General features: G+C 46.0%; 8 protein-coding genes and 1 pseudogene across 13 annotated transcripts in view; 3 read left to right on the plus strand and 6 right to left on the minus strand.

The window, feature by feature from the left end:
• The first annotated feature begins 11146 nt into the window (after positions 1–11146).
• LOC144106661 (serine/threonine-protein kinase Sgk2-like) lies at positions 11147–34998 on the plus strand. 3 transcript variants are annotated; one of them, XM_077639499.1, is made up of 17 exons: positions 11147–11398; positions 11830–12120; positions 13261–13394; positions 14594–14677; positions 16146–16294; positions 17619–17721; positions 18970–18998; positions 20009–20114; positions 20402–20569; positions 21496–21608; positions 21696–21732; positions 25967–26053; positions 27648–27743; positions 28494–28601; positions 30345–30482; positions 31527–31584; positions 32612–34998. In XM_077639499.1, exons 3-17 carry the CDS (start codon positions 13272–13274, stop codon positions 32713–32715), a joined length of 1503 nt encoding a protein of 500 aa, XP_077495625.1. In that variant the 5' UTR covers positions 11147–11398; positions 11830–12120; positions 13261–13271; the 3' UTR covers positions 32716–34998. The 3 variants fall into 3 exon arrangements, with proteins under 3 accessions (XP_077495625.1, XP_077495624.1, XP_077495626.1); XM_077639498.1 differs by having other exon boundaries at positions 11174–11398; positions 11827–12120; XM_077639500.1 differs by lacking the exon at positions 11830–12120 and having other exon boundaries at positions 11174–11398.
• Rae1 (ribonucleic acid export 1) lies at positions 34986–43081 on the minus strand. Its single transcript, XM_077639502.1, has 9 exons — positions 42487–43081; positions 42280–42372; positions 42032–42118; positions 41860–41946; positions 39743–39814; positions 38313–38420; positions 37344–37520; positions 35954–36148; positions 34986–35153 (listed from the first exon to the last, which is right to left on the minus strand). The coding sequence occupies exons 1-9, from the start codon at positions 42682–42684 to the stop codon at positions 35067–35069; spliced, it is 1104 nt and encodes a 367-aa protein (XP_077495628.1). The 5' UTR covers positions 42685–43081; the 3' UTR covers positions 34986–35066.
• Positions 43082–43375: 294 nt separating this feature from the next.
• Positions 43376–65384, plus strand: LOC144106660 (uncharacterized). Its single transcript, XM_077639497.1, has 18 exons — positions 43376–44330; positions 44794–44938; positions 45312–45644; positions 47240–47304; positions 47943–48173; positions 48973–49227; positions 50467–50624; positions 51207–51322; positions 53249–53289; positions 54076–54178; positions 55298–55444; positions 55987–56151; positions 57536–57660; positions 58806–58933; positions 62456–62531; positions 62649–62701; positions 63580–63720; positions 65194–65384. Exons 1-18 carry the CDS (start codon positions 43376–43378, stop codon positions 65302–65304), a joined length of 3348 nt encoding a protein of 1115 aa, XP_077495623.1. The 3' UTR covers positions 65305–65384.
• Positions 65385–65473: 89 nt separating this feature from the next.
• LOC144106662 (uncharacterized) lies at positions 65474–69666 on the minus strand. The gene is made up of 2 exons (XM_077639501.1): positions 69584–69666; positions 65474–68412 (listed from the first exon to the last, which is right to left on the minus strand). Exon 2 carries the CDS (start codon positions 68352–68354, stop codon positions 67212–67214), a length of 1143 nt encoding a protein of 380 aa, XP_077495627.1. The 5' UTR covers positions 68355–68412; positions 69584–69666; the 3' UTR covers positions 65474–67211.
• Positions 69667–74995: 5329 nt separating this feature from the next.
• LOC144106214 (uncharacterized) lies at positions 74996–83988 on the minus strand. 2 transcript variants are annotated; one of them, XM_077638957.1, is made up of 2 exons: positions 83852–83988; positions 74996–78953 (listed from the first exon to the last, which is right to left on the minus strand). In XM_077638957.1, exon 2 carries the CDS (start codon positions 78890–78892, stop codon positions 77696–77698), a length of 1197 nt encoding a protein of 398 aa, XP_077495083.1. In that variant the 5' UTR covers positions 78893–78953; positions 83852–83988; the 3' UTR covers positions 74996–77695. The 2 variants fall into 2 exon arrangements, with proteins under 2 accessions (XP_077495083.1, XP_077495082.1); XM_077638956.1 differs by lacking the exon at positions 83852–83988 and adding an exon at positions 81909–82154.
• Positions 83989–84270: 282 nt separating this feature from the next.
• Positions 84271–111810, plus strand: LOC144107941 (nuclear receptor subfamily 2 group C member 2-like). Its single transcript, XM_077641181.1, has 9 exons — positions 84271–85021; positions 91997–92139; positions 93807–94181; positions 101099–101259; positions 103725–103833; positions 104025–104208; positions 105545–105828; positions 107300–107566; positions 111492–111810. The coding sequence occupies exons 2-9, from the start codon at positions 92055–92057 to the stop codon at positions 111515–111517; spliced, it is 1491 nt and encodes a 496-aa protein (XP_077497307.1). The 5' UTR covers positions 84271–85021; positions 91997–92054; the 3' UTR covers positions 111518–111810.
• A 129-nt stretch (positions 111811–111939) lies between these two features.
• LOC144107940 (uncharacterized) lies at positions 111940–119737 on the minus strand (annotated as a pseudogene). The gene is made up of 3 exons (XR_013309441.1): positions 117407–119737; positions 113822–114121; positions 111940–112348 (listed from the first exon to the last, which is right to left on the minus strand). The product of XR_013309441.1 is annotated as an uncharacterized LOC144107940 (transcript).
• Positions 119738–122122: 2385 nt separating this feature from the next.
• Rap1 (RAS oncogene family member Rap1) lies at positions 122123–137933 on the minus strand. 2 transcript variants are annotated; one of them, XM_077640481.1, is made up of 8 exons: positions 137847–137933; positions 134897–134976; positions 134732–134800; positions 133582–133638; positions 130758–130898; positions 129292–129435; positions 128848–128945; positions 122123–123761 (listed from the first exon to the last, which is right to left on the minus strand). In XM_077640481.1, the coding sequence occupies exons 2-7, from the start codon at positions 134951–134953 to the stop codon at positions 128856–128858; spliced, it is 558 nt and encodes a 185-aa protein (XP_077496607.1). In that variant the 5' UTR covers positions 134954–134976; positions 137847–137933; the 3' UTR covers positions 122123–123761; positions 128848–128855. The 2 variants fall into 2 exon arrangements, with proteins under 2 accessions (XP_077496607.1, XP_077496608.1); XM_077640482.1 differs by lacking the exon at positions 137847–137933 and adding an exon at positions 136550–136665.
• A 2788-nt stretch (positions 137934–140721) lies between these two features.
• Positions 140722–141116, minus strand: part of LOC144108137 (neprilysin-1-like) — a 5074-nt gene continuing 4679 nt past the window's right edge. Inside the window, exon 2 of the mRNA XM_077641415.1 lies at positions 140722–141116. This exon is cut by the window's right edge and continues 1604 nt beyond it. Coding sequence (XP_077497541.1) covers positions 140854–141116 — 263 coding nt within the window. The 3' untranslated portion in view covers positions 140722–140853.

Here is a 141116-nt window from a genome sequence, read left to right on the forward strand (position 1 = left end):
AAAATTTTAACGACGAAATACGACTGCGGCCACGGTGCGGTCGTGCGGCGCTAGAGGAACACGAGGCGAAATTAAAACGCGCTGCTCGCGCCATGCGGTGAGCAGCGCGTCGTTAGGTTGTTTATAGTGATAGTGCAGTGCATGAGATGGCAGCACAAGTCTAGACGAGCAATGGTACAGATGAGCATCTACTCGCGATAGGTCAGAGAGCATTCTTTTTTTTTTTCGTACTACCTCCATGACGTATAGGCCCGAGACGAGCCTGCAGTATAGACAAATAAAGAGACGTAAAGAGAACGGCCTGTATTGGACCACAGAGACGACTGATTTGATGTTCATATCCAAATGAAATTAAGATCATCAGATGTGGTCTAAGGGAGCACGTGCAATGCGCAGAACAGATGACCGGTGATCTCTAAGAGGGATAGCGAGAGAACGAAATGTAGGGCTTTTTTTGTTGTTGCCCGTTGCACGAGTAAGGTGAGCTGTCCTGTGTTTAATGCGAAATCATTACTAGGCAATGTAGGCGAAAAGATGTCCGCAGAATGTTGAAGCAAAATGTAAAAGACGGCGAGATCAGAGCGCTATACTACGCCATTTCTTTTCGTCAAAAACGTTTCCTTTCCTCAAAGCACGTGATTTCGCATTTCTCCACGTATGCAGACTTAAGTGCACTCAGAATTTTGATTTTGCGATAAGTTTCACCAAAGTCGGTTTCATGGCTAGCCGCCAAAATGAATTAATGAACTTTTTTTTCCGTCATCATGGGGCCTCACGGTCGGGGCGCAGCAATCAGGAGGGTGTGCCTCCTAGCCGGCTCTCAGCATCAGAGACCGCGGAGGAGTATATATATGTATTGTAGTAAACCTGTCTCCGCCTGAAGGATGATGAGTCTCTGCTGATCCGGGTCGTGACTCTTTATTTTGGAGTGTCAGGATTCTCCTGGGGCTAAATCACAAAGCATCCCAGACCTTGCCACCTGGGAAGAACTAGCCGCCCCAAGATCATTTTGCGTTTATTTGTTTAAAGGGCCGCGGCAATGGTTCTGAAGGTGGCTTTAAAAATTAATTTTCTAGAACGCGGGTTTTTTTTCCACAACGCCAGTACGCGTTCTATTTATTTTGTTATTTTTATTTTTACTTTATTTTCATTTTAACTTATCTCTATCGTTGTTTCCCTTTTCTTTTTATTTTATTTGTGTTAGTTTTGATGACGTTACTTGATTGACAGGTGAGGCGGACACTTTCTGCAACGGACACTTCCGGCAGACACTGATGAGGCATGTAAGCTAGGCTTTCGCCTTTAAATACGCGCATTAGAGAGTAAAGGCTACTGCAGCGTCCTCAAGGGCGAGCCTATAATTTACAAATATTTTTTTTTTATAATTCCCATTCTCGCGCCTCGCGGAGAGCCCCGATGTCGTTCTCTCGAGCGAAATCCTGACGTCATGGGGCTCGCGTGACGTCAGTCGCGAGGGGATGTCATTGCATTGCTCGTCAAAAACCGCAGCGATGTTCCTGGACGAAGCAGGCGTATACGACACGAGGTTGACGTGGTACACGGCTGGCCAGAGACGGCGGCGCTTGGCGTGAGTGGCAAAAAGAAGTAAACAACCGAGCCGAGTGACGCATTTGTGGGCGGAGCTTGCTCCCTGCCTGTAATCTTTTTACGCGATAGCATAAGGAGGACGCCGGACTATTCTGTGCTGACACCGTGACGTCACACCGGAGCCTAGGCAGTCGTTTTGGTATGTGCAGAGCTTAAAGTCTGGATCCATCGAAGGGGGGGTCTCTAGTGATTCGAGTGCAGGTGGATATGGAATAAAAGGGGCGAGCGAGAAATCGGCTGGCGGCCTCGTTCACACGCCGTCTTATACATAGGGAAGAAATCACGTTTAAAGGTCGTTGTTTGCTCAATTTATGACACAGACCTGAAACAAACGATCCTCGCTCCCTGCCAGTGTGTTCGTTGTTGTTGTGTGTTGTTGCTGCGTAGCCTTGGAACTGAGTGGTCAGCTCTCGTGGTGTGAGGCTACGGGTTTCCCCTTTACTTCCAGCCTTTGAGTAGTGCTGCCGACTTTCTGTTTTTCTCCGCCTCTGGTTTTAGAAAACATATGAATGATTCTTGCTAAAAATCACAGTGAAATTTGCGAAACTACTGAGAAGAAATGCTTCGACGACCGCTGACAACAAGAATAAAAATATTCATGCAGTATCTACATTCTAGCACGGGGGATCAGATCCCTTGTCAATACCGGGGGAGGAGGGGGGGTCTGTTTCCCCCCCCCCCCCCCCCCCCCCCCCTTGAGACCCCCTGACTTTATGCACTAGGTATATCGGGGTGCCGTGCAACTGTGTATGTGTGCATGAGTCAGGACCAGTCATGTCTACCGACATGGACCGGAAGTGCTATCACCAGATTGGAAGGTCGTCGCACTGAGCACCAGGTGGCAGCATTATATGCTATCGCGCCACGCACGGAATGGAATTAAAGTGTCCCCCATTTTTTTTTTTCTGGCGTGGTCCAATGTGTGAGTTGAGAGGTAAAAAGCGGATGTTCATTTTAAATTACCGATATATCTGGTGCTGTACAGTTGAACCCGGATATATCGAACGTGGATATTTCACATTATGGGCTACATCGAATACTCAGATTATCCCGTTGCAAATCCTGTCTCATAGTATACCGAATTTCAGTTTCGCCGGAAATTCGATATATCGAACGGCGTGCCACGCCCTTGCAAGTGGCGCTTCTCCTAACGGCCTTCCTCGACCAGTTTTCGCGCGCTCAGATGGGTCTGTTGCGCTACATTGGGCACCTATTGCCAGCGCCGTGAAACTGCGTGGCCGGATGCTTTAGGATGGCCTTCGGTCTCTGGTATACCCCTTTTCCACGCCGCATCGCTGCCATGTGGTGAAGCCAACCTAACTAATAGAAGCATACGGTGCCCCAGAGGACGACGACAAAAGGAAAGAAAAAAACATGGGACGTATGAGCGCTGACTTACAACCACTGCGCGCTGTACTTTTCTGTCATGACAAACCAACAAGCCGAAACTGCCACTTTAGTTAATTACTTAAATTGCTAAAGCCTAGCGGCTATCTTCGCCTGGCGTGCTTCGCTGCTTGCAGAAACCAACTGTGCATTAATTTTAATGAGCGATTATTCAATTTATAGTGTACTGGAAACAGGATTAGACAACTTATGATAGGCTGTGGTTTGTTCCAAAGAACCGCCCACTGCGGGTTCGATAGCATAACGAGCGGTACGCTGCCAGCAAGCCGGCGGACGTTACGTCACTGCAAGGAGCACGACTTAAGTTCAATGTACTTTTGCTTCTAGGTTACTGATAAGCTTATCTACTGCCATTTTTTTCTGTATCGAATTATCGATATATATGGAATTATTTCGCGATCTCCTTCCAGTTCGATATGTACCCGAGCACGGCCGTGTAAGCTTCATGAAAAATGTTTGCGAAAGGATGATGGATGATTCAATTTCTATCGATGTTTCGCCTTTCTTACCCTCGGGGTGCACCGCTGCAGGGGCCCTTTAAATGTCCTCACTGTTTGTAGATTGATGAGATGCCGAAACTTGTGCAAATGTCAGATTATTGGTCCCGTGGATCGATCGGGTGTCACTACTATCGATGTTGCGGCGCTCATGTAGACGAGATAATATATTCACTCGGCTGAATCACCGATTCGTTCACTCACAAGTTTCACGAGGAAGTGGCGTTTGGAAGCGCAGCTGAACCTCGCTATAACGAAACGGTTTATAACGAATTAATGAATATACCGAAGGAATGACGATTCCTTTTGAAATCTCGGTCAACACGGGCTATAACAAAGTTACGGCTATAACGAAGTAATCGCTGGGCCCCTTCAACTTCGGTATAACGAGGTTCAACTGTTACTGAGTTTAGGCATAACACATTGGTACAGTGTAATGATGTACTTGAAAAATTGACTGTCTGGTCCCAATTAAATCGCATAAAAATAAACACCCAGAAAACTAAGGCTATTTTATTCCGAGCCAGAAATAAGAAATTCATTCTAGGAAATTATCTAATCATTCAAGATAAAAATATACTAACCTTGTGGAAAGTCACAAAATTCTCTGTGTCTATTTTTCTTGCCATTTGAGTTGGGACACTCATGTCAACTATGTTGCAAAAAAAAAAAAAATCTCTTCAGTGACTGGAGCTATGTCGCGATGTCGTACTGTTCTGCCGCAAAAAGTTAAACCTCATTTATACAACGCATTATTTGACCCGAAAATGAGCTACTGCAGTTTGGTGTGGGCAAGCACCACAAGAGCAAATATTGAAAAGATAATAGTTCTGCAAAAAAAAGGTACATTCGCTAGATAGCTAACATTGATCATCAGTCTGCGACAACACATCTTTTTGCAAAATACAATATTATTAGTTTTGACCATCACCATGAACACCACTTGTTACATCTCTTCTATTTTTCTAGCATGATAGCCAGAGTTTCCTTCGTTCGATGGCATTGCTGCAACCTAACGCTAGTTCTTCTTTAACTCGAATTTCCGAACCCTGGTTAGTCCCATACTTTCGCACTCAGTACAAACTGCAATCATTAAAACACAATATGCCGGTCTCATTAAATAAACACAGATACCCTTCAAATCCCCAAAAGAGCTACGAGTACACCTTTCTCAATTGTAATTGATAAAAATTGATTGTTGCGATAAATCTTGCAGCAGGTCTGTGTTTTCTGATGCCTTCTAATACACAGTGTTGTAATTGCGATGTTACCGTACTCTGTCATCAATATCTGCTGTCGCCTTGTAAACGGCTCCAGGGCCCCAGTCAAGTTGTAGGCAGAAACTTTTAGCCCTGGAGGCCGTCCAGTATTTTGGTGAATAAAGAATTGAATTGAATTGAAAAAAAAACATACCTTTTGTTTTGAAGATACATTCAATTACGGGACAGTTGAGCAACTGCCCCTCCCCCTCTCGCCCATTTCTGTTTCAAGGAGTGTGTGCCTGGAGCACCGAGATGAACGGCGCCTTCACAGCTGCAGCCATAGCACAAGCGAACAAAGCCGCCTTTTCCCGCCAAAACCGTTCGCCCGCAACCGGTTGCTCCATGCTTGCAGCCGTTTCCCGCCAAAATCTTCGAGCCGGGTCGACCAATCAAGAGGTATAAAACACAACGTACATTCAAATAAGGAGTGAGCTTTGTCTGACAACTCCTGTTTTTGGCCATGCATAAAATTGATTGAAGACCAGACTCTTGCATAAAGTTTTTATTATAGTCACTGTTACACTGTGCGATTATGTTCAACTTGAAGCATCCCGAGGTATTTTGTTTTTGCGCCTGTGCGTTAATCGATGGATGGTTGTTTTGTTGGCGTGGTTTTTTGGGGTCCTTGACACGAGCTGATATCGTACAGCGCACAGACTGCAATATAAGCCAGTGATTTCGCTAACACCCCCCTCTCCCCTCCCCCCCCCCCCCCCCCACACACACACCCTTTTGTTTTCCTGCAGGTTCATTATTTCGTGGCGAATTTTCTTTTTTACACACAACGGCGAATTTTTGTCACCTTTGTCATGAATGTTTGAGTCATAAATTTTCTATAGTACGGTACAACTAAAAAAATCAGCAGTTGGTAACAATGGGCCATGGTCTGCGGAGTCTTGTGTTACTCCGCTGAGCACTCACAACAGTGAACGGAAGCAGCTTTTTAATGTTTGACTGTGTTAAACAAGCCAAGGGCATTAAAATTCTTGAGCTGATAATTTATTCAGGTGGTTAGCTTCTTGTTTCGATAACAAGAAGACTTTTAACAACACAGACTACATTTTTGTCCTGGGGGAATTCTGTGAGGAAGTCCTGAATAAGTGCGGATCTTCACTGCAGACTGAAGCTGCATCCTGCTATAGTACTACGTGACACATCAACGACGCAAATGAAAATAAAAAATGACTACCTCCCCCCCCCCCCCCCCCTGAAGTTTAGGGGCCCCCTCTAATTTCAGCCCCTGGATAAGCCCTTGACTGAAACTGGGAGAGAGTGTTCTTCACCGCAATGCAGCATATTAAAACACCTCTACAATGATATGAATCGGTACATGTTTTCAAATATGGGGCGCACAAAAAACTGTCTCTGCCATGGATATATGCGCAGAATATACAATACACCCGGAGCAATTATAGGCCAGCTTAGTAACAGAAGATGCTCTTGTATACGTTTAAGCTTTGCCGTGTGGTTTAAGTGTCTATATGAGATGCAAAATATGCACCCACTTGATTTATAAGGGAAAGCCTCCCTAACACCGTCGTCGTCTATGATGTCACTAAAAAGCAAGGTTCCTAGAACAACTGGATACGGAAGTGTTCCCTTCCAATCTATCCGTTTACTCGAGGTAGTGTTCACGAATCTGCAAGGGGAAATTGCTTAATTTTCTTAAAGCTGAAACTTGAGCATCTTCTTGTACTCGTTGCGGAACCCATTATTACAATACCGGTATACCATGATGGCGCGCCCAAGCCAAAAGGTCACTCTCAGACACGCTGCTCAAGGCAAACGCCCGGCAATGTCCCAGAAGTTGCGCGAGAAATGGACCACTGCCGATTGTCCCCCCCCCCCCCCCCTCCACGACGAAGAATGTACAACTGCTTTGACCATTCGCCATGCCCAGCATACCAGGGGTATATGAGCACGCCAGAGGTGTGCTGGGCAAGAAGGATATCAACAGCACCTCTTCAGGTGTAGGCGGTCTTGCAGGTTAAGTAAGCTATATCCGTCTAATAGTGCCAACGTCCGCGCGTGTCGGACCTCAATCTGCATTAGAGGCATCTATATTAAACGAGAAAGCCGGTCTCTCAATGCCTCCAGGGGCCATAGAGCTTCTGGGAGTCGCACATACGCAGGATGTGGCAACTTGTATGGTCCTGTTGTACAGCATGGACGATCCTCGTACGCGGTAGGCCACGTTCATCGACTGCGTCACTTCGTGGCACCGGAAGTCGTCTTTTTGGCTGCACCGCATGTCAAGACACTTGCACGCGACTGAGGTCAGTTGCGATGGTATCCGGTTCCAGTCCAGGTCCACTACGGTCGAGAATGTGCACGTCGACCTGTCGCCGATGGCTGATGACGTAGCTTCCGGGTCGCAGAGGCCACCGGACGACAGTTTAATGACCAATGAAGTTGCGTCGAAAAAGTAGAGAAACAATATAAAGCTGGGTAACGTGGCCGACATTGTCGCGCGGGCCCTGCACACGACAACGTTACGCTACAGATGACAACCTCAGGGGGTCGAATAACGGTAACAGCGCGTGGTATCGCTTTATGCACTGGCGCGCGCATCGGCACTGCTAGCAGTGCACGGCCACTTGATCATCACCAATGTCGCAGAAAGACCAAATGCCTTTCTTTACCTGTCCACGATGAACACGCACAACACATTAGTAGAGTCGACGGCGCAGAAGTGCCGTGCAGGTGCTAACTTCAATATTTTTGTTTCCACCCCTCAAGTCACAAGTGTAGGCAATAATCACGTGACTTTGACAAGCAACTAGAAGTTGTCTTCGTTACCAAGGAGTGAACTCCAGCTGGCCACTGGCGGAGGTGATCTTTCCTGGAAGTCCTTCTAGCAGTCCACTTCCCAGTGGTTGGGCAAGCAGGCACGATGACACTGGTAGCTCGAAGTCAATTCACAGCACGTCGTCGAAACCTTTGAAACGTCATCGCACCAAACGATAGCTAGCTGTACCGCCAAGCTTGGGGTACGTACCTGTCCATGGATCCAGCTTTGACAAAGAACTAACCAAGGTAAGCCTCATCTAAGAGCGACTGCCGTCATTGTGACTGGAGCAACAAGCCCGCAGTCCTGAAGCCTCGAGTTGGACAGAAGCGCAGCTTAGCGTAAACAATAAGTTTCACGGAGCGCAGACATCGTTACAATGGTTGCACGTGCACGCATGGCATCATCATCGAGACATCGTGCTGATCACACATTCGCAATGCAGGATGTGCGACGCAGAGCACGCGTACCCTGCCCATCAATTATGCATGCAACAGTCGAGCGCATGGAGCAGACACCACACGCGTATACGTTTTCCGCAAGTTATGAGCCTGCGCATGCAGTGAAACCAGGGAAACAGGGACAGGAACTGGGTGAGACGATCATATTGTGGGATTCACAGCTCCGTTTTGCGTATCGATCGGGTTGTGCCGAAATCTTACTGTCACTACAGTGATAGATGCAAGGATGCAAGGGGGAGGCATACTTGATAGCAGTTATTTGACTCAGTAGAAAAGCAGCACTAAGGGCGAGGATGGACAAAGAACTATAGAAAAACACGGGCGCTAGCTATTTATAGAAAGGAACCAACTAGCCATGTGCTTAACTGAACACAACACCGAGGCACGTCACGCGCATTCAAGTAGTCGGGCATCAACATTTGTAATACTTTGGTTAGGGCTATAGTTAAGTTAGTTCACATCTGGAAATGAATTCGGAAGGGCTAGAAAAGAAAGGACATTGTACGAATGTTTTACCTGAAAAAGTACCAATGTTATAACATTTTTATGCTGTCTGCAGAGCTTCTGGTTCTAGCAGCCACTGGTATAGGAATGTGCTATATACCAGTACTGCTAGAACCATGGAAATATTTACATCGGTAAGTGCCCATTGAAAACCGGTGGCTAAACGGCAGCCCTAGGAATTGAACCCTGCACCTCCTACATATTGCCACCTAGTGTTGCCAGGTGGCGCAAGCTGTCCGCGAAGACGATGAGGTTGCGATCGTGCTATCGCGGATCGGCCGCCATTACCGTCTCCTCTTGCCGACTCCAGCTGTTGAAGCGTCTCTCCGTGAGAACTCCGTGACAATATATACGAGGCGGATGCTCAAACCATTCGTCCACCGCTGTGCTATCTATGTATTTCCCATTAATGATGTCGTACAGGGCCATGCTAAATAGACAGCCCTGCGATGATGCCTTATCACGGCTATGCTGTAAACCGCAGGCTCGCGTGATAGCATTACAGCGGCCACTTTAGCGCTTCTAGGGTCGACGATGAGTTGATTGTAAAGCGCTGTATTGTAGCTGCTCTGCCAAGTCTGTTGTGTCCGTGGCCACCAAAGGATATAAATTGTTTCCTCTGCAAGTAGGGATGCTGCACAACAAGTTTGAATCACAGGGGTTGATTGTAGAGCCTTTTTTTTTTTTCAATACTGGCCGCCAAGCAGCTTCAATATTTCCAAGACTGAAAACGGCGCGAAAAACGGGTGCTGTGTGTGTTGCGTCTTTTTATCTTGTCCCGTTTTTCGCGCTGTTTTCAGTCTTTAATCATGAACCAACTGGCCCAACAATCCTCCCTTTTGCAATATTTCCATCCGCGCGGAAATCGACATCAAATGACGCGTATTGGAGCAAAACAGACACCGCAGCGTCTATGCGCGTAGAGAGGCCGGCACATTAATTGTTTACCTTCAAAGTATCATACTAGTGGGAAAGTTTACAATGATTTCCGCTTTACGCCGTTTGAATGAAGCGGCCGCCGCGGCAAAGCCTGTCGGAGGTCGCGCAGTTTAAAATGGTTACAATAATAAAAAAGTTATTTGCAAGAGATCAGTTCCCACAAGAAAGCTCAAATGAAATGTAATTTTCTGTTGAAAAATCACGTTGACGTCCATTTTTTTCATCGAAGAAAACTTAAAAATGCATTGTGCAATTAGGGCTGCCCTTTCGCAAAGTTCCTCTATATGTACCCAAACGTTGGTGTATAGCCCTGTAGAGGGAAATCTGGCGGCTTTTTACTTTATCCACCATGGACGCCCGAGGCATTCTGGGAAGTTAGGAAACTGGATTGGCATGTAATGGCTTGTTGACTGTGCTACGAATTGGATTTTTTTATTGTTCAGTTTCGTTTTCATGATTGAAGTTTTTACTGATGTTTTGTGCACTTTGTGGTTGTGTAGCGCAGCTACGCAGGCAGTTCATTTCAGATCCGAAGCATCCGAAGGCGTTTGACTCGCACTGAGCTGAACACAGTGCCTGGTGCCTGTTAGGCCTAAATTCCGTTTGCCCCCTCACTGGGAGCCATTTATGCTGCAATATGGGTTTTGCTCAACGGAAACCTCTGCTACCTGTGCACTGAAATGTACGTGAAAGAAGGGAACAAGTTTGTGTGTGTGCGTGTGCGTGTGTGTGTGTGTGGTGGCCGCGAATTGCATGCAGGAACGACTTCCACTTCATGAATTAGGTAATTCGCACAAATACCCGCATGTTGCACTTGTCAACATGAACACGGCCGTCACTTACTTGCGGTAGGAGAGGTCTCGCTTCCTAATTCATGTTTTTCTTGGCAAAATCTGTAAGCGCAACGTCAGGACATGCCAAGAGCCGGCACCTGTGCGCGCAAAATAGTTTCTCGTAGAAAAGCGGGGGATCTCGTAAGTTTCTCGCGGCGCGAACATAGCCTATGCACGGACATAGGTCGCATCCCGCTATAGCAGACTACACCAACGAAACGTTTCTATTTTTCACAATACGAAAACAGAAGCTTCTAAAGCGCAGTATTTTCATCGCTAACAATTTTTTTGCGATATTTGCCCTCAAAGTGTGTCTGTTAAGCAAAAATTAATTTTCACAGTTAGCTGCACTTGACAAAATAAAGGAAGAGCCCTCTCTAGCCATGATCAAATTCGGTACTTGTCTGCTCATTTATTGCAATGTACAGTAAGCACATTTTATCACAGGACATACTGATTGCAAAACAACGCTTCCTTGCGAACAACGACGACGACGACGACGACGACAACAACAACAACAACAAAACTACAATAAGAAAGAGACACCACAGAGCGATATTCAATGAAGTGTTCGATGTAAAAGCCGAAATATTCAACGTTGCAAATTTAGGCATTCAAACCCACCGCCACCGTTTCAAGTTCCAGTTTCAAAGAACCGAAACTGAAACAAGTAAATTTTTTCTAGCATTTTGGGCATCGGTTTTTTATTTACTCAATACATAAAATTATGGCATCAAACTGTGCCTATTAATTTAGAAAATTTAGCCGCAAGAACTGCAAATTAGTTGTTATTTTAGTTGTTGTTGTAAGCCATTAGTAAACTAAGCTTACGCCGCTAGGTGGGAGTGCCGCGCCAGCGCGTGTTTTTTCTTTCGTTGGTTTGTTTTGTTTTCGCACGTGCCTGTTCCGTTTTCTGTGATACTTTGCTTCGGGGGAGGGGGGCGTATTGCACGCACAATAAGCTTCGGTTGCCGTCATAGGAAGAGGCCCGGGAGTGCAAGCCGAGACCCCCGCCAAGGAATTCCGATAGCAAGAGACACGGTAGGATCGGGCAGAAAGTGACCCATTGGAAGACATCCACCGCACGAGAGGCAAAACGGTGAGTACCGTCTTCGCTCTGGAAAGCAATCTAAAGATTCGCGCGTGCAGGCTGTTCGGAACAAAAAGAAAAACGGGGAATGAAAACACGCCCCGCGCCCGTGCAACACAGCAGGTGCGTCTCGCGCTCTTACTCAACCTCCAGGAATCTGTGCGCGCGCTGACCGCTGCGCCAATGGACGATGACACAGCGTCTGTTGACGGCGCGTGCAGGCGCGCGCTAGCGTTCGCTAAACCACGGGTTTGACCGTCGCCGAAGAACGGCAGATCAATCATCTCGTCCATTCACTCCCGCCGCGGGCAATCACACGCACAGACAGAAAGCCCATCACCTTGACAGCTGCCGCGATACGAGCTCCTGCTGCGGTGACTTGCGAAAGCGACTCGACGCTTGCTAACCCCTGCATTCACGGTGCGCGCGTTTTGCAGCAGCAGCTGCCGCGCTCCTGAACGGGAGGACCTCGATCGGCTCGCAGCTTCCTCAGCTGGCCTTGGCAAGCGTGCTGGCCCGAGAGGCGGCTGCCTTATCGCAACGACCAACGGCACCTTATCGGGCGAGCCTACGTCGCAGAAAAAAAGCGCTCCGGGGTGGCATCATGCAGCAGCGTTCGGCGACGGCGGTGACTCGTGCGGCGCGGTGACAGCGCTCGGACCAGCGTTTCCCCCCCTCCCTGGCAGCGCAGGATTCTGCTCGAGTCTACCACAGGAGGCATTCAAGTCAAAGTAAGGAGACGGACAACTCCGCCTTGCGTCGGCGGGGCGAAATCTTCCAGCCACAATAATGACGGAAGCCGGCCAGCCAGTTAGCTTTTTATCGCTTTACAACTGCAATAGCTGGCCGCGTCGCGTGCGGCCGAGCGGGTCGGGGCAGCCCAGTCACATTACAGTTTGGCCCTGAAGCAGGCGTGATGGGTCGCTTTTGGACAGCGTCGAGTGGTTGCGTTGAGGTGACAGGTAGGAGAAAGTGACTGGCCCCTCAGTGGATGAATCGCGCACATGTACAAGAAATGACTTCAATCGCCTTGGCGGAGGGACTGTGAACGACGACATGGCAATGCTAGTTTTTCGGGAGGCATGCTGATATTGTACTCATAATGTTAAGAGAAATGCGTGCCTGTAGGTTTACTGTATTGGTGCCTGTTCACTGGCAAAGTTTGGCTGTATGTGTGAAACCAGGTGTTTCACCTGATCTTGAGGCTTGTCGAAGCCACTTTAATGTATGTTTTATGTGGCAAACGAATGGTGCAGTCTCTTGTACGTGCAGTTCGTAATATTTTCATAAGTTGTAATACGTCGAAGGGTATCTTGCATTGAGGCTTCTACGTTGGCTCGCCACAGGCCAAAGTACTGGGGTAGTTCCGTCAGTCCATTCTTTAACTTTATCTAAGGCACTCCGCTGTTGATGGAAGGGTGAGCCAATAGTTCATTCAAAACTATGATAAGATAGGCTCTTGTGTGCTGTCGAGGCAATACGTTCATTGTTCGTTTCGTTAGGCAGAATCATTCAGCACAGCATTACTCACGAAGGAAGAAAATTATCATGGACATGTTAAGACTTTATGAATGACAGCTTTGAGAGAACCTTTCGTGGACTTGCCTTCCTTTCATGTGGCTAAAAGTCCTGTCGGTATGCTCACATTTTGTGCTTTGTGATCTGGTGTTGTGCTAAGCAGTGATTAAGTTGTCAGCTTGTGGGGATTGAGGCTAATAGCGTAACAGTTTCTTGGCCCTGTGACACCAGTGTGCAACTGTGGTGCTAGGTTATCTCTTATCTTCAGGAAACTGGAGATAGCAATTCAGTGGCATTCCACTTTTGTTTTTTTTTTTAGGAATGACAGGGTAACAAAGGTGTTCTAATTACAGGGTACAGGAGGATGTCAGACACGTTGGCAGAGCCCAAGCTGCTTCGTGTTCAGCACAATGGTTCCACACCACCACCACACACAACAGCCTCGGTCACCAACTCAGAAATACAAGAGAAAAACAAGAAGTTCACGGTATGATGCTGGTGGTGTTTTACCTGTCTAGTGCACTTTTCTATCTAGACTGTCAACTTTCTGATCAAGCAAGTCATGCTTTTACAGGTGTATACGGCATTTAACAGTTCACATAGCCAGGCTGCAGAAAACCAACTCGTCCAGCTGTTTTGTATCAAAACCTCCCAAACTTTTTGTGCCTGCCTACTGATTCCCATCTATGGTAGGCCGGGTTTCTGTCCACCTTTTCTAGCACTGACCCCTAGAGTAAACCAAATCTCTTATCATGGACTGAATATTTTTGCCTTGTCGGCGGAATTTCGAGGAATGCTGGAATATGTCCAGTCTGCACTATCATTGTAGCAGACTGGTTGGAAAAGTCTGTTACCGTGCGGGATATTATCTGTGTATTGCGACATTGTTATTGCTGGCTAAATTGTTATATTGCTTGCACGATCGCTCTGGACACAATGACACACGCAGAATAAAAGTTTGTTTTTGTGCCTGTTTGTTGCTTACTGAAAAACAGTTAAGGAGCAAGCACAACAAAGATGTTCTGGCACTTGTATGTGCTTCGAAACCTTAGCCTGCAGCATTGTGTCCTTCCCTTTTCTGTATTAATTTCTCAGTAGGCACTATGGAAACAATTGCATTTCATGCATTATTATGTGAATAGCTAAGAATATATATGTGACTACGTTTTATCTATATTTATGGCGCTTATTCATCAAGCAAGAGCACTGTTTATACCTTTATACCTGCATCATAACAAAGAAATTGAAAAAAACCTTGACAGTTAGCTCATATAAATACTATTTGCTGTAGCATTTGTGTCCCGAATAACATCAAAAGCTTACCTTAGTAAGGCTTTGTTGAGAGTAGTAGTCTTTTGTGTAACTGTTGCTCTGTTAGTCTGTGTTGTTTTATGGAGCTTTTATTTCTATGTGAAGCATTTTAATATATAACTCTTTTTTTTTTTCACCTGGGGCTTGTTTCAACCAAAACATATTGTCTATAGAGTTTTCAACACTAATTTCTCTATATATTGAAATGTGGGTAGTGCAGAAAACAAGGACAAAGAGGAGAAAACGAGACACTACAAGAACTTATGGTTTCTGGTTTTCTTCTTGTCTTTTGCACTGTCCACGTCTATGTGTACCCTAACTAGGCCGGCTCTGCGTTCATGTCAACCTAATTTCTAACTGTGCTTAACTTTTCAGGTTTACAAAGTTGTCGTGACTGTTGATGGGCATTCGTGGTTTGTGCTGCGGAGGTACAACGACTTCAGCAAGCTCCTGGACATTGTAAGTGTGGATTTTCTGTACCCGCTGTGGCCGTCAGTGAACTCAGAATGCCTCCTGTAGACTGGAAATCTGGTCATGAGCTTAAGAACTTTTAATGAATGACTTCTTTGGAGGTCCTGTGAAATGATTCAGGTGGTGGAACAGAAACAAAATCTTGACTGGAAACGTGTCAGCCTGTACAATTCATTACGTGTATGGGCTGTTCTGTTTTGTAAACTAAATTCAGTGATAACTGGTTACTCAGGTTTGCAACCCCCTTTTTCCTTATGCCCTGTTTACTCTTCATATATACTGCCAGCTAACGTCTGTTTGCTGCATATGTAGACAGTGGTTGATGACGAAAAAATTGGCCTTTGAGTGCATTAAGAGTTTTTGATTGTCGTAATTTTCCTGTCCTAGTTGCCACAAAGATTTTTTTGGTTTTTGGCTTGAAATGTAGTGTTGTGAAAATTGCAAAATTGTTAATTACACAATTTTCTACAAGAATTACATCTGTTGTGTGTTCTTTTTATTCCTTAGTTTTTCTTTTTGCAGTGGTAGCATTTTGTGCAATATTTGCACACAGCTTGCTCTCTTAAGTATGATCACTTTCCCCCGAAAACTTTCTTTATTAACAGCTTTATGGTGTGTGTATTGGAGGAGGTCATTGGTGTGTGTGTATTGGTGGACAGATTGGTGGGTTATGTTATAGTACTAAAATGAAATCTGAAGGATTTAAAGTGGCATTAAGGAAAATTAAATTTTATTTTGATTAAAAGTAGTACAGACAGAAAATTTTGGGCAATTTTTTTCTTCTTTGTTATGATTGCCAAGACATTTGTAAACATATATCACCTCATAGAATTAACTAGGGCACCCTGTAAATAATTTATAAATGATTTCTTCTCTTGTAATACTTCGCCTTATTTGCTTTGATAGCCGAATGGTGGCTGTGGCGTCAAAGTTTAGTGTGCATCATGCGAGGCAAAAAAAAAGGACTGTAAAATAATTCATGCGTCCTCATTCATTGCGGTTCCTTCCAGCTCTTGGCGCAGCCTGGCTTTAGCACTGTAACGAATTAAAACTGGAAATTAGTGATTGTCAGTTATTTTTTTTATGCTTCACATGCCCTGTACTGAACTTTGACGTCATGGCCACTGTTCGGCTGTTGAAATTGAAACTGAAGTAGCCAAGAGGGGAAATTTAATTATAAATTGTGTAGGCAAATTCTACATCGTGATTCATGCGTAGTAATGTCTTATTCATCATTGCGAAGAAGCGACACACAACCGACAATGTGATGTCCATATACAAATCATTTTGGCTTTTCTTGGAATCTATCGGCTTCCTTTATTTTATCTCACCCACTGCCTATCGTTCTGGCTGCTTGCTTTGAGTTAAGCAGAGATTGATTGTTAGGTGGCATTTCCATACTTAAAAAATAAAAAGGTCTCGCTTGTCGAGCTCTAATTTCAAATGATGTTTTCAGATAAAGAAGCAGTTTCCTGGCTGCCACCTCAAGCTCCCTGGCAAGAAACTGTTTGGGAACAACTTCAGCCCAGACTTCATCCGAAGCAGGCGGCAGGGACTGGACGAGTTCATCCAGAAGCTGGTCACAGATGAAAAGCTCATGCAACAGTGAGTCGGGGGTGTGCATATAAAGTGTTGTACAGTAAAGCTCGGATGTATCAAACCCAGATATCTCGAATTATTGGTTATATCAAATGTACAGGTGATCCCCTTGAAAATCTTGTGTAAAAGTATGGGAAAGTAGTGCTGGATATCAGACTCAAAGTTCGTCGATCATTCAATATATTGAACTGCATGCCATGTCCCCCTGCAAGTGGCACTTCTTGTAACATCTTTCTTCTATGATTTTTCGTGTGCGGAGATGGGTCAGCTGTGCAACCTTGTGTGCCTGTTGGCAGTACTTGCACTGCGAACAGTGTTAAAGAAGTATTGACGTCTAATTCTTAGTCGCATGTTTTCTACATAATGATGCTTAAGGCGTCAACACACATAGATCAGCTCATTTGCCTACGACCTCTAAATAATTTATGATCAAATTTCTGTCTTTTGCTATTTTGGTTTCAATATCTGAATGATGCCTATGATGGTCCAAGGTCATCATAGTCCATGCAAGGAATGTAAAAACTAAATATAATTACTGCCTCGTCGTTTTAAACTACTACAATACTAAAGCCAACCTGTGCAATTGCAGTCTAAAGTTTATGGAATGCAGCAACCGAAAGAAATAGAATTTCATAGCCGTCTTTGAATCCAGCCTGAAATAAACATGTGCAGTGTATTTGTGAGTGCATGATATGGAAAATCTGCCATTAATTCTCTATGCATGCACCAGTAAAAGTAAAGAAAATTTTAAAATTTTTTTGGAATGGTCAGTGTGTAGCGCCTGCTTGAATAGTTTTTGTGAAAGCATTTTACATGCGAGTTTAAATATCATCATGTACGCTGTGTTGATATCCGCTTTACTGTTGTGTTGTCTTGAAAATAAAGCATCTGCTCCTCTGCCACTAAGCATACAGACAGCGCTTAACTCGATTGATAACATTTCAGACTGGGCTAGCTGCTTTCTTGCATAGTCTTGCATCTTTGCGTTTTAAAAAAAATGACATAATTAAGGGTAAAACTGCACAGGACAGAGCGTATTACTCTTATTTATATTGACGTTCCTTTGAAAGGCGCGAAGATTCAAGACCATGCTTAATTCGATTGTTCACGCTGATGGGTTCAGGTGAGCCTGATGTTAAAGGTGTTATTAAGGGAAGAGTGTATCTTGTAAGTGTTAACGTGAAAACACTCTAGTCACCTGATGTTAAAGAAACACAAAATACATGCATTCTGGCGCAATTGCCGAGCACTTTGTTATCATGCAGCACGTGGCAGCCAGTATTTCTGTGCACTCAAGCATGTGCCCCTGGCCATCTGCCATATCTTTCAGCCAAGATGTCAGGGCCTTTCTCAATGTCGACAAGAACTTGAGTATCAAGGAAGCGGCCGAAGAAGAAGAAAACAATGGCCACGCTGCCGAGGCTCCAGAACCGGTACGTCACTGCAGCACTTTGTGCACCTGACCATTTATTGGTTTTTGCTGTTGCTCGTTTCTCCATACCTCAAAATTCACTCTGCTAAATATTTGTATTCATGATGTTGGTTGTTGACATTGTATTGCTATGCAATATGTCTACTGCTATTCTTTGTATTTTTTCGCGTGACTGGTTTTTTTTAATTCATGCTAATATGGTGTGCTCTGCTTATATAAAAAGGAATTGTGCCTCGTTTTGTTGAGAGAATGGAGACTTTCAGATGGCAAAAACACCATTGTAGTTGAATTGCCCGATTCATGAAAGTGCAGGACAAACAGGCATTACGTAAGGATGACAATTATGTGAATTATGTAATTGGTCTGGATCAGTACCAAAATTAATGGAAGAAGAAGTGTTATATCCAAAACAATGTTGGTGACTTTCGTTATGGACAAGGTATATATACAGGCCAGAATGGCTGTCTTGACCCACATGGCACTATGTCTGAAACATCCAATATATTTAGGTGCACTGTTCAGAGCAGTGTGTACTGCAACCTAGACTGGTAGCTGAATGAGGTCATATGTCCATATTCCTGCGCCCACTCGAATTTTCCCGTTCCCACTCAAATGAAGCTCCTCAGGCTTTGTCATTAGATGGTGCCACAGTGTTTTGCATTTCATGGGTTAAATGGTAACCGCGGTCTACTAAAACTTTCGTTGATGAGGCTTGCATCACTTTGGGTGTGAAAGCTCAAATGGACGCCACTCTATATTTGAACTTTTTAGTTACTGTCCGGCGGTGAGATTTATATTAGTTTTCGGTATATGACTTTTTCCACTTCCACCAGCAGTCGCCATTGTGGTCACTGCTCATGGTTTTCAGCATCGGTGTACATAAAAATGAGCACATGCACTGATGAAAAATTCATGGTGAAAATCTTTACAGCATTTCCAGCAAAACCATTATGGAATTGAGCGCCATAGAGAGAGAGCTTTCCGTTGCACCAGAAAAAAAAAAAGATGGGTGCTTAAAATTTAGTGGTCAGTCCCTTTTAAGTCTGCAGATAGGTAATGTCTGGTGTGGTTTATTAGATGGGAACATTGGGAAGGCCCTAATTTAGAGCCACATGTCTCATTCTTTGACACCTCACTGCTTGAGCATAGCTTGCTGGTGGGGTGTGACCCCTGTAAAGTAAAGCATTGCCACTTGAATTGACTTGTGAGATGTGGACAATCAGACTACTCTTTTTTGTTTGTTTTCTAGGTGGACCTCGGTTCAACAGAAAAGCCGCAGTGAGTTCCTGCTTTTTCCATCTTGCGCTCTTGGCTGTTCACTCATTTCTCATAAAGTATCGAAGGCATAGAAGATGCATTGATGAGGTTTCTAGGAGAAAAAAATTAGCTTGACCAAAGCCACTGTGTAATGAAATTCACCTCTCCTTTGTCACAGCTGTCAAAGTTCAAATAGAAGTGGTTTCCAATGGCAGGGCTAGCTGACGTCTCATGGAGTGGAAATTTTACATGTTCGACGGTGGAGCCCCACATTAATGCAGCTGCAGGAGCTTGATAAGGAATAATCGGAATATAGCCGCGTATTGTAATGCAGCTGCGTCTCTTTTGCATGCAGCTGCATGTTGCATACATGAAGGCATAAGCGACAGTGTGGAACAGCAAGCATTGTGTTCCTATCTCACTGTATATGTTGCTAATGAGCATTGAGCCGGTTAGCTTAGATTAAGCTTTTATTAATGCATTAGCATTAGAAGGGTTTGTGCAAGTGGAAATGGCAGCCTTAGTCTGTCAGTAGCCAGTCGCAAGTGTCCCATCTCCCTTGGTGGGCAGGTGGCAACGTGCTCAGTGGGCTAAGAACGAACTGAGTGTACTACCTCAGATATAACGTACCTTAATGCGCTACCTCTCATATAACACCTTTCGTCTGTTAACCTCAGATGCAACAAACCTTAGTATGCCACCTCAGATATAACCGAACTTTAGTGTGTTAGCCTCGAATATAACGAACTTTCATGCCTGGACCTCAGGTGTAACGAACTTGGTGTGTTGACTTAGGATATAATAAACATAAGTGTACCGCCTCGGGTATAACGAACTTTAGTGTGTCAACATCGGCTTAACGAATGTTTGGCTTCTAATGCATTCAAACGATTCAGCGAAGATCGCCTAAGAGTTTTTGTTCTTGCATGACACTGGGTGGCACTGACTGCCATTCAAATTCGTTTGGCAATGAGAAAAGACCAGCATTTTCGGGCTTTGTCCTCATGTGATGCCCTTTACTTGTTCCGCAGTGTGAAGCCGAGTGACTTTGAGTTCCTCAAGGTAATTGGCAAGGGCAGCTTTGGACGAGTGCTGTTGGCGAGGCATAAGGTGGAGAAGCAGTTCTATGCCATCAAGGTAAGGACGCCCTTATCTCTATTTGGGATCGGTCAAGGTGGTTCAGCTTTGATGTCTTTTTTACCGTTTCTGAAAGTTCACGTCCTGGCTTTAGTGGTCACATTATGATCGGGGCAGAATGTGAAAATGTTTGTGCGATGAAGTTTCGACACATCTTAACCTCTGTAGTTTCATGAATCCAGGGCCCTCAACTCTTGTCAGTTCTTGTAGAGCACAGACGTTCATCACTAGTGCCAGACTGGTGTGACACTTTTTGTGCTCATAATCCTCTCTTGTGTCCTGGGCAGGTGCTGCAGAAAAAGATGATTCTTAAACGAAACGAGCGCAATCATATTATGTCCGAGCGCAATGTGCTCCTGAAGAATCTGGACCATCCCTTCCTTGTGGGGCTCCATTACTCCTTCCAGACGCCCGTCAAACTATACTTTGTTCTTGACTATGTCAATGGTGGAGAGGTGAGCAGAATTTACTTCACTTATCACTATGGAAATGGAGACATCTGTGTGTATTAAGTTGTTGTGTATGGAAGATAGGCTTATTGTCTTTCGTCTTAACATTAATCTCTTACCTCTTGTTTGGAGTGGTCAGCCTTGCTTCATCCCAACCAAAGATGTGATTAGTATGACACTGTAGTGTAGTGCAAAGATGGTTGGTGAAAGGAGCATTGTGATGCAAGGTAGGCTTGTAATGAGAGAATGACAGTTTATGTCCACCTGAGAGCAAACACATTCTTAAAAAGGAAACTATGCAGCTTTCATTTATAGCTGCGTGGTTCGGCAAAGGTGCATGTTTATTTATTTATTTATTCATGTAGCCCCAAAGGCCATTGTGGCAAGGGTACTATTACATGGGGGGGGGGGGGGGGGGGGGGGGGGGGGTGATAAAAATTGTATACATGCGATATATTTTACTATGAACGGGCTCAATAATGAAAAATAGCCGTGAATAATTAAAACATAAGACAACAGTTCAAATCAATTGGCAAGAAAATTTTTAAATGAAATTTTTTGGCAGCAAATGCTTCTTATGCTACTGAAGAAACGTCAGTGCAGCCAAAAACGAATGTAGATACTATTTTTACTAGGAGAGTAAATTGGACACAGTTGTCCTCAATGTCCCTGTAAACCTGTTGTGCGCCAAGTGCATCCACTTTGTCACTTTGTCACTTTGGACCTTATGATCTTGTCCCCTCCTCCTCGCTGCTGCCCCCTTCGAGTCCACTTCTCTTCGAATCCACTCCATTACCCTAACTACCATTGGTTATCTTCCTTTTCATTACATACCTTGTCCGTGCCATTTCTTCTTCATCTCGACTAGAATGTCATTAACTTGCGTCAACACCCATTGCTTTGTTCTGATGCACTGTTCCTTTGCTTTCCAGCTGTTCTTTCATCTGCAGAAGGAGAGGACGTTTGCGGAGCCCCGGGCACGTTTCTATGCTGCAGAGATCACAAGTGCTCTCTCGTACTTACATTCTCAGGGCATAGTGTACAGGTGAGGAATGCTGGTCCTTGCACACATGTGACTGCGGTCTTGGCTTGTTTCGGTCACCGCAATGTTTTTTTTCTTCTTACTTTACAGAGATCTGAAGCCTGAAAACATTCTACTTGATGCGCAGGTAGGCCTTTTTTTCAGCTACTTACCTAAAAAAAAAATTGTATTAGCCAGTTAAGAAAAGGCATGAAACAGTGTACAAGAATGCTGAATTGTACTGACTGGGGCACATTTCTTGCGAGGTGCATCTTTAATCAGATCTCCTGCCAACCTTTGTTCAAAAAAATTCATTTCGTTAACGTGGTTCAAACTTGGAAGAAGAGTGTATTTCAGTGTTTCAGGTTGTGGAGCAGGTCTGAATTTATGAAAAGTGAAATGTTTATATTCAAAAGCCCACTTTGTTATAGCTTTGATGTTCTTAGTTATCTTTGTCAGGTCATTTACTTATTGCATCATGTGGTCTGTTACGTCAATCACGATGCGTTAAAGGAGTTATTAATGCGCAAGCATCGTATGGCTGTGTTTGGCTGTGTCGTGTCATCACAATAACTTTTGAACGAATTGAGTTATAAGAAAAAGAATGGTTCCATTAGATAGAGCATCAAAAAATCTTGCAGGGGAAATCATGACGTGCATGTGGGATAATTAGTTAATTAGATCCAAAAATGTCCAAAAAGAGGGCGGGGTCGGAGAAAAAGTGGCGCCAAATTTGGAAACTCCGGAAGTGGGCGGAGCTAAAGTGTGGGGCCAAGTTTGAAAAACCGGAAATCTGGATGGAGCGAAGCTTGGCACCAAATTTGAAAACGAAGCGTGGTGCCAAGTTTGAACACTCGAAATAGGCAGTGATGGAACTTGATTAATTAAGGCAATTAATTGAGGTAATTGGGGAGGTATCAATGCTTATGCGTTCCTCCAATGTGGGTGCTGCAGTGATCACGTAATTTTTAGAAATGGATAACCACCTGGTATTCCCCTATGACCGCTAAATAATTTGTAATCACATCTTTCTCGTGCTGTTTCGGTTTTGACAACCGAATGAGGACAGTGACATCAACCTGTGCTTACAGGTCACGTGAGACTTGAAAACACTGAAATATAATCGCCGCTTCCACATTCGTTGTCATTCCAGCTCTTGAGGAAGACTGGTGTCAGCACTATAGTCAAGTAAAATGATGAAGCAGCGATTATATGGGCGTTTTTTCATGCCTCATGTGGTACAAAAGCACTCTTTAATGTCGCTGCCATCGTTCGGCTGTTGAAACCGAAACAGCATGACTTCGAATATAAATTATTTAGCGGTCGTAGGTGAATATCACATGGTGATTCACATGTAGTAGTGTCTTCCGCATAATTGTAGAGAAAAAAAACATGCCACCAAAATTAGGTGTCTATGCTTCTTTAACTCTTTCCTGCCCACGCCTATGCCCATCGATAGCCCGCTATCGATGGTTGCAAGTTCGTATTTACGCGCTTTCGAAGCGTTTACGGACATGCTGCGCCATCTAGTAAGTAATAAAGGAACTATTCTTTCAGTTTCGGTTTTTTGTTTCACGTTTTCGCCGCGCGGGGGTTTTAAACGACACTTCGAAGTTAGGTGACGCTCCCTCGTTGTGTCCGTGATGGCGTCGACATCGCGCGCTTCTGCTCCGCGCAAACGTCGCGCTTCCATCGATCCCGATGCATCTGCGAGCGATGTTTTTGAAGATGAAAGCAGCAGCGACTCGGAGGACAACTTCAGTTCGTTGGATTTTAGTACTGAAAGCGAAAGTGCGTTGATCCAGCCCGGAACGGCCGCAGGCATCCGTCGGTAAGTTTCGGTTTCTCTGAATCGTTTCGCTGCGCTCCCACGCTGATCTGTAGATATCCTCCGTGTGCTGAAGGTCAGATTTCTTATCTGCAGGGTGGCAACGTCTTTCGGGAGGGACCATTTGCCGGCGGCTGCGCAGGGTGTCGTGTTTTCTCCTGCACGACGGCCAGGCCTCGACCTCGGCATCGCGCTCCGGAGTGGCGCTAGGCGGTTCTCCAGAGCCGTTGATTTCTTTTTTCTTTTTTTCACTGGTGAAATCATCCGAGAGATATGCGACAATACAAATAAATATGCCTGGATGCATATTCTTGAAAAACCAACTTACGGTGAGAGAGATGGGTCCTGGAGAGAAGTGACACCGGATGAAATGCAGAAGTTCATCGGACTGCTAATCTACATGGGTATCGTGCAAGTCCCACGTCTGCACTCATATTGGAACACGGGGAGATTGTTCGCAGGCCTTGTACCACCGAAAGTGATGCCGAGAAGGCGATTCAAGGCATTACTGGCATTCTTGAGTGTGACGGACCCAGAGAAGACCACTGCCGCAACCCACGGGAAGCTTCACCGCGTATCTTCTCTGCTAAAACACATGAACGTTTCGTCTCCGCAGTTCTTTCAGCCGCATCGGTACCTGTCCGTTGACAAGAGGATGGTGAAGTCGAAAGGTCGTTCTGGAATTCGGCAGTATATGAGGGATAAAGTAATAAAATGGGGGTATAAATTGTGGGTTCTGGCTGATTCAAAAACTGGCTACACGGTTCAATTCAATGTGTATACCGGAAAGCGAGAAGCGCCCAGTGCACGTGGTTTGGCATTTGATGTTGTGACGCGGCTGTGTGAGAACTACCTTGATCAGGGATACTTAATTTTTTTGGACAAATTTTACACATCAACATCTTTGTTCATCCATCTACTGGAATTCAAGACACTAGCTTGTGGAACGACCCGAAAAGACCGCCGCGGTTTTCCCAGCGAACTAAAGGACACAAAATGGGAAAAAAAAGCAGGAAGAGGAGATGTTCGATGGCTGCGGGACAAGGACGTATTGTATCTGCAATGGAAGGATAAGCGGGTTGTCCACATGATGTCGACAGCCCACACCGCTAACGACTATGTTATTGCGAAGCGAAGAAAAAAAGTCGAGAACAAATGGACCGAAGTCTCAATCAGAAAGCCGCAACTCATAGACGACTACAATGTGGGCATGCTGGGAGTCGACAAATCTGACCAGCTTATCGGATCCTACAACGTCCTCATGAAGTGCGTGCGCTGGTGGAAGACCCTGTTCTTCCATTGTATAGACATTGCTGTAGTCAACAGTTTTATACTGTTTGATGAGCACCGCCGACAGCATCCAGAGGTGGCAGAACTGTCAAGAATCTCGCGCTTCGACCAGTTCGCCTTCAGACTAGAACTGACTGAGCAGCTGCTGGGATTTGATGAGCGACCTTCTGTAAACCCCGCCGTTCCTCCAGTTGTTCCACCAGGTGGTGCACCCCAAGGTCTTCAGCACAAGCCAAAAAAAATGGAGCGTTATAGGAACTGTAAGTTGTGCTATGAAGACAGAAAAGTTGAACAGAAAACAAATGTCTTCTGTGAGACCTGTGCTATCAATTTGTGTTTCACTACGTCGAGAAACTGTTTTGCCCGTTGGCATGACACGCACCATGCCTAACGTTTTTTTTTCCGCCTCAATAAGTTCTGGACATAGAAAGCTGAAATTTTGTGAAACATTGTACAGATGTATCCTCAACAAAATGTATATACTGAAATTTTTTTATATTTTGTGTGTGTAAAAAAATGTTGTTTTTGTATATTTTGTCCAGTGTTGTTTGAAATTTTTGTGCAATTTTGTTTTTCAAAATTTTCTCCAATTAACATGTTCATTGAGACTAACACCATTAAAAAGACAATTTCCTCTTCTCAACAATGATACTATTTCCTTGAGTATCAAGCATGTTTTGTTGAAGGAACAAAAATATTTCCTATACCACCCAAAAACCACTACTTTTCCCATGGGCAGGAAAGTGTTAAGGCCTGGCTGCTTCATTGCATGCTTCTATGCATGCTTGCATACATGCTCATACTTATTCTGGTTTTGTGACTGTAAGCAGGGCATTATCAAAAGCATTTATTATATAGAGGCTTGCTGTACTGAAGGTCTTTTCAGCCATTATAAAGCAGAATTAAATTAACACCAGTGCTATTGAAGAGTGAACTCCATATTTGTGTATCTTTTCTTTGTGTCCTTTTTTCATTTCGCGTAACCTGATGCTGAAGGCAGCGTGAAAGGAAGAGGTCTAGTGGCAAAATGCAAACGTGCCTGGCACCAAGATTTCAGTGTACATTTGAAAACACACCTGTGGACTTGATACTTTGGTCCTCTCTAAGGGAACTAGGGTGGCTTTAGTTAGTCCACAGCTTGCCATGTGCCTCCTAGCTCATATGTATCTTTGGCCCATAAAATTCGCTAATAATTATGATTATTACTATCCTTTGGTATGTCTTGGCTAGGCGCTTATGCCAACACATGTTAATTGCATTCCAGGGTCATGTGGTCCTCACCGACTTTGGTCTGTGCAAAGAAGGAATCAGGGAAAAAGAGACCACGAATACATTCTGCGGCACTCCTGAGGTGAGCGACATGGTAGTCTTAACGAAGCTGCAAAATTAGTACTCAACTTTCTGTTGTTACACCAGCTTGTGGTACTCTGTGTACAAGACTGTTGAAATTTAAGCAGTATTGTATCTGTTTTCTTATTTGCTTAGATGTTTATGCATGCTGCTTCTGCATTTTTTTTTAATTTTTGCACTCGATCACCTTCAGTTTTTAGAGCTCTCCAAGTTCCCTTTGACACAAATGCACCAGCCATCTCACTCCTCCAGTGTTGTGTGCCCTTTAGAAGAGGTTAGAGAATATTGGACTGCAGTGAGACATTCTGCCAGGTATTGTATCTTTTACCTGAGCTGCTCTCAGAACTGTGAAGAGAACTGTTTTCAAACTGCTGTCAAAAGCACCGTTGTGACCAGTACTCCCTCTGCTGTTTTAAGGACTGCCTTTTTCCTAGCAGGTAAAGCACTAATAATGTCTAATAGTCTTCTGGGTTCATTACTGCACCATTTGGATGCTGTAGTGAGGTCACCTACAATTACCGTAAAAACCGGAATATAGGTCGAACTTTTTCTCAAAAAACCATGGCGAAAAGTCGACCCCCGTTTTATATACCTGTCATTGGCAGAAAAAATTATGAAAGTCTTGCTACAATGGGCGGCTGAAGTCAACAGCCTCCATCACCATCGCCATCAGCAGCAGCGCGACATGGCGACATTAGCGACGTTCTCGCACCACCATTTTGCGTTTCCGTTGTTGCGAAGCTATTTTGGTGAAAGGCTGCTTTTTCACATATTGTTTCAAAATGAGCAGAATCAGACGGCAATCGCCTTCAAGAAAAACGCAATTGAGTACGCAGAAGCTCACAGCAACCTGGTGGCACAGCACGAATTTGGAGTATCCGAAAAGAGCATTCAGTACTGGCGGAGGCAGAAGCTGCGTATTACAACTTGCAGCAACCAGAAAACATCATTTCGTGGGTGGACCGCAGCATATCCAGAATTGGAAGGAAAGGTTGCGCTGCATGCAAGATCACTGCCTGTGACTACCGAATGCATTCGCATGAATGCGGTAGAGATTGCGCGTGCCTCTAGACTCACGAGGGCGCAATTCAAGGGCTCGCCATCCTGGGTGCGCCGATTCATGAAGAGGAAGGGTTTTGTTCTACGGTGCCGTACTTCTGTGTGCCAGAAACAAACACGCGGGTCGATAGGCACACAATACTGTTACAAAATTGGCCGGGTGTACATACGAGCAGCATTTAAATGAAAATAAATACTGTCACCATTGTGCAACCTGTTGAGTCGCATTTGTTTCATGGTAAGGGTGTCTTTTGGTACTTTTTCCACTGAAAACGTTTTTTTTTACATATTTAGAATTGGTTATTTAGGGGGTCGTCCTATATTCCGGTCTGACCTATAGTCCGGTTTTTACGGTATTTGTATTTCTGCAGCCCCGCAAGTGGTGTGGCTGGTAGGACAAAGAAAAAAAAATCATTTCTGGTCATCGTGCAAAAGCATTGAGAAGGAAGCTTTAATTTGGGTTGTTTTTCAATTTAAGCTGTTCATTTGTGTCCTGTGACAGGCATAGTGACAGGTTAGTGTGCGTTCTCTTGCAGTACCTGGCTCCCGAGGTGCTGCGGAAAGAAGCGTACGACCGCAGTGTGGACTGGTGGTGCCTGGGGGCTGTGCTGTATGAAATGCTGTACGGTCTGGTAAGCATTTATGAGAATAGAGAAAGAACAGTGGCAAAGTATTTCAACATCGTGCTGTTTCTGAAAACCGTTCATCCTCCTCTTGTGTAACAGGCAGGTCTAACGGTCAGGCTAAGTGCAGGTGAACTTGGTGGTGTAGAGTACGCCAAGACTTGTTTGTCAGGGCGTGGCAAACTTAGCTACACCCAGTTTTATATACCTAATTTTATGTGCACAAGCCTAGTCATTAAAGGGATGCTCGGGATAACCCCATTTGATTTTTGTTCTTGGTAACATTTTGATTGATGGCATTTTGTGGCACTGCTCACGTTTGGTTGGCAACAGAAGACTCGTTTATAGATGAGAAATTTGGGACTGTAAATGGAATATTCTTTTCTGCTGCTTGACTCAAACTTGTGACATTGATGATGACATTGAGTGCATTACGGACTGTCATTGCCAGCTGGAAATAAATGGTGGTCTGTGTGGACTAGCTTCACAGATCCACAAACCAAAAAGCCCTCAATATCATCACGGTTTGCTTGTGAAAACGACCTTAAGCAACGATACCAGTGTTGCATCTCTTTTCTAGCCCATGAAAGCTCCACATTTGGTAAAAGCAGCCACTTTGTCGTTAGAATGCTGTAATCTGTCGATACTGTCAGCCAACTTCAATTTTTCCTCGGTGTCCTTTGACAGTTGGGATTGTTAGCCACTGAAGTATTGCTCAGATTGTTGAGTGTTGTTAATTTGTTGCTGTTATCTGCGCAGCCGCCATTCTACAGCCGGGATACGGTTGAGATGTATGACAACATCCTCCACAAGCAGCTGCGGCTGAGAACCAACATCTCTGCTGCAGCACGGGACATCCTTGAAAAAGTGAGTGGCGCACTTTTTTGCCGCTGATGACTAAAGAAAACCGAAGACGTTAGAGTTATGCTGCTGCTGTCGCATCACAGTCATTTCTGTACTGGGTTGAATTGTACGGGCCACACCTGTAAATAGCTACCTATTCATTCATTTTTCTTCAGAACTGCTCTTTGCCCTCTGCTTGTCTTTCTCATATGTGTTCCTTTATTTCTGTACATAGTTTCTATATATAGTTTATTCTGCACACTAGGCTGTTCCATAAAAGTTGCTTGTTATTGGCATGTGTGCTAAGCAGCAGTAAAGTGCTAAGTGGCAGTAAATAATTCGTTTATACTATACCCACTCGCATAATGAGCCCACCCGCCACTTTCACCGTTGAGAATTTACTTTTTTTAACCTTCCGTTAAACCTTGACACAAATGACCAGCACCGTGGACTATCACAAAAAATCTTTGGATTGTGCTGTGATACAGCAAACACCTTTTGAAGTGAACAATGCTAAACACCGGCAGCACAAACGCGAGTGACGTGGGGACGCAACTTGTGGACTGCACACTTTTGTTGATGACGGACGGATGGACAGATGGAGGGCGCTGGTAGGCAGGGTATTAGTACATGAAATTTCGACTTGCACAAAAATATATTGAAACATTTTTTTTCTGCATAATAAACGCTCCCTCCAAATTCATGTCAACTTTTCTGGAAAAAAAATGAGTTTGTTACATGAGTAAATATGGTATACTTACACTAGTAATAGTAAGATGCATGTTCACTTCTCCTAGTCATGTGAAATGATTCTGGTAACCTGCTTTAACTGCAGTAGAATTGACATCTGAGCTAGTTGGTTTTTCATTTTCAAAAATTATATAAAGCGCACTTAAGACAACAGACAAGGGAGACCAAACAACACAAGCGCTTGTGTTGTTTGGTCTCCCTTGTCTGTTGTCCTAAGTGCGCTTTATATAATTTTTAACTGCAGTGGCAGCTGTGATATTCCCCTCCACAGTAGCAGCTTTTTCAGTGACAGATGACTTAATAGCATCAAATAAATAAATGTACGGTGGCAGCGCTTGCGATTTGAGGCGCGTGTGCTGCCGGCACCTCGTGGTTAGGATTACAGTTGTCTCAGTTCGTGCTTTGCTATAGCGATAAAGCTAGAGCTGGTGCCTATGCTTTGTATTGCTTATGCATTAAGTGTTCAATAAATGTCTCATGATAAAGCAACAAAGGAGACATCAAGTCTGTAGCGATGATTGTCTTTATGGCCGCCAGATGCCTCTTGCTTGACTGGCTCCATGTTGTTCGAAAGCAACTGTGACATTAACATACTGTTCCGTAAAGCAGAGATCGCCTGCCCATAGATGTACACCTTGCTCCTCTCCCAAGTGTAATATAATACCTGTCGCATTGGTAGTTACGGCGTCTGACCTCGGTAGTAAAAGCATTCACCTCACACACGCAGCGGTGGATTGCTTGCATTAATATGCTGCCAAAAGGTGGTATACATTAGCCTTTCATTAATTCGAGCTTAATCCATACTGGCGGTTTATTTGAACCGACGCTGTTGTCTTGCTAACTTTAAGTGTATTAAAAAAGGCTCCCCTCAACTCCACATAGTTCAAACAAGTGTTCAGTCCTCTTGGAGTTCGAATTGTCAAGACTGGACTTTAGATTGGTCCGAATGCAACGGGGTTTGTTCGCTCTATTCGCAAATGTTTGCTTGCTGCTCATGCCATGTTATTGCACTACCAGCTTCTGCAGAAGGAGAAGCGGCTTCGGCTGGGTCACGTCGACGACGGCAACGAGGTGAAGCGGCATGACTTCTTCAACCCCATCAACTGGCAGGACCTGGAAGCCAAGCGCATCCCTGCACCCTACAAGCCCAGCTTAGTGAGTGTACCCTTCTGTTGGCTTGTTCCCTTTTGTTTGCCCGAATCGGGGTTTTATTTGCTTGCGTCACATGACAGACAGGCTGGCACCGTATGGACACATGGCACTGTTTCACTCGTCAACTGCGCAGCATTATGGAAACAAAAGCTGGTGTATTCTATGTTCAACACATGTCCCATCAGATTCCTTTTCTTTGTTCTGTGTCTTGAGTTGCTTGAAAGCTTCCTAAAATTCAGTGGCATTGAAACAGTTTGGTTGGCTAACACAGATGGCTGGAAGATTTCCGACACACTCTGGTGGTGTCAGAATGCAAACCAGGCTTTTCACTGCAACAGGGAAGTGCTGGGGTGGAGTTGGTTATGTGTAATTGATCTGGAGCTACCTTTGTGTTTGTTTGCTTTGTGGCATAACACATGACATATTGTTCTCCTTTTGTTATGGCGCCATCGCGGTGGCTCAGTGGTTATAACGCTCGGCTGCTGACCCGAAAGACGCAGGTTCGATCCCGGCCACGGCGGTAGAATTTCGATGGAGGCGAAATTCTTGAGGCCCGTGTACTGTGCGATATCAGTGCACGTTAAAGAACCCCAGGTGCTTGAAATTCCCGGAGCCCTTCACTACGGCGTCTCTCATAGCCAGAGTCGCTTTAGGACGTTAAACCCCCATAAACCAAACTATAAACCAAACTTCGGAACGTTAAACCCGCATAAACCGTAAACCAAACCTTTTGTTATAACTTATTTGTGCCTAGTCTAAGAAACCATGGATGATGCGTGCCATGACTTGAGGTTGCATGTCATCGTCTACCTTATTATGTCAATGGTTACTTCTAGTGTGTGGCGGGCTTGGGTAGTGGGATTAACTGTTATGAGTAATGAACATAGGACGACTCTCACTGTCTTTGAGTTATTTGCAGTGAAATCTGCAGTTGTGCATTGGCCAGATGCTGGACCTTGAAACAGTCAGATTGGTTTTTGTGCAATGCTGTCGATGTGGCTGGATAAAGTGTTCAAGAGATGTTTATCTTGTCTTACTGTATTGCAGTCGGGAATGATGGACCTAAAGAACATTGATCCAGACTTTGTCAAGGAGCCCGTTCCTGGTAAGCCTATGCATGCATTGTTCATGTTTCTTAGTGATAGTTTTTGATGCAGTTATGCTTGCTCACATATTGTGCACTTTTCCTAACTCACGGAGCAAGACTATACAGGAGGTGAAACTCCCGTCAGCGCGAGCGAGCGCAGGCGACCAGATAAAGTCACAACTGTGTGCGCCGACGGGGCCGTATGCAGTGGCGGCGCCATGCGGCGCCTCGTAGAAGCCGCAGCGGAAAAAAAAAAAATGCAGGGCCATATGCAGTGGCGGCGCCATGCGGTGCCACGTAGAAGCCGCAGCGAAAAAAAAAAAATGCAGCGCCCGGGCACGCAGCTTCGGCGCGCTCAAAGCAGACGACAAGCAGACGACACGGGTGTTTGCTTCAGCGGGCACGCCGTGACGTATTTGTGCACCCTTAAGTCAAACAGCAACAGTTCTTGTCGGTGCCTGTTCGAGGGCCGTAATAACAGCGCTGCTACACGCAGTGCGGCCTCCTTCGGAATTTGCTAGACTAAGATGGGACGCAGGTGTTTTGTTCTAAATTGCAAAAGCGGTTACAAGTGTTGCAGGGAAAAAGTGAGCATAGGCGCGCGCGGCGGAACGGGAGCAACACGCTCGACCGGTTGCCTTGGCAACCGACACGGCAGTGGTTTCTTTCCAGGCCGCCAGCATGATCTTGTGACCTTTTCTGGTCGCCGCAGACAGTGGAGTTTCCACTCCTATATAGTCTTCCTCCGTGTCCTAACTTAAGCATTGCACACACAGCTGCGAATTAACGTGCAGAGCGTGTATTTGCTAACCTGTGCTGTTCTTATTATGTGCATCATTTGTACACAGGCTACACTCGAACTGGCTTGTAGAAATATTTTTTGTAATGAATAATGAATGAGAGTTTATTATGAATATAAACAGTGCACACGTCATAACGTGACTGCAGGCTCTGGTATTGTTTCTCGAATGAGATGAATGTGCGTTTTCCAGTGCATGCAGTATGTTTTAAAGAGACATGAATGCAGCAGCATTTCCTTTTACAGCTTCCGTCAGCAGGTCGCAGACGCTGAGCGCAAGTGTGCAGGACGCTGACACAGCGTTCATTGGATTCTCGTACGCACCTCCACTGGACATCAACGCCTGTTAAGAAGCGACTTAACTTCCCACATACTGCCGAGGACTTGCCTCCAACACCAAGATTCCTACTGTTGCTGCGTTTTACAGTGCCTTTTTGTATTTTTGTTTGCATGCGCGTTGATTGTGCATGCAAACACCCAAGGGCATGTTTTTACGCCGCGATAGCCTATTGTGCATGGCCCATGTTTGCACGACTGCCATAAGAGACTTCTGTTTTTGCAATACTTACAAAAGTCTTAGCTGAAGGCATCGTGAAACGTGCAATCGATGGCGTTGCGGGCATTGCCATTCGTTTGATGCAAAGCTGCAAACAGCCGCTACCACTGGCGTTTTCAGCAACTCAACAGTGTCGGTCTCACTGACACAAACTTATCTCGGTGCTTTTCACGACATTGCGACGGTGAAGCAGAGCCTGCTTATGAGCATATCCCTGCTTTCTCTGCTGTGTGAGCTTTTCTTTTTTTTTCACTTTTTTATTTTTCTTTTTACTGGTCGATGTGGCTGACCAATTTTTGTTCTGTGTGCCTTTTGTCACATTGATTTCCATGTTCACTTCATGTTCATTCCTGTCATACTCAAGGTTGCGATAGTTGCTCCTTTTTTTTTTTACGTAATTCGAAGTTGTGCACGCGACTGTTCACACCTGCGAAAGTGGAGAACAGCTTTTCATCTCTGAACTTTTTGCAATTGGAGAAACAGAGTACCGGTGGATTTGCGTATTGCCAACTTGTAGATATGTCAAATGCGTGGCCTTGTGTAACGACTTGGTAACAAGCAAAATGAAATGTTTTGCGTGTTCTTCTTAATTTTCATTGTTCATATGTGCCGTACTGTATTGCATCTGCTTGGATGTCGCATTTTATTCCAAATCTTGCGCATCAAAGTACTACATCAACAAAGTATTGAGTTTTTGTCTATGCACCAATATATCGAGGTGGCCAGGCCCGAGAGCAGGAATCTGGCATGTTGTGGAGTTTTTGGGAACACCACTTTTACTTTTCCAAGCTGTGATTACTGCATTAGTCAGTCTGCCTTAAAGGCCTGTACTGTAGGACCAACGAATTCCACTGAACAGACCAAAATTGTCTGGGACCAAAAGTTGTCTGCCCTGGTGACTCATCTTTGTAACTGGATTTCGTGGCCAGTGATCAATCTGTTGTAGAGCCTTGGCTAGTCTTCCACACAGCTGTTTTCAGTGCTCATGCGAAAATTTTTTAAACTTTAATTTTCTGCTTACAGTTAAAGCATTGTCTTACGTTGTGGTTCGTGCGGCTTGCCGCGACTGCTGCCAAAATGATGGCAAGCAGTTAGGGGCAAATATTTGTGCTCGAGTGTCCACAGGACTTCAAATGTGTATTTCGAATCGCATTAGAACGTTGTCACTGATGATACCGGGGTTGCAACCTTGTCCATCTGTAGTTGATAATCCAGAGGACATCAAGGGAATGGTCACACACTTTACTGTGATTTCGACTGCGATGATAAAATCATTATCTTGCATAGCAGCTGGAGTGGCAGATTTCACAGCCAAAAAAAAATACATATATATCATTTGGCTTCCTAAATTTGAATTAGTGCCACAAGCAAAGAGTCATTTTGTGCAGTATAAGATTTTCCTGGCAAGTTTGTTGCCGTTTCTTTTAGCACGTATTAAACCTGGGCGACTCGGCACTGATCCCGTTTTTTGGGCGGTAAACATTTTTGGCATTCGCTTGCAGCAGTGTTACGGAGTTGAGCCGAGTCTAATGACCGTTGCACGCTTAAAATGAAAATGACCTTCAATGTCCAAATTTCTTTTCAGGTTCTTTTTAATTTTTCTTGTGCTGGACCCTGACTATAATTTAAGGTTTTGCGGCTCTTTAGATTGGTCAGCATGATGGGCACTCTGCAGAGCTTGTGCCCCGAAGTGTAGGCCGCAGGCTTCGATTTCGGGGTGCATACAGCAGCTTACACAAAATACGGCTTTTTTGCAGCTTGCGTGCCTTGTAAACTTTTTGATGCTGGGTGTACATTACCATTACGTACATATATGCAGCATATCTCTGGGCCCCACGCTCGAGCACTGCTTCAAGCATTTGCCAAGCTGTGGTGTATGCGCAGTGCCTTACATTGTTGTGAAGTACCTAAGGAGTGCCATATTTGGTTGCGGTTTTATTGTTTTTTTCTTGCGTTGTGTGGAAAGAGACTTATGTACAGCTGTTTGATACCGTGTGAAACAGATATATGCTGGCAACTTGTTTTCTACATGTGTATTTGTTTTTACTCAATTAAAAGTGTGTATTTGGTCAACACATATGTGGAAGCATTTATTTTCACAAAACACATTGAGCGCTGCAGCACGGTGTGACAACAGAGGAGGCTTCATTTCTTGACTCTCGGCTTCAGCTCTTCAAAGCATGAATGCAGGAAGATGTAGTTCTTCTTCTGAGGGTTGTGGAACTCGTAACCCTGCGATAAGAAATCAATTAGCGGTTAGAGCGCGCGGGCATCTGCCAGCACCGATAATGGTGGGAGCAAGCTGCAGTGGAGCACAGCGGGCTTTCTTGCTCGCGCCGCTCCCACAGTCGAGAGACCCGAAAGTAAAAATGAAGTGTCACTAAAAAACGGTTTTAGTGGTCTGCAATGACCGCTAGCAGTAAATGTTTTTTTCTTTGCATTTGCTGTTCTGTACTCTGTTGGGTTAGTTATTCTTGCTGTGCAGGTCAGAGGACGTAGACATTTTATACAATTTTTGTAACCATCAATTTCACTAACGTATTTTGCTGTGCCATACTGTGTAGTAGTTTTTCGGCTAGCCAAAAGACCCCATCTTTAATGTGGTCTCGTTTCCTATGCCAATTTTCGTTTGGCATAGTTTGTTTTTTGTGCTTATTGTGAGTCGTATTTGCGATGCTTCATTGTGGACGAAAAGAGCTGTTTTCGACAGTTCTGCTGCTACTCCTTTGTTGTGCAGTTGTTTCCTATGTTTTGTTTTACACCTTTCATGTGTCGTGTTGCTGCACTACATTTGATAGCTATCAAAAACCATACTTCTATTTTCTATAGTCCTCTAGGGATTTGTCTTTCATACTGATTTTTACTTTCATCTGCCGTTGCCTGCTTAGATGTATTTTTATTTGTGATACCTGTAAGAGATATGATTCATATTCTAAGCTTATATTCTGACTTGCATATTGCTGCTACAAAATGGATGGTGCCTGTTACAAGACCTGCTCCAAAATATGCAGCATGCCAATCAATGAACTGACCTTAGACCAGTCGTAGCTGACTGCGTAGGCAAATATTTCGCCACGAGCATTGAAGCAGCAGCGAGTCACCGGTTGCTCCATCTGCTCGGACGTCTTCAGCTTGGTTCGGGCATCTTTGTCCCAGAAGCTGAACTTGCCGTCCGAGCCCACTGTTGCCAGTGTCATGTGGACGGGGTGAAATGCGATGTCATTGACCTGGAAACGAGCAGAAACATACGAGTTGGTATTGCCTCATGGTGGATCTTGTTTCGGAGCACTGGCGAAGACATTTTACTCTTGCTGTAATGCTACTAGTGTTACTCTTATCACAAAATAGAGGGAAATGGGAAAGGAGGATTGAGGCTGGCAATGTCTGCCTTTGGAGGAGGGAAGGTACAGGCGCGGCCAGAATAATATGGACCATAGGAACGGTTGCAGATCTGCGGAGAACTGCTTATGCGCGCTACCTAGCATGAGCATCGGGAACTATGCATTTCGGCACGAGCAGAGGTGCGCCAGGGCACGGACCCACTTTTTTGCCGCAGGCCTATCGGCATCACTGCTTAACGTATAGTCTGCATGCCTGCAGCAAAGGAAAAGCTGCGCGCTTCGTAGCGCAACACAGCTTGGCGCTCGGCGTGCGACATCGACGATAAACTCAGCCCGTTTTGAGGAAGGCATCACCTGGCGGAATTGCTCGGAACAGCTCAGCATCTTTCGAACAAAGATAACACCAGGGTTGAAGCGAAGAGTGGGGCTCGGTGACGGGTACTCTCGCTGCGCGCGGACGGCCAAGTGTTTCTTTGTCGTTGATAGGTGGCGCTTAGATGCAGTTTCTCCTTGATGTGTCGCCTGTCGCGTACTCATTATTCTGGCCGCGCCTGTACCTACTACTACTACTACTACTACTACTAAAACTGCTTGTAAAAAAATCAAGAAAAATAACTGAAAAAAAGAAACGGAAGGAAGAGGCAGAATCTTGGTTTTAAACTGAATAAATGTGTTACGCATTAAATTAATAATCAACAGAAAACACATTTAGATGCAAGCACAAAAAGAGACTTGGTAGAACTGTCCTAATAATGCCATGAAAAAACTGAGTGCAGAGCAAGGCACTTGAAGATGACAAAATGAGAACAGGCCTTCTCGCATGCATGTTCCTCTGGGGCTTGCTTTTCTGTGGCATCAATATTCCACTCCCCTGAATAGAAGAAATACCTCAATCCGTCATGCCAACAAAAGTAAGCGCTAAAACATTCTCGAATGCAGCGCATTTATTTGAAACAGCAATGAGGCTTGATGATAACTTGATGAAATGGAGACAGGACGGACCGTAGTGTCTGAACGCTCAAGCTCGGAGTAAAAAGCAAGGATGGAAATAAAATACAGTAGAAATATGTTGCATGCTTACTGCAAAAATCTCCTGGAATCCGTTTGTCGTGCCGTTGGCACGATGGCACTTGAACGTGAAGTTGTCCTTGGGGTTCTGTGGGTTCACATACTGGATGGCTACACGACCCTCGACACTGCCCAGGGCGAAGCCATTCGGCTGACCCTTTTTGTCCTGGAATATGGACACGCACCGGTGCTGCAAAGCAACAAGGGGGTGGGGGGGCGGGGCAAATGAGAAACATGACTTATCGAGGAACCAGGCAATTCAAAGCACAGCTGTTTCCACTGTACATCTATTAAAACCAGTCATTCTGATTAACAGCTACAACCAGGGTCACTTTACAGTTCTTTTACTGGTCTAACTTCACTGGTGGGCCCATCTCAGCATGTGGCGCACCACAATAACATGAAGCACTCTGCTCAAGCCGTATACTCATGTTTTTTGCCACTAAAGCGACCAATGTCCTCTGTGAGGAAACAAGTATATGAGGATGCATGTTTCGGGGAAGCCAACACACAGTAAAACAGACAGTTGAGATAATTGGTATTTCTGCAGTGCACTAGAGACAGAACACAAGCAGAAGGCAGCATGCAACACTGTGTCCGTCTGTCGCCTTCTGTACAGTAAAACATCATTAGTTCGAAACTTCATGAGAATGGAGAAAAAAAAACACGTCCAAATTACACGAATATCGAATTATCAAATGCCAGCCAATCGAAATTTTGAGATTTCTTTGAATTAACCGAAAATACGAATTATCACGAGTCTACTGTGGTTCGACGTCAACAGTCAGATGCTTTATTAGAGCTTCAAGTGTAGAAAACCTCAAGTCTAGCTGCAAAGTTGGCTTTTGTTCTGAAACATTACCAAACTTCCCCAGCGTTTTGTCCCCAACAGCACAATAAGACAAGGTCTGAGTAGTCTTCAGGTGATGCTCGCCCGTTTGCAATGTCGAGGGGAAGTGCACGTATGTGAAAATATGCACACCTGGTATTTGAGAGGCGACTCAATCTTCTTGTACTCTTGGGGCTGGCCCTCAAGCTGGTAGATGATGATATGCCTGGCTGCTGTGCTCACAACAGCCATGGGGTACACCTGCATTTGGGGAAAAAAAAAAAAAGGACTCCTGAATAAGAGGAAGTTGGGTACGAGTATATCAACAATTGTGACGCTTCAGAGTGCCAAACGCTATTAGACAGTTTTAGTATAGCGTTTGCGTTCTTTCCATACGCAACACGCAAAACTGCTGCGCACGCTAAATCCAAAGCGCGAACGACGCTTTTAGATGAGCGTTTGCGGACCGTTCCGCAAAAGGCGCTCAGTGGACAAACAACACGCAGGTTAAGTCACGTTTGGGTAAGTACCTAGCGTCACCGCACGTCGGGAAAAAAAACTCTGAGGCCAATTTGATCCAAACTAAGCCATGGCAAAGCGCGCGCTTCTTGCCATGTGCTATTTCTTTGGCGGATGTAAGGGTGGCTAGAACTTGCAGATGGTTCCTCCAGCTTCCACGCCATGCCCTCAAGCCATACAAAAATGACACAAACAGCCGTTGCCATGGCGACAGCGTAAACAGTCTATTGTTAGGCTTACAGGCTTGAAAATAGACTGCTATCTCAAAATTACCGACAACTTATCACATATAACATTGTGTCCGAGTGAGATCAGAAGCGGAAGAAGCGGAAGCGAATGCAACCATTTATAGCCAGTTGAGCGCCGAATAACGCAATGACGAGGTATTTTAGAACTGAAGCGGGCAAGCAGGGTGCCGCCATGTTGCCTCCGTAAGCCCCGCAAAGACGATACGCAATTTCCAGAAAATTGCGTGCGTACGCTAAACGCTAAGCTTCCTTTAGCATTCTGCGCATGCGCATTCTACATACGCTATTTTATTGCACACACAAAGGTTTTGTGCACGCTATACTAAAGCTGTCTATTCTCTACGAGACCCATCACTGCTCATTACCATTGCATACACATTTGTTCTTAGTCTGTTACAATAAAAAAAGCCGACCTTTCATTCAGAGGCAAATCTAGTGTTTGCCCTAGGAGCACTTTTTGTTTTCACCGGGCATACAGTTCCGATTTGAGGTACTACACATGCCTGCAACCGGCTGCGCACTACTGTACTATGCAAAGAACAGCATCAAGACAAAGTAGCGTCAGATATGGCCCATAGTTGAAGACCCCCAGTAGTACGTCGACTCATCATTTTTTTATGGCACTTTACCTCCAAGTTTTGACAACTCTTTTCTGCGTAGCAAAACTTAAGTTCAACCAAGCACTCGTAATAAGCTAGTTGATTTCGTGTGAACGAGTAGAAAGCGTCTATCTGTGCACGCTCACATTGAAGGCCCCAAAATTTCAGCCCGGACATCTCTGCAACCAGAGACTAACAGCAACCCCGCTGCACTTACAACATCAGCACAGTAGCAGCGCTCTGGAAGGTTGATGGTGAGCATTGGAGTTGGCGTCCTTGTGTCCCAAAACTGTAAAAGCAAGAAGCAGTGAAATGCTTATCATGTGCGCACATTTTTTTACTATTTACTTCCAGAAAACAAAACTGTGCTCTGTACTGTTCTCAAGTGTGCAACATGTGATGAATGACAGGTGTTCACAGCCAAGTCAAAATGTGCAAGACGAAAGGAAAGGGGAAGGACAGCTGAAGGGGCTCTTCATCATCTGCCTTCAGTAAATGTAGTGCAATTGACTTCTGATCATTCGATCCGACTGAGACATAACATCAATTCAACATGTCTGTGACTTGAACTAAAAGAGGCACTTCAGATTTGTGTTTTTAATCGTAGCAGCCAACGATGGCAACCTGCACTTGTGCTCAAAAAAGCCATCTTTTCCAGGAGTGAGTTTAACAGCATCCAGCATTTTTGAGTGCGAATGCACCCCTTGTTTCTTGAGCCACATGCGATTTACAGGTTGTTTCACACTTGTGAGGAACACAGGAGCGTGCGGCTGCACTTTTCGTAGTGCCACTGCATCCGACATGACTGCGCCTCAGAACAATACGGCACAGGCGCAGAGGGACTTGGAAGTGGTACTTCACGTTGTCTGCCATGTTCCCTCTAAGTGTGAAACAAGGTGTACAAATGCTCATTGAAGTTTTTGTAAGTGGAAGCCATGCTAACACTGCATAGAATAGACCACGACTAATGCTCGATTTTCAGACAGATTTTTTTTGCAAATCAATCCCACAGAAAACTTCTACTCATACAAGAGTGGTTCTTGGAATTCTAAAGATATTGCCTTGCGCTGTTACTTGTGTGACTGCATCGCACTGAATTACATCTTGGTCACCGTTTTTAGATAAGACCAGATGGCCCGAGAAATGAAAACAATTCACATTTATATCAAGGATGCATACATAGGTTACCCCTCAATGTTATTATCCAAAAAAGAGATGGCACTTTTCGAGTGCCTATCACTGCCCATAGTTAGTCATAAAGGGGCGATTAAGAGGTGTGCTTCTTCTCAGGCCTTTGCATGCTGCTGGCGTTTCCTATCGTTTCCTTCATTTCTTTCTGGACATGTGCACATGCCGGATGATTGGGCATTTTGGTTGTCGGTTTTTTGCCTTCTTGCTTTTTGGCATAACACCTTCATGTACAGTTTTGTGCGTTTTTATCGTGAAGACTTTCAAAAGTTTCCCCTCCTCAATCGCTGGCTCAGTTACGATGAAACTGCACACAGAGCTTGTGCATTACGGTAACTTTTGTATCGTAGCAAGTTTGACAACGTCACTTACTTAGCTGAGCCGTGCATGATGCGAAAACGTAATCGTCTACGCAGAGATCGGCAAACCAAAACCCGCAGACGACGTTTTTTCGCTGAATGGCGGCAGTGGTGCCATCTGTTTTCGGCAGTCGAAACCGTCACGACAAGGCCGCCGAGGCGAGCGTTGCAAGAAGCGCGGGCCCTTTGAATATGCCATTCCGGCCGTTTCGTCTGCTTTAAGTGAAGTGCTTACAACATTTTCGGCTAATTGAGCGGAAAAAAATATCAGAACAACTGATTTAACGACGCTTTACCTTTCAAAGAATATTGTTTGCAACGCTCGTCTCGGCGGCCTTGTCATGACGCTTTCCACTGCCGAAAACAGATGGCCCCACTGCCGCCCTTCAGCGAAAAAACGTCGTCTGCGGGTTTTGCTTCGCCGATCTCTACGTAGACGATTACGTTTTTGCATCATGCATGGCTCAACTCAGTCAGTCAAACTTGCTACGATACAAAAGTTACCATAATACGCAAGCTGTGTGTGCAGTTTCACAACAAATGAGCCAGCGGTTGAGGCGGGGAAATTTTTGAAGGTCTTCACGGTAAAAACGCACAATACTGTATAACTTCTTGTTTTAATCTGACAATGTTTAGCTGAAGTCAGCACTTCCCCTATCTGTTCCTTTCCTTCATCCATGTTCATCCACCATGCTACTTTCTATAATAAGCCTCCTTGTTCCATGTGTTCAGGTGCACCGATTACATGACTAAAGATGACCAACAAATCGAGCAGGCCTTTTCTCACCTTGAGCGTTTTGTCCCAGCTCCCAGTCATGATGCAGCTGTAATTTGGCGCCTTTACCCAGTGCACTGTCTTCACTGGTGCATCGTGCTGCAAAGGAGTTCGTACTTTGTTAATGAGCGATCTAGTTTTTCTGCTGGAGCGCAAAAGTTGTGCAGTGAAACTTGAAACAAACCTGAGCTATAGGCATTGCTTGATTGCTGTTGAGGTCCCACATCTTGACCGTTTTGTCACAGGAAGCCGAGAAAACTTTACTTCCATCCTGACAATGCAAATCATGCAGCATATTAATGCAAGCACCGATCCAAGCTCAACCATTTAGCACACGAATTATCCGATAATGCCCTAGTCAAACTTTCTGACAGTAGACACAAATCAACGCGAACGAGTGTGCAGCATCACCGGTAACGAATTAAACCTTACATCACTCCATGCAACGTCGAGAATGGGACCTTGGTGTGTCTGTTGCGCTTTCGGTATGGTCTGTCCTGTGCTCTGCACTTCCCAACACCTGATCTGTTGCGTAAAACGAAAAGAAAAACATACAAACATAAGGCAGGCGCGTGTCTCAACGGTTCTCGGTTGACGCGATCAAGAAAGCCGCGTCAAAAATGGTCGAGTTGCACTTACCTGGTTGTCCCAGCTTCCAGCGACAAGAAAGTTTTGTTGAAGAGATGCCGGACTGAAAGCCAGGCTGCTGATGGAGTCGTCTGGAGGAGAAACGACTTCGAAGTCTTTCATCGGATTGTGCGTGCCGGTGGCTGTAGTTCCTGAAAACATGCCCACTCCGCTGCCAAAGTTTACCGAGGAGCCTGTTGACCCAAACATGTCCGGCAGGACTGGGGGACTTTGGCCTTATATTAAGGTATTACGACGTGGAAGTTAGTTATCACCTCGTGTCCTGACTTCAGTGCTTAACCGCGCATAGATATTGTTCTGACAACTAATTCATTGATCGCTTCAACAAACAGCGCTAGAACACTCCATGTTGTCGGAAAACACTTGATGTCCGTAACCGTGCGGCTGAACGAACTAACGAAAAAAAGAAGCATTGTCGAAAAATAAATGTATTTCTCGAGCAAGAAGGCGTTACCTTGTGCGAACTACAAAGTACAAATATTACTGAAAGTTTGTGCAACATAACAAATATACCGTTTTGCTAGTTTTGGGCAACGGCGGCGACTGGCAGCCGCGCCGGCAGCGCCCTCTGCAGACGTCCATTCGGCAGCTGGCGGGAAATGTTTTCGCGGCAAAATTGGCGAAGTGGGTAGTTTCATCTCCCGTGAGGTGCACATCGCGCCGTGTTAAACTTGCAAGTACCCGTGCTTCTGTGTGAATTTCTCTGAAAACTTAAGGACGCGCATTTTTTATGTTACCGTAGCTTTTGTTTCGTTCACTCAATAGTCTCATGCATGCTGGTCAGAGAGAATGAATGCTGAAGTCAGCAGCCAGTTCACCTGAATGTCCGGCTGTACGGCCGCGCTGAAGAATTTTCATCAGGACCCCATAATACGTAAGAATGGATTTGCTGTTAGTGCAATCGCAGCAGGCTTCCGACCAGTCTCTGTTTTCTCAAAAGACGGAAACAACCATCGAATCGAGCTCGGTGAACTCTCAAGCGGATACAATGCCCATCGAGGAGACTACACAAGAACTCCCGCACTCCAGCAAAGATTCTGAATGCTCAAGCAACAGGACGGTAGCTGAAGGCGTTGAAGTGATTCCCGAAACAGAGGAGTTCTTGTCTCCTCGGGAAGACAAAGCGGAGGAGACGGACTGCCAACTTGAACCCACGCCCAGCGCGGCGTGCCCAGTTCAAGACAACATTGTTCAAGAAAACTCTGCTTCCAGCTGTTCAGAACCTGGTGACAAGAAGTGTTCAGATGAAACTCCATCAAACGACTTGCTCAGTGCGCAAGAAAATGGCGATGCTTCGCGTCACAATAAATGCGAATCAGATATCGGTAATCATCGACCAGTTAATCAAGAAGGCGACAGCGGGTGTGAAAAAAGTAATCGGTTACTCGACTGTGATGACGGTGCCGCGAGCGACTCGAAATTGCACGCGACAGAGCATTCGCCGGAAAAGGAAAGCAAAGTTCCTAATTCACGTGTCCGCTACGTCTTCGACAGTTCTGACGAGGATGATGACGTTTCTAAAGGCTCAGCTCCTGCCAGCGGCGGTGAAAGTGCAGGCCTTAAAGAACTCGAAGAGACAAAGCATTCGTCGGACAAGGAAGGTGAACCTTCCCATTCACACGTCCGCCGCATTTTCGACAGTTCCGATGAGGAAGACGATGGCGTCGCTAAAGATTCGGATCCTGTCGGGGATGATAAAGGCGGAAATCTTGATCTCGAAGAAAACTCATCAACACACAGCTCCCACAAAAATGGTCGAGGGGAACGGAAGTCTGCCAAAAAGGCGATGGAAGAACTTAGAGAAATATACAGCACCAGCCAAAGAATGATGCGGGGTGAGTATGATGTGGGCCTTTGCTCCGGTATTCCTGTTTCACTAGAGTTTTTGTATTCTTATATTTCCACCAGTGTCACTTATTAGCGGTTAGTAATAATTCATGGTTCCTGATGTTATGCAAAACCTCTCCGTACCCATCACTTTGTAGTGAGGACAGCCTGTGTCGGTTGCACCCTAGGCGTACAAAACACTAATACGGACAAAGGTAATTAATCAGAAAAATGCCTGATAGGGCAAAACCATTACACAGGAGAGATGTTGATGTCTTATGTTCAGAAGCAGTGAAAGGTATGATGAATACTTACTTTGTGGAGCTCAGGCATGTTTTTAAAGCACCATTTCCTTTTACTACGAAGGACAACCAATGACCATGTCATTATGTGATATAATAGGAACGGTTGTGGCTTTAGGAAAGTGTCCTGCACTCTTTAACAATCTCTATGCTGTGTGCTGTGCCGCAGAAAGACGAATGTCACTGCCTTACCATGAGCCAGAGAAACTGAGCTTGAAGGCTTTCCTTCAACAAAGGCGGAGTGGTGAATCACAATCAAGCTCTCTGTGTAAAAAGGAAGAAAAAACCATCGTTTCACCCGAAGAAAGTTCAAGGTGAGCCCCTTTTTGTGTACCAAAATCACTCTTTGTCCTCATTTTAAAAGGTTGTCCATTTGGTCAGTCTAATGCAAATAGAAGGATGTCTCTTTGCATTACTGTGTGTGTGCATCAGTTCCAAAGTGTGCCTTGTGGTGAGGAAATGAAGTAGCACTGTTGTAGATAGTAACCGGTTCTCTTTGTAATGGAAGAAGAATGTTAAGACCTGTAAAAGACATCCACCTGCGTGTTTTTTGTCAGAACCAACATTTTTTTAGTTAAACCGTCTGTTCTTGTGTTTTGACATGCTGTAGCTGATGACTTTGCACTGTGCAACATTGGATTCCTTACACTCTTGGGTCTTCATATTTCTCTTTCTGACCACAAACAGCACTGACCGACTGCTTGATGACATGGCATCTTCATTTACCGGGTCCACTGATCACAAGCCAGCTGAACCATCAACAGCACACACGGCATCTCCTGAAAAACAGCCAGCTGGAAACAGTGCACAGCCAAGTTTTGACGAAAAAGTGGAAGTGCCATTGTTTTCTTCTAGGCGCCGACGAACTTTAGAAGCTCTTGCAGCCGGCACAGTGCCTTGCCTGAGCAAGGAACCTGTGATTCTTCTGGATGGCGACAGTGACCGTCCTGAAGGCGTGGACCATCTGCTGAAGCGGTTGGTAAAGCATTCCAAGATGGAAGACTCAAAGAAGAAGAAAGAGTGAGTAAAAATGTTTTTATCCATAGTTGATTTGCAAAATTTTTTTTAATCACTCTCGGCAAAGCTTTTTATATGGCCAATAACGCTCATTCATGGACTGAATGTATACGCTTTGCTCGGTGTGCAATCAAGAGGGTGCAAGGAGCGAGGCACTTGTAAGCCGCCCATTACAATCTCTTTAAATTTTGTACAGTGAAAATAGCCCTTGGGTTAATGAAGACAAAAGGGATGGCAAAGAAGCGTTCCCTTTCGGGAGTTCCCTTTTACTCATAGTCTTGAAATCAGCTTGCAGCTGTTCAGAACTTATGCATATAAAGGAGGTGCATTCGGTCTGATTGAATTCCCCATTCGTTTTCGAAATATGCGTATGCGATCCATCCAGCGTATGCCATCTGTGAGCAGTTTCTGGTTACCACACAACCTTTCGGAGAAGCCAACTTGAAAAATTTAACAGGTTGTTTCTTGGAGGTGCATGGTCTAAAATCAAGTGGTGTCTGTACACTACGAGTCTGCACTGCACCTCTGAGAAACATGCATGAGTCCACTTTTTCTATTTTGTCATCATAAGAATGTTGAACACATCATCACAGCCTTGGTCAAAAGTCTTAACACTGCATTGTTTGCTTTCAATCACATTGTCGCGGTGTTCAGTGATGGTTATCCGAAAGCACTTGGAGGCCGCCTAGAGCATGTGTTCATTAGGAGAGCCTAAACGACCTTTTTTCATAAACATCACAAGGCAGTATTATGAGGCATTCAAGGCACCTTTGAAAGCTAAAAGGTCTTGAAAAGTGTGGACATAGGTTCTTCTCACCTTAGAGAGATTTAGAGCTCCAGTGATTCCACAGGTTCTCCGTTACATGGCTGAAAAGGAAACCTTGTGTCCTGAAATCTTTTGACCAGGGCTGTACGTTACGAGATAGGCATTACCCAGCTATGGCGCGTCTTGCCACAGTTATCTGTAACCTTGATCAAAATTAAACCCATTAAAGCTGCATTGCTCAAAAGTCAAAAGCTTTGTCCATATGTCAGGGTCAGTAGGGACAAATGGAATTAAAGGATTTCATGAATGGAAGGAAGGTGTTTATATATTGCAGAAGACCCGCATCTGATCTAGGTGTGGCAAATCCTTTTGAATAGGTTTGTGACAAATAGTGATTTGTTGGTTCGCATGACTACACAGAGATGTGGTGAATGTAGCTCACAGGTGTGAAGGAGGTGGCGAATTTTGCTCTCATATTTTGCAGCACGAAATTCATGCACTGAAGTTAGTCCTCACTTAGAATTTCTTCCTTTGTCTTTGGTTCTGTTTAATAGCCACAAAAATCTGAGAGTATAAAATCCACACGTTGCTTTAACAATTTAATTTAATTGCTTCAACAACCGCTTCTTAATGAAGCAAAGCTTGAATATGGGGATCATTACCGTGGGGAATATGAGCTGTGAAGCATGAAAGTTGATGTACACCTTACAAGTCAGTTACGTTGGTGTTTCTCAAATTTTTGGAATTGTGCAAAAAGGCAAGCAGGATTAAAATCACAGATGGCTAACATTAAACTTTCAGTTGGTGACATGAGGACTACGTCTCATTTCAGGACGGTAAAAGCGGCTGCCATCATTGTACCAGGAATCATAGAGGAAGGCCCTGTGCCAGAAAAAGGTTTGTGTCCAGTTTTGTGCATTGATTACTTCATCAGCATGTCTGCTGAAAGAAAAAAAAAAACCTGCTAAAAGGACAAGTAAAAAGAGTAGAGATGCGGTTTCTTTTACATTGTTTTTAACTCCTTTAATATGCCCTTCTTGTGGGATACATCAATGTATAATAACAGTTATTTTGGGTTGGCTGGTGGATAAGCAACTAACGCTACCATACTCTTAACACGCAGTTGAAGACTTGCTGTTTTTTGGCTAAAATGTTATATAGTCGACTCATGATCGGTCAAACACAATAGGAATAGTTTGAAGTAAGCTGAGAGTTTCTTTAATTCATGCAATATTGATACATCAAAAGCATTAGTTCGAATAATTGGAGTTAGAATTAAGCAAGCGTGAAGCTGGGAGAGCCGACACTACTCTGCATAGGATGTTTGCATCTCTAAAAGACATGAAAACAAGTGAGGGGTTCAAAGATTGTTCAAAAATGCAGTGTTCCCTTGTATTTGCGCTGTCATCTATATATCTCCAGGTGGAAACATTCCATGCTGTCTTGAATTTCAAAATTTAATCATAGCAAGTATATGTGTGAAATATTAAAAAAGCTAAACAAATTGAAGCAACTTCCTCAAAACCCACTTTCAGGAGTGAGCCAACTCACCCTCTTGAAAGAGAATCTCCTGAGCAAAGTCCGTCAGCAGCGCAACCGCTCCCGAGAACAGCGTTACCTGCAACGCTGCCTCGATAATGAAGAACTTCCACCGGATGGCACGGTTCACTTGGGTGATGATGATGCACCAAAGTCTCCCCTGGCACTTGCTGATGAACTTGATGAAGATGAAAACGACTTTTCAGATGACCACGAGACATCGTCAGGTCTGTCCTTATGGGTTCTTCTCTTGAAAACATTGCTGTTTGTCATGTTTACTACTTAGTAGTAAATTATTTATGGACAAAACTGGCTAATGGATTCTAGGATGCTGCTTCTCGGACGACATTGTTAGCGCTGCCCTGACATCTAGATTGCCTATTATGCGGAGCAATACTTTGTCTGAAGAACATTTCACAAGGAATTGTAAACTTGCAGTTTGCTCCATTGTGCAAGGTTAAGGTTTGCACAGTTATGCCTTGTGATGCTTTGAGTCATCGTTTGCTTCAATAACTGTGACAGAACCACCACATACCATTACTGATTTCTTTTTCTGAATTTTGACCTCACTTTTGGAATTGTTCATAGAGTGATTTTTACAAGAATTAAGAGGATTGAAAGTGCATACTGTTAAGTTCCATGGTAGTGGTACAAATTGTTCATAGGCAGACTTATTGGCAAAGCTAGGTAATTTGTAAAATTAATGAAAGGGTTGCAAAATAATCACCATAGGATTGTTTGCAGTACTGTGGGGAAAGATGTATCTGTCACGAGATTTGAAGTGATGGCATACTTATGTTCGAACACTCTTTAAAGAATTCAATTCTAAATATACCATTTGTTTTAATGCAAGTGCTTTTTCTTAGCTCTTTTGTCTCCTTCCCACTAATCGTTTCTTTTGGAGTGTTCACCTTTCCTAGTGCTTCAAGCTAGGGGTTCGTTTCTTTTGGAGTGTTCACCTTTCCTAGTGCTTCAAGCTAGGGGTTTGGTGTTGAGCAAATCAGTGAACTAACTTCCATGCAACAGATGATGAAGAAGAGGAAGACGAAGGTGGTAACGGCTCAGACGAGGAAGTGGTTCTGAAACACAAGAAACGAGCGAAAAAAGTGAACCCTGTTTCTGACGATGAAGATGAAGACGGAGTAAGAACGAAAAGTCCATTTGGCAAGAAACTCCTGGACGAGGACGAAGAGGACTTTGATGGCGAGCTACACCTTGAAATGCCGCCGTTTCTTGACGCGGAGGATAACATAGATGAGCCAGCAGTCGGCGATGAGAATCGTGAGTTTCTTTTCTTCTTTCTTGTTTCAGTTTTGTACTTTGTCTCAAATTACTATACATGTTAAGCATGCATGTCATCCTGCATGCACTCTCTTTGTTTTCATTTCTGCATTTTAGTATCGTCTTTCATTTCGTGTGTAACAGTTCCAGATGCCTCAGATAAGCCAGAAGCTGAGGGGGCAAGACAGCCAAATACCGAAGATTAGAAATCAAAAGGGGAACCAAAATTTATTTGGATTTTTTAATTGACTAGATCAAATGGACTGCTACTTCTCAGTGCACTTGGTCTTGATACAACTGAAGCTTCTGTTTGCATGAACAAGAGATTCGAATAAGGCGAGTTCAATTTAACGAGAGTTTGCGGTAGTGGTCTCTTGCTAAAATGCGCCAATGCGCAGCTGAAGTGTCCGCGTATCGAAGTGTTTTCCATGAAGAATGGTTCTATATTTTCTCCAGTGAAAGCTGCTTAATTTCGTTGTTATAATTAAGTAATAATATAACCTGGAAACAATGTTTAAGATAGATTATAGCTTTGAATGTTTATTATATACCTGGCATGCAAGCTTGTCTCAATGGTCAGAACACACCTGAATTTGTAAGTGCGGGTACCATGCTTATAGCAGAAGGGAAGCAATTGCACTGCCTTGTCATACAATTCAGATATATTCTGACAGCTAAAAGGAGATATATACTGTGTAGTGGTGCACTTTTGTGAAATTTTTGAGCTGTTCTTTTCACCTCTTGTTTGCTTTCACAATTGTGGGAAACCATTATTGAACATTGCACTTGTACTTGCCGCAGCCAGTTATAGGGACTTCATTTGGTGCGGATTAGTTGGTTGTTCTAGTTGGCGGCACCCACTTTTGCTTGCACACTCCAGTGCATGCTTCGGCACACACTCTGCCTAGGTGCTCAAACCAAGGGTACAATTTTTCATAAGGTTTGTTTCGAGGCAGCAGGGAAATTTCGTTACGTTGAAAGTGCAGCAGAATATAGTTTGTTATATTGAAGCTGGAAATATATAGTGCTCTATGGACAGTAGGTTACGAAAACTGAAATACTTTTTAACATCGAGGATTTTGTTACATAGAAGTTCGTGCATCACGGTTTAACTCTCAATACATATGCATGTAAAAAACGCATTTTGATGAATTGATTGTCAGAGTATATTACATGTAACATGTTCACAGGCTGGACAACCAATCCCTTCCTTCTTTTTTTTTCTTACCTGCTTTCCAGAAGCAGAAAGCTTTGTGGATTCTCCGCTGCCAGCAAACAGGGAGAGAACTGTTGAGACGCCTCTGAACCGGAGATATAGTGTGTTGCGAGGTTATCAGTCTGACGAAATGGAGCTCTTCAGTCCGTTGACGGGACTCCCCAGGACACAGTCAAAAATGGTGAGGAGTGCCTCACTTCCTCGCAATAACTTTTCGCTTGTGGTTTCATTGTTTGGTGCTGCGTGCTTGCTTTGTGAGGGCTCTGTCACTGGCGTTCGGCATCAAGCCTAAGTTATCACCGCTATTTGCCACTTAATGATTTCTTTTCAGCACAAGTGCCAGTGATAGTGATACCTGATTGTTTATTCACAAAGATACTTGTGCTTGGGAAGCCTTGGTGTGCGTTTTGAAGGCCAGCCATGCATTTCTTGGGGGGGTAGGCTCCATGAGGATGGGTGCCGGGGTTGCAGGTGCATTGCAAAATCTGCTGAGTGCGGTGTCGGCTTGGCCCTTGCACACTGCAAAAGCTTGTTAGCTTACACACAGCTACTTAAGCCAGCAAATAAGGTCATTATCTTTGCTGTAAACTGCTATTTTTGCCTGTGAATTATCTATGCATATTTCCCATCGTGATGCCACACCTCTCTTTTTCTAAAAAAAATTCTTTATTTGTACACTGCACTTCATATCAGGTTTAATTAAGCCTTTATGAGATGAAAATATGTATCATTATTATAACTATGCCCTGGTGTACTCCTGTAGGATACCCCAAAGCAAGGAAACGCATCTGCATCCAGCAGCTTTCAGGAGAGTCCATCATACTCAACTGTCTCCAGAGCTCCAGCCTTATCATTCTCTCCCTTGACTGGAACTGCCGGGTCTGTACCTATTTTCATATTTTGTCATCTTGAAACAACCAGTTACAAGTTACAAATTCTAATTTGTTTAGAGATATCATCCAAGGTGGCGTAGATTTCGTTCAAGCGAATTATGTATAACAATATAACGAACACAGTTATTGCGGATCATTGACCATGTCAAGCTGTTCCTAAATATTTTTAGCAAACACATACAATTTCTGCTTTACATATTGCACGCGGATATATGAAGCGGATATATCGAACTCCCCAGCGCCTTGCCGCCTGCTCGGATGGCAGGCAGCAAGGCTTTGCCGTACTACACAAGTGACTGGGGGTGGTGCAGCAAGCGTTAGCGCCAAGATTCGCACTCGCCAACAGCATTACAGAATATACAGTGGCGTTGGTAGACCGGCATTCAGCACGCGTTCACGCCTCTCACACCCATTGACAGCACCCCGGAAGCATTGGCTTGGACGGTTGTAGCCTCCATCCTGCTCTCATTGTCAGCTGTCACAGGGGTTATGAAAACGGTGATAGCTTTCACTTTGACGTATCAATTTCCACGTGACATGGCTGTATTGCGGGGAAGCCAGCCTAGCTGACACTCGGTTTTCTTGCAGCCTCCAGAATCGCCTCAGGCGCCTTCAACACAGCACTAAAATGCCAGGAAGGTTTCCCCAATCTCTCTAATAATGATCACCTGATTTGCCGTCCCTTCACTGACTAAATTGCAGTGCTCCTGAGAGCATTTTTAACGAAAATTTGCGTTGCAAATTTTGGCTGTATCGAACTATTTTACGATTTTTTTACCCGTTCGGTATTACAAAGTTCGACTTGTACTCGCTAGCATCCACCTTAGCACAGCTATCTGGTTACAAAGAAAAGTTGTGACGCTTACCTATGATAATCACAGTTGCGAGAAAATTTATTCTGGTTCTTGCCTAATAAATGCCTGCTGTAAAATTCCGAACAAGCACCCCCACCCATGCAAGGGCCTCTCTTAACTTCACTGTTAATTTCACATTTACACGCCGTTCCGGGAAAGCCCCCCCCCTCCCTCCCCTCCCCCGTCCGCTCCGCGCCCTTATCACGCTCCGGCCCCAGGTGACATTGGCGTGCCCTATCCAGTCGAAGAATCCAATCCAATCCAATCCTGCTTTCCAAGCCATTTGCATGCCCATTCGTCACGCACCATTTGTCTTGTTCTGGCGTTGTCAAGTCGGCAATGCATTCGTGCACAGTGGCAAAGAAACTTGAGGTCATACAATGGCGGGACAAGAATTTCGAGAAGTTGCTACAGCAAAGCAACGGGAAAGCAAAACTTCGAAGAAAATTGAGTAATGGTGTGCCGGCGTTTAGTGAATGCGTGGACGATGCGCTCTTCGAGTTCTTTGAGCGGGAAAGAACGGCAGGACGTTTAAAATCCATGTGCAATGTGCTTTTTTTTGGGGGCGGGAAAATGTCGCCGCCATCTTGAATTTCGGCACCGTTCTGGGATAGCGCCCCCCTCTACTTTGCCAGTAATTTCGACTTGCGAGGGCGGGGACGCTTGCTCAGAATTTTACGGTTCTCCCGGCATTCACTTATAAAATGCTTGCCCTGGAAAATGAAAGCAAAGTGCATTTATACACCATTTATTTCAGTGCACTCGATATAGAGTCGTAGACAAGGTTTATAGGTTCTATACAGACTTATAATGTACTTTCATAGGGAAAAGCTACTGTTGAGGGCGAGCGCATGGAGAATGGACTTGTTGACTCATGGCTTCACTTTGGAAATATGTTGCAAGGGCAAATGGCAGCCTTATGAAACTTGCAAAGGAATTTAATTTTTGCTTGAAGAACAATCTCTTCATTTTGTGCGAGGCTTGTTTACTCACGTTTCTGTGAGCTATACCTGTGATGTCAAACATCCCCCATTAAAGATGATTGCTGTCATTTTCAGGGCGTTGACAGCGTGCAGGTCTCTTCGAAGGCAGTTTTCAGGTAAGATCACCAATGCTATAGCATGTAAGCGGTCTGTGGTACGTTACTAATTGCCTTGCGACACCATATGGAGGCTGTCACCAGCAGTGTTATAGCGTTGCTCAGAGAAACTCAAACCAAATCTCTGGAGCATAGTGCCTTTGGTATGTGCCATGCAGGTGTACACTAGTATTCGTTGATTACATTGACTGTTTGTAATTTGTCATTTTTGGAGTAAGGCGAGTTACTCATTTCAGCTTTTGTAAATGGTTTCCTAAAATTCTAAAGCAGTAAACATTACTGGTTATGCTCATCAAAGTGCAAAAACAGGTGAGTGCACACAGCATGTTGTGGAGCTTCAAAATTTTTAAAGAATACAGCACTTAACGGCATTGTTCTTTGTATTTCAGAGTAAAAATAATGGAACTGAAGCTAAAAAAAACGAGAAAAAAATCTCTATCTCTCTAGACCCGTCTTGAAAGGGCATTGAACCAATGGCACTTGGAGTAGGCAATCAATGTGTAGTGATAGAGAACCGTTGCGGTGGGAAATCCTAGAAGAGCACACTAATGACATATATACAGCATGGCTCAGATTCTTCGCATCGCTACAACACGGAACTAATTTTCACAGATGTGTGTTATACTGCTGCAGAAGTTAAGGTCGACTGTCAGGTTTTTGTTTGTAATGGTGCCTGGCATTTAATAACTTGGTCGAGGAAGCTGTCGATCTTGGTTGGGTCTGTTTGCAGTGCTTTCCCCCTCATGTTTAACTGAAATGGGCGCAATTGCGTTGCGATTTTCTCAGAGGACTTCGCCAAGCCGTGGGAAGGTGGGACGCCTGCCCCCATCAGTCAGTCTCAAGACATGGAGGAGCTGGTAGGGCTTTGCTCTGGCAGCTTTGCAGCACGGTAAGTGTGGCACAAGCCATGGCTTCTCCTTAGCTCTGTTGGTAGCTTGATTGCTCAAGCAGATACCCAGACCACTAGATATGAGTACCTGCCTCGCATGCTGGAGGTGCTGAGCTCGATCCCCAGTGCCAGTGGGTGCTCACCAGTTTTTCACTGTGTACAAGCTTTTCCTTGGCATTGTGCTTGGCTTTTCTGGGGTGAAATTCCTGGGAAAACGGTCTTTGATCTTACTACCCTTTGGCAGGTCATTGATGCATCGAAGCTCGAAATGCGCCTTGTGCGGGAAAGCCCGTTTGAGGCCCCCTTCTTTTTCTTACATTGTGCCATGCACATTTTGATTGTTTACAGTGGCGTATGTTCAGCCTGATGCGATTTGAAGGCAGTGACAACTTGGTCAACTTAGGAAAACTAGGGCAACTTAGGGCAACTAGTGCCCTAAGGCAGCTAGTTCTTCCAAGAAAGCTAAATGAGATACGTGCGTTTAGCTAGGTGCTTGATCTATCCTGCACTACCACTCTTGTTGCAGAGTGAGTAACTGTGACACCAGGAAAAACCTGTGACACACTATAACATAACTGCGACACACGTCCTCTTCAGCTGAAATGTCTGCATTAACCTTCAAATCTTGTTAGTTCGTACACTTTAGGTGTTTTACCGTTGATGGGTAGCGGTGACAGAGGCAGGCAAGCAGCCATTAAAAAACAGGTGGACAGGCTGTGAACGAGGTCGAAACTAGCAATTTATTGGGTCAACTTGTGCCCCCAATGAAAAGAAAGCAACTAAGTGGCAGCGATAGTATTGCACACACCGGACTGTCATCAAGATCGGTATGACCATGCTGCTGGCTGCACTCCGTTTATTAAATGTGTTGGAAACTTTCAGGTAATGCTCTTGCATTGTTGCAAACAGCCTAGAACATATGTAGCACGTTGGCTGCACTTGACTGGCCTTTTGTGAACAATCTAGCAGGCATATGCAAGGTGACTCACTCATTGTAATGAAGTGAAAACGATAAGGCTATGCTCTGGGGATGATGAATAAAGAACAGTGGCTAAAAACAAGCATAGTGAAACTTTGCGGTTGGTTTTCTTTTAGCTTTTGCATTGTTTCTTTTTTCAGCACTCCGGCTGAAGAACTGGAAGAAAATGAGGACGATGATGATAATGAGCTTCTGAAAGCCAGCCAGGATGAACTGGTTGAGGATGAAGCTGACAGCGGCGGTGAAGACGAAGTGCCTGCCACCAGCAAGGAAGAACCTGCGCCTAGGCAAGCTTCCTCGCTGCCTTGGCTCACAGTACAGAAGGGGTCACTTTAAACGTTCAAAACAAATGTAGTTCAAGTTGTTTGCTTCAGGAAAATAATTCAAGATCTATTATCAATTGACATGTTCATCCACTGGACGCTTTGTCGTTTTCAGGCTGGGCTGTAGCATACCACACTTTTCATGAAGCTTTTCACTGTGACGGAAGCATGACGCATAAACACATTGCATATCATAGTGAAGTCGCACTTGTGACAGAGAGAAGATACATTACTGCGCCAGGTCACAGCACCACCTCTTGACATATTTTACATGGTGTGTGGTTTTGTTTGCCAGCTGATATGCAGTGCATTCATACCTGTATCTTGTGACCTATTGCTGACACCGATATGTTTTTGTGGCAAGAGACAGTAACATGTCACTGTGTCTGGTGACATGCTACTGCATTGCAAGTAGGTAAATGTGTGCATGTTGCATGTCACAGTTGTGGCTCAGTGAAGGCCTGCTGCTGTGCCGTGAACAGCTTGAACATCTCATTGTCTTCCAGGCTACAAGATTTCCTCGAGGAAGAAGCTGAGCTTTCTGGAAGTGACGTTGGAAGTGACGGCGAAGAGGACGATGATGAAGAAGGTGTGCTAGCCGACCTCATTGCTGCCGAGAACGAGAAAGAGGACACTGACCAAATTCGGGAAGAGATAGGCCGCTTTCACTTGTAAGCCTTTTCTTTGGTCATGTTTGCGAAGAGATTCAGTCACTGTACGTTGGGCTTGAGGTTTAGGTGAACAAAATATTTGCAGGACACTTATGCTCCAGCTTAAGAGTATGATACGAGAGCATTAATGAATCCCTTCAGCGGCCAGGGGTCCTCTGCATATCGCTTTGCAGACACGGACAAGGTTCTTTATGTCATTTCATTTTTTTTTTGTGCTAATTTTTATTATTATTTACCACAAGATACACTAGGCTTCCCTTTAACCAAGCCAAACGAAAGTCCCTCAGTGTTCAAGGGGTAGCGGTTCGAGTCCCAGCTCGTCCATTTTTCTAATCAGTGCAATTGGCTTCCTTTCTTCGGAGGCACTACTTAATGGTACTGGAATGACGTCACAACCCTGCAGACCAACGAGGAATTGTGTAGTGACGTCACCACTGTTGTACTGCGCGATCACTGTGGGGGTTTGAATCACCTTTGCATGGTCATGTGGTTGTGATGTCATGACCCTCTCAACCAATCTCGATTTTCTTGGCACAACACCAACTGCTACGACACCAGGTTCTCGCTGAACGGGACCCTTAGCACAATCGCATTAAAATTTAGCAACAAATGCCTGCAGCATTGACTTGGTTATTGTAGTAATTTTGAGTACCATTCTGCACTAAGCAGATAAACCAATGTTAATTAGGTATTCTAAATATTTCACCACTCTTTTAACTAGTTTTTTAGAGCAGAATACTTTGAGTAGAATAGGACATCCTTCTGTCATAAAAAAAGCACTCAACTGCTGCACTGGAAGTCTGTAGTGCCAGGTCTTCTTCCTCTGTACTGTAGTGAATGCCTAGCAAAACTTTTTCAAGAGTCTTCCAATTTCAGGGTAATCTTTAAATGACCTACTTGGTGCAGTGTTCGGTACTGCTATGTTGACTCTGAAGACAAAAGTTTTAGATCGCTCCTCTTAAGGTAATGAAACCTCTAACATGCATACGCTAAATGTACATACTATCTTTTTCTCCTGCTTATGTTAAGATGCTGCGCATTTTGTTGCTGCAACGTGTGTTCTATGTGCCCTTTAGATTTGGCCTGCTCTGGCCATGACTCTCCTAGAGCAGGTCAGTGCAACAGCTGCCAGCACCACTGAAGCTCTACGGTACGAACTAAATGTTAAGGAAAGTGTGCACTAGCCCACAGAGTTTCTGAATGAAATGCCACAGTGCGAAAGTGGTGAAGTGTATGGTTGCAGATGAAATGACTGATGATGCTACTTTGCTCAGATATGTTTGAAGCAGGCACATTAATCTAAGTTTCTTGCCATTTTCTCCTGTCTTCGGTGTGCCCCTTTCTGAATCAACTCACATTATTGCCATGCCATTCTCTTGTATAGCAAGCAGCTTCTTGACGAGGACAAACGCGAGCTGAAGATTTACCAAGAACTGCTCTTGGAAGACGGAGACCTTCACACCGATGGCGCCGGCCGTCAGCGCCAGTTTCGTTGGCGCAATTCAGGAGGTATGCTTCTAACTTTAAATGTCATTTAAATTTATATCTAGCATTTAAGCCTAAAAAAGAAAGCATAGTATCAGGCTTCTGGCAGGGACAGCCTTATGCTTGGTTGGAAATAGATAAGCCTATTATTTTGGGTGGCTTTGGGCAAGGTTGTAGTCACAGTTGGACATCACTGGGGGAAAGGTCCAGCTTTTAGCACTTGAAGAAGAAGTAGCGGACAGTGTGAGTTATGGTAAAGATATGCAGCAAGTCTGAAAGCATACAAGCAGGTAGCAAGATGAAGGAAGAAACCCACGGGAAAAAAGACGAGGCACTTCTGTGGATGAAAGTGGTCAGGGCTAGCAAGGCACCCGTGATTATAATGGCATGCTTTACTTTGTCCGTAGGTTCTTACTCTGAAGGTTCACTTGTTCGAAGGCGCCATCAGCACTGACCATAAACAAGGGCTTGGTGGTGTCTTGTGCGAAAAAATTTTTGTGTAGCACCCTTCAAGCCTTTGACCACATGTGAGCATTAAAGTAGTATGCCTGGGGACCTGAGTTTGTCAAGGTAGAGATGGGTAAAAAGATATGCTATTGCAAATCATTAATGTTGTTAATTATTGTAGCGGTAATGGTTATGAGGAAAGGAAAGATTCAGTAATTGTCCTTCCAACAATGGGCAAGTGAACTGCGCCATGAGGGAATGGTTGAAGGACGGAGATAGAAAAGAGTCGGCGAAGTGGAATTAATTTTGACGTCTTGGGGTGTTTTATTGAGCACACACATGGCAGCACATGGGTACTTTTGCATTTCACCTCCATCGAAATGCATGGCGAGGATGTTACTGATGGCAGGACTAAATGCTGCCTGCCTCATTTTGAGATCATACATTCACCCAAGCAAAAAAACAAGTACAGTCAAGAAGAAATGAAACCTGAGAAACATACGCAAATTAACCAGCATAATAGGCTGCTTAGTTTAAGAATCTCACTGTTTAACCTCTCTTGGTGATGTGTTTTGCTCATTGGTAGCTTGAACAAAGTTGCAGATTTCAAGCATGGTTTTGAAAACACTGGCAGTAGCTGTGTTGGCAAGGTCTCACCCGAGCCTATGAATGGCCTGATATGGTAGCGGCAACAATATGCAGCCATATTTGTTTGCTCGCAGCCATTGACGACGGAAACCTGCAGCCTGGTTCGGATGGCGAAGAAGATGCTCAGCACGAAACAGAGCAGGAGGCTGATGCCACATGGCGCCTACAACGTTTGGAACGCAGGAGATGGTTGCAGGAACAGGTGCGGATGATGTCGGAGTCCAGGTGTGCTAATACACTAGCCACAAACTTTAGACCATGGAAACACGTATGAGGCATGCGGGGCAGAACACGAAAGTATCGACTGATTTATTGCTGTAATAATGTCCCATCAGAACAGGTTAAAGAAATGACGATCAAAGGAACCAATTATGTAATTTAGACATCTAGTGGTGCATTTGTTTCTGTGCAGTCCATCTATAACGACACCGTTTAGTACATGACATTGTATTGTTTACAACGATGAGTCAATTTTTATTCATTAGCTTTTATATTATAAGTATGGAAAAATAAATGTGGCAGTAGACTATACTCCGAGTATTTATTACGAAGGTTGAATTTCCAATTTCTGAGCATTCAGTGTAAACATTGAAGTGTGAGGTTCTTCCAGATAAACAACACAGGGGCCTATCGAAATCTTTGTGGGCATGAGCTCAAAGCCTCTACGGTAGAGATGCGCTGTTTTGCCGACCGTGGCATAGGCAGAGAAAAAAAAATTTCTCAGCGCTTGTTTGCTTATTTTGTCATGTCTGCTATCGTATTTTCTTGCGCAACAGAATTTACAAACAATAAATCCCCCCCTTGCCCTTTCAACACAAAAGCATTAGCACCCCCATGTTGGAAAAAAATGTTTGGCGTCGGCGACTGTTCGAAGCCTCGCAGCCGGAGCAAGCGGGCACTCCGCAAGATAGGTGGGCTACCTGTGTCACTTGACCTTGTGGTGTCATCACAACCTACCCGCCGGATTGTGAGCAAACTGGCCACCGTGGCAGGTTGCAGTTAAATTGGTCGCAAGAGGTTGCTCGGGAGGAGTGACCTGGGTCTCACAAGCCCCACCGGTGTCAGCGCCTGCCACCGCAAGGCAGTGGCGCATCGCTTAACCGCTGCACCACTGTGCCAGTAGTATATGGACTCCTAGGGGTCTATGAATGTGAAGTCCAGAATTACCTATTCCACATACATGGGCATTAACGCTATCACATCATACCCTTAAGGCAGAGCTTAACACTTTCAGACGTAATTTCTGTTTCCATAAAGAAACAAACAATTTTTTGCCTTAATAATAGATTAATACATCAATAAAGGCAGTTTGTTAGTCTTCCAGCTCAAAATACAAAGGGGTAAATTTTTCATTGATGTGCAAAATATCATACAAAGTGTCACAGCAGTTGCAAATTGTACCATAGAATCGCCATAATTTGTCAGGTAAACACCTGAGGGATCTTTGAATCGCTTTCTGTTTCGAAGGTGCATACTAAGGTGCCCGTGTGCTGTGCGATGTCAGTGATTATTCCGGAGCCCTCCACTACGGCACCTCTCACTTCCTTTCTTCTTTTGCTCCCTCCTTTCTCCCTTCCCTTACAGAGGGGTTCAGGTGTCCAATGATATATGAGACAGATACTGCGCTATTTCCTTTCCACCAAAACCAATTATTATTATTAAGGTGCATACTAACAGAGAAATTGAGAGAAAAAGGAAATTATTTAATTGCTGGTGGCAAAATTTGTATGCACAAAACTGGCAGACGACATGCTACCCCGCCCAATGTTTTATAAAATATTAGTTACTGCATTCGCTATATGGGATGAAAAGAACAAACTGTTTTGGATATGAATGGTGCTAAATTCATCTGGAACAATGATAACACTGCTAGGCGCTGCAGACTCTCGAATGAAGGCACGAGTTGACTTTGTGCACAAAACGCCTTGAAGGGTTAAGCGTCCCCTCCAATTTTTTTTGCTGCCCGGAACATCTCAGACATGAGAGACTCCCGGCACTAAAATCTCCAAGGAGCTATTCTTCGACACGGAATGAGAGGAAGGTTAATACTATGTCATTTGTAAGCTGGGTTTAATCAGCAACTGCCGTGTCTAATTAATTTCGGACGCGCACGCCTGGCCTAGTTGATATATCGATACTAGACAAGCTCAGCGGCATTTTTCAGTGGCTGAAGAATAGCAGTGAACATCCGCTCTCGCAGGCTCTAAAGCATCCAGCAAGGGGATGCACTACTGCAGCGTTCATAGTGGAGCGTTGTAATGTCTGACACGGCTTGTTTGCACAAGTGCATTCGTCTACTAAAGTAAAGAGCACCTCTGGCTTGGGCTGTTTCAGCTGTCAGCAAGGGCATGCCATCTGCTCAGTTCTGTGCTTCCACTTGCTACTACTATATATTTAAAGCCTCGTAAGAACCGCTGTAGAATGCCCTTTATTCGACTGCTCGACGGGCAGCTGTGTCCTCTACGGTAGTCTTTGATTGAGTGCCTTCTCATCCCAAAAACATATCTCTGTGCTGTGAGAAATGTCATGGGGGAAGAGCTTATTGGCTCAGGCACTTCAGTTCTTTTAATGCATATTACACAATAAACAGGCCCTTGTGCTTTTCGTTTTTATTGAAACTCGATCAGTGCGTCCATGAATTCAACCTGCGGGATTGTGCTTATTAAAAAAGAAAAAGAAATTCCATTGCTATGGCTGCAAGGACACTGATATTTAGACACTGCGACCAGTAAAAAATGACTGAGTTAACACGAGTTAGTTTATCATGTCTGTATGCAACCCTTTTCGTTTGGCTCTAGGAACTTGGGAGCTACTTTTTGATGACGACGAAGTCACTGTGCAAAAAAGTCAAACAGGCGAACCCGCTTCAGCTTTTCTTTTTATGTGTACCAAACCATTTCTTTGAAGTATTATTGTGATCTGAGCGCCTTTGGCGGCCACCTCTTTACTTGTGTAGTAGGAGTAGGTATACTTGCACACATTGAGCAGTTAACCACTTGAGCTGCTGTGGGAACTGGCCTGGGCCCGGGCCTCAGAATGAGGCCCTGCATGGTCAGTACCATGCCACTTCTGCGTGTGCTTGTGGCAGAGGCCATGGTGAGCTTTGCTAATTGGCATGGTACACTGAATTAATCGTCGTTATTCAATTAGAAGTCAAAATGAAGGTTTTGCTTTTCTCAGCCTGGCCTTGTACAATGGTGTCTTTTGAACGACAAATGTGGATTGGAAAGTATGCGGACGCTTTTATATGGCTTCTTTAAAGCAGCCCAGATACAGCTGTACAATAGCTTATAACTGCAATACACTCTTAATACTGACATTAAGCTGGTGGCCACCGATATTTTTCATGCGGTCTGGTTGACAATTCCTAGTGATGCGAAACTATTGATAGTACTATCAATAGTATAAGATCACTCAACGTACCACACGTTGTCACTGCAGCGTAAAATTGGCAACATTTTCCCGCATGTCACGAGCATGCGGATGCAGGTGATGATAAATAAATAATGACATGCTTCGAAAATCTTACTGTCGATATTTAATTTCTTTAGATACTATTGGGTCACCGAACTAGAGCCAGACAGCCCTATCAAATTTATTATGCCACTTCTCTGGAGCATTTAATTTTCTGATTAAAGTTGTAGCACAACAAAAAGTGGGCAACAGGTGAAGCATACACTGAGGCACAAAGATACGAATTTCTTTATTTTGTCTGTTTTTCCAGGAGACCTCTCAGCGGCCTGACACTCCCAGCAGTGGTTCATTCTCTGAGCAAGACTCCCTGCTAAAAGCTCCTGCAGGTGATGAAGTCATGCAGACTATTTTTACTTTACTTTTTTTTTCTCTTTGTTGCATTGTGCATGTAACCTTTCCGATGCTGAGTAATAGTTTTTTGTTTGCCTCTTCTTTGTGCACAGTGATTGCAAAGCAAGATTCGAGGTTCAGTAAAAAAATGGCTGCAAACAAAGGGGTAAGTCTTACAGTTTGCAAGCGTCCTTTCACTGTATACCTGTACAATGAGCTCAGCTTGTGTTGCAGCACTGAGAAGTTGGATGCCGACTAACAGCTGCGCCTGTTAAATGTAATTCCAGCCTTCTTTTACTCAGAAACAAATTAATGAGACGCTGAGGATGCCTTTGAATTCTTGTTCGTATTAAAAATTGATTGTTTTGCTTTTCTCTGAGCATATCGACATTTGTTTGGGAGCGAAAAGTGCATTTTATGTTAAATTTCTTTTAAAGATTGAAACTTTTTTTCTCCCTGCCAAGGAAAGGCAAGGAGGTTAACCAGAAGAAACGGTTTGCACTCGATTAAAACTTGTAATGTCAGCGATGGAAGGGGCTACGTGACTGTCGGGATGGAACTGGACAGCGAGGCCTAGCCTCAGAGATCTGCAACAAAACAAAGCATTGATATAACCAGTTTGCTAGCGGAAACAGTCGGTGGCTGGCAGCAGTACCTGTATGTTTTTCTTGCTTGTTTGTTTCTTACCCTTTCTAGCTTATAAAAGCCCCTTTTTCACTGAAAACAGAGTCTGTCATCACAGCTAGGCAATCGTGATTGATATTGGCCTACGTCAGACTGTCCTCATTCTCCCGTTAGCACATACTATTGTGCCAAAGCCAAAATATTCAATTAAAAGCAACGGCATGTATGCCTTGGTTGCATCAGTGCAGTTTAGGGAGCCATTTCCTGATGTTTGCTTTGTTTGGAATAGTGAAGTCTGGGCTCAAGTTCCCAAGCATAATGCTAATCATTTGTTGCGACTCAAATGTTTCCGCTCAACACTTGAACAGTGAAAGTTTCGAGCAAGATTTGCCGTAATTATTATACTTTCTCCCTTTGCAGGCAATGTGCGGTTCTTTCCTGAGGCTTGACTCGGGTGTGCTTGGCCGCATCGCCGAACGCATCAAGGTGACCGCCCCTACCGAAACTGAAGGTTCCATCACCACAAAGAATTTTGTCTTCAGGGCGGCTGAACAGAAACCAGTGAGTCTTAAACAGCATTTCTAAGTTTTGGCTTAGTGCCAGCAGTACTAAGGCGTACTCATATTCGTCCCAGAATAGTAAGTAATCTAGTGTGCTTCCTGACAGCTAAGGAGCATGTGCGCAAGCACCAACAAGCGTGGCTTCCCCACATTACAGCGGTGTCGTGAAAAATGGGACACCAGAATGAAAGCCATCGCCGTTTTCACCACCTCCATGACAGTCAACATAAATACAGGATGCCTACTGGAAGGCTAAAACTGACAGTGTTGCTGGTTACGGGGCACTATCAACGAGTGAGAGAGGCATAAACGGGTGCCGATCGCCCGGCTATCAACTGTTAAGCTGCTATCCGCGGCGCTGTTGGCAAGTCCGAGATCATGGCGCAAGCTTGCCACATTACCACCAGTCACTCGTGTAGTGAGGCAAAGTCTGCTGTCTGCCATCCCAGCAAGCACAGCTTGGAGCTTAGCAGTTCGATGCATATCCGATTTATGGCAGAACTGCAAGTGTTTGTTAAAAATTATTAGGAACAGTTCAATACAGCCAATACTTTGTAATATCTGTGGTTGTTATATTATGTTTGGTTTCAAATACGAGCGTGGCACCAGCATTGTTTTTAGACGGCAAAATCTGCATCAGTGCAGGCTACCTCTCATGTCTCCTAAAACCACTGACTGTATGTGGAGGCCTAAAATGTCTGTAGTAGTCCACGTTACTACCTCCTTAACCCTCTATTGGGGAAATTTGCGTAAACCCTAAAAAGGTTCTGCTGTTATGGTACAAATTTAGCATTACAATTCACTGTGTCACCAACATTTTGTAGTATAATAGTGGACACTATGTTTCCCTGCCTGAGTACCAAATTACCCTGCGCTCCAAGGTGTAAGCTTTGAAAAAAAATAGTAAATGAAAAACCTTGACACATTATAGTTCGTTTCAGAAAACAGCGTCTCTTTTGCGATGACATATTCAGCAGGCAGTTTGTGAAAGGAAATGGTTATTGATCGATTATTGGAAAGTAGAAAACAGTAAACCCGAATCTGCCTAATAAAATATCATGCCACCATTTAAAAAGAAAATGCAGAAAGAATTTATTATTAATCACAGGAGAAGACAGGAGAAACAGAACTTGCGGCCTGTCAAGCTGCCTTCTTTGCAGCTTTTTTACAGTTTTCCACCACAACCTTGTACCTGCTTGTTTGTGAAAATAAATCAAATCAAATCAATCGAAAAAAAATCAAGTGAGCAAATATTCATAACATCTTCTGAACAAACTGCCTAGTACTGACATATGCAAAATTGAAAGTCGTGTGCTGATTCAGTGTTTAAAGCATGAGAAACATGTGTCATAGACTTCTGGCATCATAAAAGGAGACATTGGTATTCGTCGGCTGTGATGGCATGACATGGCACATGCCATGCCGCCAAGCAAGTGCTATCTTTAATTTTGTGCTTTTTTTCCCCGTCTTCTAGCAGAAGAAGCGGTTGTCTACCACTGAGCCCAGCCAGGAGTCTAAGAAGGCAAAGCTCAAGGAGGTCTCAAAACAGAGGGATGTTGCAATTAGTGTCTTCAATTTCATGTAGGCGTTCAGATTGTTTCCAAGCTGGGTTTTCATGCCATCATACTGTGACAGATTTTATCAATAAATGTATTTATTAATGTACGTCGTCTTAGTTCTTGCCTTATGCAAGGATATAAGTAGTGAACAAGCAACGCACATTTGCATGTGACAAAGCAGTTCTTTTTGTGTGCACCATTTTGCTCCGCATATCATGTTGTTTGAGTGCTCTCTCAAAGAATCAAATGCAGATGCCCGTTTAACCAGCTGAGGGGGCTAACTGTTGATAGCAGAAATGGAAGCGTGTAAAGAAATAGTTTCACCGAGGCTGTAGCAATTCTCCTTCTGATCTCGCACCTCCTTTGCAACCCCCTTCACCTTTCCTGTGAAAGTGCCATGGGAACAGAATGCTCTGTTAAAATTTTGTGCGATTATTATGCAGGTGAAACCCCAAGCCAGTGCATTATCCTGAAGTTTTGATTCCTCAATCAAGGTTTACGCAAATTTGAATGCCATAGGTCCACTGCCTACTTACCCAGACTTTAAATATGCAAGAGCAAGCAGAGGCGAACTTGAGTCATTGATCGTTTTGTGCAAAAATGCACCTGCTTTACGCATTTGTGTAGCATTTACTCAACACCAGTGTTCACCTGCTCCAAGCGTAAATATCCAAATGTTCGAAACAAGAAAACAACCTGTGTATCCATGTTCAGTTAAAAAAAAAAAAAGACATGAAGCTTGAGAAATGCTGCTGGCCTACCGAATCCAACATCACCATTTGTACAAATTTTTCTGCACGCCAACATCTTTGTTGCACTCTGTTCTTATCATCCACATCACATAATCAGTTTCTGCTATCACTATCAATGTATATTGTGAAATCACTAATGCAACTGTCCTCTGTATGCTATGATAACTGGGGAAATGCTACCTGGCAAGGCACTCCACAACACATAAATTCTTTTGGTCGTGCAAGGCAGGTTATACACAGAGTAAAATAAGTAGTCTCCCTCCAACCGTGAGACGTACAGCAAGGGCATTCAAGGACTGGACTATAATCATACTTGTGACTTCACCTCTGAATGCAACTAAATTACAATTGCTTCAACATCCTAGGTACTTTCAGACACCTATATCTGCACAAACCATGACTAATAGCCATATGCATAGCAAGTCAGCTGCCAGCCAAGAGACCATCACTAAGTAAAGTGCTGGGGCTAAAAGATTCCACTGGAAACATGGTCACCTTTATTTCCATACAACTAAGGTGCAGAATATGCCACACAAAAGCTAGTACGAGATGAAATGGCAGAGCAGTAACTGCTACAATGAATATTACGTGAAAATGTGTCAGCAAAACAGGATGCACCGACAAGGATTGAATTTCTCATTCATGCCATACCAGCATATAAAGAAATGCACAAAAGCACCATTTAAGAAAGCAAAGGAATCCATTGGGTGCCTTAGTGGAAAAAAGCACATTTTTATCAGAAATAAGCGTTCAAAGTGCATTTTGCGAATTGTCTGCCTGGCTTTCTAAAACCAGCTTTAACACCCACTTTTGCATTGCAAGCAAAGAAGTGGACAGCATGCAGCAAAATAGTATTTCCAACCGAAATGAGAGATTACTATACAGTGAACACATCTGTCCACAATCAATGCACTTCATGACACTATTCACGAGCGGAACTGCAAGACTACTCACATTCACCTTAAATCACATTTCACACCTTTCCTAGGCAATATCGCACCACATCACACCAGTCAAAACGTGCTCTTGCGTCTGTTCACAATGCACCATAATAAAAACCTTGCAGTCAAACTTGCAGAATCATACAATGCACAATGGCTGCCCACAACTGCATCACTGAATGCCAGCAGAATGCACCACTGCTCTCTGAAACAGCAAACGCCTTTGCTCAATCATTCTGTTCATGGTATTTCACCTGGAGCACAATTTTTCTCGCAGCAAAAGCATCGCGCTGACTGTTTGTCACTCTTGTGGGTTTGCACATGGCCATTTAGGGATACCTTCTCCGCATAATTCACAGGACACAGTTGGCACTGATACTTCTCATCTGTATGGGTGCGAAGGTGGTCTGCTAGGGTGCTCCCCCTCGCAAAGCTTTGGCTGCAGTGACTGCACTGGTACGGCTTGTCGCCTGTATGGGCACGAAGGTGATCTCTCAGGAAGCTCCGCCTTGCAAATGCCTTGTTGCAATGAATGCACCGGTACGGCTTTTCACCCGTGTGGATGCGAAGATGGTCTGCCAGGGTGCCCCTTCTTGCAAAGCTCTGGCTGCAGTGAACACACTGGTACGGTTTCTTGCCAGTGTGAATGCGAAGATGCTCTCTGAGGCCTTTCCTCACTGAAAAGCTCTTGCTGCAGTGAATGCACTTGTAAGGCTTTTCGGCCGTATGGGTGTGGAGGTGTGCTGTCAGGAAGCTCTTCCTTGCAAAGGCCCTGCTGCAGTGAATGCACTGGAATGGCTTCTCGCCTGTGTGAATGCGAAGGTGGTCTGCCAGAGTGCTCCCCTTTGCAAAGCTCTGGCTGCAATGAATGCAGTGGTATGGCTTTTCACCCGTGTGGGTGCGAAGGTGCTCTGTCAGGTACCTTCTCCTCGCAAAGCCTTTGTTGCAGTGAATGCACTGGTATGGCTTTTCACCCGTGTGCATGCGAAGATGGTCAGCCAAGGTGCTCCCCTTTGCAAAGCTCTCGCTGCAATGAATGCACTGGTACGGTTTCTTGCCAGCGTGGACTTGAAGGTGGTTTTCCAGGATGCTCCCTGTTGCAGAGCCCTGGTTGCACTGGTATGGCTTCTCACCCATGTGGAAGCGTAAATGCTCTTTGAGGCCTTTCCTCACCGACAGACTCGTGCTGTAATGAAGGCACTGGTATGGCTTTTCACCCATGTGGATGTGAAGGTGGTCTGCCAGCTTGTTTCTGTGCGTGAAGCTCTTATTGCAGTGGCTGCACTGGAAGGAGGGCTCTCCAGTGTGCGTCTTCAAGTTGTTCTTCAAGGTGGCTTGATTAGATGTGGCATAGTTGCACTCAGTGCAAAAGTATTGCTGCATTGCTGATTGCGACTTTGATGTGATGTGACAGCTCCTGAGTGCTGGCCAAGTCTGCACACTGGAATAAAGCATATGTTTATTAAAATTAAAGGGATGTGCCACACTGAATAGATTATAGCTGGATCTAAGGGAACACTTAACAAATGAAAAAGGTGCTCTTACACAAAGCTTCTTACATTCCTGCTACATGTGTTGCCAAATTCAAAAACTCGGTCTTGAAACAAAGGGTATTTTGTTTTAAGTTGGCACATATGAAGTGTCAGCATAACAGAGCAAAGACACCCTATCATTGGGAAAATATGGTTGAAATCTTGACAAAAACAAATATTCCGACTCGCTGTGCGACTTTTGATCACAAAGCGACCGCGGCGCAACGGTCATCTCCCATCGCTGCTGCTACACACACTGGGCAGCATTCCCTGTATCTACTTCCTCACTCCGCAATCCATGTGCTCCAGCGAGAAGAGGCCTTCAATACAGAAAACCACTTTATAACGCAAGGGACACAAACTGCCCTCGTCGAAAAGACTCGCTACAATGTTTTTGGCGCTGGGTACTCTTGAGACCAATGGGATATGTTTTGGCGAGTGCATTCTTCAGGAACCTGTCAACATGTAATCTGTACGCCTTTTGCCAGAAATAAAGAGGCCAAGAGGGCCTATTCCGGGCCATGCGTGGTAGTTCGTTATGCATTTCCCGCATTTCAATTCTCTTTAAATGACAAAGGCTGTGACAATACGACTGTGTATATTGCGCGGAGGCGCCATTCATGCAGGAAAAGCGGATGGAGCCTCCTTTATTTCTTTTGGTGCTGTAGTAACGTCTTTTTTGTTAATATGTATTTTCTGCGACGCATTCATTATGTCACGACAGGAGTACGACAGCCAACATCTGACATCATATTTAAACAAATAAAAGAAGAAAAAAAGCATTCGTTCGCGACAGTCGATCGCTTTCCAGTGGTTCTGAGGGTGGATCATAAACCAAAGAGAAGCTCCTTCCACAACTGCAACCGCAAGACTCGCACAGCATAATTTCGCATGCGCCGCCCGGCAAACATAGCTGTCGGTTTACAACGGCGGTTTGTCATGCCATGACAGCTGTACAACTACGCGCATCATTTGTTCGGACGCACACCCGCTCCGCACGGTGTATGCTGCGTGAATGTTGACGCATATACGTGCAAATGTCACTATGCAATGAAGTTAAGACAAGAAGTGAGAACTCACCGCCTTAAGAAACTTTTCAATAAACTTCAACATTAGTTGCTTGGATTGGATCGACATGGTACAGCTGCTTGGATTTAGATTTGGATATGTGGCTTTAAAAAAAAAAAATCTCCGTAAAAGTTCCAGCCTATTATGTAGGAGGCCCACAGTCTCCACAACGTCAGTCGACGCTTGGTTGTTTTCATCGCACCAACCATGGTAAAGCGTACTTTTTAAACAGGCATGCCTTTCCTATATCCGCCACTGGTCACCACTAGACGCCCCTAGAGGAGATCAGTGATATCTGCCGTATCATTGGCAGCCAAATCGCCATTTAGTGACCGGAGCGGCGGGAAACCCAGGGCCTACTCAAATGTCTTTCCAACCGTATTTGGCCTACCACACACGTCACTTCTGTTCCGTTTGCGTTTCGCCTGCTGCATTTCGCCCACCAAAGCTTTGACCGTAGCACCCAGCACGTGCCTCTTACAGCGAACCTCCTACGGAGTTCTCGTAAAATTGTTCTTCCTTGATATCTATGGAGGGTCGGCTTCTTCTCCGCGGGCGTCCTCCAACGCTGCGTCTCGGCCTGTGACACTCGCTTTTTCAGTTGACCTCGGCTGAATCATTTTCCCTTCAGGGACCTCGAAATTGGTCGCTAAGCCATGGACTTTTTTCTTCCATCTTGTGGACATCCGCGAGTGTACGATGTAGCGCTGTATCCGATTGACCTATCGCTCTTGACCAACGGCCCAGGACCGCATTTCAAAGCCCAGCTTCGCCACCGCCTCTCGGGCCTCGAACGCATGGACTTAATTTTTTTCCCCCATCTTGTGGACATCCGCGAGTGTACGATGTAGCGCAGTGTCCGATTGACCCATCGCTCTTGACCAACGGCCCAGGACCGCGTTTCAAAGCCCAGCTTCGCCACCGCGCCTCGAACGCGGACCACCCGACGTCGCCCTGTACCGCCTCGTTTGATGTCGATCGGCGGTGTCTTAATTCCCACCTCCCGTTGGCGCCGCTCTCAGAACTCCCGGGTAGCAGACGACAGACGCAGCACCGCATTACCAAAGGTGAGCCCAGGGTCCATTATACCGCCTTCCACAGGCCTCAAACCACTTCAATGCGGCTGAAAGCCCACAACGCACGTGCTTTTAGTACCCGTTTTGTAGCGATAGCAACATTACGCTAGCATTTCGAGCCTTCAGCGGCGTGGCACTTCTTGAGCTCCGTGGCGGCGCCGTGGTTGGTCACGTGGTGCGGAGCAGGTGCCGCAGCGCGCCTAGCCGCCGATAGTGAATCCACGACCAGGGACGAATATGATGAAGGAGCGCCCAGGCGAAACCGAGCGGCGAAAGACTGACTGCCATTCGATTGAGCGAGTTCCACTCGGCCACCTGTAGCTATCGCGTCACTCCTGGCTTAACCAGAGCTATTCCATGCACGACGTGGTCGTCTCCGCCCGCGGTAAGCTGCACGCGGTAAGATGTTGCTGGGAAAGCTTGCAAAATTTTGGGTTTTTTGTGCCGTAACACGAGAATGTTTCCGCAGGACTTAGGGATTTACTATTTAAAACGTATATTAGGTCCGCGCTGGAATATGCTTGTACTGTATGGGACCCGCCGACAAAGACCGACAGACAAAAATTAGAGTCCAGAACATAGTGGCCCGCTATGTTTCTGGGAATTATAGTAAATACATTAGTGTGTCTGGCATAAAACAGGAATTAAAATGGGAACCCCTTGAAGTAAGAAGGAGAAAGCTAAGCTTAAATTTTTTCATAATCTATATGACAACAGGATTGCTACCCCTAGGGAGAAGCACACTTTTCATCCACACTACACATCCGAGCGGGTTGATCATAACCATAAAATGCGCGAATTCAGATCAAGAACCACTTTGCTCAAGATGTCGTTTTTTCCTCACACTGTGCGAGAACGGAATGCTTTGTCTTCATTTCTTGTTAATATTACTGACAATGAAGTGTTTGCATTGTCATTGTGACTGCCCTTGTAATAATTCTTTTTTGCTTTGTACAACCTACCCCCCCACTGTAATGCCACTCTGGCGCTGTGGGTAAATAAATAAATTAAGTCCGCCAGCAGCACTATACCGTCGGCGTACAGCAGGGCAGGCAGGGAGCTTTTGGGACTGGACCTCACCTTCAACCATGTATGACAGGTCGAAACCTGCTCCGCATGTCTCGCACTCCAGGTCGGCCAGCATTAACATGAACAGAAGCGGAGACAGAGGGCATCCCTGCTTCAGGCCGCGTTCTATTGTTACTGCCTCTGACTGTGCCACTCCACCACCACTGGTGCCACCGAGTACAGTGCCCTGAGCTGGTCTACTACTGACGTGGGTAGGCATTTTTCGATCCGTTTCTGCCAAAGTGTGGCATGGTCAACACCATCGTGAGCCTCCTCTATGTCGAGAAAAGCTGCCCACAGTTGTCCTTGTTTCTCTGCTATTTCCACGCACTGCCTGAGCACAAACATTGTCTCCCAGTCAACGACCCATGCGAAAACCGTTCTGTAGCTCATCCCAAATTGCCGACCGTTCTGCCCAAGCTTGAATTCGACGACTTAGGACTTGGGCAAAAACCTGTACAGCACTAAGGTCACTGTGATTAGCGTCGCTTTGGTCGCCAGTTCTTTTGTACAAAAAAAAAAAAACATTCGACCTACTAGATAATTTTTGGGCACATCGCCCGAGTGTAGACTTCACTAAGGGCCTCTCGCAGAGCCTCACCGTTTTGGCCCCACTCTTTTGAGAAGGGTCGCAGGGAAGTCATCCAACCCCGCCGCTGTGTTCCCTTGAATGCGAGCAATAATTCGTTGGAACTCCAGCTTCCCTATGGGGCATCTCCCATTTGCACGATTCTCCTTCGGCCCTGTCCTGTGGTCTTCGCCAAATGTCTCATTCCCCTTCTCTTGTTTGGTGAATTTTTGCACAACTGGTGTCATAACAACCAGCCCCCTCCCCAGCGTGGACAAGACCTTGTGGGTCTCTGGGTGTACCAACTGTGGTTGTGATGCCTGTCTGTACGTTCTCTGCAGAAAATGCCAGAATTTCATTGGGCATTCTGGCCACTTTTCCTCAAATTCTCCAGGAAACCCCTGTCAGCCTTTCGAATTTTCTGCTGGACCCATTCGGCTGTAAGTTGCTTCATTTTCTTATAAATTGTTACGGGGAAATACTATTTACCCTTATTTACAAGCATTAGGGGTTTTGACTCACAAGCCCACAAGCCGTTGCAGGTATGTTTCCGCTGCTTGGATTTTACTGCCCTTTAGTGGTAATGAAAACAGTCCACTTGGTACTCTAAGTGGATGGTGGTGACGAATGTCGCTAGAGGAGACCTCACCGGGGCCTGTGGAGCATAGCCGAAGGAGCGTCTCGACGGTCCGGATTGTTGCCAGGATGCGTCGGCCTAGGAGGGCAGCCTCAGTGCATGCTTCCTCAACGGCGTAAAAACTCGGAGTCTCTTTGTCTCACCTCGGGGCGTCCCCACAAAGTCCTCGACAACTCCTAGCAACTCGCCATTCGTATTTATGTACCCGTCTAGGTCGTCATCCACAGGTAGCGGATGTCTTCTCTCAAACATGCCCAGAGGGCATCATTATGTATTTTGGTGGCTGATCCTGTCCACATGTAGACCACCCCTACCTCAGATTTCTTGGAGCCCAACCTGCCAGTTACTCACAAATGCTCTCTGCACTTGTGTCTCTCTATCCCACCCTTGGTTTGGCGGGAATATGACGCCGATTCCATCTCCTTCCCACTCACCGCATGTACTATTACATCCCTCCCAGCACAGTTCTGTGTTTACCGGCGATTCTTCTGCTTCTCGCATATGAGTTCCCACTACCCCATGCAACATTGCCTTCCGATTCCATTGCGTGACAAATCTCCTCCCATTTGCACTATGGTCTCCCTCCTTGCATGTTGAGGAAAGCCAGTCGCGTCTTTTTAGCATGCCTCCTCCTGTGCGGTCACCATGTCATCGCCCTTTCCCCACTGTGGCGGGCTTGAGCCTTTCGTCTGGCCTACCTTCTGTGGGGGTCTGTCCTTAGACCCTTCCAGGGCCCTCATTCACCTTGAGCCTCTCCGCTGGTGTGCCCTTGCCATCTGTAGGAGCGTGTGTCCTAAGGCCTTCACGAGAGGCGCTGTGTGGGGGAGGGTCTGTCTGCTCCACTGTCGGCCCTTTCGCCGAAGGTGTAGGCCTAAAAAGGCCCTAAATCGGTTTCCCAGTCGATGACCTAACGCCTCAGCAGTGTCAACAGTGTATTGGTTCGCTTGATGCTCTCCTCCCAAGGTCCAGCTGGAGTTCACAAACTCAACTTGTGGCCCCAGCTCCTTGCAGGTGTCCTTCAGATTCCACTGACGTGCTGGGTCACTACGGTTTTCATATATCCTCGGCATTGTCGACGGCTTTCACACCTCCTGGACTGTTGCGTGCTCTTTAGTTTGGACAGCAGACATGCAGCCAGCATGGTGTTCTTATCTGCTGTGTCTTGTTGCTGACTTGCACTGCTGCCTGCACTGCACCCCCCTGATAGTGGTACAATCGTGTCGGTTTGTTTTTGTCACGAGAGTGAGAGTTGTTACCGTCGCTACTGCTCACATGTGGGCCTTGCTCCTCACTAGCGTCTGTGGTACTACCAGATTTATCGCCCGTCAATTCTGCGGCTCCCGGGGTTCGGCCGGGAGGACTCTTACTTCGCAGAACCTCTACCTCCTCCTGTATGGCTTCGCGCTTCTTGCGCTCTGCCCGAAACTCACGGTCCAGGGTTGCCCTCTCTTCTTCCCACGCCGCAGTCGCTGCGTCGGAACGGGTTGTCAGGTTTGCAACAGCTATGCGCCATTCCTCCTTCCCTGGATCTAGGCGTAGGGCGAAATCTTTCCTGATCATAATTAGTAGCTTCCAGTCAGGCTTGTGTGGCAAACCAGACACAGATTGTACAGGTGAAAGGTTTGCCATTTGTCGCCGAAGGCAGATCTTCAAACGGGATCTCATTAAGGAGGACCCACCGCCACAGGATTCACACCGAAAAGGAGGTCTCCAACAGTGACTGCCACTTCTGAATGTAAAAAAAAAGTTACTTCAAAGTTTCTTGATGCTTCATAAGAGTGGTGAGTTGGACCTGTTGGTTCACAATCATGTTGCTAACAGCGCAATAACTGGACAACAATTAGACAGCCTTGTAATTACAAGTGTATATCAACCAACATTTTGTTCAATGTTTTCTTTGTACGACAGCGCTTGTGTTGTTTTTTTTCTGTCATCCCATCTTCGCGCTCTTACCAACATGTTCTTGATACTTTCAGATACCTGCACCTGCACAAACTTTGACTAATAGCAGTGTGCATAGAAAGGCAAGTGCCAATCAACAGGCTTGGCCACCAATAAGTGCTGGGATCATAAAATTATGGTAAAAACGTGGTCACTTATTTCCATACAACCGAGTTACAGCCAGTGTCACACAAAAGCTAGTACAAGATGAAATAGAACAGTGGTTCTTGCAACGTAATGTGAACACAAGTCAACAAAAGTACATCCATTCACAATATAAAACACTGAATCGTTATTATGCACTGCAAGGCATCACATAAAATGAACAATAAAGAATGAACATTAGCACTCCAAAAGCTTCATAATTGCTAAAAATAATGACGATGCACCGACAGATTACCTTTCCCATTTGGACACAGATATATCGAACTCAATGGGGATCCAAAAATAGTTAAAGCAATAGTTCGATACATAAAAAATGGCAGCAGATAATCTTATATGCGACGTGCCTGCTAACATGCTGGCAACTCACCACTTGCAATGAATCACTATGCCGAATGTAAATCAAGAATTACTATACAGCAAATATATCAACACATGGCCACCACGCTTGCTTCCTATCACTGCTCATGTGTATAAAACAATTTGTTCACAAGTGTTTACCCTTCAATCTTATCTTTTACCAGCAACATAGCAACATGCCATGCACTCTAACAACATGATGCCTGTCAAAATAGCCTCCTGAACCCTGACCACACCATTTTGTCGTATTTCAGAAGATTGAGGCTGCCTAAAGAATATGCTCCTAGAAAAACGTAGTCTAAAGACTAAACAACAGCACGTTATCAGGCATTGCAATCAAACAATTCTGCTATTCTTGTCTCTCATCCATGCCCTCTCCTTTGGCGTGACTATGGCCAGATACAACTCAAGAACAAAAGCAGTAATTGCCCCTCAAAGGAGGCCCACCAACCAAGGCGTCGACAGCGTCTTATGACACTATAGTCAACCGTCAGCAATTGCTGCTTCGTTGTTGAGCTGTCCGCAACTAAAGCTCCTTCAAATCACATTTCCCTTTCACTTCCCTCTAGGGGGAGACAAAGTTACGGCAGAGGTCTACTACACTGCGTGGACCCTGTCTGTGCGACAGCAGGTGTGCCTCGACACCTGTCACCTTGACTTGGTGGAACATAACACTGCCCAAGAAACTGCGCAATGCTAAAATAGGACTATAATTAAACAGCCCTGTACGATGCAGCAACCAGTCAGCAACAGATTAAAAATGCACTTTTGGAAAGACCATTGCAACATGTACACACACAAACAACCAAACAAATGAAGTGAAAATACTAACAGTACACAGGCTTCAAAGAAATGTAAGCTGGCTTGCAGCTAGCATACAGTTGAGTACAAGCTCGAAGTATAAGGCGGTGATTTCTGCAAGTGCACAGTTCACGCACTTGTAAGTCAATCACACGTTTGGAAGCCTTAAAATATGCTTGCTTCTTCACGCTCCGAGAAAGGTGAATGGAAAGAGTACAGGCTCAAAGAAAAGACAACAGGACGCCCTGGAAGCCTGCCATGTGTCATTTAGGCACTCACCGATGAAATTTTCTGCATCTTTCTCATTGCGCAACGTGCCTCAGCCATCACCTGTGTGGATGAAGGGATTGCTAATGTTTGGAGGAAGCGTGAACAGACCAAGGTTTGAATTTTACTGCTTTTAGCACACATGGCAGTATTTTTTTGCAAAGACAATTGCAACATCGTAACCATCGAATCTCCACACTGCACTTGCTTACTTAAAGTGCCCATACCTACACTCCACCTCATAACTTCCTTGCAGCACTACAGAAGGTAGAGACCTCTTCAGGCAATCAGGGCAGCAGTTAAGTATGCTTCTGTTCCATCTAGTAGTTAGAATGGGAACCTTTCTTTTTATCAACAAAACGCTCTTTTTAAGGCCTAGAAGAGGCATAATTGTCGCTCCAAATGAAAAATAAAGCAAATTTATTGCTTACGTGTTTTGTTATAGGCGAGATGAGACTAAGTGAAAGCCTGAAGCCCCATTTATGGCCAGTGAACATACTGAAAATGGCAGCAATGACAAAGAATCCAGTCCAAAGCAAGCAGTCCTGCTTCGAAGGGCGCTTCCATATTGGAAACAATATTTTAGCATACGCAAGAGCCACGCACGATAAACTTCACAAGTAGCCTACTTAATGCGAGCATACGATAAGGCTCAGTTGGAAAAAGCATTTGAAACATGTACACTACGAAGCATGCTACACTTCTAGTGTAAATTATACCATATGACAAATTTACACTAGCAATTCATTTTGCAGTGCCAGAATGTCACCTCTGCACTCATTGCAGCTTTGGTAGTGCTGCAAGGAACTAGTGAGATATAGTCAGGGTTCTTTTAAACTAAACCTAACAACAAAAACCTCCTAGCAAAACTGGCAGAACCAAACAGCTCCCAGCAGGTGTGCCACTGAATGCTGGTAGAACACATCGTAGTTTTATACAACAGTGGATGCTTGTTGCTTTATAGGGTTCGATGTCCCAAAGCGACACAGGCGATGAGGAATGCTTTAGTGGAGGGCTCCGGATAATTTTCACCACCTGGTGACTGACATTGCACAGTACACATGCCTCTAGCATTTTGCCTCCATCGAAACATGGCTGAGATCAGACCCGCCCGCGTCTTTGGGGTCGGCAGCTAAGCACCATAACCACTGAGCCACCTCAGCGGCTAGGGATGCTTGTCGGTGATTATTCTGTCCAATGCATTCCAGCTGCAGCCTGCACACAAATTCCCTTGTGCAAGAACCTCACGTGACCAGTGTCTCACTCTTGTGAGCATCCAAATGGCGACCTAGGCTCTCCTTTCGTGCGAAAGCCATGGAGCACATGTGGCATTGGAATGGCTTCTCGCCTGTGTGCGCACGAAGGTGCACTCTACGAGCATTCCACGTTGCGAAGCTCTTGCCACAGTAAGTGCACTCGTATGGCTTTTCGCCTGTGTGGGTGCGAAGGTGCTCATCCAGGAGTCTCTTCGCTGCATAGCATTTGTTGCAATGTGTGCACCGGTATGGCTTCTCGCCCGTGTGGGCGCGAAGGTGGTACATCAAGCTGCTCTTTGATGCAAAACCCCGGCCACAATGAATGCACTGGTGTGGCTTCTCACCTGTGTGCACACGGAGGTGCACTCTACGATAATTCCACGTTGCGAAGCTCTTGCCACAGTAAGTGCACTCGTATGGTTTTTCGCCTGTGTGGGTACGAAGGTGCTCATCCAGGAGTCTCTTCGCTGCATAGCATTTGTTGCAATGTGTGCACTGGTATGGCTTCTCGCCCGTGTGGGTGCGAAGGTGGTACACCAAGCCTTTCTTTGATGCAAAACCCTGGCCACAATGAACGCACTGGTGTGGCTTCTCACCTGTGTGGACATGAAGGTGCTCTCTCAGGCTTCTCATCACTGTAAAGCTCTTGCTGCAATTATTGCATTGGAACGGCTTCTCGCCCGCGTGGGTGCAAAGATGGTTTTTTAATTTACTCGTTGATGAAAAGCCTTGGTCACAGTGAGCGCACTGGTGTGGCTTCCCGCCCGTATGGATGCGAAGGTGCTCTGTCAGGCAGCTCTTCCTTGTGAAGGCCTGGCTGCAAAGGGCGCACTGGTGGGGCTTCTTACTGGTGTGCGTGCGGAGGTGAGCTGTCAGGTTAGACTTCAATGAGAATCTTTTGCTGCAGTGGCTGCACTGAAAGGGCCGCTCTCCGGTGTGTGTCCTCAGGTGGTTCTTCACGGCGGTCCGATATGTTGAGGCAAAGCCACACTCGGTGCAAAAGTAGTGCAGCACACCTAGCTGGGGATTTTTAGTGCGGGTGCGAAGGTAAGTAGTCAGGCTGACTCTCTGAGGGGACATCTTGCCGGGACAGGTGTGCTCTCCGTTGTGCACCTGCTGGTGCTCCTTCAAGCTGGCTGAAGTAGTAGTGACATAGCCACACCCATCGCACAGGAACTGCGGCATTCTGGTAGCAGTTTTTTTTCTCGATGTGATGAGCTGCACTTGCTGAGAGGGTTGACCAAATCTGCACGATGGAACAAAGTGCATGTCTGCCAAATGTGAACAATCCGCCCGACTTATGTTACAGCTCGATCACTTCTTGTGAGTTATAACAAACGGCAAAGATGCTCCACAACTGGGCTCTCATGTTGCTAGGAAATAGGGTGTCAAATTTAGCCAGTGAAATTTTAATAAGAATAGAAATAAACCTGATTTGAATCTGGCACAGTTTTCAGCCCAACAGGTCAAAACTGCATTATCATTGCATTAATATGGTCGAACCTGTAAATGAGTCCAAAGCAACAACCATCTTTCATTTCTGCATGAATACCAATTATTGATTGGCATTCAAAAAGAAAAGATAAAGGTGATTGCTGCAACATCCTCCATCCTGCCTCCGACATCTTCGTCTAGTCAGCATTTTCAACTCATCATAATCCAAAAACCTCCATTATAGGTTTTACAGCTGGAAGGTGTCTCAGTGGTTTTGCAGCCAATCTAGATGTTCCAGAGCCAGTTGGAAGTGTTTTATATTACATAGGTTATGCTGCCACGAATAAAACTTTGGGGACAGGGCAACCATGCCAATCGTGCTTGCAAAGCTACTACAATAGAGGCTGCTTGCCAAGGCACCCTGTAGTGCGGCCCTACAGAAGTTGGTTGCAAAACTGAAATTTGGAGGGAAATGGAGGGTGCACTAACCAGGCTTCCTTTCACACATACACAGAGAAATAGATATTTTTTTGGGAGGTTAATGTGATGATAACTACTTAGTAGTTATGTTTCACAGCACGTGTGGAAGCCTAGTTTTGCAGAAAACTCAAAAGTGCAAAGGGGGCAAAAAAAATATGAAGACAATGTCAGGGAACTAGGAAAGATAACAAAGACAAGAAATTCCATACCTCACAGTTCCAGGTACCATTAGAAACGGACATTGCTCAAATGTTCTAACCTTCCCAGGTGGAAATTTCGCAAGTGGTCCCACTTGAAGTGGGTTATTAGACAGGGACCACTGGGGAAGTGGGACCACTTGGGAAGTGGGACAACTTGGGCAAGTGGGACCACTTCAAAAAAGGGACCATTTGGAACTACCATGTTAAAAAAAATACAAATTTCAATTAGACCCAGTTGGATATTTGAGTTGGTTCCAACTGGGTTTTGAAACTGGTTCCAAATCATTTTTAAGGTGCAAAAGAAAAACTGATATGTGAGGACTGCAGGGCAGTGCTCAGCCTGGTACCCACGTTTTCACAGGAGAATTGCATATGCTGTCATGGAAATCGACACACACATACAAGCATACATCATGAGCAAGAAACTCATATACTATCGTCGAACATTGGTAAAATTGGCTCCACATCCATACACTACTGCTCCGATATATATATATACCCCACTTATGACACTCTCATACTAGGGCCAGTGGTGCTTGCTCACTGAGCGCAGTTATTTCATATAGGTTCGACCGCAGTGACTGAGAAAATGATGAATGCAATTCAGTAGGTTAAGCTGCAGATACTTCTTATTTTAAGAATCGTTTTAGTCTTGCCTTGTTAGAATATGCAAATGTTTGTATGGATTGTGGCCCAGCTATGGCCACTTGCAGTCTAGTGGCACCACTTGAAAGCAAGTGTGATCATTTTGTAAAACCACTTGCTTTGAAGTGGCACCACTTGAAAGCAAGTGGGACCATTTGGAATCCCACTTCATCTTTTCACCTGGGTTGATTGTTACATTTTCCTTCTCATCATGCATAAATACACTATCATAGGTATTAAAAACAAGCGTCATGTGCGATAAATGTTTTCAAATAAGTGCGCAGTCTGCGCAGTCTAATTTGTGTCTACAGCACGTTCTTAATATGACATACTAGTTATTAGCTATTTTCCTCTTTGCACCACTCTCACCAAAACGTTCCTTTTCATGCCCATTATCTGCTGCATAAGGGCATTAAAATGGTATATTCTCGGTAGGTAAAAGCACAGGCGGCAGCAGTTAATTTGTTAACCCTTTCTGATCAAGTGTGCTTTCCCCAGTGACTACTGCACTGGTCAGCATTCTTTTGGGCCTTCTAACCCCTTGCAAAAAAAGGTAGTGCCATGTCATGATTTGGGCTAAGGCTTCAGTGGAACTTCTTTAGAGTGTGGTACGTCTTGAAGCACTAGGTGAAAGCCAGGCTTCCTCTTGCAAGTCTTGCAAAAAAAAATGCCATCTCCCTTCTGCCACCTTCTATCATTCTGTCACTGGAGACAGCGCAATCCTTGTCGAAGGAGGCACGTAGTTGTCTTCGTCACTGAAGCCATCTTCGATTTCTACAAAGTCTTTAGACAACCTTCCATACAACACGTCCACTAGAATGGAAGTCATGCCACAATTTTTTGGCACCAAATCAGTCCCTCAAAACCATGTGATCAAAATATATTTTTGCATCAGTATGGTGCTGCTACCCTTCACGAGGAAAGCCAAATAGCCAATTCGCAAACTACAACAATTCCAACCAGATGGCGCGCCATTTTTCCTACAGAAGTAGCAGGCAAAATGCTTTGTTGGGCCACGCCTGACAACTGACCCGACACACACTTTTTCGCTGTCGGGATGATCAGAAAGGGTGAAAGCACAATGACTTGTCAATAGCATGTCATGAAATGCAATCTGTGTAATGTCCTCAACCTGTACATGGACTATGCCGTAGTGGAGGGTTCTACATTAATTTCAACCACACTCAGATCTTTAATCTGCATCATCACACAGCGCTTTGGTGTTGTAGCATTTCGCCTTTATTAGAATATCACTGCTGTAGCCAAGATTCAATCCTGAGACCATGGGTCGAAAAGCCTAATTCTACTGCCACTGAGCTATTGAAACATAGTAAAGCAAGGTCGTTTGGTGAAACTCAGCTAAGTAGGCAGCAAAAAGGACTGAAAATTCAGTGTTTGCTGAAAATTATGGATACCTGCGCAACTACTATTAGTACTATTACCTTTTGTACTGGTATTCCAGCCATCCAGCTCCCACAGAGCTGTGCATTCACTTAAAGGCTTCCTTTTCTATCAGCATGTACAAAGTGCATGAAAAAGCACAATTCCCAAACTAGTTTGACATACAAAATGAGATGCACCATGATAAAACCGTTTTAACTGCCACTGCAGTTTCTAAAAATTACTGGCTTTAAGTTGCCTACTGATGTTTGTAACTAGGATGAGGTATTTTAAACAATGGACATAGCTAACAAGCAAAATCATGGCGCCAGAAGTTAGGAAAAGTCCTGGATACAGTGAACTAGTTTTAGCAGAAATTTGATCTCATAGTCGCTAAGTTTAGTGTCCTCTGCCACTGTTGCAGGCTTTACTCCATGATTTGGATGTTGTTACTAAAAAGGTCAGCTGCTATATACAGTATTGTGCGTTTTTATCGCTGACACTTTCAAAAATTTCCCCGCCTCAACCCCTGGCTCGTTTGCGGTGAAACTGCACACAGAGCTTGCGTATTATGGTAACTTTTGTATCGTAGCAAAGTTTGACAATGGTACTTACTTAGTTCAGGCGCACATGATGCGAAAACGTAAGCGTCTACGAGAGATCGGCGAGCCAAAACCCGCAGACAACGCTTTTTCGCTGAGAACCGGCAGTGGCGCCATCTGTTTTCGGCAGCGAAAAGCGTCACGACTAGGCCGCCGAGGCGAGCGTTGCAAGGAGCGCGGGCCCTTTGAATATGCCGTTCGGCATTTGCTTCATCTTAAGTATTTTCAAATTATAGCACTGAAAAACAAACCAATTCCAGGCGTATCTCATCATTTGCCCGCGCTCCTTGCAACGCTCGCCTCGGCGGCCTAGTCGTGACGCTTTCCGCTGCCGAAAACAGATGGCGCCACTGCCGGTTCTCAGCGAAAAAGCGTCGTCTGCGGGTTTTGGCTCGCCGATTTCTCGTAGACCCTTACGTTTTCGCATCATGTGCGCCTGAACTAAGTAAGTACCATTGTCAAAACAAGTTAAGTACCATTGTCAAACTTGCTACGATACAAAAGTTACCATAATACGCAAGCTCTGTGTGCAGTTTCACCGCAAACGAGCCAGCGGTTGAGGCGGGGAAATTTTTGGAAGTGTCAGCGATAAAAACGCACAATACTGTATAATTTGCAATACATCTTCGCGAGTTCCGACACTGAAAGACATTTGCAAGTCTGCGAAAATGAGAGCAACCTTTTTCTCACTTGCGTAACATTTAATAATTCAGTTTTACGCTATTTTTTTCCCGAAGCACACACGATATGTCAGAAGTAAGCTACCCATCATTTGCTATGCTGGTTTCGAGGCATATGCACTGCTCGAATATAAGTTATTTTAACTGGTTTTCTGCATACGCTGTCGCCTGGATTTTAGCTCGCCCTACTGAAAGATTAATCGCTTGCACTTCGCATTTGTGAGCCGTGCGGTTTCAGTAGCATTATGTGCTCATGATATTTACGCTTACGACACGGCTTGCACGAAACAGCTCCCGTTGAGGCGTTGACAACTCCACCAGTTCGTTCCTTAATGTGCATGCATGACAGCGTCACTAAAACGATCGCGAACCAAGTTTCTGCAAAGTAAGGCATGAACGAAATTCGAACAGCAGACCATGCTGTATTTTTGTCCGCGCGTGTGCTATCGCGATTACAGCGTGAACACAGGAACGCGTGGCTTTATATACTATCAGCGCATTGTAGTACACATGCGCAGTCAATCAGGGTGCTTAAATCGAGGAACCTTCACACATCAACCCATCAAACGCTAACAGCAAATGCCGTCAGGCCATGCGAAACTATTTCACTCATTCAAACCCGGCTACCTTCGTAGTAAGCATGAAGAAAATATGAACGTCCACCGCTACTCGTGCCCATTCCCGACCACGTTCCACGCTTGGTGGCACTACATATTATTCCACTTGCCTGGGAAACGAATGAATTTCACGGGCAGTTTTCGGCCCTTGTCAAACGTCAAAATAAACGACGCGCTGGACGCCACGGTGGATGACGCAATAACAACAATAACAGTTTGGCCCAAGGCGCCCGGGCTTTGGTTCGGCTTGGATTTCGATAACAACAATAACAGTTTGGCGGCAGCGACTGCTACAACCATGGGTCGAAATAACGCAAGCGTTATTTCAACCCATGACGTCGCATCTGGTTTGAAAAAATACGTCACGTCCGGCAATTTTTTTGCTGTTTGAGTTATGTTTGAGCCGAGCCGAGCATTGACAGTCTAATGGTCCAATGGATACGATGATGCTCGTTGATGATGTCTAGATACCCTCGCAACAGGCGCAACGAGCGAACTTGCTCGCTTTACGTGGTAGCTGGCGCCACTCATTGGCCACAGAGAAAAACCCGCAATGTCCAGGCCTGGCCTTTGACCACGGAGCAAAGTGAGAGGTGAGAACCTCGCGGTTTCGCGTGACGAAAAGTGGAGGGTTTGTTTGAATGGGTGCGGCATTTACTTCCTTTCGACCCGCGTTCCCGGCCATGTGTTCGACGAGCCCCGAAACGCCTTCGTAAACACGCAAGACTTGCGTCGCTCGACGCCTGCAGCCGTCGCGAAGTGCTGCTCGCCTGTGGCTTTCTCCCCAACGCCGTCAAAACTCCGCGCCTTGATCCGGGAGGGCTGTCCGGAGCGGCGAAGATCCCCTCTCGCGTCTGCGTGACGTCTCCGGTCGGCCAGGCCAATGGGATATTTGCTAAATATTTGCGTGCGCAGCGGTTTTAAAGGTCATGAACTCTAACCTTCCCGTGTCGCGGAGACTTCGCCGACGCTGCCGCCGAAGCAACAAGAGGCGCTTGCGGCTACTACGCCCGCCTAGCGTGACGACTCGCTTGGGGTCACACCGCCGGCGCGGAGGCAAGGTCAGTTGCGTGGTCGCCGTGCCCTTTGCGCTTGGAGGAAAGTCGCCCGTGCAACCTGTGACAACCGGCCCGCGGCAGAGGGCTCGAGGGCCAGCCAGATCGACGCTGGCCGAGAGCTCCGCACGGTCGCTGCGTGCCTTTTCCGTCGTCGTGCGGTCAGAGCATCGGTCGGCGCCGGCTGTCATCGCGCTGCCACCATCGCCGAGGAGCTGCAGGTGAGTGTCGTGCGCGTACTACGTGTTTGATGCGGTACACTTGAAGCTTTGCCGGCGAGGTCATTTTCATAGATATCCGCTGTCAAATCTCCGGCATGCAACGAGTACTTGCCTATGTGCGCATGACTTTAACGCATGTAGTCGCATGGAAGAGACCCATGCAGCTTCTAATGTGTCGTCGCTCTTTCCCCCCTCGCGTTCCCGTCAGCTGCCTGAGCGTTGAAGTTTTCAGTTTCTGTTTGCTACAATTAACAGACCCCCGAAGTGTTTGGAGGGTAGCAATCTAGTGCTCATTTTCGTTGATGATGACACCTCCGGTGGTGCATAACAATTAGGTTGAGCACGTGGAAGTCACTGCACACTCCTGAAAAAGAAACCACTGCCCCAGTCGTCGTATATCTTGCGTCCAAGGGTTCTTGTGCGAGCGCTCTGTTCTGAAGGCTCGGTTTTCCCATGGTTTGTGTGGCATATACCTGTGCATCCGGTCTTGGAATGCGCATATGCTTGCGTAACAGCGGTGGGTTCATGTGGGGCCGCGCGTGTGCATTACGGCGTGTGCTTGACCCGGCGACGTTTGTCGACTCGCAGGTGCGATTGTCGACCATAACTTTGGTATTAAAGAGCCGCGCCTGCGCCGTGCCTAGCACTTGACACTCGTTCGGCGATGCGTTCTCTCTCCCACCGTACAGAGAGTACGCGTTTTCCGGAGCGAAAGTCCAAATGCAGAAGGACGTTTGAGGAGCGGAGGGGAGAGGTAAAAAAAAGAAAAGAATAGAATAGACAGGGGCAACGGGCGGCGCTTGCTTTGCTTATTCAACGGAAGGGAGCAGGCGCTCACGCGCTCTCTTGCAACCTTTCGTCGGTGCAGACTCTCGGAAGGATCCCGAAATAGTCGGGAACGCTCGCCGCTCAAGAAAGCGGCGACGAGCGCTGTGCACTGCGCGAACGTATACGCACGCGCGGAGTCTTGGGCGAGGGACGGTTTTAACCCTTTTCGTAACAAGCGGACGAACGAGCTCAAAGACGAAGGGGAAGGGGGGGGGGGGGGGGGGGGGGGGGGCGAAGATGCCAGTGTGCACGTGCCGACATCAGCGCGTTTCCTTGACAGCCAGTTCCTGGGTTTTAAATTTAAATGCCCAAGAACATTTTTAGCGTTTTACGCATCGTGAAAGTCCATTTTGAGCTGCTTTAGTGCAGTGGCGTAACATGGGCGAAGAGACGGGTCGAGGGTGGGCCCAAGCCTTAACTGGGGAAGATGCAACCCGGCTGGGACCAGCGGCTGCTTTTCCGGAAAAGACCCGACGCGGTGGCTCAGTGGTTATGGCGCTCGGCTGCTGACCCTAAAGACGCGTGTTCGATCCCGGCCGCGGAGGTCTAATTTCGATGGAGGCGAAATGCTAGAGGCCCGTGTACTGTGCGTTGTCAGTGCACGTTAAAGAACTCCAGGTGATCGAAATTTCCGGAGCCCTTCACTACGGCGTCCCTCATAGTCTGAGTTGCTTTGGGACGTTCAACCCCCACAAAACATAAACTTCTCCGGAAAAGGATTAAAAAAAAACGTGTGACAGTTTTCTGGTCAGGACATTTTGTCTCCCTCCAGTTAAGGGGGTAGGGGAGGGAGATGGGGTGTCTTTTTTTTTTCCTCCACCCGAGACAGGTATAGAGATATAGCCATTTAATTCTGAACATTTAATGCGAGAGCATCTGGAGGGCCATATGACGGCGAAAACAGTCTGGCGCCTGTTGGAAGCCGCCATGTACCTTTCAGCCGTAGCAGATGGCGTTTAGGGGAAGTTTCCGCTCTTCACCTGACACCTGCTTATAACACCGGATATAACGAAACACCGGCTATAATGAAACACCGGCTCTACGAACTTAGTAAGGACACTACAGTGACAGGTGGTAGTCATTGGGTGATATATATATATATATATATATATATATATATATATATATATATATATATATATATATATATATATATATATATATATATATATATAATGTTACGAACGTAGGTTGCGTTGGCTCCGCAGAATAAAGATTTAAGAGAAGTGGGCACTTCTACAAAGACACTTTTATTTATCAACGTTTCGACCGCGGTGCGGTCTTCTGACGCAGACAGCTGACGCAGACAAAATGTAAAAGGTTTTGTTTTTGTTTATGGGGGTTTAACGTCCCAAAGCGACTCAGACTATGAGGGACGCCGTAGTGAAGGGCTCCGGAAATTTCGACCACCTGGGGTTCTTTAACGTGCACTGACATAGCACAGCACACGGGCCTCTTCAGTCCTGAAGAAGACCGCACCGCGGTCGAAACGTTGATAAATAAAAGTGTCTTTGTAGAAGTGCCCACTTCTCTTATATATATATATATATATATATATATATATATATATATATATATATATATATATATATATATATATATATATATATATATATATATATACGGTGGAAAAACAAATGTTCTAACGAAGTCGGAGTGGACATATATAGTGGTCTCAAATCAGTAGTGGTCGTAGTCGTACAGTTCGTTCTCCAGGCTGCAGAACGAAAGCAGAGGAAGATAAGGCAGAGAAGGATTCTCTCGCATTTCCTCCTCATAAATCCAATCGATCAGCCCTCAGTTTTGTGTCTGTGTCTCAATGCGTCACGCGTGAAAGAGTTCCACGCCTACGAAGAGCAGAGCTCGCGAAAACGGGCTGAACTATGACCTCAATGGGTCTTAAAGTCTTCTGACCAAGAGCTGTGTGGTCCTGCGTTTCAGGCTCCACGCAGTGCTTATGCGGACGTCGACTGCGAAAGAAAAAAGATTTGTTAGAAAGACACATTCCTACAAGGGCGAAAAGGGGTAGGTACCGCGCACCCCCGAGGAACCTCTCCCGTCAAGCGGTTCTGCTCCTCGTGCAGCATCGTCTGAAAAGGCCGTGAAGTTCGATGAATCCCCCTTTTGGTTTAAAAAAAATAAAACCCACAGGCTCTCTCCCGGTATAGCGAATGTATAGCGTGCGCCGTTCCCGCTATAACGAACTTCCTCCAGGCGCGTGCCGCGGATGTCCGCGAAATGCTGATTATAACGAAATGTATAAAGAAATGCTCGCGGGTGCGGGCGTCACCGTTGCCGACCGGAACTGCAAGTCCACGGCTGCGAACTGTCTCGCGTGCTAGTACTATAGGCGTCCAATAACGAATCCAAAAGGAGCCAGATAAACGTGCGGGTGTCGAATGGAAGGCCCAGCTTTCGATGACGTGGCCCGAGCGGCTACCGTAATAACGGTCCGCGCCTTGATTTCAGAGCGGTGTCCGCGTGGACTAGCGCTGGGAGCGCGTCCACGTCCGGTTGACGTGCGGCGGCCTGGCGGCGGTAGATTGGAGGCACGCAGGCATGTCGACGACGGTGGGGAAGGGGGGGGGGGGGGGGTGTTCTAGCTGCCTCGGAGCTCGACGCGCGTCGGCGCTCAAGCGACCGACCAGTCGACCTCGCCGGCGGTCGGCATTATGCCTACTTTTTTCTTATTTTTTCCTTCTTTCCATTCGCAGCACGTTGTGTGCGTGTCCGTCCAGCGCGCAGGGAGCTTTCCTTCTTTCTATTCCCCCCCCCCCCCTTCCGTTCCAAAGTTGAGGGTTCGCCTCCTTTCTCTCAGTTCTTGCGCGCTGCCCGTTGGTTTCGGATTCTTCCCTCCCGAAAGGGGCGACGACGACGCCGTAGGCGAAGGAAGCGTTGTGCACGCCCGCTACTGCACCCGTGCATGGGCTAAGTACGCTAAGAAGGGCTGCTGGCCATGCCATGGCACCGCGCGCGTCGTGTCGGCAACCGATGGTGGCGGTGCTGGCTTGCCGCCCGCAGCGCTAGTGTGCGTGCGTGCGTGCGGCGAGATTATTAGGGGCGAGGTTTTCCACGGCCTTAGAGGAAGACAAGGCGCGCCGCCGCCGCCACGGCGTTTGGTGGCGGCCTTGACCGATTTTAGAGAGCGGTTGGCCGCCCCGAGGTCGTGCGCCACGCAACGCCAAGCGTTGAATGGTCCGGCCCCTGCAGCGGCGCGGCAGCTGCAGCCATCCCTTTTGACGTTGACCCAGTGCTTTACGGCGGGCCTTTATTACGCGCCGCTGGCATACGAGGGCATGCTTTTGATGTGGAATTTGATAATCGAGGGGAGCGCAGCGGTTTTATAAGCGGCGCGTGCTGTCTTGTTGAATAATAGCCGTGCATACGCTAAGCGCTTCTATATAACGTAAAGACCTGTATATTACATGCAGGGGGGGGGGGGGGGGGGTTAGTAATGCGTCTCTAGAAACACTTGCCGAATGGAAACATCTATTTCTTGCACACTACAGGATTATAACTGTCGTCAGTCCCACTCTCAGCTGACGCAGACAAAATGTAAAAGGTTTTGTTTTTGTTTATGGGGGTTTAACGTCCCAAAGCGACTCAGGATATGAGGGACGCCGTAGTGAAGGGCTCCGGAAATTTCGACCACATGGGGTTCTTTAACGTGCACTGGCATAGCACAGTACATGGGCCTCTAAAATTTCGCCTCCATCGAAATTCGACCGCCGCGGCCGGTATCGAACCCGCGTCTTTCTGGTCAGCAGCCGAGCGCCGTAAGGTGCCCATGGGTTGTACGTGCTATGTCAGCGCAGGTTAAAAAAAAACCTCCGGTGGTCTAAATTAATCTCAAGCCCTCCAGTATGTCTTTTATAGTGGCGTGTCGCTTCGATACATCCCGCAATTTTTAGCAGCCTTGTTTTTGGACCGACCACTTCAAAAGGATGACTTGTATTGTCCAGAGTGGCGATCTTGCACCGAGCTAACATTAATGTTCGGAAACGTCAGAATGATTGTTTGGAACTGTATAGTATGAAGCCCCAAGTTTAGATACTTGAATCTCCAACCAACCACTCGCACGATGTTCAGGTTTTTACTGTCTCGCGAGCAATACCTCAACAGGTGAATGCTGTTGCCATGTGAAAGTCAAGTTTGGTTTACCCCAGTGTAGAAGCCACCATTACTTGATGGCATGCAGTTATTTGTTTGAAGGATCATACAGTGACAGTCAACCGATATTCAGCAGCTGCTTCGACGTCTAAGCCAAATGTACTGTAATCTTTTAAACACCAACACTCAAATAAACATTGAGATAACATTTCTGCATAAGTACTGCATATGCTTGCCATGCCTGGCAGTGGGATGAATTATACAAAGCAGGCAGCCGAAATTGTCTCATTGCCTGTTATAAGTGGTACATTTTTTATGACCTGCAGGCACCCTGGCTATTAAGTGAACTTTTTTTTTTATATGCACAAAAATTTCTCAAATTCTTTCATTCTACTATTGGTACTTCATTGAGAGATTCAGGCCATGAGGACCAAATGAAAGGCGAAATTCTAATCCAAACATCTTGTTTTATGGGGCATGTTGAGCTTGTAAGTGTAAGTTGTTTTTCATACAACTCTGTTATTTTCTCGAATGCTTATTTTCTGTTTGCATAAACGATTGCGCATGTCTTGGAACACGTCCGTGGTTTAATTCAGTCTCAAAGCAGCCCGACAACGACAACTGCCTTTCTTTCTTTCTTTCTTTCTTTCTTTCTTTCTTTCTTTCTTTCTTTCTTTCTTTCTTTCTTTCTTTCTTTCTTTCTTTCTTTCTTTCTTTCTCTGGTTGAGAAGTCAGGATGATGTTTCTTTAAAAGTTACCAAAATCTTACCTTAACAGCATTCTTAATGAGTAGTAGTTCCTCAGTTTAGCATTTAATTTTTCAGTAGCCACACCGATCTACAACAATTCAGACTTACTTGCCTGCTGTCCTCCCAAAGTGAGGAGTCACCAGAAAAGACTGATTAAGAAGGTGAGCTCATAATTGGTGCACGACAGGCAACCACCACTTTTCTGTGCATGCTTGGCAGTGGAACGCTGACCGAGCAAACTTGAGCAACAGATGGTTGATTTGTCAAGCAAAGCAAACATCAAGTTATGCAGGTGTGATTTCATTTCAGTAGGGCCAGTCTCTGCAGCATTAGAATCGGTTACTGAGCTAGTTTTGTGCATAGCAAAGCATGTGACAGCGAGCAAGCAAGCACACTGCATAGTACCTCTCCTTGTCCCCCCCCCCTCCCTTCCCTTTCTCTTTACTGCCTAAATATGCTCTCGCACAACAAATTAAAATTCAGTTGTTAGTCAGCCTCGTGTCATGTGTCCCTTCCTTTGTTGTTGTTTTCTCGTTGGCTGTCACATTCTTTGTCAGCCTCGGCTGCTTATTAATGTGATAGCATTAAAAGCCTCATTGGGAGAAAGATGTGTCCTCAGTCATAAAATTTGCCCATTGGAGAGAAGTGATATCACCAGGCTGCCTAATTCCCATTGGCTGGAGGGAAGTGGTGTCACCAGGGTGGATAATTCCCACTGGACTAGGGAAGCAACGTCATGAGACCGGAGGTGACGTCAGCAGACCGAAAGTGATATCACTTTCATTGGAGGCATTAACAGCTCCTAATGCTGTCGTGCTGTCTACATATAAGGCAATCAGGTGTTCCTGTGAATTTTTTGTGTCAAGAGTTCGTGCACTCGCTTAATATCATATATTGCTTTTAGCTGCTTGACAGTTTGTAAGTGGCTTTTTTTCTCTATGTGCTTTACACTCTGTACCTGAAAAAAAAAAAAAAAAGAGTTCAACTACGTTTCTGAGCAAAGCTTGCTGTTAAACATCAGTTCTATTAGGTGCGTCACGAGGACAAGTGTGAAAAAGTGCAAAACAGCACAAGCTGCATGATGCCTCCCCTTGTTCAAGACCAGGAATGATGATTCATAATTTGGGAGGGTGCGTGTTGCTTTGCAAGTCGTTTTTTTAGTTCCTTATCAAGTTACATATTTTATTTTCTTACGAACTGGTTTTTGCTCAGTGAAAGCCTGAGCTTGGATTTCTGCCTGAGAATCTGTAAACTTGACGTCATAGTTCCTCCTTTTTCCTACTTGCAGCATTTTGTGCCAGGGGAGCAGTATGCAGTCTGAACATTGAGCTTGACGCAGCCGGCCAATGGCGTCAGTGGACTCTCAGGACAGCGGCGATGTCAACGTCAAGCAGGAACGACACAGCCCCACCTCACTTGCAGGAGGATCAGGTGCTTACCGCACTATTTTCTCACACAGAAGCTGCTAAGGGCATATCTCCCGGTTTGGCATCGTCAGCGTTGGCATAACCCAAAGGAGAAATGAAGAGAGCAAAGGAGAAGGGCACGCACTGCTTGCCACACCACAGATTCGTGGCATCCTCTTTGCACAGCGACATGAACCAGCGCTTGTGCCGTTTAAGTCTCTACGCATAAAGGGTCCCACTCGATTGCACAGCAAATGATGCATTTAGAATCACAGATAGGTGTCTCAGAATCTCTCGTTAGACACGCTTAGCAACGCACAGTCAGTTTTTTTATGGTTTTGCATGTGTACATCACCCCCCCACCCACCCTCCTTTTTTATATGTGTGTATGTCTTTTTTTGCACCTGCGGCATGTGCAGGCCTGCTTGGCAAGTAGTGAACTTGGCTAAACGTTTGAAATTGTTTGATGGGTAATACCGCTGTCACATGGACACGGCTGAACTCCTTTCAGCTCTCTTCAACCAAAGTAGTCTTTATTTCGAGGGTGTTGTGCCCTGTGTCACGTGGCAGTCCTTAAGAGAAGGAAGTCTAAAGGAGTTCCTAGCGAAGGAGATAGATCATCTCCCTTGAGGGGTGAAGGAAGTATTCTCGTTCCTGACATAGTTTACTTCCGAGTAAGTGACCTTTTTCTTCTAATTTTAGCTTTACCATAATTATATTACTTTTTATTGCATAAAATAAGTATTCCAGCTATGTTAGGCTTTTTTAATTCTAGCAACTGCACTATGCTCTCAAACTAGGTGCTTGACAGCTTGCCTTGACTACTCCATTTTTTTTTTTTATCTGTCACACACATGCTCGCAGCTTGCACATGTAGCATGGTAGTCTTATGGTGGACGATGCATTCGTGCAACTCGCACAGCCTCCACTAGTGAAGTGTCAGCAGAGAATTTGCAGTTGCAATCCATTGCATAGGTATTGCACAGTGCTGCACTGGTGTCCAGCAGGGAGGACATAAACACTGTGCTGAGACAATGACTGTTGTTTTCGGCAAAAATGTTTTTTTTTAATTATGTGTTTAGATAATTGCATTTTGTGAGAAAGAAGAAGTATCAGAAACATTTTATTTGTTTTGAATGTTATTATTTTGCGTGTTTGTACTAAATGAACGGCACCTTGATGGGCTACATGCAGCTCATCTGAGAAGCTTGCTACAGGCCATGTTATGTGGCGACAACTCCTTTGAGGCGAAACTCCCTTGCATTCCTTTAGGTCAAGGAAGTTCAAGGGAATTCTGAGTAGCCGTGTGACAGGGGTATGAGAGGCAATGCTCATACTTCTCTAAGGAGTGAGTGCACTGCATTCCAATAGCTTGCTTCTGTTTTCTCTGTTATGAATTTTACATTATGAATTTGACTGTGTAGACTTCTGTATTCTGTATTTTATCTATATTAAAAAAATCTGCCCTACATAAGGAAATAGAACTTAGACGTTTTGACTTCAGGGGTGCTGTTCTAGAGGGAGAATAGGAAACTGCAATGGCTTAAGCAAAGACTGACTAAAGCAAACAAATTTAAAGTGTCATTTTGTGTGTTTTGGAGTTGGGGCAGCATTTGTATCATACAGATTCAGTTATAGGCTCACTTTGAAGTCTGTGAGTTGTTGACCTGCTTCTCAATATGCTGTTTTCAGACAATGGGAGCAGTCCGGGAAGCCCCGAGTCCGGCGAAACCCAGGAGAATGGCGTAGCGCTTGGTGCAGAGTGGCTTGCACTGCGGTTGCATGAACTCCAAGAGCCGCGCCGCGGAACCACAGCGGCGGCGGCATCTCCGCTGCCCGCTTCGAATGTCGTCGAACATTGCGTGGTGTGTGGGGACCGGGCGTCGGGGCGCCACTATGGTGCCGTGAGCTGTGAGGGCTGCAAGGGCTTCTTCAAGCGCAGCATCCGCAAGCAGCTGGCGTACACGTGCCGTGGCAGTCGGGACTGCCAGGTGACCAAGCACCACCGGAACCGATGCCAATACTGCCGGCTCCACAAGTGCCTCTCCATGGGCATGCGTGCCGACTGTGAGTTCTGAGCCGTATTTTGCTGATTCCATCGTTTGGGCATGCTGCTCGCCCGCCCTTATATATACTTGCTCATTTGACTGTTTTACCCAGCGATTCATTTATTCATCTTATTCGCTTACTCACTTACTCGCTTTTCGATCCAGCGGTACTTGGTCCTCTGGTTGCTTAGATTACTCCAGGTTTTTTTAGACTGACCTACTGGTCTTTGGTCAAATGCGGACTGTTTGTTGACAGAATTGGATCACAGACAGGTGCAGGCAGATATGATATGAGCGTGGCAGGCTTCAAGTTGACTGAACCAAACTAACATGTTTTCTGTGACCTTAACTGGCTTTCTCATGAATGGGGACGAAGAGGAAGATGGGGAACCGACCATATCCGTAGTTTCTTTTTTTTCAAACCCCTTACAAAAATATGCTTTGATGCAGCATTAAGGCCAAGCCTGAAGTGATCGTATTCAAATTGCTTCTGACCATACCACTTCACTTATGTGAAACGTCCTTAGCAGTGAGGTAGGATGTCCTTGTGTTGTAGGTAGGTTTAAATGCCACATTGCTGGTATTATCCTGACACAGTGACAGTGTTGCTGTGTGGCATTGATTACAGCAACAGTCTTCTGGAATGATGCACTGCAACAAATTAAGGATGACCATGTGGTGTTCATATGGATGCATTTTTAATGGAGAAACTATTTAGACAGCTATCACAGTAATAGTTTGAGCGAGAAGTGGAATGGTAAATTGAGCGCAGCTAGGTATACATTCCTGTGCACAGCTTTTGACCTACAAATCATCTTTCATAACAGAAGGAAAACAGTTACTAAAGTGTTGCGATGATTACTCAAGCCTTGATTGATCCATTCTGTGCGATGTAACTTTAGAAGGAATAGCTTTGGTAGATCTTTCATAGCAAGTCGTCTGCGCCGAGATTGTGACATGTTCAAATAAAAATACAGCTGTCGGCTAGACACTGCGGCACACTTTTCGAGAAATGCAACCTGCATATACCTGCCTTTGCTGCCTATGCTGGGGCTTGAAATGTGGTCTTACATTATCACTCCTTATCTCTCACTAGGTGTCTTGAGTACTCCGCAGCTGTTAGCAATACAGTAAAATTTGGTACTTTCGTTTTTTTTTTTAAATTTATTTCACTGATGTAGTTTTAGGAATCTGTGGTTGATTTTGAATTGGTGTGGTTCTTCTGCCGGCTATTTTCACATCTAAGCCTTTCAGTTATCTGCATTCCTAAACATTGAGCTTAGGTCATGTACAATTATGTGTAGCAACAGTTGGCCTGGCCTAGCATTCTAGTTGGCACTTGAGAGGGGTAATCAAGTTGAAAACATGGGAGAAGGCAGGATTACTTGCCTCTTGAGAAACTAGCAGGGGTGAGGTGAGGTGCTCAGAATATTTCCCACATTAGTGGTTCCTTGACTAGGTGCTGCATTTCTCTTTAGCTACTGTGATTCGGCTAGTGCCTTGTTGGCTGTTGAAATCGACCAGTGTTCAAGCCACCATGGCAAATATGCAGTGAAAATAATGGTTTGCCGTGCATCTCTGTTTTGTTTCAAACTGGCCCTTCAGTGTCCTCACAGTGTCGGGTTGCATGTTGTTTGTGTTCAATTATTTTGTTTCTTCCTGCCATTTTTCTGAGCACAAATATGATTTCAGAAATGGGGACGAGCGTATAGGTGTCTAAAAGTCCAAAGTGTTTTTGTGGCGAGACAGTGTGTACACCGAAGCACTCGCATCTCACCCTGTCACCTCGCTTGTCCTTCACGGCCGGGCTTTTATGTCCTCCCTCCCTGCCTGCAGTATTACACCAGCTGTGCCATGCCGTCACGCACGCTGCTCACTTGTGGGCTTGTGTGGTGCTGGGTGCTTTGGCTGATGCGTACCTCTGCCTTTTGCCTCGGCCCTCCCCTGAACCGTGACCCATGACCCCATGCACACTGTGACTGACCTTCCCCAACCCCTGCCTGCCTGCTGCTGCTGCTGCTGCTACTGGCGCTTTTGCGCCAAGCCGGTGGTGGTGGTGGTTGGTGATTGTGGTTGTGTCTCTACTCTGGAGCTTTCCTGCCACGGAGCGGCAGGTTAGTATGTGCATGCAGAGTTCCTCATATACTATGCAGCCTCTCTACAAAAAGGTCTAAAACTGGGCCCCGTATTTCGGGAAGTGTCCAACTGAGTGGACGTGTCCAAGTTGGTGTGGCTTAAACGGTGCATTCTGTCGCTTCAAAGCTGTGAATTTAGAGCTCTAACCAACTAGTGAAGACCGAAGTGGACTTGTCCACTTGGTGGAATGTGGGCTTTGATTCATTTTCATTTACTCCGAGGCATGATTGCCATTACTGTGTGAAGTGGATGAAAGGAAAGGTTCAAATGTGTATTGAACATATTGACTTAGATGATCAGATATTGCAGACTTGAAGGCGTCGTGTGCTTTGATGGATACGATGGAGGTGTGCAGGCGGTTCCACTTCATGCTTTTGATTGCTGGTCTGTGTGCAAAGCAGGGGCAGTAAAATGTGATTGTTTGAGTTGTTCATTAGTGAAATAAACTTTGTGAAAAAAGGCATAAGCAAGAAATATGGTGATGCGAAGAAAGGGCAGAAAGATATGTTTCTTTCATAAGTGACATAAGTGAGGTACTACATGTGATCCTTGTTCACAAGGGTTAGAAACTGGTTTCATATCATAGCCGTAGTAAATGTTAGCTAAGCTACAGTGGTATGCATGAATAATCATTGCACAGTTTCTCTGTGTTAGTAAAGTTGTTTAGTTTTGTCTTAAATAGGTGTTAAGGCACAGTAAAAAGGGGCTTTCACATGTCTGCCTTTCCTTTGAGATGAGCTGAGGTGAAACCTTCCATTAAACTAATCAGGAAACCATTCGAGGCACCGAGTCGTTTTTCTGAAACTGAACATGATGAAGCTTCATTGATGGTTACCAAACGTCCTCAAGGATAGTTATAGCAATGTGGAGGTTGTTCAAGTGGTGCAGTATCATCTTTAAGTAGGATTTCATTGACTGCTTTGACAAATCACAAAAACACTGGCATAACAGTACTGGCTGCTTGAGAAACCACTTCAGTCATATGACAGGAACTGTTAGATAACCACTTGAATTATCAGATTTTACGAGTGTTGGAGGTTTAGTGGCGGTGATTGTGCATCGAAGGAAGGGAAGTTTTTCCTGTGTTTGAATATGCATTGCAGGAGTACCAAATGCTGTTCGATGTGATTCAGAGGAACTGAATCTTGCAAACCAGTGCGAGAAACTGCATACACGCAGCGAAAAATAGGTGTTGTAGGTCTGCTTCACTCATTCGATGCACTGCTGTGCAGTCATTCCGCTTCCTCGGTGGCTGCCTTCGGTGACTGAAGCTGCGAAGTAATGGTTTCAGTGAGAACCATTAGCACGAGCCGAAGAGGCATGTCATACTGACTTGCACAATTTGCTGATGATGTTTGTTATTTAGAAATTAGCAGAGGATATGTCAGTATTTTTACATATTTTCTCTGAACCAGGAGGTGGTTGTGGTTTCATCTGACTACAAGTATATGACCGCCAGAACAGCAGCACTTTGGAAGCATTGCAGCTAATCAGTGCCCATACTTAATGAGTTTTCCAGTGACTACGGCATGACGTCCCCATAGGGTCTGTTCATTGCCTAAAATGGTGGTGGTGGTGGTGTTTATGTGCAGACGGAAACTTCAAAAATGTTTTTTCATTGATCATGAGCCCTTGGGGCTGAAAGGTGATGGCCAGCGGGAATGATGGCCCGCCTACTAAAAGAGGGGTTTTGCAGAATGGCAGGGTTCCTCGAAGTGCTTCTTAGGTTCCCTTGCGAACCTAAATCCAATCATGCCTGAACCAACACCTTTTTGTCCGCTTCATTTTGAGACTTGTCATACTGTAACTGCTTATAGCAGTCTTCACTGCACAGCCAGTCAGTATGATTTGAATTTGGGCATTTTTTTTTTGTAGCGGGGCATCTGCGTGTCCTTTTTTTGCATGCATTTTAGGCAGAAAGCGATGAAAGCCAAGGCACATGAGGTTCCTGAGAACCTTTTGAAAACCATTTGATTTCCTTAAGGCTAATAAGATGTGGGCGGGCAGTTTCAGGAAATTGAGCGAGGCTGTGAATTCTAGTAATTGGGGGTTTACATACTTGCATTTTGGTAGTGCATACGTTGCCCATACTTTTCTGGGTTTTGCGATGTGTCCTGGATGCCAGCGCACAGTTCGTGTCTTTTCAGAGCCCTCTGTGCTTCGAAACGCCTTTGCCATTCACTGACAGTTGGCAGAAATTCATTGGGCCTTGACTGCAGCATGTGTGCCTTCAATCTTGGTGCCATGTGTCATTGCCATTTGCAAGCCTGGCTGCAAGCCCTGTCAGACCTGCACTACTGTTCTTATTGTGGTCACGCAGTCTCGTCATGCACATGGCAGTCTGGTCACGCACATGCTAGTTAGAAACGATGCCTTTCTTGAGGTCCTCCTTAAGCAGTATGTTGCGCAAGGTGTATCCGGTGAGACCTGTTTCCACCTCAGTTTCATGGGCGGTTATATACTGTTGCCTGCATTGTCTGTATGATTCTGTGCAGGTTTGATGTGAATTTTGTCCTGGAACTGGACGCAATCGTTGTTAGTACTATATAGCTGCTCCATCTGCTCTCCTTCAAGCTGTAGGCGGCCTCCTACGACAGTGATGACTGTGCCTTCTGCAGATTGCTGTCAGTTTCACATCCTTGCTGAGTCACTCAAGAGGTGAACTGCAAATCATAATCAATTAGTTAAACAGGCAGAGGAGAACGGTGGGTCTAAAAATTAACATGCAGAAAATCAAAGTAATGTTCAACAGTCTAGCAAGGTAACAGCAGTTCACAATTGGCAGCGAGGTGCTGGAAGTGGTAAAGGTATATACTTAGGGCAGGTAGTGACAGCTGATCCGGATCATGAGAAGAAAATAAAGAGGTTTATAATGAAGTCACAGTTATGAAATCTTCAGAAAGAATGTATATTTTTGTGTGCCAATTCTTAATATGTCATTCAATTTCATGTAAACTGAGTCCTCGTATACTTAAGCAACACCTATGTTATGTAATTTTCTGGAGAGAGTTTTCAAGAAATTTTGCTGCAAGGAACTTGCTGAAATCCCGTCATTAGTATGTGTTTACATCAAGCAATCCAGTAAGGTTGAAATTATCATTATGTCAGTCATAGAACTAGAGTTATAGGGTTTTTAAGTTGTCACTCCAAAAACAGGAATACAAATTTTTCTTTTTGTTTCTTAAGCGGCGGCTTCAGAACCCCATAACACAACTTCTGCAATAGGCAGAACAATAATTTTACCTTTACTGCATTCCTTGATGTCAAGAGAGACCAACGACATGCATTTCAGCAAGTTGGCACGCATTTCAGCAAGTTCGCTTGCATAATAAGACTTGCATAACAGCTTTTATAATTGCACAAGGACTTGTTTTATATGAAATTAAATGACATATTTAGAATCAGCTCACAAAATTTTATGTTCCAAAAAGATTGCATTATTGTGACTTTATTAACAAAATTTTCTTTTCAAAGACCAGGGTCCCCCTTTAAGTATGACAATAGACATACTTGTGCTGAGTAACGCTCTTTAACATAACATTTGGTATGCTTGGTAGGAGCAGACCAAGGCAGTTGTTAAAACCTGGGACTACTGCACGCCATTGCTATGGTTGTATTCACTGGAAGCAGCTGAAATGCATCCTGGTTTTGAAAGGAACTGCACCCATGTTTACACATAGAGCATTGATAATCTCTCTGTGTCAGGTGTTCTCAATGGGGAAACCGAACAGCTTTTAGGAGGTGCCGAGGAACCACACATGCTTTGGCTTTTGTCTGTTCCTGCCTGATACCCCTGTCATGCAATAATCCTCGAAGGACTTTCTAGCAAAGAAATCTCTTTTCACCAAAAGACTGAAAGCTGAATGGAGTAGCGATGCAGCTGCACGGTGCAGCCCAAAGGTTGAACAGTCGTTGAGTTCGTGTTTTAAAATTAGAGTGAGGTATTCTATTCATTCGTTGAGCTCAGACAATTTTTTATTCTTATTGCTTCCTTAAAAGAACTGCAATCGCTTCTCTCATCAGTAGCAGCAGGATTTGTTTATTGCCTTGGCCACCAGGGGCACTCGGTGTTGCTGCAACACTTTCACCGTCTTGAAATCTGGGCATAAAATGTAAACACCCATCCAAAAAGATCCAAAAAGCAAAAGCAGACGAATCTCTCATATTTTTTTTAAAGATGTTTTCAAACATTGTCGTTGGACGGCACTGCAATCGCAGGCTCTCGAAGACTGCGCCTTTCGGCTCCAAAGGTCTCGGACAGGTGCCTTTACTTCCAAGGCTCTTAACAGCATAGGCGGAAAATTTGTGCCGTGTAGCTGCACTCATTACGCTTTTGTGGTACCCGTGTGACAGGGGTACAACATGCATACTAAAAGGAGCAGGAACTTGCATGGCCCCTCAAGAAGTGCCTAAATTCGATGAATTATGATTGGCTGTATAATGAAACAGTCTGCAATAAGAAATTATGCCATGGTTAGTGCCAGTATAAAGTGAATAAAAGGGAGTGTGGTGGTTGAGGTGGTATAGGTCCAGGTGCTGTGAAGCCATTGCTGTATGTGTGAGTCATTTCATCATGTGGGCTAGTTTCTTTTTGTGCTGTTTCTGTCACTACGACATCCCAGCAACTTTCCCTGATCCCTAGTCTTGTTTGAAGTGTTGCAAGTTCTAGTTACTTGTGCTGCCAGTCTTATGAGAGAACAGGGAAGGAAATGCACTAGGCTTGGTCGTTTATTCACCTTTAATGACTGTCACAGCTGCGCCACTTGTCACGAGTGTTTTGTTTTATGTCATTCCCCACAGCCGTGCAGTCGGAGCGCAAGCCCAGTGCCGACTCGGCCAGCCGAGGTGACAAAGGTGCGAGCATGCTCCTTACGTCTGTGGGCGGACTGTCCAGTCAAGCGATGGCCCTGTCTCACCGGCAGACACCACACGCTACAGGTCTGGCGCAGCTCGAGTACCAGGTAACGTGTTCTGTTGGGTCTTGTGGTGTCATGCACCAAACACAGGGTTAAATGTGTTTGTTTGGTGCACTAAAGGAACTTAAGGGAATACACACACCAGATTTTTGATTGCATGCTTCTTCTTTGAAACGGTGCGCGAGATATTAGTATGCATGGAATTGCCATGCAGATTTTGCTTATGCCCAGTAAATAATCAAACAATAATTGAATTTCTGCATTTGTATACTGTTTCAGTTTCGATTTCAATGCCGAATTCTGGCTCTCGCCTGCCGTAAGAGCTGATGTGAATTAAAGAATCAAAGCACCAATTGTGTTGCAGTTTCTTTTATGCCTGTTGTGACTGACCTGAAGTGAAGTGCCATAGCCACTGTCGGCCGTTGCAGCCTAAATTTAAATCTTGCTTCAGACCTTTGTGGAAGTTGACTGAAAGTGGCTTCTTTACTTGAAATGCAGAGCACCTTGGTATTGCTATAGTCAAATTCCACTAGTAGGTGTGTTTGGTGGCCATAAGCCGTATGCAGTAAAACCTTGACGATTCGATCTCGGGTGATTCTAAGTCTCAGATAATTTGTAGAATTCCTGTGGTCCCATATTTTGCAATGCAAATTATGCTGGATAGTTCAAGCTGGAAGCTGACACTGGCCCGGTTAATTCGAGGACCTGGAATGCTGTACCGGAATAGCCGAGTTCGCCACAAAATGGTAGTACCTTAGCTCAGCTGGTAACGGAGCATTGCTCCACTTACTTAGATGCATGAGCCTGCATTAAGCAGCGCAGCGCTTAATTGGACTCTTTAATGTTTCATTCACCATTGCGCAGACAGCAGCGGCCTTAGGCTTAGCAAGCACAATGGTAATGTCACGCCGAATGAGCATCCATCTGCAGTTCACTGGCACCCGACCGTCATTTGATGATGTTAGGCGAGCTCAGACCGTGGTGGTGTTGACATGGAGCAGGGGTGGCCAGACAGGCATACGCAAAGTGCCATAAAAAAAATTATCTTTTTAGTGAAGAGCCAGGATGAAAAGGGGGGCATGGCTATTTTTTTTTTAATTCTTGCAACAGAGCTGGCGGTGTAAAGAGGAAGATAGACAGCGGTGTGAGCTGCACCGCCAGTGCACAGCGCAAGATCGTTGCATTGACTGTTGGAGCTTGGATTGCCATTTTTGCTAGCTTGCCTAAGGCTGATTTCCCTGGGAATCAACCCTGTAAATCCCGTTGCAGAGGTTAGAGGCAGAAGTGGGGGGGGGGGGGGGGGGGCACAAATGCCAGAGAGTTGCAAGCCACGCTTGGACCCGCGAGGAGCTGCAGTTTGGCCATCCCTGACATAGAGCGTTGTTTATATTTCATCCCCGCTGCGTGCCGCTCAAAACTTGTCAATACAAAATATACTCTACCACATCCAGACTGGCCATGGAGATGAACTGTGCATGTGCTTTTCTCATTGCTACTTTTTGATCAACAGCTGCCTTTCTGCGCATCACCCTCAGAGCTGTGCCGCACCACTAAACTGAAAATTCCGACCTTGGCATGCACTTTGGCCATCATGCCTGGGCGTGCTGAAAACGTCTGAGTAGAAAAGCGCTGGCAAATGGCAGAAAGCTTTGCTGGTAATTGAGTTACATAGAGACAGATCCACAGCAATGGTCTGTGAACATCAAAACCAGCATGACCAAATTTCGGGCAACCAGCAGTGGCGCGGTGACCATGACGGGTGGAAACGAGCTCCTGCTGTGTGACGAATTAATCACTAAATGTCGACCAAAGCTTTGCGAAGTACAATGGTACCGACTTTTGCTTCGACTTAGGGTGATTGAAAAATCCAGTTCATTCGGATGTTTTACTTGGCCTGATGGGCTTTAAATTAATGAGGTTCTCCTGTATACAATATTGCTGCTATTGTGAGAAAATGCTATTTGACAGCATGCCATGCCTTGTCACGTTTAGTGCCGTCTGATGTTTCGTCTGTCATCTGCACTGCTATGGTCGGATACAACTTAAGTCTGCATCGAAGCTCCGTCCACATTTAGGACCGCCCCACAGAATTTTGCTGCGACAGAGTAGTAGCCCATTGTCAAAGCTTTTCTTACCTAAACGAGAAGCTAATCACATGACTAAATTTTAAGAGCGCGAGAATTTTAATGCCTCTGGTTTGTTTGATATTGGCCAACATTAAAAAGCTGATTTCGTTTGCTGTCCCGATTGGTCTGCGGGGGAGTATAGGATGCCGCATACCGCGGCCCATTGTTACCAATTGCTGTTTTTTGTTTAAGTTTTATCATACTATATAACAAATTCCAAGTGACGTCCAGTGTTCGTGGTGTCCGCGTGTCAGCATTAGCATCACGTTTGCTTCAACATCACGGATGCTGGAGGACAGTCAGGAAGCCAATAAGCGGTTGTCGTTCTTGCATTCTTGCCTTGTAATGCTAATAGCATGTCTCAGCATGTCCTGCTTTTTCCAGAACTCGAAAGAGGCGACAAACAAGGACTGCCTTGTCTCAGTCGGCAACAGTTGGCCGCCCTGGGAAGAAGATGGTGAAGACCAAGGTGGTGACGAGGAGTCATATTCAAGTGAGTTGCTAATGTTAGGTTCCTTGCTTGCTTGCAGTGGAAATTTCCTCAGATAAGGTGGTGCATGAATTGTTACAACATCCCAGCTGCTCATAATGAGGGCAAAAACTTCTTTGCAATTAGCTGCAGCATTGCGAGCCCTGTCCTTGCCATTTGCAGTGTGCTTGCTGACCTGTTTGACACCTGTGCAGGGTCACTGCTGAGCCCATCGTCCGGACCCCTGATCTCAGAGGAGCAGGCCCTCTTCCGCGTGACCCTGCCAACGACCCCAGTGGGAGGGGCCCTCAACGTGCATTACGTCTGCGAGAGTGCGTCTCGCATTCTATTCCGGTCCCTGCTGTGGACGCGGACTCTTCCAGCATTTGAAGAACTGCCGTAAGTGGAGAGAACTCTGCCTTATACCATGAGCAGGTTCCTTCTGCCCAGTAGTGTTTGAGAAATTTTCCTATGCACTGTCTTGGCTTATAGGTCTCAAAAATAAAATTCACTTTATGGCTCATTTCGTTTACATGTGCATTGTTGCTCGCATGGATTAATTAGTAGAAGCAATGAAAAATGAATATAATGGCTGTCTTCAAGCCAGTACTCAAGTTCTGATTATGGGGAATAGCATGCAGTGGTTGGTTAAGCAGCGATTGTGGCAGCAGGAAATGCCAGCGGGACTGTCCATCAGTGGAGCAGTGCACATGTTGCTTTCTGGACGCAGTCAACACAAGTTTATTATTCCTTGCTGCTTGGTTTTTGAGATTTTTATACATATACACCATCTTGAAACCTTGGAGGTAGGCTGTGATCTCGGGTTGATACTAGCTCATTCTGGCCTGTTCATTTAAATGTGTTGAAATGGTGAATAAGGTGCTGTAATTAGGCACAGATATAAGTGAACATACACGGTATTAAAGGCCATGAACTTGGGTGGATAACTTATCCTGGCATGTTTACTTGAAGGGGTCAAATCAGTGAATACAGTGACGCTACTGCAGTTGCGTTGAAGCTACAGCCAGTATTGGAGCCACTGTTGCAGTGAAGATTAATCCCAGCCCTTGACATGCGTATTTGAATGTGCCCAGAGCGATTGCACTTTTGGAGCTGAAAGAGCAGATCCTTACATTTCTGTGAAGACCACATTTCTTTTCCATTTTCAGCGCATTATACACAAAAGAAGTGTTGCTGTTAAAACTGAAAGTAACGGAGTCTTAAATTTGTTTGTGAGCTTGTCTTTTGATTGCACTTCTTAGTGTGCAATCTTTTATGTACAGTTTTTGCTCATTGTAAGATAACACAATATACAGTCATGGACAAAAGTTTATGGAACTTAGATTCGCAGAAAAAAAATTTCTTTCTTGCCTCGTTAGTCAGCCGGTATTTTTCCACTGTGTGAAGCGCGCACATCCCGTCGTGATTCAGTGATTTTGATTGGCCTGCTTTTCCCGACTGCACGGAAATAAATTATCTTCCGTGCACCTGGATCCCGTGCACTTTTGTCCATGACTGTACATTACATGAGAAAGAAGGGTTCAAACAGGACAAGGTCGTCCTATAGTCGCCTTTTTTCCTCGCATCCCGTTCGTTCTGCTGCCATACCCCGAACGTGTGTGACCAGCTGGCTCGAAATTCTACCCTTCCAAGTTTTATATGCAGACTCGGAAGGGTCGGCCACTGCTGCTGAAAGGAGTGGCATTGACATTCTTCCTTGGTTTGCTCTTCGAAGGGCGTCACTGCAGCTGGCACTGGTGCAGTCGGCCTGGAGCGAGGTGTTCACCCTGGGGCTGCTGCAGTGTGCGGAGCAGATGCAGCTTTCCACACTGCTGTCGACGGTGGCGTCCCACTTGAACGCCAAGGGCAGCCCCGCGGGTGACATCATGGGCGGTTCTCAGCGTGTCCAGGTGTCGGAGCATGTGGCCGCCCTGCAGCGACTGGTTGCGGCCACGCAGCGGTTGCAGCCCGATGACCAGGAGTATGCCCTGCTCAAGTCCCTGGTGCTTTTCTGCCCTGGTGAGTGGAGCAGGGTTCGGCTGGCTGTGCTTTGTGAGGAAGCCTGAAAAAAAAAAACTCTGCGAAAAATCGTGGGTTGTGGACTAGAAAAAAACGCCATGCACACACGGTGCAGACTTCTGAACTCTTTTATTTGAAACCAATATGAGCACAGTTTTTAAGCTGAGCGACCATCTAGTGGGCTTATTGCGGTTGTGAAACAGAAAACTGACATTACAAGAAGCACTAAAGTTTCACCAACAAGCACATTTAAAAATATATTCGGTAGGGACAGTTAAGACTGCTTACATGTGGGAATGTTTAAGAATTACTGTCCCTGAATGCATTGACAACCACCCACCCACACACACGCACACATGCGTGAATGACACCAACCAGAATGTGAATGACACCACCCAGAATACTGTACGAGGAATGGTTGCATCACAGTTTTGATATGCAAATTGGTTGTTGAGGAAAGGCAATGGCACAGTAACTGGACACCTCAACCGTGCCTTAAGGGAAGGGGTAAAGCGCCTGGGAAGGCATACAATTGAAAGTGCTAATATTGTTGGTTCGAATCCCCGTCGCAAGCTAGCCTCTAGCTTGACTAGCACAACTAAGCTATATGCAACGAGAATTATGACAACACCCAGAAAGCTGTATGCAAACAGTTGCATCACAGGTTTGGTACTAATGTTGTTGGGAAAACCGGTGCCATGTGCAGTGTGTGGCAAGTATATATACACATACGACATGTATAAGATTGTCTGAAGTGGCGTGTAGGTAACAGTAAGTATGAAATGTTTGTTGTGGGCAGCCCAGTGTGACTCACTTAGCGGCCAAGGATGTTGGCTGTAATTTTATCTCACATCATCGCTGCACTCCTATTATAGCTCCTGCATCTTGTCTATTGTGTGCAGAAGTGCATCAACTTTTTACTACACAGGCTGCTAGTTTGCCTTATTTATGTGACAGTGCTTGTAGTTTTGGGCTCTAGTCAGGTATTCATTAAAAAGTGTTTACGCTTGCCAGAAAAGTAAACAAAAGCACGCTCAGTGAATCTGCACTGGAGCTACTGGAGAAACACGGAGGTGTCCTTGTTAAAAAGGTTTTCTGCTGTCATTTTGCATGCCTGGTTTGAGATGGTCCTATGCGAATATTTCGGACTTCAGCACATTATGGTTCCGCCCTCATTTGTGGGCATTATGCTTAGTTGCGTCTGGGCACAGCACCTGAAAGAAGTGAAACTAGCAACCTTGTGGCTTGCAGATTGCGTACACTTTTATGCTGTAAACACCTTACCATGCGGCCTGAACAGGCACCATTCATTGTGAAAAGTCGTGTGGTAAATTTTGATTTAAAGAAAATTCTAAATAAAGAACAATAAAAAACTTGCCGTCTGCTGAAGCTGTCTCTCAACATATCACACTTAGTGCTTGAAGACCCAGACAACTCATCCTTCAGTTGTCTCTGTGACGATGCTGTGCAGACCGGCCAGGCCTAGGGCAAGAGTGGTGCGCACGCCTGGAGCAGCTCCAGGAGCGCACCTGCCGGGACCTGGAGTCACACTCAAGCGGTGCCGGTGGCGCTTGGAGCGGGGGCCGTGCACACCGGTTGCTGCTGCAGCTGGCGCCTCTGCGTGCCTTGCAGCCCTCCCTGACTGAGGACCTCTTTTTCGCAGGCCTTATTGGCAGTGTGCGCATCGGCAGCATACTGCCTTTCATATTGCGCATGGACCCCCAGCAGCTCGAGCGAGGTGTGTATAGCTGCCCCTATCGTGTTGTTATTCGAGTGTTCCAGATGCAAAAGTCACTACGAAGTATCGTCACCTTAGCTACGTCCACTGCAGGACAAAGGCTGCGCAGGACAGGGTCACCTGCAGTGTACACTCAAACATCATGTTGTCCACCCCTCCGACTCTCTGCTGGCCCCTGCTATGCTTTGCCTTCCCTTGAAAGCCACTGCATTCCATCGTCGGTTAATTCTCTTCTCTTCACATTACATGTCTTGCCCATGCGCATTTCCATTTACCTTTATCTTGACATGACTATGAGTCAAGGCAAAAAGGGGTGCTCACATGATGTCACACGAGTTTCAGCGTCGGTTCTTATGAGCTCTGTGTTGTGTGAGGGGCCATGGTTATGTGTAACAAATTTTACCGGGGCACATAACCTACTGAAGGAAGTGCAGCAGCACACACAGCAAGCAGGAAGGCAAGGGCAGCAGGGGGCGGCAGAGGGTCAGATGGACGGATGAGATTAGAAAGTTTATGGGGACAAGACAAAGTGGCCGTAGATGGTGCAGGACGGGGTTAATTGGAGGGACATGGGAGAGGCCTTTGCCCTGCAGTGGGTGTAGTCAGGCTGATGATGACCTGCTCATAGTTGATGGGTCACAGGACCTTAGTGTGACCAGCAGGTCATTTCGGTAACTCATGTGATTGATGACAGTAGGTCATGTGATCTGTTAAGTAACCCGCATCCTCGGAACCGAAACAAATTACCACAAAAGGCTCCTTCTGGAATCCTGGCACATCCAAACCACCCCGAACAACATCAACCGCACAAAAGGAAACCTGCCCCCAGTATATGCCCAGCAACTTCGCTCTTTAACTCAACGAAAAAAAGTTGCCGTTGACCGCCTCCCCACAGTGTGACAATGTGACTAACAGCCTTACCCCCCTCTCCTCCCTCTCCCCCATGCCTTTCGCATCACAGCTTTCGTTCCTTTGACCGCCTTCTCCCCTCCATACTTAAAAGACACAGTCACCCCTGATGAAGGAGCCGAGTCGGCTTCGAAATGTTGGGTTAAAATTGAAGTTTTTGGTTGGAGATGTGCAGTTTATTAAAAGTTACGATGTCGTTTCATATAGATGATAAACGAGAGATAATGAGAGGAAGGGGTCAGGCTGCAACAGCTGATGCTGTAACAGGGCTGCTGTCAAGTCTCAACTTGGCAAAACCTGACTCTTACAAATTTAACCCGTTCACTGTGTCATCGTTAGGTCACGTCGTGTATTCCTTCTGTGTGATGCGAATACGGAGTGGCGCAATGGTACAGCTCAGCTTTTTCAAAAAACTTGCAGAAAACATGCACATCAGGTTGTTCTTGCCATCTGTTGTTGGTTCTATGAAGTTGACTTTGTAGGAGGCTCACTGGTGAGTCATGCTGCACCCAGGAAAATTGCGACATACAGGGATTAGGGCCCCGAAAATCGCTGCCACAGTGAACGTGTTAATGACTCAATGATTAATAATTGGTGTTTACATACCTCTGTGGGTCATGAAACACAATATAATGAAGCGCTCTGAATTAATTTCGACACGGTTGGCCCAATCACCCACAATCCTCCCCCCCGTAATTTTAAATTTAGTAGGTTATGCAGCACCGGAGATATCAGAGGTTGGAGACAATAATCTTTCTCAACTCTTATATCGGGGGGAAGCCAGAAAAAAAGAATACAGGCTAAGACTACGCTCCACCTCCTTGGTTTGATTGTTTACCTTTCATTTTTTGACTGCTCGCTCCCCTGGACAAGAGAATAGAGGGCAGGCTGAAAGGGACCGACGCAGTGATAGCTGACATCTCAAGCTAGCCATGGCCCTGAGTACTTCATCCACAAAACATCCTTGTGGTTTAAGCCCCCTCAGGACAAGGCAAATATCGTTGCAAGGCAGCATTTGAACAGAAGACTGGCATTGGTGGTCACAGCGAGGCATTGGAATGGGAATTTTTAAAATCTATTTGTAAATTATCGGCTCACTTTTGAGGACTTGTGTGTGGTGTGCATGTTTATGGGCATGTACTCTACATAATGCTTGCATTTGATAGCTTCTTTCAAAACCGTTTCGTAAGCCCTTTAGTTCGGAAGCTCAGCACCGGCTGCAGTCTCTCATGCACGGCAGACCAGCAGACGCTGGCGGCTAGGCAATGGGAGCAACAGCCATTGTCCCCTCGAGGCTCTTGTGAGGGCGGTTTGATGGGCGCTAGTGCGTTATTATACGGATGAGGGTCAAGGGGCCTGCACTGAAGCTGCAGGTTGCAGGTCTGCCATTGGCGTAATTCCATTCTGTCGGCAATGCATTACCCTAACTTCCAGTTTTGTCTTCCTCTTTGTCTCAAAGCTGTTTAAACAGTGGCTCAAAAGCACGACAGGCACGCTCAGGAATAGTGGCAAATGATTTGCATGCTGCTGCTAATTCTTGGTTTAAAAGACAAGAAAAAGTTCATCTTGAACGAGGAGCTTCGAACTGCTCTCTTATGTGCTCAAGAACAGTGCTAATATACTGCGACACAGAACCCATGAGAACGCGTGCTTTAAATTGTGCTCTTATCAATTCTCACAAAATATTTGACTTGCCACGAAGTGGCAGTGCTGGTGGCACTACCCCGTTTCAAAGGAGACACTCCCATCTTCTATCCATCCATCCATGCAGCATTGTACTAATGATAGAACAGAATCATGCATCCAAGATAGCACCTTTCACGATTATGACAACAGTGAAGGCTTGGGTGTTCATGGTAGCAATGTTTGCCTGCATCTACTTCAAGCTGAAGAATTGAAAAATTGCTGGCATCGAAAAATCACAAAACTCAGAGATATCGGTCGTAAACATGCATGTTTCTATGGGATGCGCAATTCAGGGCTTAAAGTCAGGGGCTCTCAGTAGGTGTCAGATGCATCGTCAGTATTGATAAAGGATCCGAGACCCTCCGCTCTAGGACATGTGGAGTGCATGATTCGGAAGCAGACAACCATTTGTATTCTTCTTGTCGGTGGTGGTCGGAACATTTCTTCTCTGTCGTTTCAAAAGTTTCACTGCGATTCATAGTGAGGATCATTACCATGCTTCCTAAAACCCGAGACAGAGAAAAATAAAAAGTTGCCAGCACTACGCAAAGGATGGAAAAAAAAAGACACCAGCTTCAAGGCTACACAGCAACAACTAGCTCACTGGCAGAGCATGGGGATCGCTTGTTTCAGGTCTGTGTTATAAGTTGAGCAAACAACCACATTTACAAATGATTTCTCCCCTTAGTGTAAAGTGATGTGTAAAACAGGCCGCCAGCCGCTTTCTCTGTTTATTTTCCACTCCATCTGTGTTCGAATCGATAGAGACCCCCTTCGAAGAAGCCAGACATTAAGCACCGGTGCGATGGTTTCTAAATAAAGTCTGAATTATCGGAGTTCGAAAACTATGTTTGCTTAGTTATATGCAGAACATGAACTTCAGACTATTCACACCAATGCTTTTATCCGGTCAAGGTTAAGGGTATTAAAAAACCTGCGCTTGAGCTGTAATTACAGAGTGGACTAATTATAAGCTTTTTGTTCACTTATCCGCTGTACAGTTTGGCATGCTTCAATTGCTCCCCCCCGACAAATGGTGGTGGCAAAATGAGTGAGTGAAGGTGTGTTAGGGAAATATTACTCTGTCCTTATTGCTCATTGCAGCCGTGAAAACTTTTGGAGACATTTTGATTGGTTTGAATTGAGGGGTCACGTAGTACAAAATTTTATCATTTTTGTATGTAGCTTCTTTAACACATAGTTGTCATGGCTGTGTTCACTAGGTCGGCAGTAATGCTGCTCTTGTACGGGCCATGATACACCAAAGTTGCTTGCATCTGAAAGCACCACAAGCCTGCAAAGTAGGCATGCGCTTTTTTTGTTTTTTCAGGCATGAAGTCCGACGCAGTGAGCTGAGCGGTGCTTTTCACTGGATACGAAGGGTGCCTTCCTACACAGTGGCCAGGAGTGCCTTTTTTGCAAAGTTGGCGCAAGCCCGGTGATATACTCAAGTCAAGTGCAGAAATTAAAGCCTCGACAGGCGACAACATTTTCAAAAATAAGGGCTAGGAGTGACGTTCATGCATATACATTTAATCAAACGTGTGAACCTTTGCTTTGCACGCACATGCACATTTCACACATAACGGGCTCTAGTGTGTACACAGCGCAGCATCCTGCGCGACTAAATTTGCAAAATTCCTTCCCACAATATAGTAGCACTGTCTCATTAGGCATGACATAAGCAGCAGGGTAATTCATGATGAAACAATGAAATAAGGCAGTCTTCATAAAGAGAGTCCTTGTATGAGCTTACATCCCTATTTAGATATTGAGCTTAGCGTGTGGAAGCATTGTTCAATTGTACATGCCAAGCTAGGTATATCCTTTCAATGCTGAGCGCCCAGTCCTCTGATTCACTGTCCTCGTGTACCATTTGTACACGCAGTTTTTCAGTCCTTTTACTCATAGGTCCAACAGACTGGCTTCTGTTGGCTCTTCTTCGTCCGCTACGATGTGAGAGTGGTTGTAGTGCTCAATCTCAAACATGAGTGCAGCTGCCTGTGATGTTTCCGTCTCGGTGACAACGTCCAAGGGTGCGTTATAGGACGCCGATGCAATGCTGTAGACTATCATCGCAATGATGAAAATCAGAAGGATGGCAGCGCAGCCAATAATGGCGCCGTTTAAATTGTTTGGAGTGCCCACAACAGCGTCGCCTGCGGCGGCAGGCTTATCTTCATTTTGCTGCAGTGAAAAAGTGCCATGAAAGAACTGTTTAGTGATATTGCAAAATTGATAGGTTTGGTAACAGCAAAGCAAGGAAACAGTTGAAGAAAACAGTTTCAGCTGAAACTACCACTAAGTAGAATATTGTAAATAAAATTCCGCAAGCATGTTTTTGCACAAATCCAAGTTGACTCAAAAATGATGGCCGACAGTCAGTTCTGAGCAATCTCAGTGCGAGAGCATGTGGTTTTTTGCTTGACTGTAACAAAAAATGTATGCTGCTTCTTCTGGCACTTGCCCTGTATCTGCACAACAACTGGCTAGAGCTTTGCCATCTTGGTTTCATCAACTTTGGAAAGTCAGCTTTCAGAACTGCGCATGTGGTTGATTACTTTGCCTCTGCTGACAGGTTTTTTTTTTTCACAGCTGAAATTTGCACAGAGATGCCATCTTGAGGTCTACTAATTAGTAAAGCCTTATAAATCACATTTATGTTTGTCCAGCCTTTGAGGCATAAATGAAAAACCTAGCCTGCTTAGTGAGCAGTGTTCTTAAAGGATAAAGAACCAGCTATGAGCATAGACCTTATCATCTGCAGTAAACATCCTTAGCAGATGACACTGAATCCTTGTATTGCCCACAGGTACCACTTTTTCCGACAGACTCACTATCCTAGTATACATAATTAAATTTTTTTCATTGGGCGGAGTTCTATTGTTGGGTATCCGCTATCTACCACACAGCGTCACATTCATTCTCACAGTGGTTGGTCTCGGTCATGCGCCATAACTAAAAACTCTACTCTTAAGATTTATTTCCTCGCTTAACTTGCAGCAAGTGAATGCCAAGAAAGTGAATTACTAATATTAAGGGAGCAGCGGACAAGGGAAGGTGCGCTTCAGCCCTGATAGATCTTAATTGTGGGGAAACTTGAGTCAATTTGCACTGGCAGTATTGCAGTTTAATAGCAGAAGTACTGCCGTGTATGTTAGTTTATTATAAAGATCGTTCCATTGAAAAATATTTGGCCAGTGAACAAATATTCAATTTTTCAGACCAGTTTCTTTGTAATAACTTTTATTTACAATATGGAGATTCATTATATGCCAGTGAAAACATGTAATGCGATACTCTTATTGAATTTAAAGGTATCATACATCAGTCTAGTTTTAACGTGTGAAATACCGTTGTTAATCTGCATTTAGTTACCTGTGAAAACTGGCGATTCACTGCCATTCCCTGATCATGAGCTGGATGAGTGGTCGCCTGATACGAATGCTCCCTCTGCCATATTTTGCATCTGTGCTGTCTAAATTCGTTGAAAATGTGTTGTCATTTCCTTTGCCACCTCCTTTAAGGTATTGTTCTAATGTGCAGATTTTCTTTACCGAACCACACAGCTTGTTACTCTGTTGCAGACAAATGCTATTCAACACTCAACACTGAAGGTTGTACACCTGTCATAAATTTGCCAGTTGCATGCATACTAACCTCGGGTTGAGCTACATTTTCATCCGGCTTATTGTCGTCACCAACGACCGGTTCAATGTTGATAGCTTGTTCGTCTGGCTTTTCCATAGCGTGTTCTGGTGCAGGATTGGCTTGTGCTGGAAGGCCTGCATCTCCCACAGGTCTTTGTGCAGGGCTTGCATCCATGGGGCTGTCTGGGAGCATAGGGTTGTCTGCTTGCACAATGTCTGGACCGTCCACGCGCCCAGAAGTGTCATCTGTGTGTTGCGAACGGTTTGAGGCGGTATCGTTGACCGGTTGTTCAGTCCCGACTGCAAAACCCTGCAAAGATGTATTGAGGAATCATTGTGGGATGATTTATTTTTTTGAAACTTTCTAATTTCTACTTGCTCATATGTGGCCCTGTAGTAAAGAAAACTCAACTTGCTTCCTCGAAACCAAACCTCATAGTTCAGAAAAAAATTGTCTAAGTATGGTGAATGACCTTAGAACCACCAGTATGCAGTAGAAGAAGTGAGCTGGTTTACTTTGCCGCCAATCAAGCTGCATAGCAAGAGAAAAATATTTGCGTAAACACAGGTCGGCTGCCACTCGCAAATTTCAGCCACAGCTCAAGATCGGAAGTTGACCTGATGACGGGGTTGCAGTGCGTGCAGCAACTACGCAAATCCCTTGCTCATCTAGTTTTTTTTCATTGCTTTTACTTTTCAACGTTCGATGGCACTGCGATCGCAGGCTCTCGAAGGCCGCGCCTTTGGACTCCAAAGGTCTCGGATGGGCGCCTTCGCCTCCAAGGCCCTTAGCAACAAAGGCGCATTTGTGCCGTGTAGCTGCACTCCTCATGCCTTTGGATATAAGGACCTGGTTGTCAAAGGCCTTTGCGGTGCCCGTGTGACAGGGGTATCACAGGGGTAATAAGTCTGGGATGTTAAAGGACACCGCTGCACAAATATTCTCCAGCAAAAATTTTTTCAATGCGTTTTTTTGGAAGCCGAGTTATATGTAGTCAAGATTTGGACTTCCGCTTCTTGCGCCTTTCCTTCTCTCGCACGCCAAAACGTCGGCGCTCCTCCGCCGACCCCACCCACTCGGCCCCTCCCTTACCTCCGCCGGCTGCCGGCGCGCACGGAGTGGCCGCGACCATGGTAGCTGCGTGACTTTTGAAAGAATTTGGCGAAGCGAACCAATGATAACTGCTGGCTGCTGACGTCACTCGCACGACGTGACGTCGTATGCCAGGTTTCGCGCGAAAGCTCGACACTGCGCGTCGCTGCGAGGCGCAAAAGCGGGAATTTTTAAAAATGTATTGTAAATTTCCCGCTCGCTTTTGTGGTCTCGTACGCGGCACGAACGCTCGGTTGACTGCACTCTACATTATGCAAGCCTCGGAGTAACTCGGGTCTGTTCGGAAGAGCGTCGCGTCAGCTGCAGCCAGTGAGAGGAGGCCGTCGCTCCAGCTGCCGCCGAGTGGCGAGAGTGCGTGAAGACGAAGAGCGAGAAACGCGGTTGCGTGCCAGGTTGCGTGCCAGATGCCAAACCCGCCGCGGTGGCTCAGTGGTTAGGGTTCCCGGGTTCGAACCCGACCGCGGCTGCTGCGTTTTTATGGAGGCAAAACGCCAAGGCGCCCGTGTGCTGTGCGATGTCAGTGCACGTTAAAGATCCCCAGGTGGTCGAAATTATGCCGGAGCCCTCCACTACGGCACCTATTTCTCTTTCTTCTTTCACTCCCTCCTTCATCCCTTACCTTACGGCGCGGTTCAGGTGTCCAACGATATATGAGACATACTGCGCCATTTCCTTTCCCCCCAAAAAACCAATAGAAAAAGATGCCGGAAAGAATTAGGCGAAGAATGAACACATGCTTTCGCAGGTCTAGTCGGTTAACTGCGTTGAAGCCCTACTTTTTTTTAACGCGACAGCGTTAAGGAGCTCGTGTCGCAGAAAAGCCGGTGTCGTCGGCGTCGTTGGCCGTGAGCGAAAAATGGCGCATCTCTGTGGACACCTGAACCGCGCCGTAAGGGAAGGGATTTTAACGCGACAGCGTTAAGGATTGATTGATCGATTTTACCTTCCCTTACGGCGCGATCCGGGTGTCCAGCGAGAAATGTGAGACAGGCGTCATTTCCTTTCCTTAAAAGCAATTGTTCATTTCATATTCCTTCCCTTGCGGCCCGTTTCGGGTGTCCGCAGAGATATGAGACAGGCGGCCTTTCCTTAAATTGCCCAACGGGCCACGCGTCGCGCCGATGGCGTTCCGTGTACTCCTCGGCAATGCTGCGACACATTGTCGCGTCTGCTTAAGCGTCCTCTAAATTTTCTGTACGAGTTGAGGGTGGAGATCAGGAACATCACTTAATCGCCGATGTCTTCGGTGTCAATGAAAATTTGCACTGCAGTGACAGTTGATAGAATATCGATCACTCGTGCGCTTTTTGTAACCTAGGTAAATATTTAATGGTCCCTTTAAGGTGCGTAACACATTCGGAGGGGGTACGTCGCTTTGAAAAACGCAGTGCAAGTTCCCCTTTCCTTACAGCGGTTTTTCACATTGATGCGGTCTCAAAGTAGCAGCCCGTGTGACGTCAGCGTGCTCACTCCTTTAGGTAGTGATGGGAGCATGCAGTGTCCCGGAACTCCACTGTTGTGGAGAGCAGATACAGTACCTCCAGGAGAAAGAACTATGCGGGCACGCTCATCACCCGTTCCGGGTGCATGCGCTTGCGTAACGTCTCTTTGCTTGACCTTCCTTCGTTCCCGACACTGCCCCAACCTCCCTCTCCCCAATGGCGGGCGTAGCTGGCATCAGCGGCTCACATTGACCAGTTGGCCCTTGACCTCTAATTTTCTCTCCTGGAGGTAACGGCTGGGGACTATATGTACTTTATATTCTCCTCGCCCTCTAGAGGTTCCAAGTGCTTTCGATGTGGAAAGCTCGACTGGATGCCCGAAAAGCAATTTTTTTTATATAAGGGTTGCATATATACAAAACTGTACACGGTCAATCCTATAGTTTATTCCCCAGCAGCAACAGCCAACCTGCATGTCTTGCAGATGCCGAGACATGTATTAGTTTCGGGCACTCCAGCGAGGTGCCTGTGCCCATCGTCCAGCACTCAAAGCGAACGCTACTTTATCATTCACTTTCTTCGCGGCAGGGATGGAGGCCATTGCTGCTTTGACGCTTACGTACGTCAGGCCCCATTTTACACGCGCCCTTGCGCAGCATTCCATGTGCAAAATGTGATCTGAACTGCTCGTCTGAATATATGCGCCCCGTTTTGTGAGAAACCACAACGTTTCATTATGACGAGCCAATTTAGTTATAGTTCGAACTACACGGAGATTCGTTATATATGTGAAGCCATATAGTTTCGTAATCCTGACAATCATACTCGGATAGCGCTCTGCACGTTTACGCTGTTTTCACTCCTGCACGAGAATTCTTGCGGGTCCGTCCCTACCAACGACGAAGCATGAAGAGAGCGATGCTCAGAAAGGGACACGAGTAGTAGATGGGCAACTGCGAAGCGACCCGACACTGACCACAATTGAACTAAAACATGTTTAGTCTTTTGCCGGCAGCTCTTTTATCTATGCACACCTCACCTTTTCAGTCATGTTTTCCGTGTCCTCGTCGTCGCCAAAGGCACCCGTGGTCGCTGCGGTGGGAGCGCTTAATTCGCGTGGAACCTCGCCCTCGTCCTCGCTCGCGGCATCTTGTAGTGCATTCTCGGGTGGTAGCTGTTCTGCTGGTGCAGCATCGGCTGCCGACATGCCCGCACGTGGTTGAGGAGGTCCAGGCGGTTGCACAGCCATCGTCTCTGGCATGGAATACATCACAGGCGGCTGTTGCGATACCCCCCTTTCCGCCGCAGCATTTTGCGGCGATGTCGTTTGTAACTCGGCCGGTTGCTGGGGCAGGGACAACTGCGTTCCAGGTGACTGAGACGATAAAGGACCTGGTACCATGTTTGTCGGCGACGTCGGTTGTAGCTCAGCCGGTTGCTGCGGCAAGGACTGCATCGATAAAGGTCCCTGAATAGACGGCGCGGCCGTGCCTTGAATGGGAGAAACTCCGGCTCCCGCTCGCCCTGCCTCAAGTGCTCCCTGCCGTTTCTGTTCGGTGAAATTGACGAATGGGAGGTTGTCAGAAGCCTGCTGTGGCGAGCCAGTTACTGCGGCTTGTGGTTCGAGCGAGCCGAGGGACTGCACCATAGGAAGTGACGCGGGTGGCTTTGTCATGTCCGAGAGACCAGGTGGTACTTGGTCCTTGGCTTCAGCCGATAGCGAGGGCTGGGTTTCGGATGCGGTTGTGGCCTGAGGCTCAACGGGGGCGATTCCAGGGGCTTGCGTGGTTGTTGGCGAAGTACCGGCTGATGCTTGGTCCTGACCCTCAACCATAAGCGAGGGCTGGATTGCGGATGTGGGCAGAGATTTAGTCGCATCAAAGGCGGCGCCAAGCTGCTCGACTGTGGCAGCCGCACTGCCTGGAGGTGCTTGCAGTTCTTCCTTATCAGTTGTTTTCCGGGTTGCGAGATAATCTGGAGGAACTGGTGCGGCAGCCGTCATCTGGCCTGGATCGCTCTCGATCGGCTTCCCGAGAAACTCGGACGCCTTTGTGGAAGCCTCTGGACCCTGAGCCTCTTGTGCAACGGGCTTGACACCGGCACCAGCAGCTTGCACACCCATTGCAGAGGCAATTACGGGCTGTCCTTCGAATTTTGCGCACTTTCGAGGGACCTTGTTCTTCAACCGAAGCGGCTGCTGACCACTAGGTGCGGCCTGGACAAGCGTAGAAAAGTCGCGGACGGCCTTGGCGGGCGACGCTCGCTTCTGCCTCGCTTCCCAGGCGCATTGTTCGCACTGACCTCGCCCGCTGTACCGCGAACTGTCGGAGTTCGAACTCCGGGAGCTGAGCCACGTCTGGAAAGAAGGCACGATGGGCCCCGGCGGGTAGAAGTAGTAAGGGTGCTGGGGAAGCGGCCAGTATGGCAGGATGCTGCTCATACCGAACGGGTTCTGCAGGCCGAAGTTGCGATAGGAGTTCATCTGCATGGAGAAGGTCCGGAATATCTCCAGGGGGTCCGGGTAGCGGTAGCCGCAACGACACTCCGAACAGCAAGAGTGCTCCTGGCGGCAACTGGACGCACCTGACGGAAGCAGCACGTAGTAAGACGTGGGCTGTCCGCTGGCGTTGCACGCGTAATAGTACTGGCCACTTTGATGCGATGGTTGCGTAGTAGTGACTGAGGTTACCGAGGCCTCGCTCTGCGTGGGTGTGACAGGTCTGGGCGGTTCGGGCTGTCCTGGAGCGCTGGGAACCAGCCTGAGCCGGTACCTGGACCGTACGGTGGGCACGGAGGCTCGAGGGCCTGGCGGTCGCCGCTGCTGGTTGACTCCAGGGACGTTGGCGACCAAATTGGGAGTGGAGCGGACGTCTCGCAGGCAGGATCGTGACAGCGGACGCACGATGGTGACACCGATGGAAGAGCTGGAGCTGCTGGAACGAATCATCTCCGGTGCGAACACCGAGAGGGACACGTAGTCGAGGGCCTTGGCGATGGTTGCTCGCGACCGTCGGCCGTGGCCGACGAGGAGGCAGTGGCGTCGCTGCTGGACTCGATGGTGATTGAGGTCTGCACCAACGCCCGGTCGGCCAAGTAGCCGAGGGCGCTCTGCAGACGCGAGAACGGGCCTCCGGCTGACGGCGGGTTTTGGGACGTGGCCTCGCTCGGGTTGGTCGCGTTGTTGAAATACTTGAGCGCCGCCTGCCATGGAGACTCTTGTGGACCGCTTTCGGACTGGGCCGGCAGCGACGGCGCACTGGAGGTTTGGGTTGGCGGCTGGCCTGACATGGCTGTCGTTCTTCTGCAAGGGACGCGGCGCGTGGAAGCCAGAGCGTGGCGCGAGAGCAGGCTCGTGGTTCCGAAACAATGACGCAAAGAGCGTCAGCGCGTGTAATTGCGTCCTTGCGAAGCGAGGACGCGAAGCGATTGAATATATTGGCTGTGCGATGTCCGTGCACATTAAAGATCCCAAGGTGGTCGAAATTATTCTAGACCTCCACTATGGCCACCCCTTTGTTCTTTCACTTCCTCCTTTATCCCGTCCCTTACGGCGCGGTTCAGGTGTCCGCCGAGATGCGACAGATACTGCGCCATTTCCTTTCCCCAAAAACCAATTATTATTATTATTATTGGCTTCTGGTGATGTGGTGCATACCCACAGTGGAAGATTGGCGAAGCGTTGGTTGGTTGGCCTCAAACAAAGATGGCACATACCCACTACGAGGGAGTGGCCAAGACACAGGCGGTTAATTACCGGAAACAGGAGCGTTTTGAAGAGAAAGTAACAGTATATAGGCTGACAGATTTGAAGACGCAAAGACAAGGATCTTGTTAACTTGTGAGATTGAAGACGGGACAATGGCAAAGCGCTAGCTTGGAGCACTGAACTGACACATTTCGTTCTCAACATCGGACAGGCAGCCGTATTACAAAATTTTATTATTTTCCCTTGGGCCAAGAAGTGACAGTGGCAACTACTGTAATTACATGCTTGATAGGTGCATCACCTAGGTAAGATCATTTTAATTGTCAATTTTGCCCACTTAATAAATGCGCCTGCCATGTCAGCACCATTTAAAAATAACACGCTCATTAGTGAGTAAGCAGCAGCGTAACCCTTTGACACGCCATGTACACAGTTGTGTACAAAGCGAACTCTACTTTTTCCAAGAGTGGGTATGCACCTAGCCGAGATTTCTTTGTTTCAGAACTTTGCATCTTTATCTCAGAAATAAGATGTCTTTTATGCCATAAAGCAAACAGTAAATATTTCGCAAAACAGTGAGCAGTGTAGCATGTCGTGCGGCATTTTTGTGCATTTTTTTCACCAGTAACATTTTTTTTGCAATTTCAAGCACAATGTGCAGTTTCTATGATCCTTTGGGTGCTTGAACAGGTCATGCACACGAAACAAAAAGGAGTAAAAAAAAGAGTAAGGGAGTACACTAGGGGACAGCTTACTCCCATATAGATAGGTCCATTCGTGTTTAGATTGTGACACCATTTTTATACTCGAGCTATTTATTGCCAGTTGTTTGCTATACATCTCTGAACTGGGCAGAATATGAGCCGATCTGGTGCAGCGAGTAATTTGCAATTAAATTTTTAAAAGTTCTTCTGAACATTGTGGCAGTGAGATAAAACCGGCACGCTTGCGATTGTGATGACATATGCCGACGGTCAAGTGCTTGCTCGAGACTGAACTGCGCATGGTGAGTGGGTTGTTTGGGATAGGGGCCGGGCGAAGTTGGGTGGTGGTGGAGAGACACCCCATGACAGGGGGACAAAAGCAACAAAGGCCTACATGCCTTTTCTGTCTAGCTTCTACCAGACTCTGAGACTTCACCATAATGTGCCACGGCTGGACTCGAGCAGGCACTTGCTCTGCTCCGCACCAACCGTGTGCGAGGAAGTTTTGCAGCAGACAGTGCTGTCGGGTCACATCAGTCAGGCTGCTTTAATATGGCCATCGCTGTCAGGGGGAGTGGCTTGGAGCCGATAATTTCAAATAGAAATTCCTAGCTGAAATGCACGCGTAGAGTTGCTGCAACGTGATACCACGGTTTACTGCCAATGTAATCACCGTTTTAATAAGTCGTGGCATTTCGATGTTGCTATTTTCATCAATTATGACACTGCACGAAATTCTGCGCATCCCCATAAAAAATCAACTAGTATTTTGCTTCCCTCAGGCAGAAGTATATGATTTATGTGGAAAATATTTCATTTCAATGAAAACAAAGAACGGCGTGTGCACCGTTCAAATTGTCAATTCCATTCATTTGTCAGTCTTAATACAACTGCTCTAAAAGTGAGAAACTGTCGATCACAGCACAGATGCAACTACAATGACAACAGCCACAGTGCTGCACACTACAGTAAACATAGATACATTACAATAAAGCCTGCCCCATGAACCTCAGAGGTGAAACACTGCACACATTAGGAGGAGCCCGTTAATGTGCCCAAAAGGGAGCCCAAAAAATAACTGCCAGGCTTTGACATGAAGTGAGTGGATCAGTGTTGCAGCTGTTGCAGAACTTGCTCATTTCACTCTCTATTACACAGAGAATGAAATGAGCAAGTTCTGCAACAGCTGTCAAGGGCATCACAGGTTTGGGGCAAACTCCACTTTTATCGCAAAAATGTGTTTATGAAAATGATTGTGCTTTACCCAAACTGGAGACTGCTGTGCTGTAAACTGTGGCCGTTGGCTGCACTGAGTAGCTGCGAAACATTCACACAGTGCACACTCTTAATGGCTGATTAAAAAGTTTATTTATACTTGCGTATGTACGGAGCTCTTTCTCATTCCTACAATCAAATCTGTAGCACCATAAGTACAATCCAAATTCACATTTTCAGTCAATTTCTCTATTTGGCCAGAAACAAGTGTTCGCCACAAAGAACACCTTGCATTGTGCTGAATCGCAAGGCTAAAACATAAAACATTTCATCAGGATTGCACCTAGCGCTCTTTGCCTCTGACAAAAAATTACAAGACCTTGCAACGAAGTAACTACACAAGAAGAAAGTGGCTAAAAACATGCACGCCCTATAAAACTTAAGTGGATCGGGGGAACGTGGTATAAAGGGGGAACAAAAAGTTCATTCGATACACATGCTGTGCCTTTCTAAAAATACCAGGAAAAAGACGAACAAACGCGTAGCAAAGGGCTGAATTAATAAATAGAAGGAAAAATGTCGCCATCAGAACGAAGAGAGCAAAAAAAAAAGCATCCCACTAAACAAATGGTGATGTGCACTCCTCTCCTTCATATAAACTATGCCGTGGATTGCTTCAAGATTGCTCCTTATTATATATGTACACACACCGCCACTGACCGACTTCGGTGAAGGGGCGATCTCTCGCAACCTAGTGCGCAAAATGCAGCTAAAACATAAAAGAGGTCACAAAAAGTGATTCAGGCCCGTTGCTGGTGGCAAATAAAGTGACGAAAAAGCTAAACAGTGTCTCGAAGCCCGTATAGAGAGCTTGGAAAACGAGGTGTTACGCGTGTGAGGCCAGAACGTGTGGATGAACGCAAAAAGCTAGTTGGGACGCCAGCAGGAAAAGTGCTATACACAAGAAACGCAAGAGAGGGTGAGAAATCCAGACAAACAGCAAAAGAACCTCACAGAAGGCGAGGGGAGAACTGCTCGCAACCAAAGAATATGTCGGCTATCACGTGACGGTGAGCTCTCAGCAGAGTGTGCTACCGCTATCATTGAACTGTCTTCAACGTTACCGTGAAGATTGGGGCCAGGGGTCTTAGAGAGGGGGCGTTGCTGTGCTACTGACATCAGACATATCAGATATAAGTGAGAGGCACGTTTGACCGGAAGACCCGACAACGGAAAAACGACGCCGCACAGGCTTTCAAGAAGCTTGACCGCCGGCCTCAGAAAAACACTTACACATAGAAGAACAATGATCGAAGTGAGCAGAGTTTGGCATTAGTCTTTTTTTTCTTTTCTTGGGAACTTCATTTAGAAGTATTCTGTGGCATGAAATCCACAGAGTAGTGGTAGTTTGAAGTGGAGGGGGGTACTCGAAATGCGTTTTTTTTTTTTTGGAGAGGGTTCCAAGAAACGATAAAATAGGTGTCCCAAAGCTCCCCTTCAAAGAGTTTTTACAGGTCAGACATCGACAGTGTGTGTGCGACGACAGGTAGCCATTTGAGAGAGAAAGAAGAGAACGACTGTGCGACGAAAGAAAAAAAAAAATCTGCGATCGAGTGAGAGCATGCAGACGGGGGCTTGGCGAGCTTCAAGAGTTGCGGCTGTCTCGATTCCTCGCTGCCCACTGTCCGAAGGCCTCATTGCGGGCATGATGATGCAACCAGGAGTTGGGGACATCTGTCAGCCTTGGCGCCAGAGAGGGAGGTCGCAGCCTGGAAAGACAAAAAAAAAAAAAGTCCATGAAAAGCCTATTCAGTAATGTGAATTGCTGGGCCAGTTGGTTCATGGCTGACACTGAAGGGACCAGCACAAAGATACATGTTCCTTCTATGTCCTGACTCGTGTCTTCCGTTGATTCCTTCAGTGAAGCTAATTGGCTGCACATTTTAAATCAAAATTCGCTGAACAAGGATGTAGAGGTGCAAAGACAAAAAGCCCATGCGGCTTTGTTTGCAGTCTGTGTCCCCTATGCAATCCTTTTCCAAAGAAATTATGTATTAAATTGGAGTACAATGACTTCAAGTAGTATAATTACAAAAGGAAACGCGTGAACAACACATGCCCTCAAAGAATCTGACAGATGCAGGCCAAAGTAACTACGCAGCAAAACAGTTACTTACAGCAAGCATGAGTTGCAAAAAAAAAAAAAAAAAGGAGGAGGGGGAGGGCAAGATTTGAAAACACTGTCTACCATTAGTGTGAATTTCTAGCACGGAACAGGCCGACGATCAGTGCATTGATTTATTTCTATACAATAGCCAATGTGCTCGGGACATTAATGAGAGAGGCAGCAGCACACAACAATGGGACAATCCACCAGTAAAGAAGAAAGCCTTAGGAGCAATGCAAAGGGGGAAGCAGCCGGTGAGGATCAGATAACAGCAGATCTGTTCAAGGACTGCGGGGAGATTGTGCTAGAAAAACTAGCCCCTCTGTACAGTAGCCGATGGGTAATTCGGACTTGTAGGATATTTCGGACTTTGATGAGGCACCGTCAGTCACCCCATAGAAGCGCATATATATTCTCGATGGATATTTCGGACTTTAAAAGTCCGAAAGTTAGATTTTTCAGACTAATTTCAGGCGCCTGCGGGCCAAAATCGGCCGGCCATCTTTTCGGCTTTTCGCCCGGTGCAAAAGGTGCCATCTTGGATTGAGGTCGATTTACTCTGCAGTTGGATTGGCTTGACACACTTTTGGTACCTCATTTTTGCCAGCAGAGGTCACTGCGATTTCTGCCACATCGAGGTGGCAGTCGGATTGTCATCGTTGTTAACTCGCTTTTGTCACCAACGGTGACGTTGTCAACGGCAGTATCGCTTGTCTCATATACTGAAAATCGGTAAATTGGTTTTTGGGGGAAAGGAAATGGCGCAGAATCTGTCTTGCATCAGGGTGGACACATGCCGTAAGGGAAGGGATAAGGAGGCAGTGAAAGAAGGAAGAGGTGCCCTCGACTACCTGGGGATCTTTAACGTGCTCCGACATCCCGCAGCACATGGGCACCTTTTACATGTCGCCTCCACTGGGTCGTTCTTGAACCCAGGCACTTTGGATTAGTAGCCGAGTGGCCTAACCACTGAACCATCACGGCAGGTAAAGTTCGCCATTTCGTCACTTGGGTTTCTCCAACCGTGTCTACCGAGTGGCGCTCTGTCTTCACGAAGTTACATCCGTTCGCCGTTTAGCGATTGCGTCCGGCGATTTCACTGCATTGAATGAAAAGTGCCTTGTCTTTGCGTGTTTGGCGAGCGGTATGGTGCACACTCGGGTTGTGGACAACATGGCCCCGCCGGTGCCACCGGGTCCGTCAAAGAAGCTTGGGAAGTATTCAGCTAAACGACGTGACCTTGCTGTCTAGCATGTACAGTGAAAGCGCAACTTTGGCACAAATACAGGTGCACATCGTCGCCAGCAAGAGAAATTTGAAGCAAGGTAAAATCAGTGACTTTTTAAAGCCGATTTCATCTCAATAAAGTGACTTTTTTGTAGTTCACGGATTTTTGAGACTGGACCATTTTTTGGGTCTCTTCGAGTCCGAAAAATCAGTCAGCGACTGTATATGCAATGCCTTATGACGTCGAGCTTATCGGAAGCTTGGAAAAATGCAAGCATCATAATCCACAAGAATGGGGGGATCAACTTACCTTCCGCTGCCTACAAGGCATTTACTGAGATAACTGCTAGTAGAGTTGAGGCAACCTCAGACTACAATCAAACAAATGATCAGGCAGGCTTTTGTAAAGGCTGCTCAACAATACACCATATTCAATCAGGTAATACAGAAACGAGCAGAATATAACCAACCCCTATATATAGCCTTCATAGATTACGAGAAAGCATTTGACTGTCGAAACCTCAGCAGTCATGCAGGCACTACAGAACCAGAGTGTAGAGTCAAGGGAGAATACCTTAGCAATCTGCCATTTGCTGATGACACTGCCTTGCTAAGGAGCTCGGGGGACGAATTGCAAAGCATGAACGAGGACCTAGACAGGCAAAGCAGAATGGTGGGTCTCAAAATTAATATGCAGAAAACCAAAATAACATTCGACAGTCTCGGAAGGGAACAGCGGTTTACGATTGGTAGCAAGGTGCTGGAAATGGTAAAAGAATATGCCTACTTAGGCCAAGTAGTGACCGCAGATCCGCACAATGAGAGCGAAATAACTAGAATAAGAACGGGGTGGAGTGCGTTTGCCACTTTCTCTCAGATCATGAAGGGCCGTTTACCAATGTCCCTCAAGAGAAAAGTGTACAACAGCTGTACCTTACCAGTACTGACCTATGGAGCAGAAGCATGGAGACTAATGAAAAGGGCTCAACTTAACTGAGGACAACGCAGCGATCTATGGAAAGGAAAATTATTGGTGTGCCATTAAGAGACCGGAAGAGAGCAGAGTTGGTCAGGGAACAAACTGGTAATAATGACATCCTAGTCGATATCAAGGAGAAATGGGCTGGGCAGGGCACGCAAAGTGAAGGCAAGATAACAGATGGTTGCTAAGGGTGACGGATTGAAATCCAAAGGAAGGCAAGCCTAGCAAGGGACAGCAGAAAGTTAGGTGGGCAGATGAGAAGCACCGTATTTACTCGCATATAACTCGCACTCGACTTTGAACTCTGAAAAAAAAAAAAAGCTCGTATAACCCGCATGTTTACCTGGAAAAAAAAAAAAAAAAAATGAGCGCTAGAAAGATACAACTGCACTCAGTGATCATTACGCCTTCAGAACATGTATTCACTGACCACCACCACGTCACTGCTGCCATCCGAGGCTTCATCGCCACACTCAAAGATGTAGTCGTCCTCGGAACCATCCAAGCTGTTACTGATGGCACATTTTTTGAAGCTTTTATGCACCAAGTCGGCCGGTATTGCTTTCCACGCATCCGCGATCCACTGGCACAGCAGTGGAATATCAGGCCTTCACACACGTCCCGTCGGTGTGAGGGCGACACTAGGCTCAACAGCGCTGGCTGAAGAAAACGTGGCCAATGGCGTGGGGAAGACTAAACAGACTATGAATGTGGATTTGGCTATGCCTTTCGTTGGCCCCTCATTGGCTTGACAAGCGTCGATGACGATGGCGGACTAAACGGGGGAGGCCGCCACGCATTGCCGTGACGATGACCCCCCCCCCCCCCCCCCCCCCCCCCCCCCACTTCAAGAAAATATTTGCAGATAACACGCACCCCCACTTTTTAAACGTATTTTTTCAAATTTTGGTGCGGGCTTAAGCGAGTAAATCGGGTATGCGGAGATAAGGTGACCACAGCTTGCAGAGGACTGGGTTAACTGAAGAGAAATGGGAGAGGCCTTCGTCCTATTGTAGGTGTAGTCAAACTGATGACGATGTCAGTGAATAAAGTGAGAGCCTAGTTTATTCTAAACGGTGTGGTGTTCAGCTCTTCTGGGGTGAAATGCTTGGGAGAAGGATATACAGTCAACGACGGAAAATTTGGACGCGTGATTTTTCAGACATGCTTAATTATTCGGACTTTTTCGCGGCACCGTGATATGGCCCATTGAGCCAATGCATAAGAGTGCCTGAAATTTCGGACCCCATTTGCACTCGCCGCTAAAATAGCCAAGCCACCATAAAATGTGTACAGTGGAGCCACATTATTTCAAACTGCAGGATGGATCGAAACCTTGATCAAACAAAACGAAATTCAAGCTTAAAGGGGGCCTCCTAAATTGCGACGCTGAAACTCTGCACGAGTCGGCACATCGTGGCTGCGTGGTTTCGAATTCATACTCTTCTTGAACGTCTTCCGCCGCATGAACTTGAATTGTAGTCGGAGTTCGCTGAACTCATCTGTGCCGAGTCTTTCATCACGAAAACTGGAGGTAGCAGTGAAGAACGTGAGGCGTACGGCTTTACGTAGACGGCGAGCGCGGAAGGAAGTGGTCGTGCATCAAAGTGAGGACAGCATACCTGTGGCAAAACGCCTCGCAACTCTGACTTTTCTATCGTAAAATCGTAAACAACTGATGTTTCGATGACAGGCAAGGTGCCTCTCATTACACACAAGCCACCGCAGAGTGCATATCGCCAGACACAATGCCGATTTTGGCTCTAGTCGCTAGGCCTAATGACGATGGCCAACATTGACGGACCGCTTGCTTCGGCCGTTTTGCTGTTCTTACTGTTTCGCCATCTTCGCGTTCTCGTTCTCGGCCCACAGCATTGCGGGCGCAGCGGCGTGTTTGCTTTCCCATCTCGACTTTGTCCCAACCCGTGCGTTCATCGGCAACATGCCAAGGGCAGCACAGCCAGGCCGAGCTGGTGAAAGCGGTCGCCGCCTGTCTGTGCACATTACGAACAGTGAAATTTAGTCATGAGGAGCTTCAGACTGTGTGCAATACAACTGACCCCTTCCTCCGGCATACTGGCAATAAGTTCGTGATCTTTTTGATCAAATTTGATTTTCCGGACTGCTCGATTTTTCGGTCATTTTCGCGGTCCCTAGAGAGTCCGAAAAATCGGTCGTCGACTGTAATTGAGTCTACATTACTGTATGCTTGTAGTCAAGACAGTCATAGGTGCAGTGCCAATTCACCTGAGTGTGGAACACTGAGCTATGAAGTAACTCTGAATACTGTATGTTTGCAGTCAGGACTGCAAGCAATAAGGTGCAGAGCCAATTCATGTGGGTGTCAGGCACAGAGCTATGAAGGAACCATGAAATACCGTATGCTTGCAGTCAAGACTAAGCAATAGGTGCAGTGCAAATTCACCCGTGTGTCAAACACCGAGCCACACACAACACAAAGGAAGGGATCTGAACTCACGTGCTTTTCTACAATAGGACACACTTGGACTTCTTTTTGGTGTTTGGCTTCTTCTCAGGGTTCTTGCGGTTGATCTGTCGCACGAGGTCATAGAAAATCTGCGAGAATGATGGAAAAGAGCTCTAATGATGGCTCCAGACATAGGAGACATAGGGGCAACAATCTGCCTGGCACAGAGGCCGGTAGCTGGCACTTCAACAGACATCTTGAATGTGCTATGCCTACTCTTCTCTGGTACATCCATACAGCAAACTGGGCTTTGCACCTTATTTCAACACACTAAAGTTCTGTATGCCGCGAGGAATATGAGAGAGATATTCATCTGTGATTGGAGCAGTGCGGCTCAAGACTAGAGATTTCTTTGCAATAAGCTGTTCATACATAATGCTCTCTTAGCAGCACCCAAACCATGGCCCATTAAACCTGTGTGCCTTTGACCCTTACCTCGTTGACATTGATCTTGGCCTTGGCAGAACTCTCGAGGAAGGCGCAGTTGTTGAACGAGCGGGCCAAGTTTGCCCCCTGGTCCTTGCCGACCACCCTCTCATCTTCCAGGTCGCACTTGTTTCCCACGAGAATCATTGGCACCTGCAGGAAGGCGGGGTGTGTCGTCAACACATGCATGCGCACGCAGTGACCTTCGTTTTGTTTAGCAATCCCTTCACTTACACACTAGCCAAGGAGTTTGTGGGATTGTGCACACTGCATTATAATACGAATGCAGCAGCAACTAAAGCAGTGCTCATCGTCAATGGATTATACGAACTAGGGAAGAGCGACCCGAGGCAATGCAACGCAACAAAGTGAAATCTTATCAACGAATTTCAAGGGACTGCAAAAATTATTAATTTAGAAACTTTAAATGAAAGCCCAAAACTCAATGGTAATTAAATACGCAAACGAAAACTACCCACCATTGTGCCAAGTGAATTTATGAACTCTATCTCAAATTAAAGGTTCACTCAATTCAAACAATGCTGATTAGCGCAGGCTGGTTTATGAAAAGCGCGAAAATGCTATTAAGTCGACACTAGCCACTATGCTGCCATGTGCTAGTGCAGCGTGTACTGGGAGAAGAGTCTGGTCTGGGGTAGTTCAGATGGCAATGTGAACGATGACAGCGAACTGCGCTCCGATGTGGATGCTCGATAAGGCTAAAGTTACAGCCGATGCATCCATGCAAGCACTTTGCTGGCACGGGCTTTCGTCATTAGGACGAAGGTTTTTCATGCTGTGGACCACTTTCAGAACCAGTCGCACGTTACTCGTAATGCTCTGCAACTCAGACAAGACCAGGAGAAACTAAATGCCAGTTATTCCGGATATCGAAATGAAAAAGTAAGAACTACAAGACATTCCATGGTGACCGAGTAGTCATCGCTTCAAACAGGATGGATGTCCTCATTCGTCCACTCGTGGCCCTGAAGCAACAGTATGCCTTCCATGCACCTCACTGCTTCTTCTGAGAAATGACCCCGAACACAACAGTTCTGAGACATTCACGGTTGAAACTGCACCCTCATGGGGTTTGAAGAAATTTTGTTTAGTCCTTAATTCCACAGGTTGTCCCCGACCTTCTCAAAGTACACTCTGCTCTGGAAGCAAGATCTTAATTTTGCGCGCCTGTCACCCGTTGTTTCTAGTTCAGTACTTCACTCGCAGAGGACAAATTTAGTGAAGCTTTACCTCTGGGCTATGGAATGATGAATTTGTAGTACCGAGGCATTAACAAAGAACCAGAAAAACGAAAGAACGACTTATTCTGGAGGGAGATTTTGCAGTGTGCGAAACTCGACACTTTTCAGACTGGAAACATGGGTTCTTGGTGTGGTATCCGAAGATAAGCAATTGAAAAAAAAAAATAATAATAAAGTTTTCAGCAACAAGATTTCACTGCTGCACCCACTCACATCATCCATGTCCTTGACTCTGAGGATCTGCTCCCTGAGGTCCTGGAGGTCATTGAAGGTTGACTGGGCCGTGATGGAGTAAACGAGCACGAAGCCTTGGCCATTCTTCATGTACAGGTCGCGCATTGCTGTAAATTGCTCCTGCAAGGGGGGAGGAAAAGGTGGAAAAATGCATTTTCAGATGCCACGGTAGAACAGAAGAGCTGTCTTGCATGAACAAAACATGCCCTGATGGCAATCGGACAAAACAGAACTGGTTATCTAGTAGCCTTTTCCATTTCATAACCAGCTGCAAACCATATAAGCTACCAGAAAGCAGAGGCATGGAAAAGTCTCCGCCAAACTGTGGTTTCAAGTTACTGATTAATTCGCTCTCGCCCTACCGCAAGCTTGCCGTCCCATTTAGCTCAGTTGGTACAGTGACTGCTCCTTTGAAGCGGTGGTCCCGGGTTCAAATCCCGGACCAGGACGAATTTTTCCTTAACTGCTAAGTTTCTGAGAAAGCTATACTATAGCCTTCCTCTGCAGCCGTATGGCTGTGCTTGGGTGGATGCCAATGAGTTATTACTCCCTTAATACAGCAGAACCCCGCTGTTACGTTATTCACTGCTGCGTTTTCCCGGCTGTTATGTCGTTTTCATCCGGTCCCGGCATAGCTCCCATAGGATTCGATGTATTGGGAACCCCGCTGTTATGGTGTAGCTGTGCAAACGTTCCCGCATGAAACGTCGCAACCTGGCGCCCCGAACCCGCCCAGGCAATGTGCCATGCCAACCGCCATTTTGGCTTTTGGCGGGTCTTGGCCAGGCTTGGCTACGGAACTGGCTGCAAGAAGCCACACACGAGTTGGCGAGGCCACCGCTAGATGGCCACCCCCCTCGTGAACGCTGAACAATTGTCGAACTTGTAACCGCGATCTTTGCGTGCTTAGATGGCATTGCGCAAGCAGAAGGCACTTCCCCTTGAGGAAAAGCTGGACATACTAAATGCAATAGAGAACTTGAAGCATTCCTACAGGAAGTGCACCGTGAAGCGCTGTCAGCGCATATTGATCATGGAGAGCAGCCTACGACCATTTCAGTACTTGACGCTATGCACTACGTCGCTTCAGTGTGGACTGCAGTGAGTAGTGCACAGCACTGCTTCGTGCGGTGTGGCTTTCGCACAAACGAGGAAGTGGAAATTGCAATGGAAGCTGAACAGTCAGAAGCAGCCTCTTGTGATCAAGAGCTCAGTGAGGCTATGAATGCACTGGGTGCCACGGGAGTCACGTACAACGGCTATGTCGCCGTGGATGCTGCCATCGTGACGGAGTGCCAAAGCATCGCCGAGATCATTGTAAACTTGAATGCAAGTGAAGCCGCTGACTGCGATGACAACGAGGAGCACGCATTGCATGATTCCAGGGAGTTGGCAGATAAGTGCTTTAAAGAAGCCGCGGCGGCTCTGGACCTCCTCTCCAGGTACATACGTACATCTCACCTCAGAGCGGCGCTGACAGCAATGAGGCCTTCCAGGCTATTAGAAACGCGTGGTGCTTTCCAGCAAGCAAAAGAAATGGCAATCCACTACTCTCAACTGTTTTAAATGTTCTAAGATCACTGAAGAAACAAACTGTTTCAAGTCAAAACTGCACTGTTTTCATTAATTTTCGGATCTTTTCTCACTGTTGCGTTTTCCCGGCTGTTACTTTTTTCCCCCCGGTCCGGTGAAAAACGTATGAACGGGGTTCCACTGTACAAACTGTGGTCCCATGCTTGTGCTGCAGATTCACAATTTTGTGCAGTTGAGCTGTGAAGGCACCTTTCCACACTTTTTTACACACTATATTATTCCAAGCAATGCTGTGTATTCTTACAAGTTTTCCAGGACTGCAGTGCATTTGTGCAACAGATTAGTGCAATTTCTGCAGATCAAAAGATCAAAATTGTGGGGTTTGGCACATATTTTAAGATGAACTGCCAGCATTCTCTCAACTGACCATATGAAGAATTTATTTAACCACTGGCGACACTCTGGAATCACAGCGCCATCAGGATATCACATTAGAACACATTTATCAGTTCGAACGCGAGGCTTTAAAGTCAAGCCCTGTTGGCCTTCAACAAAAATAGCCTGCACCTTTGCTTTTAATTTATGCTGAAGGACGAATTTACGTAATGAAAAAATGCAAAAAATACAGACAAGATCTAACTGATGTGAAGGTAAATGGTGGATCCACACACTACCTGCAAACCACGGTTTAATGTCACTTTGTCTGCACAGAAGTTTCGCTTGAGTTCTTTGCTGCGAGTAAAACATTTCTTTTTCTGGTGATGATGGCCCAGGCAGCTAGAAGGCGCTTATTGATACAGCGGCCCCTTTTGATGTGTCCGGAAATAGATTCTAGCACAAGTTTCAAGGCCGAACGCATGTTTGGCATGCGTAATGAATGCGTGAAGGATGCGTCACGCTTGACGAAATGCATCGGCACCACCAAGGATGTGTCAACCAATACCTTCCGCTGCAGTGAGGCACTACAACGGACGTTGCATCAAGTGAAGGTGAAAGCACTGCCGAAAGTGGCGGTGTGCAGGGACACCACTCCCGGCTAGGCTCCATCAGCCCAACAAAGCCCACTGCAGGACAAACACCACTCCCATATCTTTACATGAAAGCCATCCACGCTGGCGTGTACTTACTGTGCTCAAGGCTTCAACTCTGAATTCTCAGACAATCTAAGGTTTGAACCACAAGAAGAGAAAGTCACAAAGGCTTTACTACAACTGGAGAGACATGGAATGAAGCAAGCGAGTTGCACACTACGAGAATGCTTCCAACTCACAGTTCCGGCAGTGTCCAAGATTTCCAGCATGCACTGTTGACCATCCACTTCCACTTGCTGAAAATTGAAAGAAGAAATGCCAATGAAATATCTGCATTTTGAGCACAACTACTTCTTAGGGACTAATGACAACCGCTCGAAAAGGTTTACGATAAGTCAGCCCTCAATTTTAAAAACAAGTAACGAGACTTGTTTCTTGAAGAGGATTTTGCCAACATACGAATCTTTCCATATAGGTGTACTTAAATGCAGGATCATTATCCAACAATAACCCTTTTTGTACAAATGACTCTTTTAAGTCGTTCTATCCAAGGACACTGACAGATTCGGCCTAACTTACAACTAAGGAAGTATTACAGCCATCCTTGCAGTAGTTCCCCGTTTACAGATTAAAGCCTGGTACCTATTTAATTTGTTCACGCAGATTTGTCCCATGTCTTTTTGTATTTGCATTACGTAATGTTCTATTGTGTATGCCCTTACCTTGAATACATGCTCGTAGTATACTTCCTTTTCTGCTGCTTTGTGTATTTCTGTTGGCTGTATTCCTGCCCTGCTAGAATCCTTCCTTAGGAACGCAATATAAAAATTTCGGGGACACTAAAGCTCCACCTTTAATGGTATGACGCAAGTGTTAATGGGTTCTGGCAGTGGCACCTCTTGCCAACACAGACACTGACAGTTTCCACTTTCGGCAGAAGAACGCACGACATACATATAAAGCCCTGCTTTAACCAAGCTGTACGAATGTGCCTGCATGGCCTATGGGTATAGTACGACTTGCAACCCAAGGGTCAGGGTCTTGATTCCCGATTAATTACCCCAATGTCCTAATGACGTTTGAGTAATGTTGCGATTTTCAAATCACCAGTTTTCCAAAGTTTTAATCACTTTTTCAAATCATCCCCTTCACGCGATGCAGCCACCTTTCTGACCAATCTTGATTTTTCGCTCACAACAACGGATGCCACTGAAATTTCTGCAGACCGAGACCTTTAAAGCTACCCCTTTAAAAAACAAAATAATAAATAAACACAAAAGCTGTTTAGAAGCACAGAGTGCTCAACCACAACGGGTTCCCGGTGCACACATGGGGCTTATTTGGGGGCCTTGCAAGCAAGAGAAACAAGACGAATTCGAATGCACTCACCTTCCTGTAACTGTCTTCAATGGTTGGGTCATATTTTTCCACAAAGATGCCCTGAACAAACTGTACTGTCTGTGGGAGCACACAAAAACAAAAGTTTTTTAGGTTTCCCTTATCAGTTTATGTTAAACTGAAAAAAAAAAAAGGGGGGGAGGTTTGAACACTTACCAGGGCACTTTTACCAACACCTCCGCTTCCCAACACCACAATCTTGTACTCCCTCATTGCAGACCCAGACAGGGCTACGGCTGCATCAGAAAAATGTTCAAACGAATGCGTAAAGGGAAACATGACCATGGGCTCTGCAATTCACGGACTGCTCACGCTATCAGCGCAAACAGAAAACACCAGTGGCTTATCTCTGTGCCCGCGAGTCTTCGAGTACCCTAAGTACACACGTGTCGATAGAGGCATTGGTCAATGCTGCTGATATTGCCGGGAAAACGGCAGCCAGTTTAACTTCAGATCAGCTCAAATTAGACAGAAAAGCATAATGTGAATATGTTATTACTCAAGCATGTGATGCGACAGACTCGCAATGAGTCGCTCAAAGTATGACCCTCGCAGTGAATCATGCCGGCCACTCATATAGGTGAATGTAAGGATAATAATGACAGCATTGCAGTCCATTTATATGTTACTGCATTATTTCAGCTTCTAAGTGCATGTCACACAGTAAAGGGCACAGGAAAACCTGCCAGGCTGCATTTTTCACTAGCATGCACATCCTATGCGCAAGAACCTGCAAGCATCACACAAACTGTAGTGGCTAAGGGGAGGCTCATAGCTACAGATAAGCATGCCAGTTGCTTAGCAACTCGAACAACGACCTTGACTTTTCGCACAACACAGAACCTTTACCAATGCAACCAACTTCCGTGCGGCTAATGCGACGCACAACACAGATAATTGGAGTTACGGTGTGCAGTTGTTCGCAAGCAGTGTGCAGAAATAAGGCTCCGCTAAGGAGGCTGATCTGTGACAAGACAGCTGCTGCCCGACACACGACAGGGCGCCTTCAAACTTGTGACCTCGTTCAAAAATAAGAGCCAGGAGGCCGGAAGCCCCCTCGGAGCCACTTCCGCATCTTCGACATGCGCGTTCTGCACTCTCTGAACATCGAACATGTTCCGGCTGTTTTCAAAGCAACGCCGCTGCCTTTTAGCAAAGTGTGTGTACAGGTACTTTCCTACACAAAGGTAGACAGTAAGAAAACTCTTGCGCTGCGAGAGGCCACGAAACTGTATGCTACACGAGAAACTTTCCGACCACCCAACGCCTGTTAGACTCACTCCCCACGACGCTGCTGGCAGCCATCCAGCCACTACGTCTGCAGCACAGCTGTCGCGTCCATGCCCCAGGCACTAGATGAATGACCTCGTGTTCTCAAAAAAAAGTTGGGGAGTGCCACCACCCTGGTCCCAAGGACAACGAACAAGTTAGTAGGGTGCTCTTCACCATGGCATTGCAGGAATGGTGGCAGTGAAACCAAGTACTGATCAACTCTAGCGAAGTACTGATCAACGTCAGCATATGCTCTAATTGAACGAACCGGACTAAACGCATGCATGGTTGGATGTGTTTAAGCAAAAATCACGCATTCCCGCAGGGGTAAACTACAACAACCGGAGGACCCACCCGAAGCAGCGTTTCACCAAACACAAAGAACGAGTGCTTTAAGGTGAAAATAATAAATTACTACTTACTCTATTCTTCAAGATGGAAAAGCTGGCTACGCTCAAATGTTAGGTTCAAGTGACAGGGAGCTCATTCAGCGCGCATGGCGACATCATGCATAACCCATTGAGTTAGCAAGCTTACCAAACGATTTGACAAGAATTTTGCGTAAATCGCGAAGTCGTTCCGCCGCCAAGCAATGCAATTACGTTGAAGTTCCAAGCTCCTAGCGAAGGTTCACGCTGGTACAGCAACGTTGCGAACGAGACGTCGCCTGTCCAAATATACACGGTCTAGGCGGCCCGCGGACGGAAACCACTCGCGTAAGCGTAGCGAGACCCAAAGCGGGGGAGAGGAAACGAAAAAAAAAAAACACATCACAAGCTCGAGCTACGCTGGAGTGGGCGTTTCTCTACTTTTTTTTCTTTTTAGTTCTGTCACGCCTGTCATCTTTTCCGGCGCAGTGAGCGAAGGCGGCATATTGGACGGCAGCCAAGATCGACGGACCACGCACGCACCATTGACCGCACCGGTGTGGTGGCCTCTTCATTCAGCGCGCGAGTTTGTAAGCTCCAAAACTACGCGCAGCATCGCCATTTCGGGCCACGGGCGCGCCAAGGTGACAGCGCCGTACTACGCTACGCCTCGTGAGTGCGTGTATCGCACTTGACCCGAAGCGGGGAGGCGGCTAATACGACGGAAAATGCGACACGCAAAGCCTCCCCCCACCACCGCAGCTCCGCCCTCCTGAAAGTGCGCTTCGAGACTCCACGCACACGCCCCAAAATTGCGGGCAGCAGGAGGCGGCGGCGACATCGCCCACCACCATCGCGACAGAGATGTCCTCCAAAGGAAGAGGAAAGGAACAGATGAGAGCGCAGGAAAAAGAAAAAAAAAATGCGTGACCCGCCTTCCAGTCGCTGGCGGGCATGGTGGGGCTCTGACAGCGAGTTAAACGCGTGGGGATGCCGAAATACGGGCTAAACCGCGGTGGCATTACGTGGAAATCGTACACGAGAGACGCGATAAGTGTCGTGAGTCAAGTAGATTCCTTTTATGGATTTTATGGATGTCAACGATCTCTCCTTGCTCCGATTAGGAAGAGGCGAAAAAATGCATTCCGAGCGTGGGTCGCCTAAAAAAAGGCTGTCCTTGATGGTAAAAAAGCGGCAGCTGTCTCCGCTGTTGCGGCGATTTTGAACGGATGGCTCTGCCCGGCCTCTAAGTAAGGCTTCGGGGGTCCTTCACTATCGTGCGAGATGAGTATTTTCATAAACAATCGGGGCAACTCTTAGCAGACTGTAGGCTTAGCAGCACCCGAAGGCGGTAGTGCGGTCCAATGCAAGGGATTACACTAGAATGGCTTCGTGCGGTCAAGCAGGTACGGCACAAAATGCGAGTAGGACACAGAAACTGACGCGGGGTATAAAATCCTACATACCTTTAGGTAGGATACCAGAATATAGATATACAACAGGGCGATGCCTCTGTGCTTCCTGGCGCAATGACGTCAGGCCCCTGGCGCTGCTGAAAAGGCGATGCACAAAGAATCTGAATTTTCAATGATGAATCTTATTTTTAAATTGACTGTAAAACAGTAATACGTTTATAACCAACAGTAATTAAAATTATTACTTACATTAGGGCATGTGGTGACAAAACATTTTAAGTTTCATTCTTTCTTTTCTCTGCGGTTTTCTTCTACGGTTTCCGGTTCCTCCCATTCGCTCGCCCGGCCGGCATTTCATTTCATTCTCATCTCTCCCGCTGCCACCATGCTATGTTTCCGTTCTTATTTTCCCACATCCTCATCCACGCTCATTCTGGTCTGTCTTCTTGTTCTTTTATTTTCCTTTCTTCTTCTTTCTCTCACTTTTAATTTCTTCACATTTGCGATACTATTTTGATCTTATTTGATCGGGGGAGCGTTGAGTGCCGTTAGGCCTAGCATCCCCCGAGGTGATGACAAACGAGGAGATTTGAGCCTTTGCTGTGATGATCCTAGGCCCAAACTATATCGGACGTGATGACAGTGAACGGATATCTTAGTGCGATGCCGCACATCTGCCGGTTCGCTTGTCATGAGCTTGAGCTGGCGAGTGCGGCTGTTCGTGCCAGTGAAGATGCCTTTCACGGACTGATCCGATGTTATCACATATTACTTTTCTTGCACGAGACAGAAGGTAAGCGCCTAGACGTAGTACTTTCTACCGCCTACCATTCCACCGGCGGATCGCCGTGCAGGTAGAGCGATGTCACGCCGGAATGCATGCAAGCGTGGCCAGCGCAGTACAGTACATTCTAAACGAAAGGGTAAAACAAAAGCAACTCAACTCCGGAGTGATGCCGTAAGCGCTATGTGCGACTGTATTTTTGCTTTGCTTCAGGAGGCTACGAGCCAGCACTGAGAAAGTTTATATAACTCGGGTGAATAGAAGCTATAAAAGACTGGCAGAGGGACGTGGCTTCCGAGATCGGTGCCCTTATGGCAAGCTCTGCAAAGCGATAGAAGATGGCGCCACAGTTAATACCGAAGCAGCGATCACACCGTGCGGTTGCTGCGAAAAACTACCAACACCACCGCAGGAGGGCGCTACGTTCCCGCAGGCGCTGGGTTTCTGCTCGCCCAACGACTGCATAACGTGCGCAGCAAAGCCGCGCTTGAACTGAGACATCAGCCAACTGTTTTTCACCGATACTGTTTCGTCTCTGTGTGCTTGTTTGCGGCTTCGCTCTCGTTATTGTATTTTCCCCTTTCTCTGTGTGTATCCGGCCAGGGCACTTTTTAGGCGCCCATCCGTTGCAAAGGGAAGGACACACATTATCATCAGAGGAGGAGAAATTTGATGATAGAGAACCTTGATTAAAAGCTTTAACAAAGCCATATTTTTGATAAGAATTCAGTTTTGCATATCTCGTTTCATAAAAATGTCTGTTCATTTCTGAATGAACTGCAACAAAAATTATATTTCTAATTGACCATGGCGGAAGAAAAAAACTCTTCCTCCATGTAATTGACACAGTTAACATTGTTCCATCAAAGATACTGCGAAACCGAAACAAAAATTTTCACCACATACAACTTAATAATTTATTAGTTATCTTTCATTTCCAGTTTATACTTAGAATCTATGCCCATTTTTGTTTGCATTTAATAACTAAAACAATCGCAAAAACAATGCAAGATGTTTGGAACACATTGGATGGTTATGTCAGGATACCAGCACCACGGTGACCAACACTGAAGTTCAGTTTCTGCCTGGCGTCTGGCATGTGCCTTTTCAACAATGGGTACGCTAGACGTTTGGAAGCGCATTACAATAAGACCAGGTCCACCCACGCAGAAAGTTTGCCTGACAGGTGACCAGCAGCTATCTGAAAACCTTCATTTTAGTCTTCTGATGCCGCAAAAAAATAGCTGCCACACGAGCAAATAAAAAAAAAACGTAAAAAGCGCCCGTGTGCTGTGCGATGTCAGTGCACTTTAAAGATCCCCAGGTGGTCGAAATTTTTCCGGAGCCCTCCACTACGGCACCTCTTTCTTCCTTTATTCTTCCACTCCCTCTATCACTTCCCTTACGGCGCGGTTCAGGTGTCCGCCGGTATGCGAGACAATTGTTGCGCCATTTCCTTTCCCCCAAAACCAATTTTCAACCATAATTGATCATGCCCGACACGAAAGATATTGCCAAAACGTTTTCCAATTATAGTTGGACACCTCTTTTGGTCTAAATCTGCCAAGGTCAAATTTCGGGGTTGGGCGCGGGCCAAATTTCTGAAAATGACTCAGACCAAATTTGGAGGTCGCCATCGTGTCGGGCACGGTCAATTAGGGTTGGGCATAGATTGTGAACCATATCGGCCAAGGTCAGTCTGTCAGTCATTCGTTGCTATGTTGTGCTTCTCAAGGCTAAACCAAGGTCAAATCAGGCACGAAATGGTGTGCAACTTCTGCGTCGAGTAGACTTGCCGCTCTACAAAACTCAGGAGGGAGCGCCTGGCAACGACCTTGAAGCCTAGTCATAGCGTGCGAGCAGACGCGCGCACTGAAACACACCAAAGCCAAAACGTTACGGACTGATTCGGGGAGAGAAAAACGGTGGAGTGAGAGGCTTCATGGGCACTTGGCTTGCGAAGGTTGGCAGCGTGGCGTCGCGCTCCCTCCCGAGTTTTTTTTTCCCTCCATGTCGGGAGCAGACGAGAGCACTAACAGCAGACTACAGAAGCGGGCACTAGTTTAATCGTCAAATATACAACGCAGCATCCCGTCGAGTGCAAAAGAAAGCTGGAAAACGGAGGAAACGAGTTGAAAGCGAGATTGTTAGGCGCTTTTTTTTCTTCTAAAGTGTCACTCTATTTACGAACCAAATTATAGGGCAACACGGAAAGCCCTGCTCGGCGCAAAGTATACAGCGCTATAATTGTCACCGGTTCAAGTCCGCAATCTCTTAAATCCAGCCAGATTCAGCGGGGTCATTGTCCTCCTCCTCGTCACGTTTCCACACGGCACACCGGGACAATGGAGGATCGCGCGGGCACTTGAACACTTCCCGGAATCTCTTCACGTCTCGCAGAGCGAGGTTGACCCGAACGCTGGGCGGCAGGCTTACTCGATAGCGCATGCGCTCCTTAATCTGCGCCGCTTCGCTGCCAGGAACGCAGAAGCCGGCTGCGTAATTGACGAAGAACAACCGCCAGGCGGTCCGGTTGG

Source organism: Amblyomma americanum, chromosome 10 (genome assembly GCF_052857255.1).
Source record: "Amblyomma americanum isolate KBUSLIRL-KWMA chromosome 10, ASM5285725v1, whole genome shotgun sequence".
NCBI classification, from domain to species: domain Eukaryota; kingdom Metazoa; phylum Arthropoda; class Arachnida; order Ixodida; family Ixodidae; genus Amblyomma; species Amblyomma americanum.

Excerpts from the sequence above, each read along its gene's own strand:
- LOC144106661 (XM_077639499.1), top strand. The coding sequence starts at position 13,272 with ATGTCAGACACGTTGGCAGAGCCCAAGCTGCTTCGTGTTCAGCACAAT. Across the intron at positions 21,609-21,695 it reads TCTCAGGGCATAGTGTACAG|AGATCTGAAGCCTGAAAACA; the intron begins GTGAGGAATGCT and ends CTTACTTTACAG. Across the intron at positions 26,054-27,647 it reads CATTCTGCGGCACTCCTGAG|TACCTGGCTCCCGAGGTGCT; the intron begins GTGAGCGACATG and ends GTTCTCTTGCAG.
- Rae1 (XM_077639502.1), bottom strand. The coding sequence starts at position 42,684 with ATGTTTGGGTCAACAGGCTCCTCGGTAAACTTTGGCAGCGGAGTGGGC. Across the intron at positions 42,373-42,486 it reads CTGGAAGCTGGGACAACCAG|ATCAGGTGTTGGGAAGTGCA; the intron begins GTAAGTGCAACT and ends TTTACGCAACAG. Across the intron at positions 39,815-41,859 it reads GCTGGGACAAAACGCTCAAG|TTTTGGGACACAAGGACGCC; the intron begins GTGAGAAAAGGC and ends TTGCTTTTACAG.
- LOC144106660 (XM_077639497.1), top strand. The coding sequence starts at position 43,376 with ATGGATTTGCTGTTAGTGCAATCGCAGCAGGCTTCCGACCAGTCTCTG. Across the intron at positions 53,290-54,075 it reads TCTTCGAAGGCAGTTTTCAG|AGGACTTCGCCAAGCCGTGG; the intron begins GTAAGATCACCA and ends CGATTTTCTCAG. Across the intron at positions 58,934-62,455 it reads GGAGATGGTTGCAGGAACAG|GAGACCTCTCAGCGGCCTGA; the intron begins GTGCGGATGATG and ends CTGTTTTTCCAG.
- LOC144106662 (XM_077639501.1), bottom strand. The coding sequence starts at position 68,354 with ATGCAGCAATACTTTTGCACTGAGTGCAACTATGCCACATCTAATCAA.
- LOC144106214 (XM_077638956.1), bottom strand. The coding sequence starts at position 81,955 with ATGCACAGCTCTGTGGGAGCTGGATGGCTGGAATACCAGTACAAAAG. Across the intron at positions 78,954-81,908 it reads CTGGAATACCAGTACAAAAG|ATTTGGTCAACCCTCTCAGC; the intron begins GTAATAGTACTA and ends TCCATCGTGCAG.
- LOC144107941 (XM_077641181.1), top strand. The coding sequence starts at position 92,055 with ATGGCGTCAGTGGACTCTCAGGACAGCGGCGATGTCAACGTCAAGCAG. Across the intron at positions 92,140-93,806 it reads CTCACTTGCAGGAGGATCAG|ACAATGGGAGCAGTCCGGGA; the intron begins GTGCTTACCGCA and ends TGCTGTTTTCAG. Across the intron at positions 105,829-107,299 it reads CCTGGTGCTTTTCTGCCCTG|ACCGGCCAGGCCTAGGGCAA; the intron begins GTGAGTGGAGCA and ends GATGCTGTGCAG.
- Rap1 (XM_077640481.1), bottom strand. The coding sequence starts at position 134,953 with ATGAGGGAGTACAAGATTGTGGTGTTGGGAAGCGGAGGTGTTGGTAAA. Across the intron at positions 133,639-134,731 it reads TTGAAGACAGTTACAGGAAG|CAAGTGGAAGTGGATGGTCA; the intron begins GTGAGTGCATTC and ends TTCAATTTTCAG. Across the intron at positions 129,436-130,757 it reads GAGTCAAGGACATGGATGAT|GTGCCAATGATTCTCGTGGG; the intron begins GTGAGTGGGTGC and ends GCCTTCCTGCAG.